This window comes from Amblyomma maculatum, chromosome 4, assembly GCF_055883805.1.
Source record: "Amblyomma maculatum isolate TAMU_Amacu chromosome 4, ASM5588380v1, whole genome shotgun sequence".
NCBI lineage: Eukaryota > Metazoa > Arthropoda > Arachnida > Ixodida > Ixodidae > Amblyomma > Amblyomma maculatum.
The window spans coordinates 36,980,274-37,116,369 of record NC_139347.1 but is presented as its reverse complement, the minus strand read 5'-3'; the positions used below and the strand labels follow the sequence as shown (position 1 = coordinate 37,116,369).

The following is a 136,096-nucleotide window of genomic DNA, read 5'->3' as shown; positions in this document are numbered from 1 at the left end:
ATTACTGTTTTGACGAAATATATATAAAAAAAAAAACAATATTGTAGAGTATGGACAAGGCTGTGACACTGGCCATCCTCCTCTCGTGAAACTGAAGCAGGAGAGACTTGAAACGCGCCACACGTTCCAAAGGACAAAGGCGCCAAAAAGTCCTTGAGCCAGACGTCCTCGCGTTGGCCGGACAATGCAAATGGGCAATCGCTGGTGTAACACAAGCAGCGCAAAATTGATGCATGTAGCAATGCGGCCAAATGAAATGCGTGCCAGCTGGCAAGTGAGCACATATATATATTTTCTTTTGCGGGGGACAAGTTATAATGGCGCAATGCGTGCCATTGTGCAATGCGTAGGTCCGCATTTGTTCTGGGCTTGATGAGTTGCCTTCACTGCACGTGCCTGCCAAATATACCACCGGCTATACAGTCGTCATCGCCAGGGGATTGCTAGCTCACAGAAGAAGCAGAGACAAAAAAAAAAGGGGGGGGGGGGGGGGGGGGGGGGCTCACAGAAACAATGAACCGGTATGAGCAACAGCAAAACGCTCATTCACCCGCAATGTCAGGTCACGACATGCAGTATTGCGCAAGCCAATGAACACCGTTGCTTTCGGAGCCCATTCAACTCCGGCACTGAACGACCGCGAAATAAAATGGCCTCCACAGAGGGCCAGTACGCCACCACCCTCGAGTCCTTCTCCTCCTTTCCATTTCCCCACTCTTTTCGGCTCTCTAGCATCCACGCTAAACTACGACGACGACGCGCATACAGAAGAGGCACACAGCGGTGCCGCAAGAAACGAGAGCGTCCCTGAGCGATTTTCGCGAGCAGCAGGCGACCGAAGAGCGGAGTAGTTTTCCAAGCGCCGCTTCGCTTCGACCCCGGAAGAGATCATGAGGCCGTGCGCGCGAGGAGGAGGACGAAGAAATGAAGGGGAGGAAAGCGGTGCGCGAGAAACAAAAAGCGAGAAAACCCCCTTCGCCGCCGCGCCCGCAAAGCCGGCCGGCCGGCTTCTCCCGGCACGGAGGGAACGGCAAGAGCAGAAGCAAACACGCACGCACAACCTGCCGCAGCGTCCCGAAAAGCCTGTGGGACGCAGGGAAGGGCGTCGCAGCAGCACGCTGAGCTCGGACCCCGAGGAAGTCAAACACGCACATACAGGCCCCGCTGCGGCAGGCAGCGTTCCGTGGATCGAAGCAGAACGGCAAGGGGCAACGGGGGAGAGGGCGGTGTTCTGCGGAGTTGCGACACACACGCACAAGGAGGGGTATGCGAGCACTCGCTGGTGCTGAGAGGCTTTCCCGGGAAGGAAGGAGCAAAACAGGCCGTGACGTCAGGTTGACGTCGGTGCGCGTGCGCCGGTTCGCGAGGGGCGAGGCGCGCCTCCATGTTTGTGTGTACGCAGCAAGCGAGGGCTCCCTCGCCGGCCGGCTTTCGTTGCGGCGGTGGCGGCCACACAGCTGATCGCACGGCGGCGTCACCGCGAGCGCGCGCGCCCGCTTCGGCCGGATTTAGTCTGTTCAAATCTTGTCGGGGCAGGTCGGAGAAGCAATACAAATAAAACAGGTAAAAGGCTCCTCTCAGGCGCTGCGACGACTAACCCGGTCCGAAACAAAAAAACAGCTGTACCCGCGATCAGCTGAGGCCTCATACCAGCCAGCGGCCATATCGTGTCCGACCGGCTGACGAAACGATTACTACCTAAAATCATTTTGATGCAGCAGCACGACAATATGAGAAAAGCAGTGAAGACTCACTTTATGGAAGGCGGCACGTCAATGCTGAGGGAGGCTGCTCGCCGTCGGAGCTCGCCCTGACCTTCGGCGAGTCGCGAATAGTCGGTGTCCAAGTCCTGCAGACGAGCCGACTTGCGACTCTCCAGGAGCCGCACCTCCTCCAAACGCTTATGCAGCTGCACTGTCTGTGTGATGTGATGGTTATGTTGCGACGGCTGAATACTGATCAGCACATCATCGCGAGCCTCGTCGTGCTCCAGAACGACTCCCGATACCTCTCGTCCGTTGAACGTTACGTACACCCGTTGACCAGTCCTGAGCGTGAGTCCCGCTATGGTCTGGAAGCCCGGTCCGATGAGCTCTTCACCACGATACTCGCCGGTCGTTTTGTCGGCGAACGTGACAGTGTAGACATTCTCATCGTCCGCGTCCGTCTTGGTCGCCTGTATCACGCCTGGCGTATGGAGGCCGTCCGGCGTCGGGGCGCACACTCGCGTGCCCAGGATCGAGCGCTTGGCCAGCCGCTTGCCTGTCGACATGTCGCCGCTCTCTCCGCGCGCGCGTAGCTGCTGCTGCTGCTGCTGCTGCTCGCTCTCTCTCTATCCTCCGTTTCACGCGCACACTCACGATTTCACCGCCTGCTCACGCCGGAGCCGGCGCACTGACATGCTAGCTCGAAGGAAAACACAGCGACAAACACCGAGAGGTCCGCACCGGTGCGTCGAGGGAACGACCGTTCGCTATCTTGAGCACAGCTGGCCGATCTTGTCCTTCCCCACACTACGGACCGGCTCGCCTGCCGCTGCCGCGCTCGACAACAAAGCCATGTGATTTTCGCGGTGATCCCATTGGACGCTCAGCCTCTGACCTATTTCCTCATTGGCTGACGCCGTTGTCAGGCGGCCATGGCGTTCTCACCAAGGTCCCGGATGTTGAGCTACGCGCGGTGCGATGCCGGCCGCTCGTTCGAGAAAAAAGCTAGATGGACATCAAGAAACGCTATAGTTTTAATTGTTATCCCTTCACCGCACCAGTACACGATCGCTATAAACGTAACAACGCCGACTCCATCGGCGACAGTCGTTTCTAACAGTGCGCGTGGCCCCGCCCAGCTGGCCAAAATGTAAACATGTTTACGACGGTGCTGTTGGCCGCCGGCAACCCCCATGGATCCTCAGGTTGCGGCTTCGCTGCCGCACACCCTAATATTCGCAGTAATACTATAAAACAGTGCAACAGGACCTTTCCAAAGGTCACTGGGGACTCGATGTGACAAGTTTGATTAAGTGTCTTTGCGTGAATATTGTGCTATGGCAAAGTTTTGCTGGTAGAAGGGAGTGGGCCGGCTGTTCCAGCCAATAGCCGCTCACCCCCACTACTCACGAAGAACGGTCAGTGTTGCCAAGCCCCGCTGAATGGCTTCGGTCGAAAATCGATACTAGCGGGTAACACTGATAGCGTACAGCTGATTCGTCAAAACAAGCGCGGAAGGAAATTTCCGCGAAACGCGGACATCGCCATCGCGCGGTCGTTCGCTCCGTTGTACTGTAGCGCGAACTTGCGCCAATATTACTGTCAGGTCCTGAGCCAGCCGGCAGAGAATTTTTCTACGCGAAGGCGATCTGGGACAGTAACAAGTCCAAGGTCGCTGTACCGGTGCAGCTGGCCGCGCGCCGCTTTGCACACAACGAGCCGCAAAAGAAAGAAATGAACTTTTTATCATTTGTTTTCTTTATTATGTCGGGCATCTCGCTTGCACAGCATATCAAGGCGAATGCATGGTGTAGCTTGAGCCCTTTGATGTATGTCACCTGAACCTGCATATGATATTGGCACGCTACACTGGAGCTCGGTGGCAGAAAATATTTTTGCATAAAAGGGCTGTGTCGAAAGTCTGCTCAACGGAATCGTTCGTACATTTTGTGGCATTTGGGTCGGATCGATTTTCTCTGCGCGCCGTATCATTGAACACAGTGAACTGAAACATTTATCGTTTTCATGACGCACTGACAGCCTGTCTGGGTCGCTCGTCACAATTACACCGAACGAAACAGGCGTGTTCTTAGTGCCATTGAGCATTAATTATCCGTTTAGTATGCGAGACTAGCGCGGCTCCGAACCGGCGCACCTTAAGTACGCGAAGAATGCAACGATGATACAGACAAAATAATTGAATAAAAATTATGCATAACACAGTCTACGTATTTTATCTAATCATGAAGGAACGTCAATACGCCGTCATTAGCTACCATGCCGTCGTGATAGCGGCCGTAGCGAAGTATTTTTCTATTATATATAGTGAAATTAGGCAGCTTTCAGTTTTGCGTGTTACATGTGCATGTGGCGGCACCTAGGTTTAAAAACGTCAATTCGGTGCAAGCTTCTTGTAATTGAGGAACGAAGGCGCTAGTTGTCTTTAATCCTTGTAATATTTGGCGAGTTCAGGTCTTGTTTATCCTTTTCTCTCTGGGAAGTAACCTATTTGATGCTGTCAGATTATTATTCCAGTGCCGGCTTACATAGTAACAACTAGACTTCTGTTCTTATATGCTTATATTGTGATTATAGTGACCAGAATATATTCTTGTGATCAACACATATGTCAGGAGACGAGATCAGAGACTTCAGAGCGATGAACAGGTCGTAGTGTTCCAGGGCGTGAAAATACCGCTACTTCACTTCTCATGTAGATTTTTGGCAGTTAATTACAAACATGTAAAATGTGCTTGCGTTTCCGCGTGTTCCTCCATGCCGGGCCGTACCGCTGACCGTCCGTGCGCGGTTTGTGCACGTGAAGGAACCTTGAGCATTATGACCCACTCAGTATATATTAAGGCGAAAGCCTTTATTGCCTCATGGCAGCTCTGACTGGTCGAGACAGGAGGACGCCATGGAGGTCTCGACCAATCACAGAGCACCCCCACAGTATGCGCGAATAAGTTGCCTTATATGGCCATATGCCAATCAATGAGGAATTACTAATCAATGTGATTATTTACTCATTATAATGTTAATGACTAATTAATTAATAATGCCTAATTAATAACAGCTGTGTAATTACTGATTATAATGCAGCACACCCGGTAAAATTAACCACACAACAGTAAACGTATAGCTGCAAATGATACAAGGAGCGCGATCTCTTCGCTGCCAAGCAGAATTCACTGCATAGATGCACTCGCAAAATGTGAAAAAGTAGTCGCTCGCTTTACACGTAGCAGCATTCATCGCTGCATGCGCAACAGTCGCGTAGCAGATAAGGCCATAAGGCTCCTCTTAGCAGAATGCTGCACTCAGGCTTTCGCCTTTCATTACTTTAATCACTGAAGTGTCCTCAGAATTTTTATTGAATTTGAAAACCTTGTGTTTGTACAGTTTCATAGTTACAATGTCTTAAAATTCATAAATTTGAAGTTCTCGTTTATCCGGAAGCCGGAGAGATGTCCGTTCGTCCGTATTGTGGCGCCCCTAGTAGCCGGTTAGCGCTGTGGCTGACGGACATCTTGTTTCCATCAAAACGGGACAGTTGTGGGTTTTTTTGCTCCGACCTCACTGCAGTGCGATTGAACTGCTCCGCAGATTCCGCCCGCAACTTTAGCATGGCCGATTTTGATCAGTTTGAAGCGAACTTCGACAATCCGCCGGTCACTGAAGAGGATCCAGCGGCTGAATTCCTCGCCCGAGAGCAGAATGTTCTGGCCGGCTTGGAGGATGACAACTTTGACGGTGTTCCCGTGCAGCAGCCTCAGCCACCACAGCAGCAGCCTGCCGTCGGTGCGCTTTTTCAGGCTTTATTGTTCTGTTTTACTGGTTTCGAGCGCATCTGCTGCTGCTGAATAGCCGTAAGCCTACGGTCGTGTTTCGTGCTTTCCCAGGGACCTTCCCGTAAAGTCGGAATCGCTCGAAAGCTGTGTCACTGCCTGCGTAGTGATTGGGGCGTTACTTGCGGCCTTGTTGAGGCCAGTCAGCACCTGGCCAGTTCATTTAGCCGATGTGCTAGTTTTTCTCATTTAGTTGGTATTACCGCGAGATTGGGCGATTCCTGGGACTAAGCCATAAGTGCTTAATAGCCTCGACAAACGATATGCCGAATAGATCCTTGTATTACGTACGAGCACTGCTTTCACGTCTCGGTCTTGGTACGCGTCTTTGGCCTTACTAGCAGGCGTGGAAGATCACGTGCCTTGAACAGCGTAGCACCCGCGATCAGGAATATTTGACCGTTGATCATACTCGTTTTCGCTTTTTTCGTGCTAATGTATTTTCTTTACTTACCCTGCTGCAGATGGCCCTTTGGACGATGTCGCTGCGGAAGTGCAGGTGTGTTTTATCTTTTGGCCTGTTCTGATCATTTGCTCTTAGGACTGCTGAAGTGAAGTGATAAAAGTGTGTTGGCCGTATAACTTACGAGCTCTTGTGCAGCAGGCGCAGCAGTTGTGAGTCAAGTTCCTGGGTTCAAGTTATGGGTGACTTTGGGATCCGACATGCAACAGAAGGAACTTGGGCTGCAGATTTAATTGCCCCACTAGTGGAAACTCAATTTGTGCCTTGATAATTTGTCATTTTTCCTACAGTTGCAAAGTAAGGTTAACTACATGGCTACACTATTAATGTGGTAGGCAAAAAAAAAAAAAAAAAAAATATATATATATATGTATCATGAGTTTTCCTCTGGCAGGTGGAAGTTGGCAGGTGATACGGTTGGTGATTGGTCGGCGAGTTGTGCACAGCCACGAGATCATGACATATTTTAGCTGGCAGGAGCTGGGGTGAGATTCGAATCGGACCCCTTGGATCCCTGAACCGGAACTTTATATCTGTTGGATGGTCTTTCATGAATTGTGGTAGCTAACGGCTATATGCTTGTGTGTGAGAGTAAGGGTTTACTGATGTGTCGCAAAGTGCATGTGTGTAAACAGATTCGCATGGGGAACCACAGCTTGCCCTTCAAGGCTCACTGTCCGCAAATTTTTTTTAAACTTCCCGGTAACACCACAAAATAAAAGAAAAAAATTTAGTGCTGTGCAGCCCACGGGGTATTGTTGAAGAAAATTTGCATTGTAAGCAAGAAATTGTTCAGAACAACTAAATTTATGTTCATTTGAGAAACTGCACCATTTTTATTGCTATTTGCATCGGGTGGTTAATAGGTTATGGGAGAAGGGGCTAGATGCTCTTGCACTGTTCCATGGAATATTTTAGGCTGCACTCGCTTTTTCTCTTTTTGTTTCAAGTAGCCAATGATGTTATTCTCAGTGCAGAGAATTATTTCAGAGCAAGACTGGCATAAACTAGCAGATATTCATTTGGTGTGCAATACAGAAAAGAAAACACACGAAGCTATGCTTCTGTGCACCTACCTGGGTGCATAGCAGAGCACTGGCACCTTTTTTTACGTAGTGCCTCTTTTAAAGCAACCAGTCACATTATTGCAGATGAATGGACCTTCCCAGCCACCAACTGTCGTCCCGGATACCTCACCACGACCTACTCCTGTTCGTGAAGAGCCCGAGAAAATCAAGAAATGGCGCGAAGAGCAGGCCAAAAGGCTCGAGCAGAAAGGTTGGCTTCGTTTTGTTTGCTCAGTTTCTGGGCAAAATTTATGTCTGATGTGGAGTTCTTTTTTTTTTTCTTTTCCTGGAGTTCGGACTTCTGAGAAATCAGAATTCGAAAAGTTGGTCCTTGAGGCTTGCAGTTGCAGGGCACACATGAGTTCTTTTTTTTTTTTCTTTTCCTGGAGTTCGGACTTCTGAGAAATCAGAATTCGAAAAGTTGGTCCTTGAGGCTTGCAGTTGCAGGGCACACATGTGTATGCACGTAATAATGTGGCTACTTTGTTCTTGCAGGAAAAATTGTCCGTAGGCAGAATTGTCTGTAATGACTTGTGAAGAAAAATAAGGATTGTTAAAAAAAAAAATTGTAATTAAAGTTTGCTGCTGTTGGTAGTGATATGCAGTGAAGGGGAAATTAGGCATGATACTAGCAGCTCCCATGTGGACCATCCTGGTCGCTCTAAAATGATGCAGTGCAATATGAACTGTCTGCTGGTCTATATAGTACATGATGACATCTTGTGGTGTTGTGCACATCTCCGATTTTTCACATTGTGAGAACCGCCAGTACATATCTGCACTTTAAGTCGATTCACACTTGCAAGTCGCGAAGGACGTGTCACCGGCTGTCGCATGTGACGAGAGCTGCGCAGCGCGACCAATGTTCACACTTACGAATGCGACCTGCGGGTTGCTTTCTACATCTTGTCTATCTGGACTGTTCACCACATAGAGTAAAGCTAACTTACATTCATCTCAGCTGAGCCGCTGATTAGTTTAACGGTTGGCGACCGGCAGTCTCGAAGCTGGAAAATCGAGCAGTGGTCTAACAGCCTGCGACTGTCGCTTTTCGACCAAAACGGTTGTGCGACCTCGGCGAGTCGCAGGTGTGAACGGCCCTTTAGTTGGCTCACAGATGGTGAATGCAACTTTAAGTGTTGCAGGAGAGGCCAATTTGAATTTTCTGCTTAGGCATTCATGCAATGCAGCATATGATAGGATGCCTTGACCAGGTACTATAAAGCATGAGGCCACAACGCCACCACTCAGGCATTTTAGCTTTCACACCTGATTTTTCTCATGTTCTGCTCTCCAAATGACAGCATAGAAGACATCTGTTATGGGTACTGGAGAATCTCTTATCATAGCTGTCTGTTCTACTGTGACAAAAGTTTATAGACCCCTATGGGCTTCATATTTCTTTAGCTGTGTGGCTCCTACTAGCCATGCTTAGCTTGTTCATTAGTCAAAATAGTGACTAATGGCCTAGTGTGCTTAGTGGCAATTCTATTGGCCACTTTGTGCTTTTGCTGGCATACTTTGTTAACATATGAGTTCTGCACCTGGGTCTTGATTTGTTATTTTGCGAAGCCACCTTCTATCTCCGCTGGTCATGCACAAAGGCTGCATTGTTATTGGGTAATCTTTTCTGTGTAGTTTTTCTTTTTTTCGATATGGGACCGGTCGTTTAGTTTCTGAAGGCTATGAAGTCAGAAGCATAGCATGGTATGGTGTGTTGGAGGTCCTAAAGCTTCACAGGGGATTTTAGACTCTGTAGCCAGCTAGGATTTTATTACACGATGGTGATGTCGGAGGCAACAGAACTGCTGCAAGTCACATGAACTCACAAAACAGTGTAAATTGACTGCTTTGGTGCCAACTGTGAAGTCACACGGGCTCAAGGAACCTTGCACAATACAACTGAGCGCTTGGCAGCAGCGGGTCTCCCGTCAAACAACCCATCCTCGTATATTGCCTATACTTCATCTCACAAGATATCTGCAGCACTGCAAAACGCAGAAGAGCCCTTGCAATTGTGCTTCTACAAAAACAACGCAAAGAAGAGCTTTTAATGTGCCTAATTATCTTCATTATTGTTTATCACTAAAGCACTACGTCAATTATAAGCAGCGCGTGGAACCCTTTTCTTCCTCGAGATATCCACGTTAACACTAGAGTGGAAAAGAAGAAACTGGAACAGAGCAGTGGGTAAGTGCCTCTCGCCCCTGCGCACTATAATAGAGAATTGTGCTCCTACTGTCACCCTCGCCAATTTGGGGGGTGAGAGGCACGTAGGAGCAAAATTGTCTATTTTGGTACGCATGATCCTGATTACACCGGGGTGCCTCTGCCTTTGGCAGTGCTGCAGATATCTTGTGAGACGAAGTATAAATGCACGGGCCTCACCACTGCTCCCTCCTTGACTTCATCTGATTGGCTAACCTTTCTTCATTTATTTAACTACTCACTTTTTTTTAAAACTCTCTGAACTCCCGTTATGCCGTGGGGCAATTAACAATGTTATTAAAAAAAAAAAAGTAATCTGTATTCTTTGAGTGCAGGTGACTGACATATGGTGGCTGCATGTAATGGCCTCTGATGTCAGACCTTGCAAATGTCTGTTTCACGATTGCAAATACAGAAATTGAGACTTCAAGCAGCACACAAGGATGGATTAAATTATTTCAAGCACATTGATGCTCATCGCTTCCAGTCGTCGCATTCCCGAGATCCTGCTTACCATTTTTAACAAAAGTGAACCTGCAGATTTCGTTATCTACCCCTTGAAGTAAGATTCCACTTGAGCTTTTTTATTTATTTATTTACAGCTGTTTGTGCTGCTACAGGCATGAGGGTACTTACGTGTTGATGATCACTGTAATTCATTTCCTTTCCTTGAGGGATCCAAAACTGACTTATAGGTGCCTGAATAGTTCAGTCCTTGCATTCATTGGGTCTGCACAGCAAGAGGGCATTGAAATCAATTGCTTTTTAATGTTACTTATAAAAGGTTGATGGCCGTTTCATTCCTTCAGATGCTGAAGAAGAAGAGAAGAAAGCTGAGCTTCGGGCAACAGCAAAGAAAGAGCTTGAGGAGTGGTATGCACGGTATCACGAGCAGATTGAAAAATCCAAACTGGCCAACAGGTAACGTCCCGAGAATGCGTTCTTATTTTCCTTAACATGTGCATATGTTTGCGTTTACCCATTTTATTTCATTACATTGGAGCAAAATACTAAACACATGGTTATACATCTCCAGCACTTCGACTAAACTCGCTATTTCCCTGAAAGACTCGCCTGAGTGTTGTTAGAGCCATTTGTGATGTTATGACATCTGTTTTTGGTGCCAGTCACATTACTCACTTTGCATTGCAACTGCTTTGGATGCCTTTACTCGTTTAATTTTCATGACTAGATACATGGTGCCATCTTCGCAGTTGCTGGTGTCATTGGTATTGCCACAAGTTAATGCTCCTTTACAGAATGTTGCCTTACGAATGGAAAATGAATGAAATATTAAGAATTTTTTTAGGATGTGCCACAGGTTATAAGGTGTCCATTTTTCTCCCCACCAGCAGTGCATGTTTGGAGCAGGCATAAAGACTAGCGATTGGGAGAAAGTGTGACAACAGAAAGAGTTCTGCGAGAAGGCTTGTTTTGCCAAAACTGGCTAGTCTGGCTTTCACTGAAATTGAAAGGGGTGTTGGTTGTGACACTGTGGTGAGACATCTTGTGCAACGCCACTATTGAGGTTGCTGGTGTGGAAGAGTACATTTAGAGAGTTTCCACTCTGTTGTAACATCATCATAGCCTACTGTACGTATAGTGTCTCTGCTCTTGGTGCATTTTCGATCTCACTTTTGAGCCTGAATTATACCACTGTAGACTCAATAATTTGACATCAGTGTTTGACTAGTTTGCTGTTGAAGCATTATTCTGCCTGTGCCTTAAAATTTTAGTTGATGGCCTAAAAAGAATTATGTGCACTTTATTGGTAAAAAAATTGCATTTGCACTTTTGGAACGTGCACAATCTATATTTTCAGTATGTATAAGTACCAGTGTATTTCCCCCACTTTAATTTATTTGGCACTCATTTTTTTCTGATTGATTTCACCACTTTTTGAAAATTTTCTTCTGGCTGGTTCAGTGGGGTTCCACTTCGTTTGCTGTCACAGCTCCTCTATTATGGACTACTCCGGCCGCGTTAGGGGGTTCATATTACTGGCTGCTGCAGCCACTTCTAACTGGTGTCTGCTGTTTGTTTGTTGGTCTGTTTTAATGGTGAACTGGTTCCTTTCACCTCTCATTGGTGCTTGTAAGAGATGGATTACTCTTTGATGGACGTGTTCATGTACTCTTTTCTGTGTTTCTCCTTTTTTCCATGCTGTTCAGAGAAGTGTCCAAGTAAGTGTGCAAATACAGTTGTGTGGCTTTCTCTCAAAGCACATTGCACTGTGTTTTGTCTGCTGCGTCTTTTTTGTCTGCACCATTTCCTTCAGGAAGCCTGAAAACTAAGTCTAATATATTTTTTATAATTAGTACCAGCATTATTGTTATGTTTAGGTCACAGTTGCCACATCCAAGTGCTTTGCCCCCCCCCCCCCCCTTTTTTTGTTTGTGTGCGTGTGTGTGTGCGTGCGTGCAAGCAGATTGTTTAATGCTCATTAAATTGGCTCATATATTAAAGGCTTGGAGAACTTGTACAAATTTCCAATTGGATGATGGCTGGTCAACTTTGATTGACAGGTTGATTTCATGGGGAGGTAACTGATAAGTTTGTACTCTATGGACTGTTTCATTTTTCCTGATGGTACAAGCTGCACGGCAAATTCTTATAGTGAGTAGCATTTTGCAAATTTAATTTGTAGTGTGTAGAAGTCACTTTGTTCAAATCTTCATATCTGTGGTGGTAATTCTAATGCACTGTTTCAGAAGCTCCCTTTCAGTGCAGTTTGTTATCAGGCTTCCTGGGCCAGGCTTCTTTAGCATGGCATTTTAGCTTCATTTCTGTGCTAAATGGTGTCCTGATCAATTTTGGAAGGAAATAGTGTTGCATGTGATATATTATGGATGTTTGCACAGCTGTAAGGGGTAACCCAGCAAAGGAGGTAGCCCTGTGGGTGTGCACTCGGTGGGAAGTTATTGGGGAAAATAGTCATCTGAAAAGCACTGTCTCGAAATCAACTGCAGGTTTCAGTGGTCGTGCATTGCTCCTGTTTAGATGCCAAAGCATAGCTATGTTGAACAGGAAATCGCTTGCAAGAGGCCTCCTTTTATTTTAACCCCTGGGAGAACCTAAATACTGAAGTCAGCGTTGTTGCAGTTACAGATGGGCTTCACAATCTTTCATCAGAGTCGTCTGTTGTTTACCTTTATTTATCAAGCATAGTGGTGCTGACTGAATGCAAACGACAATTGAAAATGATAGATGAAATAGAGGCACAGATTACTAATTAACTAGTCAATTGTATGCGTTCTTTGCTGTTGTTACCTGGTTGGCGACTGCTGTATTCTTTTTTTCACAAGACACTTTAGCACAAAATGTTGCAATCTTCTAGGCTTCCTGACCATGAGATTTGTCATAGCGTTTGCATGCAGCGTCTTGCACTGTTTGCTTATAAGTTGGGGCACCTGTGGTCCTAGCATGGTTCAACATTTTTCTCACGCATGATGTCTCGGTTGCCAGATGCATATTGTGCATAAACCTACCTCTATTAACTGGTATCGATTACCGTAGTAGCTTGATTGGAAGGCTATTGTCATAGAAACTGCGAGAAAAACTCTTATTACCCACACAAAATAGTCTATAAATTTTTGCTCTTTTTTTCTTCAGCTGCTAGCACAGCATAAATGCGTTGGGTTTCACTCACTTTTCAACGGCAACTGGTAATAAATAGCTAACCTAAGAATTTGTCTGAGAATTTGAACAATGATGGTTGCAAGGCCTTTGTTCCATCTTTTAAATTGCAGTGTAACATAATGAGATCTTGATTTCATCAGCTTACAGCCACAGAAGGGAGCTTGTAATAGCTAATTTATACTGTAACAATTCAATGGCTTTGTAATGAAGAAAAAGGTCACCATGGTTGTGAGATCAATAGACAAGTGAAAGTTAATTCTGTGCAATAAATATTTATTTCAGCATAGCGATAAAACTTCTAAATGTTTTGCATTTGCAGGAAAGTCATATTGAGCTAAGGTTTTTTGCCTGTTTGAGGCAGGCGCTCTACTTCCTGCTTACAAAGATAACATCAAATGGCAGCTTGGGACATAAATTGGCTCATATTCAAACTTTCTCGTATTCTGAATTTGATCCCCGCAAGGATTAGTCTTGAGCATGATGGATAAAACTACCAAAATTGCCTTTTGTTGGCCTCCAAGACTGCAGAAATGGGGAAGTTGGTCACAGTTTGAGGCAGCCAATGGCTTGAAAAGTCAATCATTTGAATGCACAAGAGCAGCTGTTCATATGGTGTAACATCGATGCTATGGCAGGCAGCATTGGTATCATTTGCCACTGTGACTGAAAACTGATTATGAAACTGTTTTTGCTTGCGAATGACAAAAAGTGCTAGCCTAGTTTGCTAGAACACATAATCTGGTTTTGAATGCATTGCAACTTTGTTCTGAAGAAGAAAACAAAAATGCACAGCTGCAACTTGCTACTGGCTTTTCACCACAAGGGAAACTTTGCAGACAATGAGGCTAGACTTCTCGTTACCTTTTAATTTAGCAGTGCAACAACCGCTTCTTTAGTGAACTAGTATGCGATGCTGTGAACTAATGCTCGGGGGTTGTCGAAGCTAGAACAGTTCTCTCTATTGGCTTTACGGTGCGATCAGTGCTCTGATGTTATGATCCGAGGTGGTTGTCAAGTTCGGGAATTTCCTCGTCTTCCATGCCCTCTGGGTTTCATGGCTTCCAATGCTGTGGACTTGCAGGAATGCCGAAAAGGAGTGGGTGTGTGAACGGGACTCGCCAGCGCCCAAGGGCCAGGAGTGGGAGGCCATTGCGAAGCTGTGTGACTTCAACCCTAAGGCTGCGCGCAACAGCAAGGATGTGTCACGCATGCGTTCCATTATTCTGCAACTGAAGCAGTCCCCACCACAAACCAACAAGTCACCCTGAGCTGTGGTGCCCCTCATTGGACTAGCCTCTCATCAGCTGTAAAGGTGGGTACTCGCTGTTGCTGCATCTCGTACAGGAATACGTGCAGGCACTGTCCGCTTTAAGACTTCTGTGGAAACGCTCGAACAAAACATTTGAGGCCTAAAAAGAGCTTGAGTACAGATTGAGGCTGGCTTGTATTGACAGATTACCACATTCTAATGCGTTATACTTTTACTGAAACAGTGCTTTTGCAAGCTATAAAAACGAAGTATTAAATGCAGGTACCACTTCCACTGGTAGTTTTGGAAGTAAACTCTGGCGAGGTCAGGACTGGGTGGATACTTGAAGCAAGGGGTGCAGTGTTATTCACTTCAACGCAGTGCTCTTTGAGTTTGAACTTTGATTTGCGTGATGATCCATTTTTAAATCCGTTTATCTTGAATATGCACCTTTTGCTGCCCAGCAACCATCAGCGTGCCCATAGGAAGCCAAACAGTTTTTAAACAGCTTCCCTTTAAGTTGGAAAACTGTAGTTATGGGTTTTTAATCTAAAACTATGTTTAAAGTAGTACCGGTAGTTGTTTTTATAACTAGAGTGGGGCTATTATTTATGCTCTACCTTGTTATCATTGCTAGCATCACATATTGAAAGATATAAAACAAGAAAGCCTAACACGAATATTGTGTTGAGTGGCTAGGTTGTGCAAAATGCTTTCTTTCTCTTTGACGTGTGCTCTTATGCAGTCACCAGCTTGTGACACTCTTAGCCATTGTTTTGTAGTGAGACATAAACAGTAATTTCAAGTTTGATTGGTTATTTCATGATCTGACCTGACGTTCGCACCGCTTGTGAATCATACTGGATGGGCCCACTAATGGCACAAAAAAATAAAATTAAAAAGAAAATAATAAAAAAAATGATGGAAAGAAAACGTTCAGTGGATGATTTTATTATTCATTCTTCTTGCATACAATTTTAATTGTTGGAGTGCCCTAATCATACCAGTTGCACAACTTCGTTTTGAGACATAGACCTGTTCGCTTCCTGTGGCCACTATGTCGAAGTATGCAGATGGATGCACTGTCTAGGATTGGCTAACAAAAAACTGCCACCATTAGTCTAACTTCAGAACTGCTTACCGTATTTGCACGATTCTAACATGCCCCCGATTGTAACGGGCAGTAATATTTAATGCCTGGAAACCACGAAAATAACTTGGCGGCTGATTTTATCGCGCACAAGAAGTAATGCAGTGAAGAAGCGTCTGAAAATTGCTTAAAACATTTAATGGAACAAAATCAGCACACACAAACACAACCAAGGGACGCGGGATGCCATAGGCCTTCAAAGTCGGAAGACAGCTTTTTCTCACTGTCCACCGAACACGAAAGGTCATCTTGAGTACCATCTAAAGGGTTGGAAATTGCACATTTTTAAATGCACATATGACCATTGCTAGCGGGAGGGCCTTCCACGTGCTGTGAACCCATCTCGCAATGTCCCAGAGCGTCTCTCTCTTGAGATTGCTTGATGGCTTGCTCACAGAGCTAGTCGCTCTACGCTGCGCCCTTGGTGCGCACGCAATCCTTTATGGGCTTAATTAAGCCACGGTACCATGATTCAAACTCACGTCGAGCGGCTGGAATAGCTGGACAAACACGTAACCAAAAAAAGACAAGAGGCGGCTCACCGAAAGCCCATTGGATTGGTACTGAGGCTTCCCTTTTTTACCAGGTGTACCATAAAAGGTCCTAGTCAAGTCGATTCCCTACTGTGGCGGAGTCTGTCCCACTGTGGCGCAACGCCACCAACACCATCTATCTAGTCAGCCTTATCTAGTTCTCAAGGCGTCGTTTGGTTGTCTCCACAGCCCTCTCATCCCGCTGTGTCACATCACTGTCCACCGCAGTGTTTCCTTGGGGCTGTCCCCACCACCGGCTTTGCTGATACAAATGGCAATATGGCTGGCCATGGCTTATTGAGCTGCTTCGTTTGGGTTTTGAGATTTCGGTTTCGGTATTGAGATTTTTCAGTTTTAAGTCCGATTGTAACACGCATGTATTTTTAGACGCTTATTTTCTGAAAAAAAGTGCGCGTTAGAATCGTGCTAATGCGGTAATATATATTAGTTGTTTATTCTTCTGATTTACTTGTCTGATTTGTATACGTTATGAACCTTTTTTTTCCTGCCTTTGTTTCACTGGTTTTCTTGCCAGGGGTCACTGCAATTATCAATACTCTCAGAATGTGCAACTTGTATGCATTTTATTTTATTGTTCACAATGGTCATGGCGGTAAGCTTGCCTCAGAGTTCTCACACAATCAGACCGTCAGTTTTCAGTATGTGGGCCCCATGCAGGATTGTGAAAAAATTCTCAGAAATGTTTCACACCAGCTTAAAAGGATGTTTGTGTGCACTTTTTGCTTTTCAGAGGTGACATTGTATGAAAAGCCTGCTACACTATGGTGGACAAGAAATACTGGTGACAGACGCCTCTGATACTGCCTGCAATAGCTACACACATGGAGACTCTTGTAGAGATTCTCTTTGCCCATGGTTGTCTTGTTTGTTTATTCCTCAAGAACCTGGAAACCAGATTTTAACTTTTCGCCATTGCCCTTGGCGTGCAACTTCCTTTCTTCAGCCATGAATGACGTGCATTTTGTTATAATGAGTAGAGTTTTAGTTTTTGTGCATTATCAGAAGACTGTGCTATAGCCCTGACAATGAACTATGTTAACAATGGTCATTTACCACAACTAGCAGTGTTTTACAGCAGAGTTAGTGCTGTAAGTGTTGCTATGTTGCAGAGGTTATATTGGCACTTTTTCTTTATTGAATGCTTCACTACAGTCTGGAAATATCAGTTAACTGCTGTGGGAAGGGGAACAGACTGCTTAAACCAGCCTATTGTTGCACAATATTGCTCCTTTGTTACTTGTTCGTGCTGACCATCTTGAGAGGGAACGGTGTACTTGTTTACAACCTGGCACCCTGCGCTGTGTAAGTTTTTCACTCTTAGTGCGTCATTGCTTTGCACTGTGCATTTGATGTTAGTGCGGCAGCAGTTGTGACCAGTGATTGCGAGTGATTGTACTATTTATGATTCACTTCGTAAATAAATGAGGACATTTCACATTGCAAGATGTGTTGCGAGACCTTTTTTTTTGTGTGGGGTGCTGGTGGCGGGCTTATCCTGCTGCTGCAAATTTTTGTTCTTGTTTGGAAAGGGAAATTAAGTAGAGCAACACTCTGCAATATCAAAAGCCGTTCATTAACTGTGTTTGACAAAAGCGCCCTTGTGCCACATTTCAATGCTAAGCCTTATGCTAGTACTACTAGCAAGTTGTAGCCATAATGCTTTGGCTCCAAGATGTGTGCCTCTCTGCAAAAATAGTAGTAGTAGTGCGTTTTTTTTCACCTAGCCTCATTTGGAGGGACTAGAAAATGGGTTCGAAGGTTGCCGGTAAATGTGTTCACTGTGTATAAGGAATGCTTTTGGGCATTTGCACAAAGTATATGTATGCTTAAAAACCTGTTTTTTGCAATTCGTGGCCTGCTTGGTAGTGATGGAATTTAGGTCTACTTTCCTAAATGGTCTACGTCATGACTACAGTGATGTTATGGTGAGTAACAGGGGGCCTGAGCCTGGCATTGCTATTCACTGCAAGCATGACATCATGGCAGTCGTCTCCATGGTAGTCTCTGGGACACTGAAAATAAACCAGGTGGTAGCGCGTGATGTTGCAGGGAACTAGAATGAATAGTGTAGCGGGCGGAGGTTTCCACGTCTCCAAAAATGTCACCTATTTTGACCCGATTTCAAGACTGTGAGATCACAGCGCTGCCAGGAAACCTATTGAAGTGGTGCTTCAGCGATCACATTCTTTCCTCAAAAATACTGCCAAAGTGTGGACTGCACAAACAAAAAATAATATTTCATAGTTTTATGCAGCAGGCGTGCAGCGAAATGAAAGTTGCCAATCCTGTTGGCAGAAGACTGAACAAGAATAGCCATAGTGTCAAACTAAGGTACGGAGACGGTTTGCTGGCCAAACAAGCACTCTATGCTATTTCATAATATACGCAAATTTTCGACAAACATGGGCAGTTCCTTTGAAAGAAGCACATGAAGAAATAATACCTAAGGACTGCAGTGGAAGTGCATGCTTCTCAATTTTTGGGTAGCTGCAATGATTAAGCTAAAGCACATCTATTATGTGGTCACTTTCTTTGCGCATGGTTGGCAGAAGACTATCGCTATCTGCAATGTAGCATGGTGCACCAGCAGTCCTTTGCCATGCCTGGTAAGCCAGGTAGAAATGCCCGGCCAAATATGAAAATAACGAGGCATGGCGAGTCAGCGTAGTTTCTTCTGCTTTCGTTCGTTAGCAGTGGTTTTACAGGGAAGTTATGCAATCTGGGAAAGAGCTACGGAACCAGTCCATTCGATAGAGCCAAGTAATATATAGTGCAGGACTGTATGGTGGCGGAAGGGTAGCGTCTACATGTGTGGAGTGAGATTATACTTTGCTGATGTTGGGGCATGAACGTGTCGTTGTATACACTCGCCTCTGAGAGCTTTCTAGTGAGGCATGCTCCTTTATGAGATTGCAGCCAAATGCCTACCATTTGATGAGGATAACATGTGCAGCCGGAACACGTGCCAAGATAAGGTGGATGGTCAGGTGGAAATCTTAAGTAGAATGGACAGTTGGGTGAGTTGGTACATTTGCATAGTGGGTGATACAGCGCGAAGACACAAAGCATAAAAGAAGAGAAGCAAGAGAAGAATCAATGTTCAGTGCTCGTCTATTGTACTTCTATTCTTTTGTGGTTCATGTCTTAGCGCTGTACCATCCACTGTGGAAATCTTAAGCTGGTTCATGCAACCATTTTCCAGTTGGTTCCAGCTGAAGTCAACTAGGAATTTCTGAGACGAATGCATAACTTGCTGCACTTTCTTAAATGCTGGGCCGTCCGAACGATTACAACATTACTAGCCAAATTCTACAAGTTGCAACGATATATATCAGAAATGGGAAAATAGTTGTTTTGGTATTTTCTGTTAGCATGGTTGGCATGCTTTTCAGGGATATTTTTGTCAAAATAGAGGATTTTTAGCCACCAACATTGGAAATAGGCATTTAGAGACACTATAAAACTAGTATTAAGCATACTGTCAACATATAATTCATGCTTTCAGGTAAAAATGGTGTGCCTACGATGCACTGAGAAAATTAGGCATTTGCTTAAAATCCGGTCTCTATCAATGACTTGGACAAAGCGGAGTGAAGGGTCCGAACATTAATATGCAGAAAACTAAATGCTAAAGAAATATCGGAAGTGAAAACATTTTATGGTAGGTAGCGATGCACTGGAAATGGCAGGAAAATATGGCTGTCTACATGGTAGCCGTTCACACAGCCTACGAAACTGAAGTAATGAGTGCTGAAGTGCATTCAGCAGGTTTTCTCAAGTCATGAATAGCAGTTCACTGGTATACCAATGTTCCAGTGCACGGAACACTTTCAAAAATTCCTAAAACTAGGTAGTTAAAAGGTTCAGGCACTGGCTCAGCCAATAGTGGACATTCTTTACTGTATAATTCTAATTCTGCAGCTAGTTAACAAAAGCTTTCTAAACTTTTTATTTAACAGTTTGGCATGTATGTGTCAGCGCCTGTTCAAAGCCACGAACAAGAGGGTGCCATATTTTGGAACAAAAAAAAATTGTTCTAAAGCCCTTTCCCACACAGAAGTGAAACCACATCAGACACAGGAAAGCTTGCTGGAAATGTGATGTGTGCTGATGACGTGTTGTGTTGACTATTGTGTCCAGCTCGAACTGCATGCATTGTTGTGCTTGACCAAGAACTTGTCATGTTTTGCTTTGGCGCTTATTACAAGGATATGACTCATTCACACCCAGGTGGTCGAAATTACTCCCTAGCCGTCCACTATGATTCCTCTTTCTATCTTAACTTTCACTCCCACCCTCCTCCCTTCCCTTACCGACAGATACTGCGCCTTGCCCTTCCTGTGAACCAATTATTATTATTCACATTTGCATTGATATTGTTTTTTAGAACAATGTGGCAAAAGAAAGAGCATGATGTGGCACAGTAAGATGGGTGGTTCGAACTTGGTGCTACAATAACTTTTTTACCCGTTTGCTTTCACTGCATTCACAAATAGGTGAAGGGTGCTGCCATATTGGGCACTGGGCTGTGCTCCTGGCACAAAACCGGTTTCTCCGAGGGCCGTGTAACATTGAACTAAAGATGTATTACATTGGATTAAGGTGGGTTAAGTTGGATTATAATAGATTCTTGTCAATTATACAGAATTAGAATGGATTATGGCACATTACTTAGTACTGAGTTTGCAGTATAGGTGGATTGTTTGCAGTACGGTGGCTCAAGGCTACATTACATTGAATTAAGTTTTATTAGGGTGACTGTGGTGCACTGCTGTGGCTTGTGGTTGATTAAGGTTTAAGTAAAATTGCTTGGGTGGCACCATTCTACTGGCGTAAGCTTGGCACCTAAGCTTGAAGAGGGGATTGCCTTCTCCCTGTTTTCCCAACTGCTACCTGCCTGCGAGCCCCGCCGGGGTGGCGCAGTGGTAAGACGCCCGACTACTGTGCCGGAGTTCCCGGGTTCGAACCCGACCTCGGCGGCTGCGTTTCGATGGAGGCGAAACGAAGTGGCGTCCGTGTGCTGTGCAATGTCAGCGCACGTTAAAGATCCCCAGGTGGTCGAAATTACTCCGTAGCCCTCCACTACGGCTCCCCTTTCTCTCTTTCCACTTTCACTCCCACCTTCCTTCCTTCCCTTATGGCGCGGTTCAGGTGTCCACAGAGCAAGTGTGACAGATACTGCGCCTTTCCCTTCCTGTGAACCAACCAACCAACCAACCAACCTGCCTGCGAACACCAATGACACTGGTGCGAAACTGAGGAACGAGCCAATGAGAGTATGGCTCTAAAAACTGCAATTTTCTATAACCTCCTTGACTAACACTAAGCTGTTTCTAGCCCAGCTTTGCTTCAGACTATCGATAACTGAGTCTCTCCTCAGACGGCACACTTTGCTACGGTTACTGCAGATGGATTGTGCATTTTTTCATAATAACTTGCTTCCTTTCACAGTACGAGTGGTTACCATGGTCTAAGTCTCCCTCCGTTACGCCGTGGCCTACATGACACAAAAGAAATGGGCTCTAATAGCCGTGCAGTAAAAAAGGCCAGTCTGACAAAGCATGCAATTTAACAGCAGACTGCATTCAATGTACAAGCAAGGAATGTACTCGCGAATGTCCTTCGTATCCTGAAGTGCATTCGCTTTTCTAACGGCCATTCGTGTGCAGATTTGCCTTCTCTGCCTTTTCCATATTGCCACTGCGTGGCAAGCAACAGAACATGCCAGTTGGCCTTTTTAATTAGGCGAAGCTTGAGAGAGAAGACGACGCTTGGCCACGTGCCAAGACTTGGTTCGGCCACTTGGTGGCGCCAGAAGGTGGACAGCGGTGTGGTAATATTCATGTGGGGAGGTTCTGCTAGACATATCGACAGCATCCCAGGTCTCTTGTTGCCGTTGCTTTCTTTTGATTGAAAGCTATAACAAAATAAGATCAAATTGGCTCCAATGACGAAAGGTGTACTAGCTCCATCATGATGAAAAATGTATTCATTTAGTTAATCGGTGTTTTTTTTCATGAAGCTAATTAATGTAATTTACAATGCCAACACATTAGGATAAAGTGAGAAGGCAAAACCACAGCATATTTGTGCTGCTGCGATTAGGGGTGCACAACACCCTAGAACTACGGGAGGCGCATTTGGTGATGCAGCTCGGTAGGCTTTCAAAAACAAAAGCAGGAAGGGACATATTGGAAAGGATCGGCATTGGAGTTGACGCTCCAGCTGGTGACACTAAAATTCAGATTAGGCAGGAAATGCACAAGGGCTTGTACATAAAACCTTTGCCCAAGAACATGCATCCAATACATCACGAGGACCGCAGGAAGGCAAGAGCCAAAGCTTTACATGCTAAGTATGGGAAGTACAACGGGGCAGTCTATGTAGATGTCGCCGAGTATAAGGACAAGAACACATTTGCAATTGCGGTGGTGGACGGGCGGGGATGCTTGATCGCCTCTGGATCAGTCAAAACCCGCTCCCCAGAAACTGCAGAGGAAGTGGCGATAGCACTAGCTATTACTAGTAGTAATGCTGATCTTCAGCGATTCAAAAACAGCCATCTGAAATTTGGCGAGGGGCAGAAAGGGGCGAGGGGCAGAAAGGGGCGAGGGGCTGAATCGGGCCACGGGGCGAGGGACTACGGAGGCGGAAATTGTCTGGGTACCTGCACACTCTGGGAACCCTGGGAACGAGACGGCTCACATGAATGCTCGAGGTTTCGTCAGCCGAGTAGGTGAGCCGGACGTTCCGGGAAGGTCCACGAGAGATGGGCTGGTATCCTTTCATGACATTACTAATCATTTCAAACTTGAGCGGAGGATTTACCCACCCCCGGACAAGCAATTGGTGAAGGTGCAGGAATGCGTCTGGCAACGATTGCAGACCAGATGTTTCTTCAACCCATACGTGTTGAGCAAAATCTACCCGGACATTCAGCCGGAGTGCAAATGGTGTCGGGAATTGGCAACCTATGACCACATATTATGGAGCTGCAGCATAGCACCGCCACCGGCGGATATTATGCGTGATCCTTCCCTCGAGCAGTGGGAGGCCATGTTGGCCAGCTCAGACCCGGTCGTCCAGACCAGGGCCGTGGAGTGGGCCACCCAGGTCGTCGTCAGCCACGAGTTGATGGCCATCTAACACGGAATCGTCCACACATGCTCTCCGACGAAAATAAAGTTTTTCCATCCATCCATGTGCTACAGCCACACTAAAGCTGTATTTTGCTTTTGCAAGACGAAAATTGTGTACCATGTTCATGTATGCATAAAGTTCGTGAGCCACTATGTTGCAATAAACTGCAATGGGAGGTCATGTGGCACCCGTGGAGGTAGCTCAGCTATTTTGCACAATGTTCTGCTGTGGGGCATGTCACAGGTACAATCAGAGCATTGAAGGACCCTTGTCTTTACTCTTGTAGCTGCATACAAATGACAGCAAAATAAAAGAAGTGTGATTTAACTTGTGAGTATATAACTTGATTAATTTTAGGTATAGCATCCCAAAGCAATTCAGGCGACGGGCGCTTTGCTTTTTGCCTCTGTCGAAAAGCAGCCATTGCAGCCTGTAGTGAATCCGCATTTTGGTATCTACAGTCGAGTGACCCAACCACTGAGCCGTAACAAAGAACCCCTGAACTGTGGTGCCCTGCACATTTATGCTTCTGCAATTATATCCGAGGCGTAAAACTTAAATTTTATTTTCCGGACTCGTCTACCTGCGTAGAACAGTCATAAACCAAAAGCTGCTCAGCCGCAACTCCTGCACTTTTCAGTCACATTTGAGCAAGGAAAGGAACATACGGTTACTTTAGTTTATCACATTTACGTTATGCAGTTGCCATGAAGTACAGTCAAAAATCACTGTAGACATAGCCTGTGCAACTCCATCAATCTGGCGTAGACGCCAAAGTGGATTTACAGTCGCAAAGACTGCGAAAAGTGCCTTTTCATGCCACATCCACTTGATAAGTGTCAGCGATCTACCAAGTTTTATTAACCAAGTAAAATTCTTATGAATGCAATGATACCAACGGTTAGACAGGGCTTTCAGTAAATTTTCATGAGATGACTCTATGCTTTCCGTGAATGAAATGATAATGGAGATGTAATGTGCCTCCGTCTGACCAAGACAAATTTCTTATAAGCCATCAGGAAAACAAGGCTGTTTTGGTTACATCGCCTTAATCCAGCACATGGTGTTCAGTCCTGAGAGTCCCATGCAGAGCGATTGGTGTACTGTGTAATAAATAAGTAACATACATCAACTGTTGTGCCAACTTAAAACTGTGCGTCTTTTTATTGGTGGGATAACAACACATGGACTCAAAACTGAGAAAATTGCAACAGCAGAGCTTTGCAGTCAAGTTAAAACTGTTCACGTGTGCTTTGACAGCAATGGCACTCAAACATTCAAGGCTTCATAAAGTTCCTCCCTTCCGCTACAGACTTTAAACGACAGAAATGAGGAGAGCATTATGCATTTCTTCAGCATTGTGAAAGGAGACAGCCTGCGCTTTGATGTCACATGGTGCAGTAACTTGCAGGCATTGGGACTAGACTTGTCTTCAGTATAGGCGTGCATGAACACATGGGAGATGCTCCTCTTCTCATAAATATTTGTTCTGCGACTCAGTGTCCTCTTGCCTTCACCTGCAAATCAAAAAATTTATTTGCCAGAAAAACTGAGTAAAAGGAAACCTGCTAGTTTAGGCGATTAGCATCGAGCCACATCACTAGCATGAGTCCAAAATGTCACGTCGCAAAGCCAAACTGCATTGCTTAAAGAGCCACTCAAGACCCTTAGGTTGAAAATGCGTTCTATCCAAGTTGCCTTAACCCCTTTTTGCAGAGACAGAAACTAACATAGCTCTGCAGGTGTGAAAAACATTGTCATACCATTCTGTAATCATTTGTTGCAGTGCCTACTGCAAGCAAATGAGCAATCTGCTGCTTTTCAGAGCCAGTTGTGATAATGCTACAATGTAAGGGAGAAAGAAGCCATGCAAAAAAAAAGACTGAAGTTGCAGGACTTGCGAATAGCAAAATAAAATCTTTATTCTCCATGGCAGACGAGTGGAAAGCGTGAGTTGCATGGCTTAATAAAGTTTAATAAAAGAAAACTTGAAACACAAACCATCCTAGAATGCCCACAAAAAGATGAGCTGATGTGATTGCGAGCAAAAAAAGCTACAGAGAAAGGTAATTAATTTCACCCACATTAATTAGGCAATCAAAATAATTAGAACTGCCGACTCTGTCGTCCTGGCCAATATATGGCATCGGACACCATGGGTATCACATTGGTTAATTAAAATGGGGGCCAAGTATGACCAGCACGGCGTGTTGAAACAGGTCTAGCCAAAACTGATCTCAATGGTGTACTGCTGAAAAGAGCACAACAGCATGCACGACAGAGTCATTGCGAACAATCTGCCACTGTTGAGCTACTTTTTTTTGATGCTTTAGTTTCCTTTAATCCCATATGCATTTTCCCAGTGTGCCAAAACTGCGCGCTTGTCGCATGCCATTTTCTGGCTGTTTAGTACCATACCTCAATGAGACTTTTTCACGACAATGCTTAACATTGACAAGAAAAAAAGAAAAAAGAAAATCTTAGTAACTACCATGCACAGTTCAATGAAATTCTGCAAGCTTATTGAAATTATACATAAAGTAAAAAATGCGCGAAATATGTGGGTGTTTTGTCAACTAGATGTGAAGCTATGGGCCCTTTACTATGCCTTGGATTTGTTATATTTGGTCTTTGCCAGAGTGCTCATTCTAAATAACTATATAAACACTAGGCAATTACTGCCAATTAAAGGGACAGAACACTGGCCAAAACATGTTATGAGAGTATGCTAGAAATGACAAGACCTTGCCTCATGTAGCACAGATCGAGCACTACAATATCAAAGAAATGAAGTTTTATCATTTTAATTTGTGGTTGAAAATCGCATAAAAACAACTGAGGCGACATTTTGTGGAGAAACCACACTACTATTACCGTAGTAATCCATATGACCACATCTCGGGAATATACCACTTATTTTCATAAATGCACACTTTTTTTTGTCTCCTAGGAGTATTTGTGATATATTATTATATTTCGTGCTCTCTCCAGTGTGCCCTTTAAAAAAAAAAAAGTGTCTCGTTTTGCATCGCCAATAATATGCTTTAAGCTTTTGTCGCTAGATGGCGCCACAGTGTTTTGAATTCCCTGGATGAAGCGGTGATAGAGCCCACTAGAACTTTCGTCAACGACGCAGAGCCTTGTATGTGGAAATTAGAATGTATGCTACTCTATACTAAAGATGCCTAATTACTCTCTGGTGGGTGAAATTTACATTTGTTTTCAATATGTCTTTTTTGTTTGTCACCAGACGTCATCATGGTCGCTGTTCATGGTTTCTAGCATTGGACTACATAAAAATGAGCATACACTGATAGAAAAATTCTCGGTAAAATTTTTCTACTGCTTTTCTACCAAGACCACTTTGGTGCCAAGTTCTTTAGACACCAATCTTTCTATTGCTTTGTTTGGTTTCATGCAAGCAAGTCGAAAAAAATTATGGTTTCATACACTACGGTTTTTGCTCACTGTATTAGTGCCCTCAAAATAAAATGGAGTATGGGCCTTTGGAAAAAGTGCTCTTTGAACGGGCTGCTGATGAGGAGAACACCCAGAGTGTCAAGCTGACCATCCGGGTATCCCACACGCACCAAGGCTATACACAAGCACATCTGCTTGCAGGGCACAACGCGAAACCAAATTTTGTTCATTCGTATGCTACATCTTATTTTGGGGCACTAGTACCTGTACCAATAATTATTGCCATGAACAATGCATGCTGTTGAAACGTAAACACAGATAGCTTTCTGATGAGCTAGCACTTGTTTTTGTGTCACAAATGAGAGGACTGACCACGCAAACACTGTGAAAGTGTCGGGACCCCAATCCTGGCCCATACATATGTAAGCGCGTAGTTATAATTCTCAGATGCATTGCCCCCCTTGCCTGCAGGTAATGCAAAGAAACTGCTGCATTTCTCCTTTTCATGTTGTGCCTCTGCAGAAAAAGCCCTCTTCAATAATAAAGGAGTAATTAATCATTAGCATTCACCCAAGTAGAGCCATATGTCTACAAAGGAAAGATATGCACCTTTCTCAGAACCTTTGTGAAAAAGAAAAATTTGTCCTGGTTCGGAACAGCAGTTATACCAGCTGAGCTAACTAGTATGGCCAGTAGATCAGATGGTAGGGCGAGAGCGAATTGATCAATAACTCAAAGAGGGAATGGTGTTGGCCTAACATTTAGCGGGATCCCTTTGGAAGAGTAGATTAGTAATAAGGGAACAATTGCACATCAGCATCCACCCAAGCGCAGCCATATGGCTACAAAGGTGACTTTCCCCGGATTAGGAAAAAAACATTTTTTAGCTAGTACGCAGCTTCTGAGAAAGCTCTGTAGCTTCCCCTATAGCTGTTTGGCTATGCGCTTGTGTAGTTGTTGATGTTTAATTACTCCCTTACTACAAATCTACCCTACCTTGGAGGATTCTCCTAAACACTGAACCGACACCATCGCTCTCGCCCTACCACTTGATCTGCTGACCTTCCTGGTTAACTCAGGTCACATTTTTCTTTAACTACGAAGTTTCTGAGAGTTGTGTAGCTTTTCTTTGCAGCCATATGGCTGCACTTGCATGGATGCTAATGAGTAATTACTCCCTTATTACAAATCTGCTCCACCTTAGGGGCTTCCCCTATGTTGGACCAGCCCCTCTTTTAATGGTGGGATATTTTTTTTTTTTCATACACTTTTCCCCTTTGCCTCAAGGCACCGCAAGAAAGCCACCATTGCGAGTGAATGCACCCGCACTTCAGCTCTTCATGTCGCGTGCCCCATGTTAGGCCCACCAGCATGTTTGCACACGTTCAGTTGATCACTGATTACTATACTATTAGAATGTGTTAAAATAATTGAATAACAGCAGGCAAAAAATTGTGCTAGAAAAAATGTGTAACTCTCTGGGACGTTTTGACTATGTACATTTTTGGCCACATGAACTAGGAATGCATTACTCAGGTTCAACTTTTTCATATGAAAGATGTTACATGAACCTCGCACTGGGAACTATGGAATGCAAAGACAAGAACAAAGAAAGGAGAAGCACAGTCTTTATGTTTCCTAAGTTCATTTGTTGCCTCTTCTCCGTGCAATTAGTGAAAAACTGATTTTGAAAAATATATAATCCTGCCACATAAGTCAATGCATGTGAACAGCAACGTGTTCATTAAATACATTGTACATTACCTCACATCTTTGTATTTTGCACTTTCCAAACAATGTTTCTTTGTGACATGCAACAAAAGGTATTTGCTGTTTTCTTAATTCCAAACAATGTTTCTTTGTGACATGCAACAAAAGGTATTTGCTGTTTTCTTAAAATAAAAGAGCTCAATGTACAGCAGTGTAACTGTCCAGTCAGCAGCCCTTTAAGTCTCTTACTAGTGCTTTGGTCAACCATAAAATGTAACTGTAGATAGACCCATTACAGAGCTATAAAACTATACCTATCATGCTAGATGGCAAGGATAATGCTACAAGTACAGGAAAAGAGCAGGCACTGTCGGCTATAAAATAAATGAGAATAAATGACACGCTAGCTGAAACCATGAAGAAATCAACATGGACGGGGCATGCAATGCCCTAAGGTAATAGCATGAAATCTGAGAGACTAAATGTAGCAGGGAACGATGGAGGGCCACTTAGGCAGGTGAGATAAGGAAGTCTATGTACCTAGATAGAGCAGCTGATGCTGTCACACGAGAAGGTTACCTAATTGAAAGCCAATACTAGGCCTTTGTCCTGTAGTGGACACACTGCCTGGCTGATGACTATGAACATGCTACAACCACTGCAACCTCCCATCTACTGACCATTCAAACTCCAGGAGTGATCCCCACTCTCCTCAGACATTCTGGCACTCTTCCTCAGGTTGAGGGGTAGCAGCAGGGGTGGGTGGGGCAGAGGAAGGGCGAGCACCTCCTCCGCGAGCACCTGCAGTCTTCTGGCTCAGCTGGCTGACACGCGACTCAACGGCCTGCACAAACTGCACGTTGAGGCTCAGGTCCAGCAGGCTGTTCAGCTGGTATGGGTCCCGGCGCATGTTGCAGCTCAGCACCATGTGCCCATTCTGTTCAAACTGGAAGCAGTCGTGCCCTGTGTGGGGCAGAAGTGCACACTGAGAGCGAACCTAGAAGTGGTGCCCATCACAAGAACGTTCCGATGGGTTTAATAAACGTTAGAAAGGGTTTTAGAAGGACTAACAAAGCCTCGTTGTTTCTGGTATTGTTGTTGTAAAGTTACAGTAGTGCTAAGCAAGGAAACGTAGCTCAATCCACCACCAGTCATGGAGCAGATTCGTGGATGAAACGCAGTTTCTCGAGCAGTGTACTCCAAGTTCAAGGAAATGGTGGCAGGCCATACTGTCTCGATAAGGCGTTCCACGAGTGTGTAAATACTGTTCCAATTCCTGGAGACAAAACTCCCATTTCCTCGTGTTGCCAGAAATAAGCAGCTCAAAAAATGACAAACATAAGCTCCTGCCATCATTCCCACTGAAGCAGCGGTGATTTCAAAACTTTGCTTTGCAACAAAATCCTCAAGGTGACTAACGTGAGTTGCTCATGTCACATAGAAGATAGTGCGGCACTATTTACGCATATCCCTTGAATAGGCCTTCGTGCCAACTCCATTGATTTAATTTTTAGGCTACTCACTCACTCACACATATACTTTCCTTAGTGGGTTGTAACACACATACAGTGTGGTACTCCTTTAGCAGAAATTGCATATCGTGGGAAAGAGTTTGGGACAAAGCATTGCTCTGATGCTTGCTACTGAACCTCTTGCTACGTCTGAGAGAAAGTGTCTAATGATGTGAGGATAACATATCTGAAGCTGGATGGAGGCACCTTCAAGTTGACTTTTAGGAGACCTTGAAAGAACTGCAGCGCACATCAAAGAACTCATGCTCACGCACTGTGCGTAATGAAACAAACTCCACAAGGATGAGCTCGTGAGTCCTATAAGTGCTAGCTACATTTAAAAATGGTGCATCAGCAAGTCGTGAAATTTCCCTTTCACCTGACACTTTAGGGATTCCAGCATTTCCATCCTGTACAATTTAGAAACCCCATCAAGTGCTAGCCTTTAGGTAGGAATGGAGGTGGAGCTGAGGAGCGAGAGACAGTACCCTTGCCGTCAAGACTCTGCCGGATCTTGTGCTCCTCGTATTCGAGGTGCTGCTCGAGGCGCATCTCAGGTGGCGCCTGCTCACTCAGCAGCTTGGCGTTCTGGTAAAGCCAGCGCTCCCGCTGCTCTTGGTACTCCCTCAGCTGGCCCAGAGTGCGCTGCAGAGAGCTGGCAGCAAGAGAGGGATAAAGATAAACATAGACGGCAGTGTTGAAAGCCCTTTGAAAGCGCACTCTGTGCCCACCTTAAAAGGACCCTGGAAGGACATTCCAAGGCAAAATATCTGTAAAGAGCTGGCCTCTCCAGATGCTTATGTCAACTTTATAAGCTCTGTGTGTCCCTTATGACCTATAATTTTTTGAAATGCCATTAAATTAGGGTGAAATCTCACCATGCTTTCTGAGCCACCCCACACATGATGTAGAGCAGGAAATGTGCACGAGCTTTCTCATTGGGCGTGCCCAAATGACGTGAAAAGAATGAGGCACAGCAGGGTGCAGTTCCAACCTGCCTTTTTTTTATTGACCAGTGCTGAACTGAGGGCAGAAAGGAGGAGCACGATATTCGGACGCCAATATTTTCGGTGTCAGAAAAGTTTGTTCAAAACTTTTTGCGGCGCGGTGAAATGTGACAGAACATGGATCAAGAGTGCATTTCTTCTAGCCTTAGTAGACATTGGTTCATGGCTACTATAATGTTACAGCGATTTTCAGTCTTGTTTCACATGTCAAATGCTATTTCTAAATATTTTAAGCTCGATATAAATTATTACACATGTAATGAGTACCGGATGAAAAGCAGAGAAACAGAATATGTTTTAGGTGCACTTGGCATCTGGACCATCACCTGAAAAATTGCCCAACAATGAAAGCGCTTTCTTCCATACTTTCAGTCAGTGACTGATTTGGTCTGCACAGTGAATACGCAAATAACAAAAATACCACAATGATGAGATCATGAGAAAAATATATTTTGCAACAGGGCCAAATACTTACTACTAACAATGCTCACTGCCTAAAAAGAAAAAGAAAGGAAAGAAGTATAAAGATTAGGTCATCTCATGTTGCCTCAGGCAAAATGCATATGAATTAAATGGTATATTGAATCGGTACAATTTGTCAATGCTACAGAGCACCAAACAAAAGTAATTAGCTAACCGTTTTGATTTTGTAAGTACAAGTCATTTGAGACACAAACTCTTTTCAGTTTTAAAAAGCAAGGTTTTGTAAGCGAAAAACAAATTATCTGGCAAATAAGTGCCCAAGGCCTGTCTGAAAAGTTCGGATGACGAAAGCCCGTCTCTAAATGACTTGCATTAGCTGATTGGTGTGCAAATTGCTTACCTGTGCTGGGCTTCCAAGGCAGCCTCTAGCTTGCTGTGGCAGTGGACAGCATGGAGACGCTGACGAGCATTCTGGAAGTCGGGCTGCACCTTGAGAGTGTTCTCAAAGCAGACTATGCTCTTGTTGTAGTCAGCCAGGACCTGTGTATATATTTTTCTTTCTAAAACTTTTCAATACTGAGCCTTATATAAGATGAAAAATGATGTGTCACTAAGCGCCATCTTTTGCTGGTCTATGTTTTAAAAGCAAACTGGCGTGTAAAATAAAGAAGAATTAAGCCATTACAGAGGTGTAGTGCATTGCGATCAGTTGCAATCTGTTACCACGACCTACTTCCATAGAAATCAAGCTGTGCCAGTTAAGAAGCAGGTGCAAAATCATCTGTTACCACGACCTACTTCCGTAGAAATCAAGCTGTGCCAGTTAAGAAGCAGGTGCAAAATCCTTGGGATTATCTACACATGCATAGACAGCTGCCCATGGAAGCAGTTCTCGCTGGTCAGTGGACAGCACTGTCCTAAAGCTGTGATTAAAATGTTACTCTAGGGTTATATAAAGCTACATAATCTCACCTCAACCAGACTGAATGCAGTAGCAGCACAAAACACATACAACCCCCACATTCAGTACACTCATAGCATCGAAAGTTTTGTTGCCGCTATTGCAGCTGCATGGACTCGCGCGTGTTGTGTGTTGTTCTTGCTCTTTCAAAATGATGCCGCTGTTGAAGCAAAGACAAGGGGTGGAAGTGTTACTCCATTTGCTGCATTCTGCACGAAACTGCTTTCCTTGTTCCATCCTGCTCCAAAACACAATATTGCTCCAAACCAGCTGCCTCGATGCTCTGCCATCAAATTTAGTGGAACACGACTTTTTGCAGCACAGTGGGCCATTGTGTGGCCTACAAGAAATGCGATTCAGTGCAATTCCATTAAGTGACCATTAGAAGCAAGGTAGAGTGGTGGCATGTTGCGAGGTACATGTACACGCTATAGAGGTCACCATAGTAAAAAAAATGGCAGCACACCGGTGGCAAAGATTAAGTAGAAAAGCATAGAGCATAATAAATGTTTGCAAGTAAGTTTAAAAGCCACAAGTAATCAGAGGAAATTAAATGTGAAAAAAATGTTCTGTGCACTTGACACAGCACCTTCTCCAAACCTTTTGAATCACCGGTGATGAAAGAAGTGAGACAAGTGAGCGAACCAACCACGTGGACTACTTCAAATAGCTAGAAAACTTGACCATCAACAAGAGTTGTTCTACAGGTTGTGCTGTGCAAACAAGCAGGTTTTTCACCATCGAGCCTCTTTGTTAATACAAGCGTGTCAAGCCTACGTCAGACAAAAGCATACTTTAAGCGTTATGAGGATGATGCCACGAAAGTGCCAATCCCTAGAAACGTTCTCAAGAGTACTGGAAAGAAATACAGGGCCTATCGCAAATGTGTTGAAATTAAGGAAGCCACAGCGTCGCTCGAGCAAAAACATGAGGAGCCACTGGAAGAAGACCATGAAGCAATGAAGCAATGAATCTGAAGAAGGAAGAGGCTACCCTTCAGTGCTGCCTGTCCTCTCTGAAAGCACTACTGACAAGAGCCCAGAAATTTATCAGCACAGGCACAGGATATAAAAAAAGTATATGCACAACACAGAGAACAGAAATGCACTCATTGATGTTAAAATAGTGGTGGTGCTTGAGTGCATCAAAGTGGCAAACACCACATTTGAATCTCAAGTCAAAATAGTCAAAATATTTTAGTCAAACTTAATGTTCTGGTATGAAGTGTAGAAGCAAGCAATCTGTTTGCTGCTGGTCTGTTCCATGTTGAATAAAAAGGAATTAAATTGGATATTTCTGCATGACAGGAATAGAAAATTGCAACTATTAAAGGCATTTGACATTAGAAGCATGCTCCAAAACATAATTTGAATGCTCCAAAATTCTCGCTTTATTGCTCCAAAGCTGCCCCAAAATGCTCAGGCCTGCTTCCACCCTTCAGAGAACCTATAACGCAAATAAAGCTGTGGGCCGTTGAAGAAGTAATATTTGTTGGAACACTGGAATAACTGGACAATGTTGTCCTCAGTGTCCCTTTAAGGTGGCTTTTCCCATGTTAGAAGCATTCACGCCACAAAAGGTTTCACAGTCTTTCTAATAGAGCACTACCCACTGACAACATTCTACATGTCGTTTCTCCAGTTAGGTCGAACAAAGATGTGAAAGAGAACAGTATTGCTGTTTCTGAAGGTGTCATGGCAATTCTGGCATACAGAAGGCCTGTTTCTTAATTCTGTACTCATTACCTGGGCTAACAACACGCCCGGCCAGCAGATGCCTACCCATAAAGTATACTAGAGACTGACTAAAGAATTCTCAGAAGAAATATGCTTTCCGCTGGCACCGCCTAACAACTTCATCTAAATAATGGACATTGCATGCACGAGTGGCACAGATTTCGCGTATTTTGTCATAATGAAACAGCATGTAGCAGGCTTCGCCTTTTGGCACAGTTTGGCGCAATCGCCACAGCAATCACGCCACTGCAAATGTCAACAGCGTGAATAGAACAAAGCAGAAAACATCACTATGCTACCAGCCAAAAGTAAAATGAACACCACGACGTACACAGAAAAAAAAGTTTGCACAGACGAGGCTACTGCAGAAAAAGTAATTTGGTCAAGAGAAACACAGCCAACTTAACAACTTCCCACAAATGAACACCCTGGCAAGGATAGCACCAACAGCTGCAATTTAAATTTGAGGACACAAAATAGACAAGGCTGTTCCTCTGATTTCTTTTTGAGAATGCAATGAAATGCTAATCTTCACTACAAAAAAAAAAATCAATCTTCACTATGACATTAGGGAAACTCTTCGTGCACTTCCTCTTCTGGATAAATCCCTCACTACCATGCAAATACATATGCGTTCTTCAACGCACACATCCTTACACCTGTCCTATCGTTTCTATACTGCATCAGACATTCTCCCGCATTTCCAAATTGTCCTGAACCCTGTGCACACTTAGAACACAGCATGTTTTCCTGCCCTGTTGCAATTCAGTCACCTCACTTTCCACACCTTGCTCCCCCGACCTGACAGGCTTGATTAGCCTCTGACCAGCTGAAAGACCAGTTGGCTTTGGTAACCCTGGTCCAGGACATTCTCGACTCTCAATAGTGCGTTTCATTAAAGTTGTTTCCTCCTCCTCCGAAGAAACCAAAGCTAAATACTGGCTTTTAGACTCAAGTGCACTCCAGATATGAAATGATTCTTACATGTCTTACTATGATTCCCGAATGAAATATGAAAGACCACGCAAGCAAAGCTTGACATCATCCTTCTGAACATTTTTGAAATACTCCCAAAGGTTTCTGGTATTGGGAGTTTGGCTGATTTGTGCAAAGCAGTAAATGCAGGGAAGCCACAAATCCATCCGTACTGTACCACCATTTTGTAGCACAATCTCGATGATACTATCATGGCCTACACAAATTCATAAAATTTCCTGGCTTAGGTACATCATGTGCAATGGGCAAAATTTAGGACGTTCCGGACGCTCCGCTAATCACTATGAATGATAAAAATGTGCCATGAGCAGCGAGTAGTGGTGCGCAGGCTTAGTATCGCTGATATTGTGAGTGAACAGCAACACCCCGCCCGTACATCGCCGACATTGTGACTGAACGGCGGCACACCACCTGTATATCGCCAATGTTGTAATCGCTAGTTGTACTGTACGCACCGCAAGCAGTGGCGTATTACTGTAAAAAACACCGCCAGCAACAAAAACGTTTGCATGAATCTCCCATGCTTTTGCAAAGGAATAGTTCATTTTTAGGAAGTACTAAATATTTTGAATGATACAAATACTTTTCGCGATGCCATGAGGTTTGTATCACTAGGATTCTACTCTATCAAGTTAATGGCAACTGCATGCTTTCTAAGTATATGGCGCTTTACAGCATAAAAAATGTGAAATTTCCTTCTATTCTGCGTAAATGTGAAAAGCTGCAGCCTCGCTATGCATGGAAGAGAGGCAAGTGTTTTCTTCATTTTAGTGATGCAACTCACTTCCTTTCAACCACTGCCTCAAAGTAGAGGATGTAGAGGTTCATAGCCTCATCTGTAATGTTCAAGAATAACAGCCACAGTACGCAGTGTAACACCAACTACTTTATGCTAACTGCTGTTGGAACCATTTAATATTCTGAATGAATATTGGCTACAGAACAAACATTTGAGCAGAAGCGAGAAATTGAGAGAGCATGGCAGGACACAAGCACAGTGCACCAGCATTAGGGTGCCACCCACCGCATATATATTTCCGAGGGTGAAGTGGCAGATGGCATTGTCAGGAGCTGTGTCCACTGCAGCATGCACCACAATGGCCGCTTCTTCGGACAGGTGGGCCCGATGAAGCACATTGCCCAAGCTGATCAAAGCCACGTCTTTGTGTTCCCTGTGAGGACAATTATTTCTGCATGTGACTGAAGCAGCACACAAAAGTGCCTTGTGGCTGTGCACACTGTGAAGTTAGGGAACTTTGCAAAGGCTCTTAAAAATGCTTCTGTTAACAGTAAAGGGTTAAAAAACTCTGACAAAAGCAGCTACACGATTTCTCAATCTTGTGGCGTACTCACTTGCTCTAATCCCATGAACTGCTCTCTAGAAAACAACATTCGGGGCCTTGAAGCTGCCACAGTGGCTCAGTTGTTGGGGCACTTGACTGATAATCCTGAGGCCGCGGGTTCCATACCAACCACACATGCTTCGGTGCAGGAGAAACAGAAGGTGCCCATGTAGTGTGCAATTTCGATGCCCGTTATAAGAAATCCTGGTAGTTGACATTTTCGGAGCCTGAGGGTATGGTGTTCTTTATTGACTGAGTCACTCTGGGACGTGACAGTCTTAATAAGGCTTTGCTGCAAACTTTGCAGTGAATCAATCAAACCTGCTGCTCAATATCTGCATTGCACCGTCTCTAAACATTTCATTTTCAAAATCTGGACGAAGTGGCATGCAAAACAAAGAAGCTAGCGTGGGTTGAGTTACCTCCCAATGTTTATATGCTGGCGAGTGAAACGTACTGATGTCGTTAATATACCTCGGGGAAAAGTGAAGAGCCCGGCGGACACAGTCGATGGCGCTGGCAGCGTCTCCTTGCTCTCTCCAATAGTAGGCAGCCAAGTTGAAGATCACCCATGAAGTGTTGTTCTGGAAAAGAGGCATTTTTGAATTGACCACTCCGTCAGTCCCGCATCAGTTTTCATAGCAAAACGATATCTACTTACCATACAAGACAATACATGATGCCAAGCTGTAACATGCACTGATAGCCTGACGCTTATAATAAGACAGTGTTGTCAGTGTTGTGAGCAAAAAATCACAGGCATGCCTCTGGCAGGTGGTAGTTGCAGGTGACACAACCGTGCAGCGTCTGGTTGTCATGTTGCGCAATGTCGCAAGACCATGAGACATGGCTGAGTTACAGTACAGTAAATCTTTGGATATTTTTTCTGGCCTTTAAGCCCGAGTTAACATTTTATTGTGTGCCTATTTCAACCTGCCAACAACAATCTTAAGAAACTGGCAAAAGATTCTAATGTATGTGAGTCACTTTCCCATTCACCATGCTCATAGCTCTACTTTGTAGGTAAGATGGTCAGCAGAAGCTATTTTATCACACAGACATAAGTTTCAAAGTAAAATGCATACACATGACAAATGCTTGCCGCGCTACATTTGAAAAATTGCAAAATGCGGACCTTATCTTGCAGAACGTCTTGTAAAATGCTGTCCCTATATAATGTTTAAATTAACAGGCATCATTTGAACTAATAAGTACACAAAAGACTTGCTTGTGCTGTCTTTTGGTGTAGCGGTAAAGATACAAATAATTCGTGATATGATTTGTTTCACCTAACTACGAAGCTTGTAAACTGCACGTACCCATAATGTATCATAGAGGCCACTGGGCACTATACTAAAGGACTCTGGCAATAAGGAAAATGTGACTGTCAACAAACCCATCAGAGATATTCACTAGGGCGCCCTCATGAGAAATAACATGCGGCGCCTTTGCACTTTTCATGCTTAAATGTTACTGTGCTTTACTGGAGGGCATACAGGAAGCACAGCCTTCAGCTATGGGCTAGAGTGCGCACTCACCTTGGCCATAGCCTTGTATACCTCATAGCCGAACTGTTCCGTGCCCTCAATCGCTGACACTGCACGATGCAGCCCCGCCTCTGGTGTCATGGTTAGGTTTGTCCGTTCACGGACGCCCTGGAAAGGAAAAAGATAATTGAAATAAGCACATAAATAGTGCAAAATATGCAGCTCAATCCCTCATTTTGTTTATAGTTAATATTCTCGCACATATAAAATAAGAGCACCTGTAAAGAGGGAAAGAATGTGAACAAGGACGAAGAGGCTGGCTAAAGAAACAAATCTTTGGCCTACTACTGCTCCCTGTTGGGAGGAAAGAAGGAAGGGAAATAACAAAAACAGTCAAGATGCAGAGTGATATATGCACTCTTTTGTTCTGCATTCACCTTCATATGCGACTGGCAAGATTCCTATTCTGATGAAAAGGATGCCTAAATAATGGTAGGCAACTCACTACGCATTGATGCCACATCATAGTCTTAGGTACCGGGTACAAAATGGAAAGAAATTTGTTTTTCTTTCTTGATATTTATTCGACCCCGACAAAATATGCATTACCATGCAAAAAGTGGTTTTATATTGAACAAATCTGGCACTAGACAACCAATGTCTTTACTTCACAGAAAAACAAGAATAAGAGTCTCACTTTAACAAACAAGCATGTTGTTGAAGGAGTAATATTTACAAAGGACAGAAAGGTGACACACTGTAATGTACTCACATCAAAATCAAATTCCTATGAACACATTTTTTTTCTTTAGAGAATTTAGCGTCCTAAAGTGAATCAGGTAATGACAGATGCTGCAGTGAAGGGCCCCGGAAGTGTCGACCATCTGGGGTTCTTTAACGTGCACTGACAATGCACAGTACACATGTGCCTAGTTTTCGCCTCCATCAAAAAGTGGCTGCTATGGCTGGAATTTGATCCTTGGGCTCAGCAGTCAAGCACCCTAACCACTAAGCCACCGCATCGGGGCGAGCACATTTCTGCACAGTAACCTAGTAAATGTATTACAATGATGCCTGAAGTATTAATAATGCCTTTATGATAAATCATGGCAAGCTACTTACTGTGAGGTGCTCAAAGGCATGCATGCTGAAGTCCAAGTCTAGTGCACGGGAGCAGTTGGGCTTTGGAAGGTCACCACGGGCAGCTCGCTGGTCTATCTTTTCCCAGTGACTGAGTCAGCCACAGTAAAAAAGAAAAAAAAAAGAAATAAAGAACACAGAAAGTGAGCATGAAGGTATCCGGTCATTGCAAGGATGTACCTTCATAAAGATACACTGAACCATTTGCTCATGGCGTGTATTCGGAGAGAGGGGGAGCGAGGTACACTTATAACAAGCAATGTTAAGCCTGCTAATGCACTTGGTAAGCTATTCCAGACGAGCATCATTCATGCTCAAATATTAAGCATAAAAATGCAAGAAAAATGAGGTGCTCCTTATGTTACCCAAATGAAAGATGGCAACAGTAAGGGAGGACAAGGAAAGCATACAATATATATTTTTTAATTTTTACTTTTGAAAGAAATTACTATTGTAATATTTTCTAAGTAAAAGATAATTAAATACTATAATAAAAAATGGCACGCTACTTGATAATGCTCAAGTTTAGGTTACAAGCAACACTGATAAAAAAATTGAAGACTGAACTCTCTGTAGCTCAGTTGGTAAGAGTACCAGATGTGAAATTCAGAGGTTGTGGGTTCAGATTCCATCAGCAGCGTATTACTTTTCTTGTACTTTATATTTAATTACCTTTCACTTAGCAAATATTACGCTACTAATTAATGTCAAAAGCAAAAATTTTAATAAATAAATGTCGGTGACAGTTTTCTGGGCCTCACCCGATTGTTGGCTCCTTTCATCCACGCTCAACTATGCACTAATAATGTACCCCAGCGAATGTGTGGATAGAGTGCATGACCCAATTACTAATCATGTAAGGAAGAAGTAGCTCATGGCTAATGACTTATAGGGTTTAACATCACAAACTGACATCAGCTATGAGGGACACCATAGTGAAGGGCTCCAGAAATTTCAACCGTGTGGTGTTCTTTAACATGCACTGACAATGCACAGCACATGGGCACCTTGCATTTCCCCTACACTGAAACATGTCTGCTGTGGACAGATGAACCCACATCCTTAGTTCAGCAGTTGGGCGCCCTAACTCCAGAGTTACCATGGCAGTGCGCAGTGACGCTGGGAAGTGTCATTGATATAATGCTCCACGTCAGGCCTGACTTGGCATCAATATTCTAAAGTTAGTTTTGCAGCTCCGACTTTATTACTACTATCTGGTCACATTATCTGTCCATGCAATAGACAGGCAATATGACCAGCATCACAGGAAACATTCGAACGAAGAGCTCGCATTGTCAGCCTTACATTTATTTTATAAAGCGAAATATTGTAGTGAACGCTTGCAGAATGCATTGTTGAAACATAATGTAGACAAGAAAATATATTTGACGATAAATCCGAGTGCATGCACATTTCTGAGCAATTTGTTATGTATAAAAATGCATAAAATGATTTTAGGCCATGTTTTAAAGGCAAAATAATTTGCAGTAAACTTAACATTGATTGCACAGAAGCTGTGGTCATAAATTGAAAGTGTCTCGAGGAAAAGATATGAAAAAGAAATGAAAGTTCAAATGCAGCGAGGCCGTTCTTGACTCAGGGACGCACCTCTGTATTTTATGGTCAAAGGGCACCACTGTACTGACATAGAGGTCAAAGTCAGTGAGGGGTTGCCCAGCCAACAGGCAGTCTTTGTCAGTAGAGTACAGTCGCTGCTCAACATCAGATGCCTGGTCCTCACACCAGTCAATTTCCTGCTTCCGTTGTAAAAGCTGCTGTTTGAACTCTTCTACCTGCAAGGCACGCTCTTCTTGTGCCAGCAGGCCCAGCAAATCGTAGGGGCGTCGCAGTGAGAACACGCTGTCAATCTGCGCCGAACAAGAGACAACCAATGAAAGGTAAGGAGCCAGGTAATAACTGGCGAGTCCATGAGAGTCCGAAATTGCGCACGTGAATCGCAGTAAATCAAATGCTGGCACTGCAGTACAGACTGGTGAAATGCCCGCCAGAATAGTTATTAATGGTATTAAAGGTTAAAAGACAGAGCAGGACAGTCAGAAATGACGTCCATCAAATATCACTGCGTTGTTTTGGTCTTGTATGGTAAGGCGGCATTAAACGCTTGATGCCATGTGTTATGAATTAGTGTGAATATATTTTGCGTTTTTTTCACGTCTCTCGTGAAAACTCGCGTCCTTTTCAAAATTCAGCCTTTGTTCTTAAAACAGCACAGGCCCTCTCATGCGTTCGGACATGGTGGTTTCCGGGGCACGCCGACGATCCGTTCCGGTGCCTTTAATGAAAGACGTTTACATTATTTTTGGACGCATCGCAAACGACTGTTCACATGAACCCTGTAGTGCTGTCATGTCCAGATAGGTAATAACAGTATGGTAAAGAATGTCAAACGAATAACGTCGCAGGATTACTTGGGAGCAGCACGAGCTGGGGCAAGTTTTTCTTTATGCGATCTCATCTCTATCTAGCTGCTTATGGATGAGCAGTCAAAGTCGATTAGCGGCACTCAACTCCCTCCATGTTGCTCATGGACAATCTTAAATTACACTACTAGCAAGCACAACCTTCACCCAGATATCTGGCAAACGCTGACACCAGCGTGGGCAACAGCCCACGCTCGCTGCAGACTATAACGAAACTGCAAACACATAGAACAAGCTGTTCCCCGCAGCATTAAAACACACATTGATGATTACACCTGCCATACATGAAAGACTATATTAGTGACTTGAAAGACCACTGCACAAAGCTACAACGTCACGCGAAACACTTCCATAGCACCATTCATTATTAATCAACAGAGTGACCTCCATAGTGCACTCAGTCAGCACATACAATGCAATCATGAAACGCATGAAACGGATGAAACGCAGTTTTACGCACCTGTGGTTGTATCTTACCATCTTCAGTTACTACCCAATGTGTGGAGCACTCAGAATAATAGGCAAGAAATGACAGAACAACGTGTGTGCAGATTCCGAAAGTAAAACTGCATCTCCCCATTGCGTCCATGCTTGTCGCTTGCAGCGATGACGATGGGTTATCCCAAAGCAACAGGAACTACACAATAACCCGGTTTTTAAAATAAACTATTTTTTGGACAACACTAACTACTTAAACAAAAAAACAATGGGGGAACCTTAAGCTTCGCCTGTAAAGGCATGATGCAGTAGCGTTATTGGCTCCCGTCTGCTGCTACCTTACTCGATTAGAGTTCGTGTTATTGAGCCTTTCCTTTCCTGTGAACCGATTATTATTTCGACCTTTGTTATCTGGACACACTAATTAGCATACAATCATCAGCTACCACATTATGTGAAGTCGGCTTTAATCGAGGGATAAGTAAGCGCCTCCATGGATGTAGCTTCGTAGGGTCGTCTGGGGCAGTGCCTCAAGGGTAGTAGGTAGTAGTGGTAGTGTGTTGAGGTGTGCACCGAAACCGAAACCATATTGAAACGTCGGCGTGCCGCCGTCACTGTACTGTCGCCGAGTGGCGACTGGATCCAAGGGTCGCGCTGGATTAAAAGAGCTACCCGAGTTGGCAGCTTGATTCTAGTTGTTCTAGTTCACTATAATCCTTGCTACTCGGCTACATCGTGTGGTCTTGTGGCAGCATACAAGCCGCCGAACAATCGACGCCCAATGATGTTGCATGCACCACCACCTGCCAAACGCTTTTTCGCTACAACGCCGACACCGGGTTTTTGGAGAACAGCAGGGCCTTCCAACTCTATCGCGTTATTAAAGTTACAAAAATTGTACATCATGCGGAAGCAAACAGTGCTAGCTTGCACGACGGCAAACGTCGTTTTCACTTCGGAACCGTTTAGGCATCTGACAGGCCTACGGAAAAGTGTTCGTTTCTTGTTCCATCAGCAGTTGAAAGAGAATATAAGCTGGTGTAAGAACAGACATTTCAGGACAAGTATATTTTTACGGCATCTTGAATGTGGCATGTGCAGAATAGCGTATGGCCACACACTTAACTATCTAGGTGCCACAGCCACCACAAATGGCACCAACGTTTGCATGATGGATGGATGGATGGAAAAACTTTATTTTCGTCAGAGAGCATGTATGGATGGTTCCGTGTTAGATGGCCATCAACCCATGGCTGACGGCGACCTGGGTGGCCCACTCCACGGCCCTGGTCTGGACGACCGGGTCTGAACTGGCCAACACGGCCTCCCACTGCTCGAGGGAAGGATCACGCATAATATCCGCCGGTGGCGGTGCTATGCTACAGCTATGAGAAATTATGACTGACATCTTCCCTTTCCCTTAAACCACCGGATCCCCTTATGTCACCTCAATAAACACATGCATGAGCATGCAGTGAGCTTACCTGTATCAAACAATTAAGGGGTCCTGCAATGCATACACACATTAGAAAATGAAAGGACTGGTCCATATCCATGAAGTCTAGCTTTCAGCTGCTGGGATGAGGATGTTGCAAGCACCAGAAAACACCATACATGAAGGCTTTAAATGCGTTTTTAATTTATAATAAAAATACAAACTGCATCGGCAGGGGTCAAAAATACTATACACAATTGTAGGCTCTTTCAATCAAAAATAAAAATAAAATAAAATAAAACTATGCGCTTGTATAAGCGTATAAACTTGTACACTAATCAATGAATGCCCACATTATTAAAGTAGCACTATTTCTCAAAAGTATCGTACCATGTTTAATAAACCAGCTTTTCAACAGAGAAGAGTGAAACTCTTTAAAAAATGTGAGAAAAATGCTTAATTTACAAATAACCGAGAGAATGCATAGGCAAAAGAGGACAATAAAGGTTGCCCTTCAAACACACAAACAAAAATAAATACTCTACATTATGAACTAGCAAAATCCGGGGGACTGCTCATGAGGAGGCTGCCCACATACACTGGTATTTTACATCACTACTGCATGAAGTATAACATAGGATTGTATTCCTGAGCCTAAGCTCAAAGAGTGGTGTAGCATGCACCAAAAGCTGTGAGCACAGTTCAGTACAGCAAATGTGCGATTTGTAGCAATCACAACTGTTCACAAGCCATGCTATTTGCAGATCACAATAGCACGTTCTCTCTCTTTGTAAGAGTGGAGGATGCAAGTAAAAGGAACACAGTGGCAAGCAGCAATGATGAAGTATCCCATCACGTGCCAGACCTCAAAGTAAAGTAGTGCACCGGATGCCATTTGCTGATGCAGCACGAGAAGCCAGGTAATGTGAAACGGCCACACGGAGGCGATCCATGACACACTGGATCACTTACGTATTGGTTTCGTCAAAGATACAAAGCTAAAAGAAGTTGATGCTGTGGCAGCAGAAGGCCTAGCGTGTGCTTGCATGAGTTAGTGCACGACAGCACGAGTGGTGAGAATGGCTACGTCGGGTGCCCCGTTGCCCAAGGATGATGGCATGGGCGCATGAGCAATCTCCAAATGATCTTGCGTGTGGTACACATCACTCGAGCTGGACAGCTGGGCGCCTTCCGACAGAAACTGCACCTGCGATAGCAAGCAAAATGTCTGTAAACACCTGCAGCCGGATTGACTCAGCAAAAAATTCAGGCACTATCAAATGCACTTCCAACTTTTCTGCCTTGCAGCAAACTGCCAGCAGCTGCATACTTCAAGCATTAAAAAATTTCAACAATGCCAAGCCCACTTATAGCGACAGCAGTTATAACACTTGCTTATAATAAACGAGGATGGAGCAACCATCAAAGTGTGCCTCGGATACAACGAACGACCGTGACCAACTGCACAACTTGGTCGGAGCAAACAAGGCCCCATAAACTTGGCCCTGCAACTAAATACTACGCGCTTCACTTCCCCTAGCTGGCGACTGAAAAGCGCCTGTCAGCTTCGTGACGCCTCTGGTCCTACTTCTGAACTATGTGGCATCCCCCCAAAAAGAGCAACAAAAAAAGCACAGCGAGACTGTAGCGCAGAATAGCACAACACAAAATGAAACAAACAACACGAGCACTGACTCTTATTTTATTTTACAACAAATTTTATTTGGCGCACGCAGCACATTTATATGCCGAAAACATGCTATCACTTGTGCCAACAGTATTGTTGCCTCTGTAATGCAAGTTCCTTATCACAATGTGATAACAAACTTAGTTGCAACGCCATAGTTGTGCGAGATTTTCCATAATTTGAAAAGAATTGGACAACCATATCAGCCCCTAAGAAACTCATCTCATGGCGCAGGAGTGAAAAAATTTCAGCAACAGAACACGCGGATGCACGACTCGTCACCAGAAGCCACAAGTCTCTTTCAGTGCAAGCGTTGTTTATAAGATATCTTTATCATGCAGGTGGCATTACATCAGCCAGATGGGGGAGGTGTCTAAATGAGCAATTAATAAAGCACGGACCTGACATCAAGATCAGGAGATCATTTGTTGAGCAAGCTCTTTCATACGAATCGAAAAAGTGAAAGCCATTTCTCGAGAAAACGGTTGTGATAGAAAAAACTAGCGATGTGACCACGCAATTGATAACTGAAGCCAAAAGGATAAATTCTTCAGGAGAGATGCGTGTTAGCCCATCTTGTCTATATTTTTTTTTTATTTTGTGATAACGAGCTTTCGTTTCTGAGGCAACAATACTGCTATCATAAGTGATAGCATCTCTTTGGCACATAAATCTGCTGCATGTGAGAAATAAAGTTTGTTGAAAGTTATCACTTGTTTTGATTGCTTCTTTTGGTGTCTTGTGCTATTCTGCATTACAGTCACTATGATCATGCACCAACAAGCCCATAAAGTCACGCTGTTAAAAAAGGCAGCAAAGAAACTATTGGCAAGTGCAATGACGATCCCGAGTCCTAACAGAATGGTGGGCATGAGCCATGGCCAGCTTTGCAAGCTAAATCGGTGCAAGTGGTGTGAGATCAACACTGGCAGTGATTTTATAAATTTGAGTTTAGTCACATCGTACACCTTACTGGACCAGCCTGTTACATGGTGTGAGCAGCCTGTCCAGCTGGTTGTCCTGTGCTGCTGCCACATGGAGGCGATGTGCATATGACAGGCACTAATGCAACTAATAGTTTCTGCTTGTATGTGTATTATACAAGCTTTGTCGTTGAATCTTTACAACTTGGTCGAGGACCAGAAATGCAAAGGCTGACGTGCCAAGAGCTATTGTGAGCGCATATACAATAACGGGTGATCTCGCGTCCCTAAAATAGGGCGTTGGCAGAAAGCATCTTGGCAAGTGTCATCCGACTACTCTGAACAGCTTGTAAAGCATTGTGATAAAGCCTGCATGAAGAAGCAGATACGCGCAAGATGCCTTCAAAGACAAAATGAATGCCATTTCAACCTATTACATTTGGCTACAACAAGAAAAGTCCAGTACTATGAACCTCATTACAATAAACGTAATTCCAGTGACAGTCACATTTGTTATAAGTGGGGCTGAATGCACCTAACAGTGCCAAGAAGGGTGGTCCCATTTTACAAAGGAGAAAGATAACATCTGGCAACAGCTCAAACTTAGGCTTGTACTTTATGCATCTAGTAACTTAGTATTTAGGTTCCAATGCACAGTACTTCAAAAACGACAGCTCACCCCACAAACACAAAAAGCTTCAATTGTATTTCACCTATGCTTATATCTAGGGACCTAATCATTTCGGAGTCATTCATGTGTGCATGGCTGAAGACCGTTTCTTTAAAATGAGGTGCACATTTATCTTGATGGAAAAGGTATGTGACAATGCTATGAAGATGGCAAATGTTCACGCAAAAAGACTTGAAGGCACGCACTGCTTTCCCAAGCCATGCGTCTTGGTAAGCTGAGCATCAGGCCAGGTGATGGGTTGTACCCATTTGGATAAACTAGTGGTTAACCAGCCACCTCGCTAAGTTGTCAGGTCCTCTAGCTCAAAGCCATGATAGCTGAATATGCTTATCTTGTTTATCAATTGCCTGATCACGATGTAAAGGTGAAAATTTACCCTCCTCTGGAAACCTTCCACTGGAGGAAATTTTAATTTTGCTACTGTCATGCTGTCAAAATTCTAACCTTTCATAGTCCGCTGTAGCTTTGTTATATACAGCAATAGTCTCTCTTATGGAGGACGGAAAACTGGGAGAGTTGGTTTGCAGAGAAATGCGGCATAGTTTAACCGCGTGAACAACATGGACACCCCCATGTTGTCTCACTTTTACCCGGCGCGTGTTGTTCGCGCTGTCTCATTTCAGAGTCTCTTACCTGCGGAGCGAGCTTGCGACAAGTCAATACTGACATTTCCTTATAAAAACCTCACTCAAAATCATGCAAGTTCTGGCTAATCTTTCAGGCTGATAAAGCAACACAAAGGATAGACGGCCTTTGTTAAAAGTGAAGATAGAAGCAGATAAGCAGACAAGAGCCTGGCAGAGCCCATACCCAACCGATAAGGATAAGTAATGTGTGTGCACTGATCTGAAGTGTTCCTTGTCAATATGACACTAGGTATGAGGCTGTAGTCCATTTTGCTTCACCTTTCTTTCCACAAATAGTCCAGCAAGCTAAAATGGCAGAAGGTCAAAACTACTGTCTCACGCAACCATGCATATTGAAGAGCATACTTTAAGAAACATACTGTGGCCTATGAAACATACTGGGTCAGAAACCTTGATGCACACAGAATGTAACCCTTGCATGCGTTATAAGGACAGAGAACCACACTGTGATGGCAATGGCTTGCAAAATGAGATCTTGTCTTTATTTCTCAACTCCCAGCATTTCCTACCAAGGTTGAACGCTATAACAGACTTGAAATTAGCAAGCACGTGGCCAGAGTGGACAAAAGGGACTGCTAGCACAACCACGAGCCAATAATGCCAATTTGCTAGAAATTAACTGACTTATTTTTTTAATATGGCAAAGGCACCATGGGATAGTTACAAAATGTAAAATTAAGAAGCAAGCTTTCTGGTCCTGGACGCATACTGTCAAAAGGAGCCTTGATAGACATTGCGTGCACTGTCGAGTACAGACCACTGAATGGGAAACATTACGCTTCAAAAGTACATCACAGCTCAACTTGCCACAACCATTAAACCGCTTTACATGCCTTATGTGACTTACACCGCTAGCACTTTGCAAAGAATGCTGTTTTTTCTGCCAATTGTAGTGAATGAGAGACAATCATGCACTGCAAAAATTCATCAGTCATGATGCCAGGACTCTTGCATCGCAAGTGAACAAAGCTCTTCGTCCCCCTAGAGACCAAAAAGATGGACACTATAAAAGAATCATGAACAGATATTTCCTAAGACTAGAGAATGCATACAAATGGACAGCATTCCACCACTCTTCTCCATAAAGCAGAAATTTTAAAGATATTTTCACTAATGCCATGAGGTGAGCAACCAAAACTGCACTCCTCCTCTACCCCTCAGCTCAACATAACCATAAGTAGGTGAAGACCGGTAATCATGACTGTGTGCCGCTGTGCACCATCCTGACCGCTTCACTTGGGCGTGCCCGATGAGAAGACCTATTTTATGTCGACAGGACAGGGGCGGCTAAGAGTTTGTAGAGAGGTGTCACCCAAGCAGGTTATGAAGAGAAATTCTTAAAACATTTTTTTTTGTAAACTATAAGATCCGCACAGCATATAAATTTGACTAGAGTACTCAAAAAGACCGCCCCTACTGATCTGTTGAGCTAGAATATGACCATAAATATCTTCTCAGGGTCTCTTTATGCTTGGATGCCTTCTAGAGAGCATTAGAAGCCTCCAAAGCAACCATAATATGTGGCTCCTTAACTATGGCAGACAATTTACGCACGTAGAAGCTAATTCCTGCTATTAAAGCTTTAGCCTTTAGCCTAACTCACACTGGCTCTTAAAGGAACCAAGATGCTAGGCAATTTTAACATGAACACGATGCGAGTGTAAAAAAATGTAGAAATCTCACTAAAAACACCACAAGCAGATGTGCTGCGAACTGTACCAAGAAGCATGCAAGGTAAAAGTGAACGAAATTGCCAAAATTGGCATTTCAAGCTACATTAGTTATGCGAGATACATTCTGTATCACTCTGAAGAGAACAGGGACAGACTGTATTGCACAAGCAAGTATTATCACCATTACCAATCCAGTTTTGTCTACTGTATAGGCAAAGGTCTCTACTGCTAACATGCAATAAAGCTGCCTTACAAAAGCAGCAGGCATCCTACCTCTCTAAACTTTTTAATTCCGTATGCCCCCCTGACTACCTCTTGCCCCATGCTGTCTGCCTCCTTTCGCAATCTACTTCTTACATAAAGCAACCACCAGTTATTTGTTTTCTGTTCCTGTCTCTTGATGTACCCTATCATTTTCCTTACCATAGCTTTCTTAAGGGGGACAGTGTGATACAGTGAAATTGAAGATGCACTCAACAGCAAAATTAAATTCTGCTGTGTGTGGTTCAATCGATGCGCCATCTGTTTTTAATGACCTGTCAAAAATAAATGCAGGTTCTTGTGCTTGGAGAAGAAAAGGGTCAACAGTCAGGAGGAAGAGCAACGATTATTAAGTGGCCTGGTCCTCTTCCTTTCTGTGCTGCAAGATAACATCTCTTGGCAGGCACAGACAGTAATGCCGGTGTCTGTGCTAGACATAATAATGCTGCACTTGTCTATGAGGACTGCCATTTTCCTTTTTCTTCTGCTATGTACTTATGTAGCCTGCATTCTTATCCCATTCTTTGAGTGAAATATGAAAGCCACTAAGGTTCCCACAATTGGCTACCTTAGCATTAAGGACACACCTGCATAGCATCTATCCACGGAAAGATTCACTGCACATAACTATCTGCTTTAGCAAAGCCCTTCGTCCACAGCCATTTGTTCTATCGCAGATGGGGTGCCATAGTCCTAATGTGCACTGTGGTATCATGTGGCACTTGTTCATACTATGTGAGTGTTCAGAGCGAGCAGGATTGACTAGCAGAATAGCAGTTCCTTTCACTTCGACTAGGGCTTTGGAACTTTGAAGAAGACTATGTGTCACGGTTACCACACTTCCGGGCTGCTCATTTTCTAGTGCCCCATTACCGAAGACTAAAATGCAGTCTTTCCCAGATGCAGCCGTGCTCCCCCAGCCCCATCCTACTCAGCAAGCCCACTCAGTAAAGTGAGCAGTTAGTTGTAGAGCGTTGCTTGGGCTGTTTATGCTCTGTGAATAGGACCCAGTGGAGCAGCCTGCTCTCCCCACGGCGCCGGCGCCACGAGGTCAGCACCTTGGGTGAGATGAGGCAGATCTGGCGCAGCTCTTTGACAAATGTGAGCAGGTACACGTCCACAGCAAAAACCAGGATCCACTCTGACGCTGTGCTTGCCACATGGAGGTGGTAGCCCTGCATTAGGGAGAACGCCGTCTCTTTCTATTTGCCTCACCTACAGTGAGTGTTTAAAGAAAGGGGGGGGGGGGCAAGGAGTGAGAAAGGTTGCTTGTGTTAGCTTTTACGGAAGGAACTACGAGCTATCATCTGCCATATGCAAAATTGAAATGGTTTGTTTTGTGGAAAAGGGTTAAAATATATTTTTTTAAATGTCACAATCTTTTAAGCTTTGCTTTCATCCACAAAGTAATAACAAACACAAGAAATGTCGACCACTGAATTTTCTCCCAGGTACGAGAAATTCTTGCACCTAGAAACATAAGCAAGAAATTCTGAGCAAGCGCCCCCACTCTCGCGTGCAAAAAGAGGAGGGGGGCACTTTTCTAAAAGGGCGCCGAAATTCAAGATGGCGGCGATGTTTTTCCGCTAGAAAAAGAAAAGAGAAAAAAAAAGGATTGAGCGCAGTGCATGTGCGCTTAGAATTTAATTTACCCTCTAATTGGGCTTAATGGCTTGGAAGTGCATGCTGAGACATTGGCGGGCCTGCCGATGCAAACTTATTGGTGCCTGCCGCTGACATTTCCTCTCGGCACGTTATTTAAATATGTTAATGGCTGTCTTAATTCTTTTTGGTGCTAGTGAAGAGGTTTAGGAAAGGTTATTTAATGCACCTGCTATATAGTGAAACCAGAAAATTCTGCAAACATCAAATTCTTTTTTTTTTTTTAAGAAACCAGCTACGTTCAAACAGCTACATGGAAAGAGTGTTTTCTATCATGGTAACTCCAAGGATTAATAATAAGAAGAGGCAGTAAGACATGACCAAGATCAAAACAAACCCCATCTTCAGGTCTCCACTTTGTTCTGTCCTTTCCGTGGAATCTGTGTATCGACATGGGTGCAGTGATGGCGGCTGAAAGGACACAGTCAAGGAAATCCACGACACAAAGCATGCGCAAACGCCAGATATGGAGGCACAAAAGCATTGTCAGCGGCACTGCAGAAACCATGTGCAAGTGCTGTGCCCAGATCTCTATATGTTAGATATCAGCATATGCTCTACTTCCCACGCTACAGCTGGAAGTGGCACACTGGTTTATGAACACCAGAGGACTGGTGGTTCTCTCAAGTGCCGGAACAAGTGCGAGCTTTTTTCTTCATGGTGCGAAATTCTCCGATCAAGCTTGTCTGAGCGAGCGGTTTGTGCGACATAACGAGTCAATGTGATATCAGAAAGTTGGGAGGAGCTGCAAAACTCTGGTTGGTCATTTGAAGTTGTGATAAGAACCACCCTTCCGGTGCTCATGCGAGTCAAGCACACTACAACTAGGCTATGCGCAAGCACATTCATATGGCTTGATTAAAGGGGGGCTTTATATGTCAAGTGGTTGCCTCTATTGTCATTTCATATCCTCAAAGGCGAAGCTTAAGTGCCCCCTTAATTTTTTTTTTCTGCTCTTGCTTCCTTAAAATAACATAAGCGGATTTTTACAGTAGCTTTTTAATCTGTGCTTAGGAGTGAGCGAGAAGTAGAATATGCTTTGGCACAGTATGTGACACGCAGAGGTGAATAGCTGGCATAAACTGCAGACGTCTCCCATTTCAGCCACAGAAACTGAACCTTCAATATTCTTACACGCTAGTTGGTACACATTTGACCGGATTCCTAGTGCAGAAAGATGGCAACAAAGGAAACAAAGCGGAGAGGACACAGCGCTTCCTGTGTCCACACTGGTGTAGCACTGGTCTCACACTGGTGTAGCAAGCTTCATACCAGCAACAGGACACAGCAAGCGCTGTGTCCTGTTGCTGGTATGAAGTTTGCTGCACCAGTGTGATGCTTTGCACCAGCTTTAAGCAATGTGTAACAGAGAAAAACTGTTCATATCGAAAAGCCAGTGTCAGACAGAGATGCCAAGTTTCCTTTTTAACAATATTAACACTAAGGTCTGCTGCACTTCTCGTCCAAAACAAGGTAGTGGGGCTTTGCAAGAATAAACTCTGCTCTGAGGTTAACAGCATGCTTATCTGATTAGTGCTTGGTTGCGTATGAGTGGATGGGAGGCAACGGGTGGCTTTGTGTCTTGGGAGATTATGGCAGGAGCGGAGGAATGTGCAAACTGAGCGTGATTCTAAGGCAAAATGCCAGTCTCTATGGCTAAACCAAAAGAGTAGCGGCTGCTGATTAATGGGCTAAGCCAGTAAGCCTAGCTCTACTAACTTTTTTTCTGTCACGACAACAGCTATAAACTGACAAAGACTGCCAATAACCACAACAGAGCAGGAAGTTGAACTGGTCCTAGAAAATCTTAAAGAGTATGGCCATAATAGCATGCCAAAAGAAAACTAAGCTAAAATATAGTCGAAATAGTTAATTTAAGTTCAGTTTATTCGAACTTTCAGTTTACTCCAAATGAAGCTATGCCGGCATCAACATCAAGTGTTCCCCTTTGTTTTGAAGCAGTTCTTCTCCAACATTCTGCAGACTGCACACAAAATTGAATTGTTGCAGCACAGCTTTCACTGACAAGCAAATGACCATTCCGACTACTACCCATTTATTCCCCAATTAATAAATGTACTTTGATGCCAGGTGACTGCAGGCCATCTGAATAGTTCAGCTTTCAGATATTTTGGGTACTTTTTCTAGTCCCTTGAAGTCATCGTTAACATGAATCGTATATTGCAAAACTCTAGGGCTTAATGTTCTGAAGCGACATAAGGGGGGCTATAAGGAATGTCATAGTGGAAGAGGACTTATCTAGATCAATTTGGACTACCTGGAGTTCCTTATAATGTGTGCTGACATCGCACAGCACACGGATGTTTTTGTATTTCGTCTCCATCAAAAATACAGCCACCATGGTAAAGATCGAACCCACCACTGACTGTGTAGTCAGCAACCAAATGTCAAAATTGCAGAGTCACCATGGCTAGTCTCAATTAATGTGGTACGCTCCAACGAATTTCTACGGTACAACAAATCTTTCTTTTTTTCGGAGAATTTTAACTGAATCAACTATTCAGTACCTCCGAACATCTACTTTCTGTGGTATTGATGCTCACAGCTATTTTCACATAAAGAAAAGGCCCCATATACTATTTTTATCAAAAGGTATCCTTGAAGCAAACAACATTTGGTCCTAAAGACCTATTGTTAATTTATCTAGTCTGTTACATTGTTTCAAACAACTCCCTTGGAGCAAATATCCACACATAACTTGCCACAGTGCTGCCACCCAGGACTGAACAAGCAATGCTTTTAAATCTAGGCACTGCTAGTTCCAACTTTTACTTTATGAACTGTGTCCAGAAGACTAGTGATTTTTGGTGAAATAACTTTTGTCAAGGTTCGGCCATACTAATACATGAAAAAAGAGTGAGCAGGTCTGACGGACAGATTTTACACATAGTAAAGAAATCGTGGAAGCAGACGTTTAAAACACACGTCTTAACAAACCATACTAAAACAGCCAGAAGTGAGAGGTGTAAAGCTTGCATGTTAAACACCTCCGTTAAAGACCTTGAAGGGAGGGCACACACATGTCAGAGGATACTGGAGACAAATGCCACCGTGGCCACGATGGAAAGGAACAGGCGAATCCACGCCATCAACCGAGTGTTCACTAGTGGGTGCATGCGGAAGCTCATTAGCGTGTTGACCCACGTGTAGGCCGTGCTCCCGCCCACGGCCAGCATGGCTCCACAGAGGTGGACGTACAGCACCTCTGTCTCCTGCATAAGTGCACACAGAACAGGTGGTACTTGGGTGTGGCGTAGTAGGGCAACACAATGAATAGTAACAAATATAACAAAAGCAACACTTGTAAAGCAGCACAACAATACTAGTTTGAAAACAAATTGCAAATCAAAGGAGCAACTGCTGGCTATTCTCTAACTCCTGAAGTGTATCAACTCTTGAGAAACGGCCCTGCAATTACCTGAAAGTTGGCGACAATAGACACGCCGAAGGAGGAGACCCAGCCTAGCCAGAGTCCCACAGTGTTCAATCGGAGGACCCGCGGCGACTCCTGGGACAGGTGGTCCCTGTAGTACTGCTCCACTTCTTTGTAGCGCACATACACTGTGGCGGCCACTGAGAATGCAAGGCAAACAGAATCAAATGCCGCGACATAGTCAAGGCCCTCTCCAGCTTGCAACAAATGCAAAAAGCAATTTTAAGCACATGCCTGCAGAAAAAAAAAAAATTGAAACAGAATACCCAATAGGTGCCAGTACCTACTGGAAAGAATAAAATGTGAGTGAACTTCATGCAATCATTAAAGTTCATGAAGCGACACCAATGCACAATTCCTTTAGGTATAAAAAATTTGTACATGCCAGTTTCTCCCAGTGGAAACACAAATACAAATATACTAGTGTATTCCGATTCATAAAGCCTATTCCATGTTAACTAGACATAATATTCTGACTATAGAACAGAAAAGTGGAACTTCCCTACACTAACATGCACCTATCTGCCATATGCAGGTATAAGTAATAGACTGAAATCTGCCAATTATTCCCTCTGCATTGTGAAAGCAGAAGTTCACTAAACACCCTCGAGCCACATCATACTAATTTCTCATTAAACCTGAGCTACAAATGGGAACACGTGGCTTTAGGCCGCTCTAGAAACAAAGCAACATAGTCTTGTTGCATGCAGCCTGAGCCATTGATCTGTAAAATTTGCGAAAGACACCAACATAAATTTCAAATAATGATCCCAGCTAACTGTTACACCATAGCTAAATAGAATAGATTTTAATGCAGGAATACATTTAACGGCTAAAATTTCACCTCCTATTGTCTGTCACGGTTCCCTCCACCAAGGCAAAACGACCTCAAGAAGTGCTATCCCAGCAGTTTTCTTAATTGCTTGTGTGTTATTGCAGTAAGTGACTTCAAAATAATGTCGGATGAAGGTATACTCACTCTGAACAATATTTTTATTTACTACATCCAACAGCGACATTGCAAAGACACAAGATTATTAGTTTGGGACAGGTCCTAGCTTGTATGCCCTGACGACATGGTCGGCAACTTATTGGACAAGCTGCGCCACCTGGCACACACAATGTGCACCGTATTTTTGTTTGAATTGCTATGATGGCACCAGATGGCACGACATGTCCAAAAAGTGGCCATACCTAGCTTGTGCGTGAACGACCATTTTCTCCTTTTGGATATCCCACTCATCAACTGCCATCCCGCTATGACCTCACAATAATGGCGCAGTCTTCGACGGAACCTTCAAAGAGTGCTGCTACCGACCGCCAAGAACACAATCGCCTTCGTAAGCGATAGGCACTAGCGTTGAGGACAGAAGAGAAGCAAAGGCAACGATGCCTTCAAAGATGACAAGCATGAGCTTTGAAGCTCAAAGAGCAATACAAACAAGAATGCCTCCATTAGCAATGAGCTAGAGCAAGAACGCCTTCGCAAAGTGCGGGCAAGAGCCCTCGACAGGCAGTCAAGCAAGTGTGCACGCAAGCACTGCGCCGCCAGCTGACGCTCCCCTCATTATTTACGACGTCCTTAATTAACGTCGACGGTAAACAAATTCACAGTTGTTGCCAATGTTCATGAGCGATCTACTTGAGGTCACAGCTGTTAATAACCCACTTCAATCCACTACCAGAAGTGCATCTTGCATGAATTGCATCGTTGCATGACATGCCGATGTAACCAGCATAAATTATGTGCGTTACTTCAGTTACCACATGCCGTTACTCGATGTCCTGGCTGTGACAGCACAGAGCACACACATCATTAACGTTTCCTCAAAATCTGTACTTTGTTTGCGGTAACAGAACATGGGTCAACAGGCATGCATTTCTGCAGTGGAACCAATTTTTACATTTTTTTTTGCATGTCAAATATATAACAAATAAATTGATTACAAAAAGCCATTACAAAATATAAGATGGAAAGCAAGAAAAGCTTTGATGCTTTTATTATAGCTGGGGTCACTAATTTGCTGCAGCAGAAAATTTTTAATTCAGGGAATGGAGAGCAAAGAAACATCAATTACCCTATTTACATGAGTATAATAAGATTTTTTTCCTCAGATCATATTTCAGAATGCACCCCATGTCATATTCGGAACCAAAGCACGAACATAATGCAATTATTTTCCCTCCCGATGTTGCCGATAGCAACAGAATGTTTCAATGAACAGCTCACAAACTGCTGAAAGAAGTCAACTTTCTGACAACCTTTGGGCCTTGCGCTATGCGCTGGTAAATAGGAGGGAGGCAATGGGACTGAAAAGAAGGTGGTACAGTCCGCTGAGAAAAAGAAGAGGAGAGTGAAAGAGTTCAATAGAGTAGGGAAAGGAAAAAAAATCATGGGATGCTTAATGATCATTACAAGTATATGCAATAACACTGCAGCGTGGACAAGTGTTGTTGCTAAGTGATGATCCTGATTATGAAGCAGTGCTAAGTAGCGTGTGAGTGCTTTCTATTCTAGGGTACGAGGATTTCATTGAATGAATGCTCTTTAGCAGTGTACAGGCTGCATGCAAGGCTTGCAATTAAAAAGGCCACAGAATCCAGTGTTCTGCTTTATTAGAAAGCACTTAACAGTTCTTGTATTATATCATAGGCTGTGATGTCATCACTGTACTGCACAATCAGAAAATTTCATTGTCACAACACCGGGGTTTTTGGTGAATGTACACTTTAATGCTGACATAAGAAGGCACAGGACTGAGTAGTCCAATGCATGTAGGAGCGGTTGCCGCTGCTTCATGGGTAACTGCATGTGCCAACCCATCGGAGGCTTTCCTGTGCTTCATGACATTGTGCCCACTTCTAAAGTGTCGCCTTTTTGTTTTCCTACAGACCGTTGGCATTAGTTGGCTTGAATAGGCTGAGACCTCATTATAACTGTAATCATCAACTTTGCACTTTCATGAGGCCTCAAACTCAGCCCTCACACGCGGATTATATACCTGTCTATACCTGATGCCCCAGCTATGCGTAACCAAGCTTTTAAAAACATGCAATGACCTAAAACAGTGAAAACAACAAGAGCTGTTGAAAGACAGCTGCTGTAGTCAGCAGTATATTTTTGTTTCCCAAAGATAATTAATTAGTAAATATTAATAAGTTAACTTTTAATCATTGACTTTAAAAACAAAGTGTAAATACAAAAGTTGCAGATTGTTTTGAAAAAGAATTAATCACTGCGATGTTTCCACCATGGCAAAATTTACTTAGCTCTATTTATTAGCCTTCAAGGAAAGCTATTATGTGACCAGCTGCTGGCTCAAATCTCCATTCCAGAGCACATGCAAAGCCTCACAGGGGGGCACTTCAGCAAAAGGCAGATTTTGTTCTCTGAAACGTCTCAGGACAGCGGAGTGGCACCACTGTCACAGTGAATCTTTTTCTATTACGCTAGTCATGATCTAAGGCCAGTAGAGAAACTACATAAACTTTACGTAAATGCGGCTTGTTGCAAACATTTCAGTCAGGTGTCTCTCAAAACAATCTAAAACAACTTTTGCATTGACACTTTGTTCCTGAGGCTCTTAAATAAGAAGTTTGTTAGCCTTCACTAATTAATCAAGTTTGGAAAAGCGAAAGCAACACTGCCCAATATGCTACGAGATTCAACAGTCCACAGTTCTTTTTACTGCGTTAGGCCACATTGGCACTGGTATGTAAATGGCAATGCCTCAGAACACCCCTCAAATTACTTCTGGAAGCAAAGATATCTGTATATTTTTTAATGTGAGTGTTAAAGGCCTCGTTTTCCAATAAATCCGATATCAGTGTCGTCTTCGTGAGCTAAAAACCATGGGTATGACTCTCACAGGTGGTAGTTGGCAGGTGAATGGCTGAGCACTGATTCATCAACAGGTTGCACAACAATACCATATGCAGCCACGAAGTTCGGAGGAGCTACAAACTCTGGTTCCATCTGCATCATGTATTTCCTGGACTTCTGTCACCAAGTGAGAGGGGTTCACTGTGGCTTTTCAACAGAAAATCTTTTACATTGCTCCCCCTGTTACTTCCCTGTCCGTCACTGATGTGGCCATCGTTAACCACTCCTTTCTCCTTGCATTCTCAAAGAATTTGTCGTACATAATTAGCAAATGTCGAAGTTTTTTTACATAACCTGCACAAACTACGGCATAAAAACTGTGCTGTAGACAGGAGCCCCATTTCTGTTGTGTTTCCTGCTTAGCTGTAAAAGTGGAGGGCCCCTGTCACATGAAGCTTCTGCGAAGACTGCGTAGTCCATGAAAGAGACGAGATCATTTGGTCACCACAACTCTCTCGGAGATGGCTTTCTTTAGAATGCAAAAACAGAAATATATGAACTAAGAGACGCTGTAAAACTCATGGCTTCTCACAACTTCTACTTAGAACTTGAAACTAAGTGAATGTTCCTACCTAACCTACTCTAACCCAATCTAATACAAGCTTGGCTAATTGGAGAATCCAAGAGAAGAAAATATGCTCTAGCAATAACTGAATATTTTTTCTGCTTCAGAACGGTCGCTGGTCTGCGATTCAAAATAAAAAAAAAGAGAGAGAAAATAAAACATTGAATTTGACTCACTCAGGACAGAGCAGATGTTGAGAAGCTGGCTAAATATGCAGCTCTCGGGAGCATATGTGCCTGTGTCACTGATGTATGGAAACTCCACTTCAACATGGCCAAGGAGAATTGAGATCAGGTACCTGTGGGCATGGTTTCCAAATAGCCCCAGTAAGTGCTATTGATCAGTAAAATATGCTGACTCACATGAAGATATAAGCAAAAATCTATGCCTTGACGTGCAACACAGCAGAAACCACATGGCATGGAGCGTGCACTCGGCCATAGTCCCAATGAAGTCATGTTCTAAAGCATTGTGCCATCACTAATTTTCAGTCATACACCAATGCCAGTAACAAGTGCCACAACGCTGCATGAACTTCTTGTTTAAAGCTTCCTCTCTTAAGGAGAAATGGCTTTCGTTATACATAGGCAGACCATATTAGACAATTTAAGCTTAGAAATGTAACAAATGCATAGTTGCTGCCCTGCACCATTAAAACTGCATGAGTATTGCCCAGCAAGCATCTCCAGCTGCAAAGATAAATGGTTGGTACTAAAAATCACCTTCAATGTTACGAGATTATGCGGCATGTAAAAGACGCTGAATTTCCACCCCCTCCCTGATGTGCATTGTAATGTGCGAGATCGTAGGATTCTTTGCATTTCTCTGCTGCGATGCTGAGTGTCATCCTCACTAGGTGCAGATAGTACATAGCAGTGGCACTGTATTGTAGCTTATTATTGGCATACCGAAGAGGCCTTGTGTTTTCCAAAATTTAAGCTATGTGTTAAATGAAAATGCTGAGAGATATGCCAGCAGTAAACTCTGGACTAACAAAGTAATGTCTTTTTTTATTTTTTATCTGACGTGATAAAGCGAGGAACATATGTTAATGCCCATATGCCGACTGCAGCACGACAAACTGAGCACTCAGGTATGAGAATTTTGCAGGAATGAAAACGGGAAATAACCCATGGAAGATGACAGTAAAGATGAAATTATTTGGCGTTACATTTGACTACGCACTCAAGAAAACTACTTTGCAAGGCAGCATCTTTTCAGCAGGCTAAAATGCAACGAGAATTCCGAATAATACCAAACAAACAATAAATAGCTATATCAATACCTTTAAAACCACAGTAAGGCATTACTTCACACACACATACTTCAGTACACCTTCAATGACATTTTCATTATAAAAATTAAAATTTACTGCGGCATGCTGAGGGATGCTGGAGTATTGATGGGAGTCTAATCGGCAAAAGTTGAGGAGAGTCAGGCAAAAAATATTTGTTTTTGTTTTTTTCTTTGGAACTGTGCACATGGCATTATAAATATAGATCCCCACTTGGAATTCATTAGCACCCAACAAATAATTTGTAACTGAATTTTTAACTCTGCAGTTTCAGTTTCGGTTTCAGGTTGCAGAACGAAAGTTGTGACACATAAAGCTACAATATAGGCACTGCTTTGAAGTTTCATTTGTGCAGACTCTTGTGGCTAAGCTGCTCCAGGAGGAGAAATGAAAGTGGCTAGAAAAAGAACTATTAATTATTACAGTTTCTGAGCAGCTCACATGCCCTCATACTCACTTGCGACGTTGCAGCCATTGTTCAGCAACCTTAACCATAACTGCATGGCAGAAGAAATTAAATTAATGATATACTGTGGACAGACAAATTTTACACAATAACCCATGTTTACTAATTTCTTAGTCATAATTCCAAAGCACAAATACAATACAAACAAATTTTATGTCTGTATCCTTTTAACAATAAGTCTCCTTTTATCAGGTGCAGTCAATATGCCCCCAATTACATTGAAAGCCAAGGCAATTTGAGATAAGACCGAACACTGTCACTTTGTCACCTGTCTAAGCATGATGCTCTACAGGATTGCATGCAGGCAAGCTTTGACCCCCTGTGACATCTGACAACGTGCCAGCTGTTGTGGAGTGCAGAATTGCACTGTGTTATCGAAAGTGAAAGAGCTGCATGATCAATATGTTTGTACATCTATACACAGCTATGTGAGACAGGAGTGTGCTGCAACAAGTAATACATTTAGTGGATATAAGAAATACATAATGTAATCAGGTGCACCTGTGAGTTTTTTTTTCTTCAGTGTATCCATTTTAATGAACACCTGTAATTATTAAATAGGTACATAATGCACCATGACAATCAGCCATGGTGCATTACAACTAGTGTATTATGATGCGTTATAATTGATGCTGTGTCATGGAAAAAGCAATCTGTGATGATAGCTCAAAACTGAAATTGACAAAGGCTCATGTTGGATAGCAGTGCTGGTAATGCAAAGACACTTTTGACACCCAAACTTGCAGTTCTCACTCCTGCTACACTATATCATAATTAGCATCCAATGCTGCTGAAGCAGGTTTGTACCCAAACTTAGTTTCATCAATGCAAAGGTACGACCCTCTGCAACATCATCACATGTCTGATGTCATCGGTTAGATGCTGTGCAGTCACTCAGGAGTGGCGGTTAGTCAGTAGATGCACGCAGTAAGCCTATCTTGTACCTTCGCATGACCCTTGGAGCCATTCACCGAGGTCAGGCAGTACTCTAGGCCCAATTTCTTCCCTCAACACTTGGTTTTTAACTGGTGAATGATTACAGATTATCGCAGCATCTCTATAAAACATCAGTGCAAAGCAGAAAACCCAAAAGTTAGTTTAATCTGTACAGAATATGTGGCACCTCACTGCTTCGATGAAGAATCTGGCAACGCTAGTTGTATCTCACTGCTGTGACTTGCAACATCCAGCACTTTTATTGGAATTCACCATGTTTTCATTGATGCATAACATTACTAGAAGCCTAGACAGCAAGCAAAACAATTCCAAGCATATTTGGCTTTGATGGCTTTGCCGTGTCTCACAACCACATATAAGAGAAAAAATAAATGCATAATACTGCTGGTCGAACAACAGGTTACTGGTCAACACTACTGATGCCATTTAGAATTTGTAAAGGCCCTGGAAAAAACGACAGCCAACCCTACTGCAGTGAGGAGAATGAAGATTAACATTTTAGGGCATATGTCACAGTGGGAAGAAAATTCATTTTTAGCAGCTGCTTTAGGCTTTGTAGCGAGTGCTCAGTGCCCAAAAATAGGTAAAGAACAAAGAAATGTGCACATTTTCATATAGTTATATCCCTGGGCTAAGCGAATAAATTGAATGCTGCATTATATGGGGAAAAAAAAAAAAAAAGGAACATCTATCGTAGCTTGCAAGAAAATAGGCATGTGATTAGAAACAAGCATTCTTCCTACATGCCAGAGCAGCAATAGATTCATTCTTTCATTTTTATGCAGCCCCAAACTAAGAGATATTGCCGCCGTTTGTTTTTTAGACAAGCTACCAGATAAGCTAGCAGTTCTGAATTGTTAAACACATGGGTAGATATGACTGTCAAATTTTTAACATGATCGTGCACATTCTACTTATGTTACTCCACTGCTTCCAGGTTTTGAAAAACATCTTTCAGAATAAATTAGAAAATGCAGCACAATGCAGTCGCACTTTCTCACCGTAGCAGGTGATGATCAAACAGCTTTCACATTACTGCTAACTGTATAGGGCACAATCACGAACGACATGTAAGAGAAAACGCTTTAAGTGCAAAGACAAAATGCAGCAGCACTCCAGTGAGGAGCCCCATGGGCAGTGCAAACTTGCAAAAAGAGATTAGCCAAAAAAAAAAAAAAAAAACAAGTCGCTGCATTTATTTACCGTTGCAGTACAAAACCAGCAGACAAACAACACAACATAATGCAAGCTGATGCATTCAGTGCAGATGAATCAAGCATACTCACGTAACTATGAAGGTGCCAGGCAGTAGAACGAAGACCGACAGAGGAAGCAGCTCCACTCGGGTCAAAGGCATTTTAATGCTGTGAGCATCGGGGGCAAACAAACAAATAAATAAAAGGCGGCAAGTGCTACTGAAGCTTTGCTCACTTCCTCGAAAGCCCTATTCTCAACACTAATCAAATCACGGGAACTTCAACCAGCTTTTCGTGAGAGCAGCGCGACAGCAGGGCTTATCCTGTTTCCTACTCGCCCACAACGACGCTAGGCAGAGAGGTCTGATTGTATGTATATTCCTCATGGACAATTGTATCTAGCGATTGACGAAAGCCCTGCTGCGTTTGCGATGCTTTACCCACAGCGGCTTTTGTCTGCCGCATGGTGGACAAAAGACTGATGTTTCACAGCTGTTTGTAACACATCGACGCCAGGAGTTGATTCATGAAAACGCGAATACTGTAAATGACACGGGGAGAGGCTCGCGCGCTGCAGGTGAAGAGCTAGGTTGGAACGAAACCGTTGACGCTGTTTACCATTTATGCAAAACAGACTGGAGCATGTGCACTCAAGCAAACTTCTCCATTTTTATCGCACAGTAACGATTCGCCAGTACGACTTGATGAAGCAACATAAATGCTCGAACGCTAGGAGGCTGCTAGCAAGCATAAACACGAACACCCTCGATGACTCACGGAACGGACGGTTTACACCTGCTCGTCTTCACGCGCGCAGTCTGAACGACTTCTTTTTAAGCACTTAAAATGAAATCAGTAAAACGACTCTCACACCACATGCGTCGTAAACAAGACGTGACGTAAGGCCACGAGAGAACAACAAAGTTCCTCGTTACGTCCACTGAACGACCGTTTACACTGAATAACACCACCAAATAACAATAGCACTCGCTTGAACTTACCGACGCAGCTGATGCGTGAATTGAAGTGAATGTCATCGATAATGGACAAAAAGATTATGGTAATAGTGGTAGCGAGTAACAGGCAGCGGCTTGTGCCAGCGAATCTAATACAGTGAAATACAGTTGCAAAGGAGCACCCAAGTCACTGAAGGATGCAGGCATCCGTCGGCACTTCGTTGTCGCCTGGCACCTACTGAAGGCGGCTGCAATGATCACCACTCCGCTAGAACAATGCGTCTTCTTATCAGGGCAATTACTGTCAGTCGAGCATTACGCAAGCAACCATGAATATAATAAACGCGAGGCGGAGTCAATCACAATCAGATCACAGTTGCAGCATTGAGCGGAATGGGGGTAGAAACGAGGGAAGCGCGAGTGCGAGCGAAAAGCGTTGGGCACCCGAATATAGGGGGCGCCTCTAATCAATCAACATTTTGAGAATAACTTTATTAAATAAAATCTGCAGGATTAAATCGCATAACTTTACAAAACAAAAAGTTTTAAACTTTTTTATTTATTTTATTTAATAGCAATAAAGATATAGCTACAGTGCTGCTTCTAGAAGTTTCTTGTTTCGCTTTCGCATTGGGGCTATGAGTTCGATCGGGTTCGACTAGATCATTCTAGCTCGCTATAATCCCGACCGTCAGCGCCTGCGTTTCGATGGAGGCAAAACGAAGAGGCTTCCGTGTGCTGTACGATGTTGTTGTTGTTGTTGTTATTTTATTATATATACAATAGGAAGGAAAATATATTTGCCAGCCCCGGTATCTGTTATCTGATATCTGAAGCACCTGAACTGGTGCGGCGGAAATAAAGTACACGTTAAAGAACCTCAGGTGTCGAAATTACTCCGGAGCCCTCCACTACGAAACCCCTTTCTCTCTTTCTCCTTTCGCTCCCACTCCCTTCCTTTACTGCACGGTTTTGGTGTCCACAGAACACGTGTGACAGATACCGCGCTTCGAACCCGACCTCGGCGGCAGCGTTTCGATGGAGGCGGAACGAAGAGGCGTCCGTGTGCTGTGCGATGTCAGCGCACGTTAAAGATCCCCAGGTGGTTGAAATTACTCCCTAGCCCTCCACTACGCCTCCTCTATCTCTCTCTTTCCGCTTTCACTCCCACCTTCCTCCCTTCCCTTACGGCGCGGTTGAGGTGTCCACAGAAAACAAGTGAGACAGTTACCGCGCCTTTCCCTTCCTATAAATCAATCATTAAATCAACCAATACCGCGCGTTTCCTTTCCTGTGAACCAATTGTTAATAATAATGTAAAATCCGACCGAGAAGCTTAAAAAGCACGGAAGCTAGCCAAGATCGAAGCTGCAGAAGCGGCTGCAGCTGCGGTTGATAGGCTCTTGAAACTTGGTACAAGTGTAGCTAACTTCAACTTTTTTAATCCTATTTTAAGATAGTTTCTAATTTCAGCGAACGTTTTTTCTTTCTTTCTTCAGGAGTACTTTGTAGTGCTGTCTGGCAGAGAATGGCGTAAGAATTCCGCAGAGTCCTGCCATGTCAGCTCTCAGCGGCCACCTGCCAGGGCACTTGCCAACTCGGGAACGAAATTTCCTGGTTGATCGAAGTGCTGACGGCATCACAGATCACGGTGACCAAATTGAGCTAATATTGGTCGGCGGAGTGTACCAGGTAACCAAACCACCATACATCTCTCAACCAGTCATGAAATTTCGTAACACCCCAGACGGCCACAGACGTCCGTAGGTCAGACGTCCGACGCAAATCCGGTTATGTTCGACATACGTACAGCGGACATCCGTCGGACTATCGTTTGTGGATCCTGATCGCGGCCGACGGACATCCGACGGGCAGCCGGAGGCGGACATTCGGACGTTTCCCGGAACTTGCTTGCAGGGCCTGCTATTGGTGTAAAACCTTGCCAATAACATCTCAGCAAGCATGCGCCATGGAAATTTCAGTCACATGCGGCCGCTTTTCGATGGAGGCGAAAAGCAAGGCGCCCGTGTGCTGTGCGATGTCAGTGCACGTTAATTCCGGAGTCCTCCACTACAGCGTCTCTCATAGCCTGAGTCGCTTTGGGACGTTAAACCCCGCAAACCGAACAAAACCAAACTTTTACAAACCACTGAGTGGCGCTGATTAAACTCGGTCTACAAATGAGCTTTCTCTCATTCGACGTCAACAAATTACTAGTAGTGGTTTACTCGTAAACCATCTGAAACAATTTTAGCATAGAGATTCCTTCATTTTCGCAACAAAGCCGTACACAGCTAACGCAAGCCCGGCCTGGGCCCGCTAGCTCAAGCCCGGACCCGGCCTAGACCCGCTACCCGAGGCCGGCCCGGACCCGGCAAAACAGCAATTTTCAGGCGCGGCCCTGCACGTGGGCCGGGCCGGTACCGGGCTTTCGGGCCGGCCCATGCACTGTTCTAAGCTGAGCCACCTCTGCTGCCTCGAGCAGACAGAAGAGAAAATATAGAAGAAAGAAAAAAGATGGGGGAGAGAAAGACGCGCATCGCAACAGCCCTCGTCCGCCACCTAAGCGGTGGCGGGTGGAATGACGGCCTACAACAGGTACAATTACCGGTAGCAGGCGAGCCCCCGCCACAAACAGCGGGGGCCTACCATTTCCAGCCCCATAGGGCCGGGAGCAGCCACCCTCTCCCTTTAACGCGTTGGCATTAAGGAACCCGTGTCGCCGTAAAACCTGTGTCGACCCCGTTGTTGTAACGCGAAAAATCAGAAGTGAGGGAACAATAAGTTTCGGAAACCCGCGGAGTTGAACACGGTTCTTTCGCAGTGCGAGGCGAGCACGCAACCACTCCGCCACATAACCGCACTTCTTTCCTCCGAATGCCTTATGACTGTCAGCTAATGTTTAGGTTTGTCATTAGAAAGAAACTAATTACGGAAGTAATAGTTAAGCGAGTAGCAAAGAATATTTCCGCTTTGCTTACCTGCGATGCGGCGCTCACTGAAAAATTCCTTCGATCGTACGGCGCTGCCGCAACAGATGGCAGTAGCCGCCACCCGATTCAAAGCCATCCATCGTCTTCAAAGCAATTGGATTTCTCTAAAAGGCGAAACTTGCGCGTTCTTTAATTTTTTTTCTCTGGTACCATGAACCGCATGGCAACAGTTTATCCTCCCGCTCTATGAAGGTCAAAATATCGACACGCAAAGCGTGGCTCTACCTAGCGCAGTTCGCTTCAATACTTGCTCACATAGTGTATTGACGAGATTCTTAGCGGGAAACTTGCGCGTTCTTTAATTTTTTTTCTCTGGTACCATGAACCGCATGGCAACAGTTTATCCTCCCGCTCTATGAAGGTCAAAATATCGACACGCAAAGCGTGGCTCTACCTAGCGCAGTTCGCTTCAATACTTGCTCACATAGTGTATTGACGAGATTCTTAGCGGACTGGAGCCATTGATGTTGTCAAGGCGTGCCCTCCCTGTCCCCCTCCCCCCCCCCCCCCCCACCCCCCGGCGCATAAATTTTGTGCGAGTTTCCTATACTTGTACATCAGATTCAAAACGCGTTCAAAACGTGCAATTATTCGAAATATCAGAATTCTATCCTGGATCGACTGACAAACGTTACTGGGACAGGTTATAGGCGGGCGAAGGTAATCACTCGAGATCGAATTAGTGTTGAACAAGCGTCACATAATGTTGGTTGTACTGCTGCTGTCATCGCTGTGCGCTTGCATTCAGTGACAGGTACCGAACAGAACGCGTGCACGCCCAGAAGTGCGCGGCGAGCCCAGCCGGAAATGTTAATTTGCACTTCAACGAATACGTCATGTAAGATTTGTAAAACCTCTCCTGAACCTACAAAGCAAAAAGAAAGTTATGATGCTACGACGTTCATAAGAGGCTAAATGGGGTGTTTGGTTCAACTCTGGACCGATCGCCATCTGGCCATAATACTATCAAGGTGCTTTCTTTTTCGGCTTCTCCTTCTTCCTTCTTCTATAAATACACGCGGGCCACTTAAGCCGGAGGAGGTCTTTTTTTTTTTTTAAGTCGATATTTATTGCCTCAGGGCATCAGTAGGTTATGAGATGAAGGATGAATAAATGATTAAATGGATGGTTAAATGATTAAATGAGGTCATCATCGTTATTATTGTCATTGTCGTCGTCATTCCATTATCGATTCAGCTACATCGACTGCGGGGCAAATGTATCAACCACTGGTCGCCATTTAGCCCTGTACTACGTCAGCCGCGGCCACATTGTCCCAAAAAAGATAGCGGAGGGCGGCAGAAAGCTCGGTGGGCTAGGGTGCCTCGATGCGCGCCCGCTCTCCGGCGCGCATCGAGGCACCCTACGGTGGGCCACTGAAATAACGAAGGGCGTGTACACGTGTGCAAAGAAGAACCATGCTGAATAAATCCTCGAAGAAATACATGCGATAGCTTGTTTTGTCAGTTCCTACACCAATGGTAGCAGGACATTACTTGCGAACAGGTAGCCGTAAATGCTCCACGTTTCTGCAATTCCTCGGCACAGCACCTTTCAGCTACACTCGGGACACTTACCGCTGAATGACCGCGGGGCCTTTCCCCCGCACATATTCTTTAATCTGGATGCATAGTTCGCCAGCCTCTGTATTCAAACCAGTCTGTGTATTAAATATTAAAACCAGCTCTCCTGTCTCGTATGCCTGCCACATAAACAGCAGGAATTGCAGATAACTAAAAAAACACAGCCCTCAATCAGCGCTATTGAGTGATGCAAATTAAAATGCCATAGACAGCTGCAGATTGAAATACGTGGTGAGTACAGATGATCTCTGCAACTCCACTCCTTTACAGTGGCGCAATTCTGTTGTGCCATGCTCACGGGAGAGTGCGAACAGTAAGGCGAGGCGCCCTGGCAACCACCAGCAAGGTTCAGGCCGGCAGATTCAGCTGCTGCGAATGTAAAAACCGCTTAAAGGGGCCCTGCAACATAATTTGAGTTCATTTTTGGATGTTGTTTTTTTGCAATTGTTGAGATATGAAATGCTTATTACCATTGGTCGTAATACGCATATTTCGGTATTTAATATTTTAATTTGCTTGAGAACCAAAATAGAGGTACTAACGGTGTCGGCACACAGTGGTGGTTTTTCGCAGCGGTTATGATGTCAACTGGAGAGCGTTTGACGATTGAATAAATAGCTAATGCACTGCAAATTGTGTCCATCAGAAAAAAAATTTGTTATGTCGCGCTGTATTTTATATTCTGCTCCAGGTATCGTGGTTCCTCATTCTATTTCTGCGAGGCGCCCACGCGGTCTTAGCCATGGGAGATAGGTCATCAACTTTAGCAAAAACGTGTTACAGCGTTACTGCGACCAGGAAACCACGAGGAGCCCTTTTTCCGCGACGTTGTAGTGACGCGCTCATGTAGTTTGTTTCGAGTGGTCCCGAAGCGTATCCGGCATTGGGCGAGTGAAATGGGAAAGCGAAAGACCGGGAAATATAGTTGAAGACAATTTTTGGTTGTCTTGTATTTTGAAAATTCATTCCTTACTTCCAGTTTTAATGCACCAATTCCTATCATTCTTTTTGATTTGGTGTCTGCGTGACAACGAATTCATCTAAAGCAATGGGCGCGTGTCTGACAGCAAGGCTGCCATCTGCAGAAAGTGTTGTCACATATATCACATCTGCATCTGTTTAGAGTCATCTGTTTCGAATGTGTCCGCAAAGCTGCAATTATGTTAGCATTATAAATAGCACGAATTGAATTCGATAATGACCGTGGTAACGACGTGCCATTTTAAGTGGTTGTTGAGACTTTTTTTCTGTTCTTAGGACTGCTAAACAGATTTTATACTGAAGACTGATCAAGCTTCCAATACAACACGTTACTGCACACACTCTAAAAAATGTACACGTTGAAAGGTGTAACAATGTCTCAGGGCTAGCACCCTGCTTGTTGAGCAGCACTGCTTCACGGTGGAACATTTTTCGCTATGCGAATGTCCTGCTTTGGCGTCGAAAAGAGGATGATGTGTTACGTTGAGGCCGCAGCGCTTCGGCAGCCCTCACGATGCTCAAGACACTGCTGCAGCGGTTTGTGGCTTTCCAGACCACACTTCTCTCTTTCGCTTTTTCTTATAGGCCCTTCTTCCATTTTACACAACGCATCGGAGCCAACTGGAAAACCTTTTGGGTTAAGCGCCTAGCCTCGCTTCTTCATCGCTCCCTTTATGTATAGGGACTTTGCCCTGGGACATTCGAGCACCTTTTTTAGACCTAAAAAGTATTACTTTTGTACAGTGCATTGGCACAAAAGAAAAAAAAAAGTGAGTATAAAACTAGTTCACGTGATCATCACTTTAAAGTTTCAAAATGATGCATTTCGTTAATTCGTTCTTTTTATGTTGAGCAGAACAAGAAAAACGTCGCACACGCTACTAACTTGCTCATGCATAAATTTCTAGCAGATGCGTCACACTTACAACGATCACAGCGCTGCAAGACAGCAATCAGGGAGAGAAAAAGTCGTATAGGCGCTGTCTCACAGTTGAAAGAGCTCCATAAAATGCGCGCACAAATGTGGTAGAGGTGCAGCCCCTATACTTGAATTACACCCTTCAAGATCTAAACTACCTTCAAGGGAGTAATGTATGAAGGCAAGGAAAGAGGAAATGAAGAAGACAAAGGCAAAAATGAAACAACGGAACAGGCAAGTATAGGGAACCAGCCAGTTCGATGTGAGGCGTTGCATTTACCTCTTGAAAAAAAAAAAAAAAAAGAAGAACAAACGATCTTGGTGCTGAGCTCTTCCCCACAGTGATTGCGGCAAGCTAAGTAGAATTTCACATGCTACAGCGGAATGCAATCTTAAAAGAAACATGGCACAGTACAGTGAGCAATATGTCGAGGTGAGTTGCTTGAACGCTGAACAGGGCTCTGAAGAGTATATGCTTTACGTCAGGTGAAGATCACAGCGTCGGCTGAAGGCGTGTATACATCATCCGGGAGTGCTGCATAAAGTTTATGGCGTATACCTGGTTGCTCCTGTTCGAGATGAAAATTTTTAGCATGTCCATCTTACCGACCAGTGATTCAACGGTAGTTTTCACTTTCGCTGAGTACGTTCATACACAGGTAGTCAGCGAACAATTTGCGGTGGGTGTCTTCATGACTAGAAGATTTGCAGACCATTCGGAGAAAAGCCACCAGAGTTGCAAAATCATTATACAGCTGTCGGAGACGTTTTCTATGGTGTCTGGATTAACAATGCAAAGGTTTGGCACCACTGCAAGGAGATCTACGCTGCTGAGAGCTCCTGCACTGTTAGCGATGGATCTCGGTATCCCTTTCGACAGCGTTTCGAATGCTTGCTTTATGCAACAAAAGCACTTGGCAGAACAATTCCTCTTCTATACCATCTTGGGCAACTCGTCAAAGACAAACAAAAAACAACTCTAGTTTGGCTCAAATTAGGACGTGTAACGCGTAGGTTTCCACAGAACAAACGCCAGCTTTTCATTGCGTGTGTACGGCCAGATAATCTTCCGTTAACTACGAAAAACCACCGCCAAACAAATGCTGTTACGCCTATATACATAAACACCCGCTGTGACTAATCTTTTGGAGTATCAAAAAGCAGTTCGTTCACTGGTCGACTTCTTGTAGTAGGAACAAAGGAGGATCGAGACCATCTGGCTCTCTCGCATCTTATCCAGTCGCTTTTGTACTGTTATGGTGATTCCCGCTTTCAAAGGCAAATGAAACTGATCGGTTTTTGCCGACTTCTTAACCCGCTCCTGTATCCGTAAGGTGAAGTGCCTGGCACTGACGGCTGAAAGCCCTGAATGGGCACATTCAGGGCTTAGGCCTCTCCGATCCTTGCATTCAATCTGCAAGGAATGACCCGTCAGGCCGGCTCGCAGTTTATGTCGTTCCCTTTCCGATGACAGGGGGAATATCCTCCGCGAGCAGGGCCGCAAAGGTGCCTCGGAAATAAGTTGAGCCGCTCTTTCGTGTTTAGAGGTCCGTCTCCTTGAGCCCGCCTAGTTCACACAGCACTTGGCTGTCCAGGCTGATGACCGAGGACGCTCTGCTGGGACTCGTCGCCGAGCTGGGAGGCACGGCCAGCAGAAAATCGCTCGTCGTCGCAGTGGCTGTGGCGGAAGCGCTTCGTCGACGCAGCTCGGCCTCGGTTTCGGCGTGGCGGCCGCAACAGGTGAGCGATCCGCAGTGCTTGGCTTGGGAACACTGCAGGATGCAATGCGAACCCGTGTGCGTCGCCTGCAAGTGTGGAACAACAAACACAGGTGGCAGGTGAGAAGCTGAGCATGGAGCGTGGCGGCACAAAGAAATGGCGAAAAGAACAAAAGGCGGGGCAACATAATGCATTTTGTGCTGTTGCAGCTATGATAACTTCGAATCAACACGCCATAATCTCTGTCCTTCAGAAGTACACGACACGACAGAAGGTCTTGCTTTTGCTAAGAATTCTCTGCACTTCTGAACGGCGGATGTTGTCATGACAGGCTCCATCACCACGACGAAAACTCTGCGATTGCGGCGGAGCTGGAATTTATCGCTATAATATGCTTAGTAAACAGCATGTCATTACACTAAATATTCGTGATTTTAGCGTGTATTTGAGTTTCAAAATCATACCCTAGTTCCTGTCGTAGAGAAGATTTCACTGCGAAAAACAATGCAGCCATTTGTGTCAATGCCCTGACAACGAGACTGCATGAGCAGATATACTTAAGAGGCAAGAGTTTGGATTATCATGGCCAAAACTAAAAATACGATGAAATTCAGGGCGCGTATTCTCTGGTAAAGCCATATTTTTCTGCAGTATTGCGAAGTCCTCTAGTTATTACGGCAGACCGGCTTGTTCATATACTATACTAGGGACTAATACGGAAGTTTGTAACGTTAATACAATACATCTCTTGGTAATAAAAGGTCATTTCCTAAAACAACGCGCGCGCGCGCGCGCGCGCACACACACACACACACACACACACACACACACACACACACACACACACACACACACACACACACACACACACACACACACACACACACACACACACACACACACACACACACACACACACACACACACACACACACACACACACACACACACACACACACACACACACACACACACACACACACACACACACACACACACACGCGCGCGCGCATTATGACGCCAGAAATTCATCTTTATTTTTTGTTTAGTAATACAGGATTTTGAGATATACCAGACGCACCTGTAACGAAATTGACAATATAAATCTTACACTTAGCCGCTTTTTCGTGAGCGCGGACAGCGCCGGAAAAATGAGGGCAGCGAAAACAATGTTGGGATGGTGTCTGCAAACTAACCGATGAGACGACCAGTGGCAGACCCTGGCTGTATTCAAACTCTAGCAGCTGATATCTCTGCGTACGAACAATGCCCATTCAACATTTTTCTATTTCACTGCAAGAACAAAGGCAAAATTCGTTATTTTTCTCAAGCTGATAGCTATACTTCCACATCGGAACTAACCTGTACATGCATCATCAGCTGCCACAGCAAGGTGACTTCAGCAGATTCTAGAATCGAAAGATGGCAGAGAGTGCGTTCAGATGAACACATTTTATCCATAGTTGCGCACATGTGTATAACACCTGCGCCTGTATGCAAGTGTGCATGCGTGACCAGTGAGAGTGCTGTGCACAGTTAGAGCATTGTAGTACAGTCCTTGAATGTGCGTGCGCGTGTGCGTTGCCAGGTTAGCACACCTCGCAGCATCCGCGATTAGCAACGCTCTGGGATCAGAAAAATAGACGGTACACATAGTATTTTCACCGGCCGGAGGGGACCCTAGGGCAAACAACGCTTGCGTTTAACTGCTCCTTCGTTTTATCGGCCGCTCTCAGGCCTCACATTAGTGAATTGTTCCTTTCAGAGCAGCTGCTTCTTTTCATCCCCCTCGCTCTCTTTGGCACACTCTCTTTTTCTTTTCGCTTTCTTTTATTTTCTCTTTCTTTCTTCCTTTCCTTCTTTCTTTCTTTCTTTCTTTCTTTCTTTCTTTCTTTCTTTCTTTCTTTCTTTCTTTCTTTCTTTCTTTCTTTCTTCCTTCTTTCTTTCTTTCTTTCTTTCTTTCTTTCTTTCTTTCTTTCTTTCTTTCTTTCTTTCTTTCTTTCTTTCTTTCTTTCTTTCTCTTACGCGCAGGCTATCGTCGCTCGGAGGAAGGATCGCGCTACGATGCGAACGGGCGTTTTTTATAGCCACCATTTCATTTTTTCGCTCAGCGCTCGCACGCTGCGTGCGGACAACGTTTTATATACACGCTGCAAAGTTGATGTACGAGCGCGGCTCTTATCTCCGCCGGGGGCGATGGCAGCTGCTGCTGCTGATGCGTTCACAAACAGCATCCAGAATTCTGTGGCCTCCGGGCGATGCAAAACACATCCTTTTCACGCTTTCTTTCCCGGTCATTTTCGGGCGTGGAATTGAATCTTTGGCGTCTGTTTTTAGCGGGTTTACCAGTTGCTCTCTTCATTGATCTCTTAGAAAAACACGTCATAGAAATAATGCGCTGTGTGTGTGTGGAGAAGACAAGTACAGTATCACCATTTCACCAAGTGAATGCTTCCGATTTTATCGGCTGTGACGCAACTTACCCATTTCAGCTTAGTGCACAAAGCATGTGTCGCTGTTCATTTAACGTGCCAAAGGCTCAACGCTGTGAATGACAATGCAGAGACTTGAGGGACGCAGGAGGGTTATGGAGGTCAGCCGAGTGTGCCGCACAGCCAGACTGCACGCTCCAGTCGGTCGCTTTTTAACGCCGAACAGTCGTTGCATGCATGGCCGGGACTTACACAATTAGATATTTGGTATTGGTTTGAACACTACGTGAAAAATGGTGTCAATGCTATAGCACACAAGAACAGAAGACGAGTTGAACATCATAAAGATGGCTCAAGCTAGAGGGGAAAGGGAAACAATCTTGACACCAGAACAAAAAGAATAAGGCAGCGCAACATGCAGACACAGAATTAAACAAAAACAAAAAATAATCTTAGGGGACACTCAGGTACTGCTTAAGAGTTGACGCGATAGCTTACATTTTTTCCGACAAAGCGCAATATGTCTCGATTCTCGGTGGACACCAACATTTGCAATCAAGAGCATATAATTGGGGGTATACATATGTGGTCGGGTCAAAGCCCTATCGAGAGTTACCACCAAAAACGCTCCACCCATTCTTCCACCCACCTACTCTTTTTTCCTGCCACCAATAAAAAAATATACGATTGCGAAGAAAACTACAAGCAGTAAATGAAAATGTGTTCGGTTTAGTTAATGGGGTTTAACGTTCTAAAGCGACCCACTCGATAAGGGACGCCATAGCGGAAGATTCATACTGGAGAACAGCGCAACGAAGGCGGGACAAGGATGAGACAAGCGCTGTGTATACGTGCTCTGAAATCGCACAGTACACGTGCGCCTAGCTTTTTGCCTCCATATAAAAACGCTGAGCCGCCGCGGCGGGGAAGTAAATGAAAGTATTCTCCCAGATATTTTCTTCAAGCTAAAAAAAAAAAAAAGAAGAAGAATATTCGCAGGCGACGAACGCGATTGACACGAAGGAAAATGCACTCGCATGGGAGCTCCGATTTCGTGAGTGCTTTTGCTGATGAACTGAGCACGTTCATATTAATGAATGTTTAAGTTCTTTGTTAAATTCCCGTTGACCCGTCTGGCTTGCCGCATGCTCATCGTGTGGCGCTTCCTAGCGACCTTTCTTTTAACACTTCAAGAATTTTCGCGCTACGATATACACAGATACACAAGTATCGTAGCGCGAAAATTCCTGAAATGATAAATCAACTAGCCCCCATTGCTGTTTTGCTTCTTTTAGCATTTTTTTTTAGGGGGGGCGGGCCAGGTGTCCGCGTCGCACCCGCGCTATTGCTATATAGAAGCCGTTTCATAAAACCGACCACGCGTTCGAACCAGGACTCGGTTGTGTAAGTGGCCGCGAGCTCATACATTTGGACTGACTTGAATGAAACTGAAATTTGCTGAAGACAACAATATCCAAAGCACAACGTGAAAGGCTAGCAGTTATAGACGCGGCGATGCGCTAACGAAGGTTGATCTGTTAGCGCCACCACGTGTTAATGTCCTGCTATAATGGCTATTATATACAGCAAGTTTGTATGTTCTGCACCGCGCTTCATGACGCCAACGCCGGCACAGGAACTTCAATAATCACTAATGCTGACGCGTCAACAGGCGGCAGTGGTGCGCTTACGTGGCAGAACTCGGGCTGCACCGTGGTGGAGGTGATGCCTTGCTCGTGCAGGTACCGGTTGAGCCGGTCGGCCACGGCCGCGTACACCGACGGCGACTTGAAGACGATGTGCACGGTGGCGATCAGGTGCGTGTTGGTCAGCTGCCACAGGTGGAACTCGTGCACGTTCAGAATGGACGGGAACTGCAAAGCGACGCATGCGCACAGGGCTGTAGCGCCAGTGCAGCAGTTCGTCCTTACTAGAATGTCGGTCAGTGTCGCCGCATGGGCGCCGGAACGGTGTTGGGAAGTTGACTTCAGCACCATCAGCCAAATTTCGCCCAATGGAGGAGATTAACGTGGTCATGTACCAGCTGGTCATGTAATTTCATTTTATTACCTTAAAGGCCTCTAAAACGGGCGTATATTATAAGAAGTGGCAAAATTGAAAAGTACATATTCACAATAACATTATTCATTAACCTTTATCGAACTCACCTTAGTCCAATTCTCTGAGCACCCATTGTAAACACTGTAAATAGTAGCGCAGAGATCGTGTCCTCCTGCCTATCGCCCACTCGAATTAGATTTTTTTTTTTTGAATTTTCCCTGCAGAGACCTATATATGCTGGCTGCGTAATCACTGTGATCCTGTACTGTCACATATGCATCTTCTTAGCAGCAGGAGTTAAATTAGCAGCTAAGACTAGAAGCCTATGGCATGGCCGCGACGTGCAGTCCGTTCAATACATAACATTAGGAGCTCTCTGCCAGCGTTGATCCAAACATACACAATGAAACGTCAACATAACCGAAATAAACAGCACTGGGCCCGTATTTCGAGTTTACGTCGTTATCGAAAGTGTCGCTATCTCCTCGACCTCGAGTCATCTGATTGGTGGAAATGCCGGAACATGATGTTGCTGCCTCTTCCGCTTCCGTCGTGGCAGTACCCGGCTCCGGCGTTTCGACCAATCAGATGACTCGAGGTCACGTGAGATAGCGACACTTCGATAGCGACGCAAACTCGGAATACGGGCTCTGGTCATGTTTTAGTTATCACATGCTGTAGTGAAAATGTGATAACATTTAACCACGTGAGGGACCTAAAGAGCTCCTCTCGAATCACCAAATGGGATACGTTGACACATTTTGTGCTATCAAGAGCGATAACTGTTTTCTCACCTCTTCCACAATCTTCTTCTGCATCGTGGCGATGTCCACGTTATGAGGAACGTTTTGAAGCAAAATGAGGCCCGACTCCTTTACTGCGTGGAGGCACACAAAAAAAAAAAATGGACAGAACGTTTAGGCTTTTTATACAGTTATAGTGTAGCGCGCACACACACACGAAGATGGATAGCGTGCTCCCTAGTGCGCATGCGCCGAAAGGTATTTCAAATCCAGCCTTACGCTTGCGCGTGCTGTATATAACGAGATTGGCGTGCGTGGCTCTTCTGCACGCCACCATACTGTTTCCGACATGACAGCACGCTTCGGAGCAGCCCCCCTCGTTTTGGAGCGAATTAGTGTTGTTACTGCACATTAGAGCGATAACCCTATGACTACCGGTAAAAACACAGAAAACGCCTCGCTCCGTCATTCTGACCTTAAAGCTCAGCCTAGGTCAAACAGAGTTATCCCGCTTAGCGACAAGTCTCGCTTTGCATAGTGTGCTAGATGACTGGAGCATGACCATCTGACGTGACTTACTGACTGTTCATGACCCCATAACTAACTGACTGCTTTACTAATTACGCGTTTTAATTATTTACAATTAACCATAGACAATGTGATTGAATATTGAACTTTAAGGCGCATTATCAAGTAATAAATCGCTGGATAGTTTATGTCGAGTGCAATAACTTCGTTAACTACTTTTAGTTAGTTATTTGTCTTAATTACAGTAAATTACATAATTGAACTTAAATCTATAGAATCAAGTCATATACCATTGGATAGCTTGTATCGAGTACTGCTTCACTATACTAATTGCAGGTCTTGACCAATTACTGTCTTATTGTTAATTTTGACATGAATTTTAATTTTGCACTAAAAGTTCAAGTCATATATTGCTGAAAAGGTTTCGACAAGCTGATCGTAAAACCAAATGCTAAACTCGCAAAACCCATGTAAAACCACGGCCGCTCAATGGAGGCGCACTTGGTGCGGCCCGTCGCGTCGCGCCTCAATGGCTGGGGAAGCGCGTATTGGGAGAAGTTACAGTTTCCGCCGTCATTCTCCGCGGGGGCGCCACCACTCTAGGACAAAGCGCCGCCGGCACGCCGGCCACGGACAAGCAGACGACGCGGAAGGAGCGCGCTGGCTGGGTTGGCGCGTGTTATCGTTTTGACTACTCAGCATAACCGCGTGGTTCTGATAGTTCTGCATGCGTGTCATCGGTGCCTGTCTCAACAGCGTCCTAAGCGTATGCAGCACCATGCCAGGCAACTGCTGTGTGCCGCTGTGCACCACGAAAGCAAGAAAAGATCGGTTACCATGAGTTCCCGTACGATTCAAAACGTCGAGCAGCATGGCTGAAAAACACATCTCGGGAAGGCTAGGACGGAAAAGGAAGCCGGTGGAAGCTGAGTGATAAGTCACTGGAATACTCACTGCACTTCACAGATGACGATTACAGGAAGAACCTAAAACTGAAGATCCTGCTTCCTTCAGCTGTCCCCTCCGTGTTCCCGAACTGCCCACATTACAAGTTAAGTTACTCACGCGGGCTCATGCTGAGCCAAACAACCTTGAAAAAATGAATGTGCGCAGGTCAATAGCTTTATTTTCTCCACTTGTTATAGCTACACTTCATTTCCTCCTGGACAACCCTCCGTGTCATCCTGAAGCATGTGTTTCAAGATAGCTGCGCCACGGTCATTTTTATGATGATGACATCAAAATGGTATGCCTTGCCCAACATCGCATAAGTGAAGCCATGGAGACACCAAGAGGAGCCGCTCTATTTGTCAGATGACGAGCGACTCTCTTGGTTAGAGTTGGACTTTGCCATATTGAAGACATTCAGGTCCAAGGAGGCACGTCGAAGCAAAGGCTAACCAAACAAACGTACGAAGTGACAATCATGACAACCAGATCCACAGTGGCGCAAATTAAGTACCTTCTTGATCACATCAAGTATCTTACAACAATGTCTTCTGTGTGCCTTACTAGTGCATTGCATTTACCCGAATCTTATTTTCAGCTTCCGATACACCCTAAAGCAGGCTCTGAAAACGGGTCTATAGTATCGCTTTTTAGCAGCCTAAGGCAATTCAAAGGCGAGAACGACAAAGTTGACGCAAGGGCTGCAGTTTTCACCTCGGAGAAAATACTGAAGGTACCACTAGCAAAATATATATATATATATATATATATATATCGACTGAGATTATACACATTTTGCCCTGCTTTGTGCAGGTTGGCATCTTGCAAGCATCAGTCTGCAAATGCACCTATCAACAATAGGCAGCTATAAAACTTGGCATTCGTGATTATGAAAGTCGTACCTTGCCAACTGCCATATCACGTCTGCTGCGAGAGAGGTTTCGAGTCAGCTTGGATTCATTCATGTGTGGTGTGAACCAGCAGCTGACATAGAGTTAGCACCGATTGCATTCTTGGCTGGTTACCTTGCACGTCCATTTGAAGAGAAAGTATACGAATAGTTTTACAGAATCTCATGAAACATTTTTATTTATTCTGTTTTCAGTGCCTGCCCGTGTTTTCATTATTTATATATTTCCAAAGTTTAAATAACTTCTAGTGCTTACTTTAGAGTGTCAATAATTTTATTTTATTAGCCCCCATCCATTTATTAACTTCGTGCCTTGTGATTCCTGCAAAACCCTGGACTTATCAAAATTATTGATGATGGACGCCTAAGGTATCTGAAAATCACCATGCACCTTTGTTAGCAAGGTGATGAAGTGCCTGCAGGTCATAAGAAGCAGCAAGCTATGCAACATGTTAGTTTCATCCCTTCTTCCCTATTTTGTGCAATTTCCGGAGTTGATTTGCGAGAGAGAAGACCGCAGTCACACTAAGGACCTAACCAAACTAATGAGACCACTGCTGACCAACTGGACAGGCAACATTAATTAGACAGTGGAAAAAATCACGCTTGCACGTAAATCTTTTTCGAGAAACGTTCTTCGCTTGTAAAATAAGCTTGCGTGTCTTCTGTGGCCATCACGCGGCTTTATAATCAAACGAGAAAAAAATTGCCTGAGCCTGCGGGCGTGTCGTTGAACTGGCTGTCGTGTGTTGTTTCTTTTGCAACAATTTGTGTTAGCTAGTATGTTTTGGTGATGGTACCCACTTGAATATTATTTCCAGTGAAAACGGAGGAACAGGCTGAACAATAATGTTGAACTCTACGTCCTGAATTGTAAGTTTCCAGAAAAGTGCACGCTGAATAAATGGCCCCAGACCATGTCCCGATTTCAAGATTGCAATATCTAATACGTTATTTCAGTGGTTGAAACGCAACAAAATGGGTGCGCACTCAGCGAAGCACACGACTGCCTCGTTCTCGTTGTAAACGGAAGACCACGAATGACTTGGAAAAGCCTAGTGATGATGACTTACCGCTATCACCTTATCAATAGCAAACTTGCACATAGCATCACATAATGTGTGAAACGCCGCTCATAATACTAAATTGAGCAAGCGCTGACCACGCGGACGCCGAAATGAAAGCACGGCCGCTGCGCGCAGCTCTCCGCCCGGACTCGTCCCGGAGCGGTGGCGCCGCAGCGGTGGCGATGAGAACTAGGCGCAATACGGCTCTTCTGGGCGACGCGACGGGCCGCACCCAAGTGCGCCTCCATTGAGCGGCCGTGGTAAAACTGAGCTAACGCGGTTCGGCCATGGTTAAATCGCTACCATTATTTTAGTACAGCAACGGACAGAAAATAAGGCACTGGGCTTTAGCCTTGTCTCATTTCGCCCATAGGAAACCGTATGAGTAATAACATATACCTTATTTACAATTTCGAATGACAATTCTGCTGCTCCTACACCTAAAGAGGAGCATCGGTTCCCGTTCTAACAATCAGATGGCGCCAGCAGACTGAAGTAATTAAAGTCCCTAGAAGTTATCTTTGTGTCTCCATTTGCATGCATTGCGCGGTTCGCCGAACTGTATGTGCGGATGCGTCAAACAGCGTAGCGTCCCGCAAAATTCTTGCGATTAGAGTGACGCAAGCGCGCTTTCGCTATCCTAAAACTATTTATTATTTCCGCATACTGGTTTACACCCGCGCATCCCACCATTCCATGCGGGCGTCCCTCACCGTACTGTACAATGGTAATACTCACTGCGCGGGTACGAGGTACAGATGAGTATGAAGACAGCCACCAAGGCCAGCACGGGGTCTACGTAACGTGGTAGCGGCCCTTCGCCGAAGCGCACAGCGCATGCGCAACCAACCACCAGTAGGCAGCCGCCGCACGTGCGCATTGCCTCCATCAGGCACGAGCGCCAGCCTGCAGCGCGTTTTCAAAGAAATCGAGGGATAGGTGCAATTATTGCTTGTTATCCGGATGGCACAGCCTATCAGTGGCTGGCGGTTGTGGCAGAGGTATTTTGTGTGTGTTGTGAGTTAGCTTGGTGCTCTTTCTTAGTGTGCTATACTTAGCACTGATTTTTTTGTGTTAGGCGAATTTATCGTCCTTCATGTTGCAAATAGGGCACGTTTTTACGCGATTCAACAATACGCAGAAAAAAGACATGTCTGAAAACATCGTGGCATAACGTCCTCCACCAATGTTTTCCCAGAGATTTTAGTAGCAATACTATAGCGTTATTTTTATTTTTCGTCTGAATCTGTATAGTGTTATGTATTAGAAAAAAAAAAAAACAACAACTAATTCCACACTGCTTAAAGCGTTAATTTCACAAACTGGTATTTCACAAACTGGTTTCACAAACTGGTTTCACAAACTGGTTTCACAAACTTGGTAAAAAAAAAAGAAAACAGTGGTGGGTTTGGATATGTGCCATACGCGTAAGATATTAGTTTTCAGTGGAGATATTCTAGAGCACCTGAAAGGGCTGCTGGCTTCTGTGAAAAATAAAATGTTATATAAAAAGTTCTACGAGGCAATAACCTCTCACAATCTTATACAAATCGCATAGAATCTCGTAGCGTGCCATCATTATCATAAAATATCTTTCATTATTTTTGATAACTTGGGAGATTCTATGAGATTTATATGCGATTTGTGTGAGATTGTGTGAGAAAATGTCAGATTATTGCCTCCTAGAACATTTTTTTTTTTTACTAGGGGGAGGACGCGCGCATATACATAAAGTTTTACAGTCACGAGTTGTGCCTTTTAAACTTGTCATTACCCATTTCTGGTTTACAGAAGCACCATATTGGCTTGGACACTGCCTCGTGCAGTTAATAAGGTGCTCTTCTACATGTGCAGTCTTGCAGCGAAACACAAGAAAAATGAATTATGCGTTGAAGTAGTTATGTCGCATGATTAAAGTTGCTTTTCACAAAATACAAAAGTTCTTGCTGCCAACTGCCGGACCCTATAGTTTGCTCATTTCAAGTCCAATTCCAAACTCTGAATTCATAAATGCAGTTATAGTGTCTAGAATGCAGTAAAGAGGTACGCCTCACTTCGTCCTTCGTGGAGCGCGTGGTGCGAGGTGTGGTGATGGTTAGTGAGGTGGGTGGGAAGGAGGGCCTCCAGCTGCTTGGCGTTTGGTTCATCGGGCAGCTGGCAAGGAAGCGGGCCTTCTTCTTCCTCCTCGGTGCCGGACTCGGTGCCCACCACGAAGTTGACCTGCACATCGGTGCCGCGCACAATGCCCAGGTTGCAGCCGCGCCGCACTCGGGTCCCTGCGACCAGCCATCGGAAGAATTCAATGCTGGGAACGCGATAGAAATCTAAACGCTGGCCCCGAGCATCAGTCGGCGCTCAAAGAGAGCTTTTGAGAGGCAGGACATGAAATATGAGTAAGCTTCCACTTGTAGAGTACTGGCACATCATGCTGCGAGCTACAGGTGCTGTGCTGCAGTGAGGGGAACTATACAGTCGACATATTCTTCCGACCTGCTGAGTGGCGCATGCCACTGAAATGCTCCGCCTTATCAGTGCGCATGTTTGCCAATCAAGCTCGGCCGACAGTGATCTTTGTTTCTGCTCGTAGCCTGGTCATGACTGTTAATCTCAGTATGTTGTTTTGAGGACAAACGTTCATCTTTCGCCTTATCTCCGAACTATGGCTCACCGTCTTCTGGTTATTTAGATTATTTAGATGGTTATTTAGGACGTCATAGCTCTTCCTTTTTCACGTACCAGCTCACGTAAAGGGTTATACTAATAGCTGTATTCTCGAACGAAATGATGACACACGCTGTAGACGCGTACGTAACAAGTGCTGGACAGCCTAGTATGCTGATTACCTCCGATGACGAGGTAGCAAACGATGTCCACGGACAAGCCCAGGATGCCGAAGCACATGAGCAGCATGGGGTAGTGCGGCTCGGTGTTCTCGTGCGAGGCGTGCACGATGGTCTGCACGGCGGCCACCGAGATGGCGAAGCACAGCGCCATCAGGAACAGCATGTTGACCAGCGTGCCCAGCACCTCGACACGCGCCCAGCCGAACGTGTTCTTCAGCGTCCGTTCCTGGCAGATCTGCACAGTTTTACAAGGACTATTTTGTTTCCATATAGTGATCTATCAGTATATCTCTAATAACAGGTGCTATAGGTATAGATGGACGAATCATCTTCTTTTGGTAAACTAATAGGGTGGAGTTAAGATTGCTCGCTTGGAAGCAGGCGAACGCATGATGAACCTCCTATAGCCCGGCATACCCATATGACCATTGATTTGGCCATAGTCACCGTCCCCGTAACGGGGGACCACGCAGGGCTTTTGTCACTGCGCATGCATTGTATAGCAACACAGAGATTTTGCTGTTGGCATAGCGACAGCTCTCGCAATGGTGTTTTGAGACAGAATATTGGACAGAATGTAAAAAAGAGCCAGTAGATTTGAGAAAGGAAGAAACAGAAATGAACCGACAGTATAAGGCGGGTTCTATCAATGTGTTGACCTCACACCAAAGAAACCTGGGCGGAGCAAAATAATTATTATATTGCTCTTTTGACCTTTTTGCGTCTGTCCGAAAGAAAAAAATATTTTATTGGCGTTGAAATTTTCAATAATGGCTGTGTTTGGGCGAGTTGGTTAGCCATATTGATCATCTATTCAGTCTCGCGGTGTAAAGATAATGACTTCGTGATAATCGATTAGAAGCGAATGGCGGTACCTATAGATTCAGGGCTACGCAGACGAAAAACTGCTGAAAATAGCCGCGTTTTTATTGAATATAACCAACAGAATGCTGTAAGCCATCAATATATGCCAACTTCATTCCGTCCGTGTGTCCCGCTAAGGGTTCTCTGCAGCTGTTTCCAACCAGGGGCGGTGCTTAATCATCTACAAGAGCTCCTAATCAAAATATGGACACATTTCCTGCGGTCAATTGTGATCGAATGCTCAGTTTAAGATCTGTGGGCTCTGGAATCGATGGTGTCTTGCAGCTGATTTGGATTTGACTTGATACTAGCCATGTGGCATGGTCTTGCGGTAAATTCTTCCGAGAATTGCTCCACCGAAGCAGCGTCTAAAATTAATTGCCTTTGGAACCGATCTGTGCCCTAACACGTGTAAAGTACATTGTCGCACACACAAACACCTATGCTGTTGTCGCCATTTCGAATCTGGGTCAGTGTCCTGAAATAATTTTGGAAGAAAGCGTGAAGCTTCTTTCCTGTCTGATCGGCTTCCGCACGCGTAAATTACGTGTGCAACTCTCCTGTCCTCTTAATGAGGCAAATAGGGAACGTGTCACCCCGTTATAATATGGGCATACTCTAAGGCAGTGATACAGATCCCCACGCATATACCACGTGATGCACTAGCGGTGACGTAGCTGCCTGACCCCGCCTTATGCATTCACGCTGGGATGCGGGCAGAACCCGTGTGAATTCGGCGCAAAAGAGTGGCTCTGGGTATTTCGAACCTGCCAGGGTGACAACGTGCCGCAGTGGAGGACACAATCCAAGCAAGGCGGCCAGACCGGTCAATATTCAGTCACTGCTTCATGCTGTGCTATAGCTCTACTGGAACTGTCGATCCACGGAACCATCGGCGAAAACTGGTGGCCACATTTTTTTTCTCAAAATGATCGAGTGCAGACGAACGCGTTTCCGAAAAAAAAAAAAAAAGTACACCGCTCTTAACGCGTACTTGAGCAATGATCAAAGAGCAGTCTACGCTCTCAAGTGTCAAAGGATCTAATCGCCGTCTCTATCTCCGAAGGCTTAGACCTAGGACACCAGGAGTGTCAAGTTCCAAGCAAGTCTTCTTTTCTTTTTTACTCGCTCTAGAAGAGCTTGCCCGGGCATCGTCTCTCTGAGACGACCAGGTTGCATTAAGAACCAGTAGGTTTCCATATTGTGACACTGAAGAGAAGTATAAAGGTAAATGGGTTCACCACCAGGGCTACGCGGACTCTGGACAAAGAAGAAGGATGATTTCCTGATCACTGCGGGCAGGCATAGTAAAGAAGAGACAGTCGACTCCATTGCTTATCGCTACTGGAGCCGAGAATCAAGTACAACTGTTAGCAAATGTTATTAAACTGGCCACATATTGAAACGTGGACCTATACGGGAGAGAAGTTTCACAACAAGGACAGTTGGAGTGCTTTACCAGCACTAATTGCCAGCTAGCCAGCCAGGAAAGCCGAAATGACATCGGACCGTAGAGGTTCAGTTCAGTTTAGTCGTTCAGTCGTGTCCGACTCTTCGTGACCCTATGGACCATGTCACGCCACGCTTTCCGGTCTCTCACTGTCTTCCTAACATCACATAACTTCATCTGCAGTGCCTCGAGGATGCCATCTAACCAACGCGTTCGCTGCCTACCCCTTCTTTTGCTGATAGTCCGCGTGGCAATGTGATCAAGATGCTGACGTCAGACACATCACATGATGTGCGCTGTAATGATAGGATGAGGGGCAAGCGTACGTGGTGGCTGATGACGAGCAGCACCAGGGAGAGCACATTGTACAGCATCTGGTAGGAGTAGATGAGCAGCACCAGCGAGTGGGTCACGTGCGATGCCAAGATCTCGGCCAGGAAGAAGAGGCCCGACAGCGCCAGAGCCGCGTACAAGCGCCCGCAGCCGCCGTCGCTTCCGCCACTCGCCCGCGCCTTCGTCGTGGTCGCCATGGCGGTGGCAGTGGCCGCTGTGCCGTTGTTGGCAGAGCTTCCCGGCGATCTAGGCAGCGTGCCCTGCGTATTGCATACCGTGCGCACTGTGAAAAAATCGTCGGGCATTTCGACAGGCAGCAGACACAAGCGACAGAAAGATCAATAACAAAAGAGAGATTAGTGTAACACATTCCGACAGACAGGATGTCGCCGCAAAAAACGGTGGAGGTTTAAGCATGGCTTGAAACTAGTTATACGAGCGAAATCTGTATTGAGTATGGTTTTGCATGGCTTAGCAAGGTTACTGTACACGACTTGACGGTTTGAATCAAGGGGACGCTCAATCTTTAAGAGTGAACGAGATAGTGCCTTTAACACCGCCATTTAGTTCCTCAAATTTTCGTATACTTTTTTAATTAAGTTTGCTATCAGCAAAGGAAGGCGCAGTATCTGTCTCACTTTTTCTGTGGTCACCTACATTTAATTAGATCAAGGTAATCCGGACCCAGTGAGGCGCAATCCGTAGTTGTATCCCGAGTATTACAGTTTTCGGTCTAAAAAAAAATATATAAATAAAACGCGGGCAACCAGTGCACTGAGTGTTGCGCCACCACAGAAAAGTAAAAAAAAAAAATTTCGGTTTAGCAGCTCGGTAATTTCGGCTCAAATTTCGTACAGAGGTGGCATTTGAGAGGTTGTGCCTTTGTTTTACGCTATGTACCTGATACGCAAGTCTATAAGAATTAACCGAAGGTATATGCTTCGCATGCGGCGATGCCAGACCAGAAAAGACGGTTCGGTGACAGCGATGCCAGCGGCGTCATCTCTTGCTTCGAAAGATTGAAGAGCACTATTCATTTCGCGTTCTTCTGTATTTGGGATACTGTAGCTCACGCTGCAGAGGCACTGCAGTTTTAACGAAGACGCTCTCTCTCATTCTCAGATTTCGCCAAGGTGGCTGAAGCCTCTTTCGAGGAACAAAACCTCGCCGGCAGTCGGTCTCGAACTCAGGTCGACGGTAGGTTGAAGGTTGAATGTTTATTTCCGCAACTGGTGTTGCGAGGACAGCCAGGGGAAAAGCTTTATACAGCTTGAGAGGTCCTGGCTTCCTCTTAAAGAGCGGCATTGACGGCGGCGGAGTACAACATCAAACAAGCTGTGAGGAAAAAAAAAAGCATGTTCGGTACAAAGAAAGAGGCATATACGTTCAGTACGCAGTACATTGTACTTGTACAGTACAAACTACACGAACATTTGGGGCAATTCTTTCAGAGAAATATTGGATAAATGTATATTTATTCAATATTAGCCGGTATATATTCGCGTACTAAGCTGCCAGTCTTTTAAGCTGAACAATGAAAAGGCATTCGCAGCAAATACATCAGCTCAGGACGTTGCTGCGAACGCAGGTACTCGCGGTAGTCAAAGGGGAAAAAATATGGGTGCGCTTAAGTCATCATAAGAGTAGAATGCGACAAATTTATAGGAAGCTTTGCTGCAAAAGGTTTCTGTCATTGCCGCCCATCGTGCTTGTTGCCACGTTCTATTGTTCCCACAGAAATATTTTAGCACTTAAAATAGATTAGAATAGGTGGATCCAACCCAGCGACATCGGGTTATTTTTAGACTACGGCGGAAACAGGCGATGATGATCTACTTTATTCCTACCTGATACGCGGAGCTCTCTATAATAGACCCGTCTGTGCCCAACCAAGCGCAGCAGGCAACTGCCGCTGAGCCCGCCACCGCTGTCGGCCGTGCACGTGACCAGCGCATCTGCCAACTGCCAGTGCACTTAGAAACTCGGCCAAATGTCCCGCTATTCCTCATGAGGTGACCCCTGCTAGCGGCCAATCAGCGCTTGGCCACTGTCACCTCTCTTCTGCCAATTGCAAAAGCTCCTGCAGACTCGACCATGGCGCACGGTTCCTTGACACTCACTGCCGCGACCAAGAAGTGCTCGACCGTGTCACATGACCTTACAGCGCCATTAGTCTTTCAACCAATCAGGAACTTTTCTGACATCTCTTGACCAATCAGAGAACTTCATGAGACCACCAGTATTTTCTGCTCATGTGAATTCATGCTATCTCAGTGAACATTTTTAATAAGACAGTGTGGCTCCCTTTACGGATCCCCGTTCGCACGTGTGCAGTGAAGGGACAGATAGCTGCCTTTTTTTAAAAGAGGGCGAGTTGGCAAATTTTGAAGGGAAGAGGGCACGATAACGGACAGAAAAGAGATGAAGAAAACTTCGAGATAGATCTACGAAGTTGTGAGTAGATTCAACTTAATACATGATGAAGTGAAGGGCACACGGGAAAGGAGATTGCACATATATAGAAATGGCGAATAAGCTGAGGAAAGAAGACAGCTGTCTATTTCTTCTTTCCGGGTGAAATGGATTGTCGCTTGTATCGCTGGCATGAATGTGTTTTCTTTTTATTATTTGCTTGCCGGACATGAGTATGAGAGTTTATATTTTCTTCCAAAAAAGTGGACCCTCGTTTCTTTGTACACAGGAACCTCAGCAATGTCTCCCCACCCGAATCGAACCATGAGGTCATATCCTTTAGAATGAATGCAACAAAACTGTATGCAGTCAGACAGCAACAAGTCTTTGACGGTTGTTTATTTAAGCGTTAAACATGTTTCACTATGCGGTGAAAACCTCTCAGAGGTTGTTGACTGAGTCACTGATCAAGTCCATACAACAACACCCATCCCCCTGACGATTTTTTTTCTAAAAAAAAAAAAAAACTCACGGGATGATGAAGAGAGCGTAGCACGAATGTCTGTGCGTTAGGTGTTGTCTGACAGCAAATAATTTTTCACAGAAGCATTCCGTTTCTGTATCACATCAGGCAGCCGAAGGGGAATCTGGTCTTTTCCAGGGCTTCAGAGATAATCTGAAGTGAACATTCGAAAGATATCTTACGGCAGTGACAGCTAACCTGTGAGTCTATTTAGACTTAATTGTGATCACGTGTTGTCTTCGATGCGTCGCAGTTTCCTGCAGTAAGGTACAAATTAAGTAAAAAAAAAGTTGATAACCATGGGCACCGTTCATGGAGTCTTGTATTACTCCGCTGACTGTTGACCTCATTTACATAAAAAAATTATTTTGTTGATGTGTCACTACATCAAACAAACCAGATAATCAAAACTCTGAGGATTATAAGTCTTCCGACTATTAACTTTTTGCTTAGGTAAGAATAAAAGCTCTAACGGCTGCTTATAATTTTTGTCACGGATGAATCCTGCGTGGCGGCTCCGGCAATCACCAAGCATCACATAAGTACGATGGACACTTAAGACTACCTGCGTACTATGAAAGTGATAGCCCTGACTAGTTTTATTCCTTCGCAGTCCAGTAGAATTCTTCCGTAACCCACCTTGATCCATCATAACCCAGCTAAATTCACCACAATCCACCATAAGATGAGGTCTACTTCTAACTCACCGCAATCCACCCTTTATCCACTGCTATCCAAATAGCTCCGGCCCCTTAACTCGACAAAATATATCTTAATCCTACGCAGCCCACCCTTAATCCGAAGTAACCTGCCATAATCCACACTTAATTCAACGTTATCGTCCCTTAAACTAACGTAACCACGTGAAACGTCACGTGGGCAAAGAGACGCTTCCGGCTTTGGTGCCGGATGCCGATTGGGCGTCGGGGTGAGTACGTCACACTCCTGCTTGCCCAATCTGATATTTTGGTGCACTCTTTTGCACTCAACAACATAGTCGCAAGGTTTCGTTGTTGATGAGCCGTATAAGGCTTTCGCCTTGAAACTAACCAGCTCGCTTAACAATTGGTCATTCAGGTAGCGTTTTCTCCGAATTCCTCCACCTTCGCCATAACCTCCCCCTTTCACTGTAGCCCAGCGCCGAATTCTTCTCATTGCAACCAGTGCCTTCTGGTTGTACCTTCCTCCTCTCACTATAACCTCATCCCACGCTAGTGACCTTCACGGTCCTTCTCGTGGCAGCAACCTTGCGGCTGAGCCTTAATTCCCGCTCTCGTCCTAACCAATACCATGCCACTGTAGGCCCCTTGTCGCTTTAAAGCCTCACACTTCGTCCCCCAATTTCCTACTTTCCCTCTCATATTCCACCGCCACCCTGAAACGAACCGTGGCAGGAGCTCTAAGGATCCGCACACGCAGACGCAGATTCGAAACTGAGGACAGCTAATAAGCATTAATTAAAAAAAAAAAAGAACCTTACCGCAGGCTCAGCCGCGAGTTCTTCAATTTCTCCCTGTGCGTGTCTACCGTATACTTAACCCCCCATAAAAAAAGAAAAAAGACAGCTGGTGAGCAGCGGGCTGCAAGCGATCAGGCGTGGCTGATGCTCCTGCTCTTACATGAACACGCATACGTAACTGCCCGCACACGTATTTTCTTTATTATCCGCGATAGTGATGGAGGCAGACATATACGTTAAAAGTAACAGACTTTGGTGGCACGGCAACTGGAGTATACTCCTATCATCACCTGGTAGCCAGCATTCGCTGCGACTGTGCTTCACCCGTCTAAATTTTTAGCAGCTAAATGGCAACAGGTGTCCTCAAAGCTTTGATTTAATTTATGCAGAACAGTAGAGCTAGGGATATATTTGAAGAAAAAAACAGTGGCGTTGGCCAGTAAAAAAATATTTGATACTTCGGTTGCCAGTGCGGGGCCTGCGAGAATAAGGCCCCTGTTCTGGCAACCCAAACATCAAATATCGTTTTACTGCATTGTCAGCACCACTTTTTTTTTTTTTATTATTCATATGTACTCCCACAGCCAAACGGGATTCGGTCATATTCTCGACTTGAGCTAGAGACAGGAATATAATTTTGTAGTGGAACCTGCCTCTCGCCTGCTTCCCCACGCTAGGGGAAATAGAGCTAGACAGGGTGGAAGAGAGGCGATTACGTCATGTCAAAAGGAGCTGCGTGGCACGCAGTGGTTAAGAATACGCACATGCCTGTAGCACAATGCTGCAAGCCTGGTTCGCAACACGATGCACCACAGCAAAGTATTGCTTATCTAACTGCCCACGTGGTCGCTCCTAACAATGACGGAATGACTCGATTTGGCACTTGCAAGGAAGATTTACTCACCGAGGTTCAAACGGTAGGCGTTAAGTGGACGCCATGTAAATTTTCACATTAACTGCGTCTCACTGTTTCTTCAGCACACAAGTGACGGAAACTCTAATTCTTTTCGCTTCGTTAATTGTTTTTTTTTTGTTTGTAGTTTGTGGCACTATGACGTACGTCTTAACTTCCCATGCGATCTGAACACACAGAGAAATATCCCGTGTTAACCGACTGACTACAACCCGGCTGCGAACGGCTTAACGCTGGACCTCCTGTGTTATCTGAACAGCAGACAAGCACAAGGCTCAAGGGAGCGTGTGCTGAACAAACAGCGGGCAGAGATATGATGGGCTCTCATTGTCTGTTTATCGCAGAACGAGCGAATCGCTCGCGGATCCTGGCCTGCTAGCATGGCGTACATTACTAAACACTGCAAATGCTATAGTATACCACTAAGTGCAGTCCTTAAGAAACTCAAAACGGTCATGCGCAACATTAAAAAAAAAAAGAATATAACGGAAGTCCCGCGGAAAAGCAGAAAAGCAGACATTAGAGAGTTTTAGCTTACCGTGATCCGCGATCCGCTACCGTGATCCGCCGCCGCGCGTTTCACTGCGCATACCCAGATCCCTTGACGCCGATAGATGGCGCCACATACTGAATGTCGGCACATAGACCTGCCGCGTCGGAACCAATCAGCTTGTGCGCACCGCCTACGCACTGTAGCGGGTCACGGTGGCGGATCGCGGATCACGGTAAGCTAAATCTCTCTATTACTCCTTCTCCGCCATGTCTTATAGTTTCTTTTGTAAGTTTCCCTTTGCAGAAAATCCGGCATCGTCGGTGTTATGAGCAGGGGTATGACTGGCAGGTGATGTGGCTGAGCACTGATTCATTGACTCGTTATGTGACATAACGAGACCGCTTGTTATCACAACGTTCGGAGGATCTGCCGGTTGCTCATTTGAAATGAGAGGGTGGTTAAAGCGGGGCTGCATATTTTTGTCGGGCAGTCACACACGACTGGCTGCTGGATAGCTTGACAGCTTACGACATTAGAGGCACAAGTCAAACGATCGGTGGCAGGAATCGCAAGGGAAACTGCAAACGGGAGCCATCAACGCTTTCATGTCCTACCCTTGATGACGGAGCTTAAGATCCCGCCTTTACTTTTTCTTAATGTCTACAGTGTTTTATGGCACACGGTACATAGCACGGAGATGGATATACAGTACTATAAGCAACACACACTAAAGTGATTATCTTATCGCATTGCCCTGTAAAGTGCGTCTATGAGCTTCATTTTAATGAATTCTCTCTGAAGAGGCTCTTAAGCGCTTTCAGTCGCATCGCAATTGCACGACCAGTGTTTCGGGAAGCAAATAAGTGCAATGTATGAGAAACGCGTATCGTCGCAAAATCCCGAGAAACATACCTGTGTTCGATAAAGTATGGAGAAACGTCTCGCATTTTACTTACGTTTTGGGCAGCGGTGCAGGTAACGGTGTATCGTCAAAGAACACCCTCAAGGCTCGTTCAGTTGCGTGTAGCTTGTTAGATGGACTTTATTTAGCTTGAGAAATTGAGCAATTCGATGAAACACAGCGTCCCATAACCTTAGCATGAAGCAAGAGAAGAGCGCACAGAAAGCGAACTATAGTTACCGTATTTCCTGGTGCCTCGCTTCGTTTCGCGCTGAGGTTTATACGACGCAACTTTTGTTCAAGTGAAACTGGCCTAAGCCAGCTGTCTGAGATTATTTTCCCTTCTACAGCATTAGAAGCATTACCAGCGCCATTGAAGGCATACTCTGTCGACGAAAGATGACAGCGAGAATACCAAGAATAAGTGAAATACAATAGGGACAGTCTACACTATAAGATGAAAGCACTGAAACAACTGAAAAAGAAGAAATAGAATAGTGACGGAGTTCTTTACGATGTTACCAGCGGGTGATGAAACGCAACTTAGAAGCAGTAAATAATTACACGTGTATTTCTAACATGTGTCAGCCATGATTTCATTTTGCAGTTCGCTCTTGAATTTCCCCCGATAGAATACGAATGCACTTCACGGACGGCCGAAACACGAACACACGGTGTGTCAGTATAGCTATCGGTTTTGCAAGGTGAATGGCCGCGACGTTATTGCAGTAAGGAATTCTGACCATTATTGAGGCACTTGTCTAAGAAGTAACTGCCTTCTTGAAATGCGTCAGAATATGTATATTTCCACCCGGTACAGGAAGATGTGAAGGCTGTTCCGGCACGTGCAGAGAGCTTGCACTTCCAATCACAATATTTTTGTGCCAGGAGCAGCCACCCGTCTAGTGAACACCACGGTGACGCTCAAGAAGCGTCATAGGGGCATTATGGTAACAACTTTGCCCTAGTGACCCATTCGGACGGGTGTGGCAAGACACCGTTTACTGGCGTTACAATGACAGGCTGTACTGGCTAGGATTTGTAATAACGGATACCATTTTCATGAGACAGCGTTGAGCACATGTTCGGTGAATATTCTGTCACAAAAAAAAAAAAAATCCTGATTGGTCATCACGATAATGGCGTCAAAGGTCGTGATATCATTCACCCACTTCTGCCAAAGTACCTAGAAAGAAAAACCGCTCTTAAGAAAAAAAAAAAGATGTATTTTGTTTTGTCTATAGAGCTTAGCGCCCCAAAGCGACTCGGGCTAACAGAGCTTGTTTTTCGTCTCTGAAAAACCAGCCGCCGCGGCGGTTGTCGAACTGGGTCCTTGCGATCAGCAGTCGAGCACTCGACCGCTACGAGGGAGAAGAACGAGGGCGAGGGAAAATCGAAGCGGCTCTACACCATTGGATGGGGTTCGTCCCGTGCGGTAGTTTACAGGCCTTTTCGACCCCCTGTAGAGTGGACACCAACCACGCGTTGCATTACGTAATGCATTAGCCGAAAGTGAGAGCATCAATTAGCACTGATAATAAGCACTAATAAGTAGCGCTACTACTTACTTCTACTACTTCGCACTAATGCATAACATTGCTATAGTTAAGACCCCCACATAACGCATAATGTCCATGCGGAAATGATATCGCAACAATACGCAATAATCATCGAGTTTAACTCTAGTTATACAAAAGCTCAAGCGATAGCTGTGCGATGGCACATATTTTCTGGTTCTACGCGCAGAAGCCTTTTAAACTGCATTAGACTTGAAATTGTGGCATAAAGTTCGGTTTTTAATCGCAGTTACCTAAATAACGGTAATCAATTATGACCGGCAATCAGTGTAGTGGAACTGTACTCGATATAAGCTATCTAACGATATATGATTCGGTACTGTAGCATGAATGTAATTTTTAATTAGAATTAACTAATTCCCTGTATAGCGTGTAACTGGTAATGCGGTAAGTTTGTCATGTGGTAATAGAGGGTCTCTTATCAAGTGGTCATGAACCAGATCACCAATAGCACGCTACACTAAACGAGGCTTGCCGCTACGGATGCTGGATTGCTGACTCAAGTATCTCCCACTTCTTGTTGGGCACATGAAGAGCGCAGGCACGGTAAGTCCCACTTCGGCCTTGGTGGAGCATGAAGTTCATATTCACACACCAAAGCGATCACAATGCTTCTACCTGTAGTAAGGATCACTGAAGTATCGCTCAAGAAGGGTACTTCAGTGATCCTTAATTTATAAATGCAAGACTTTATTGCTTCATGGTTCTTGTGACAAGAAAGGGTGACCAGAGTGCGTTAATAGAACATTTTCTTTGCACTTGTCAAGCATCCAGAGATCGATAATAATAAACTCAAGCATTGATAATTAATCACGACAACTGTGATTTCATCAGTCATATAGTCATGGTTCGTCATAGTCAGTGTTAATGATAGGCCTGGTTGTCGTAGTGATAATTAATCATAATCACATGCTTAGTAATTATCAGTCATAGTCAGAGTAAGTCATTAGTCATAGTCTTAGTCGTAGTAATGATTAGTCATAGTTATGGTTGCAGAGTCCGACGTCATAAAAGCCAGGCGTTGCGATAGCAACAGTGGTGGCATCACATGCATGCCCAGACATGTCCAAACGCGCAAGGCGTAGACGTAGTAACATCGACACACACACACACACACACACACACACACACACACACACACACACACACACACACACACACACACACACACACACACACACACACACACACACACACACACACACACACACACACACACACACACACACACACACACACACACACACACACACACACACACACACACACACACACACACACACACACACACACACACACACACACACACACACACACACACACACACACACACACACACACACACACACACACACACACACACACACACACACACACACACAAAATACACGTCCAGTGTCGCAACAGCAGCACAACATTCAGGTTTTCGCAATACTCCAGTGCGGGTTCTTAAGTGCTCTTTAGTTTATTCTGTATTTCGTGCGCTACCTGAAATATAGCGCAGCTGTTTCAACGGCAATGAATGCAACCCAGCTTGCAGCATATGTTTTGTTTCAGTCCAATTGTCTCAATCTGCGCTGAGTGTCATTTGAGTGAACAGCAAAATGCAGCGATTCCGCTATACAAAACGATGTTTCTTTGATGGGACTCCTTCAACGGCTGGCCTATGCTATCACGTCTCAACGCCTGATGCTTCTTCAAAAAGTGCACTTCAAACACGACTGGCGGACGTCTGACAACTGATCAAAAACGGCTGCAGGTTTACTTAATATTCGCTTTTAAAACCCGAACAGCGTTCCACACAGCAAATTCCTGCCTGCGCTTCTGTTCTGGGCGCGACATTTTCAGGAGGAGCGACACGTGCGCTCCTCATACGCAAATGAGTTGAGGCTCGCGCAGCGACTATCTGCCAGCACGACGAGAAGGCGCGTCCTTTCCGGGCGCCTTATACTCCAAAGTTTAAGGACGCACAGACAGAAACCGCAAGTGGATGAAGGGCATCGAGCGCTTTCTTCGAACATTTGGAACAGGTCAGACAACACGAACTTAGGTAGTCTTAGGAAAATGGTGACAAGTTAGCAAATCAGTGCATTTGAGCGTGCGTGCGTGTGTGTGTGTGTGTGTGTGTGTGTGTGTGTGTGTGTGTGTGTGTGTGTGTGCGTGTGTGTGTGTGTGTGTGTGTGTGTGCGTGCGCGTGTGTGTGTGTGTGTGTGTGTGTGTGTGTGTGTGTGTGTGTGTGTGTGTGTGTGTGTGTGTGTGTGTGTGTGTGTGTGTGTGTGTGTGTGTGTGTGTGTGTGTGTGTGTGTGTGTGTGTGTGTGTGTGTGTGTGTGTGTGTTAGCAAAAGAGAGATAGCAACCATGCTACCTAGGAGTTACACGCCATAGAGAAGGAGTGTGCAGGTTTATTTCGACCACCCGAGGTGAATTGACGTTCCAGTACACCGCACACATGTGAATGCATGCAGGAAGGTGAACTGTCTTAAAACAAACACCTTGGTCCGTGAAGCAGCAAAAGCCAGGGGAAACCAAAGAAAGCTAATCAACCTTTTCGTCACTTCTCCATTTCCTTTTCCCCCCCTTTTCTCCCCCCCCCCTTTTTTTCTCAAAGTTTCATCTCACCTCATCTAAGACAGCGCTTTAATATTTCTATATATCTAAAGTATTTCCCATTCATTTCATTTCTATGAATGATAAATACTTTAGATATTCCGCCTCTCCCCCACAAACTCCCGTTATGCAGCATCCGCCCCACTACACGTGCCGCTGTCAAAAGGAAATTAATAAACGTATCCAGTTAATCGTTGTTAGCTAATGAAGAAATAGCAATTGACTCGTATCTGAAGCAGTTATTCTTTGATGAACACCAGTCACAGTTGCTGTTCGGCTGCTGATACTAAAGATCGTACTGGGTTCGAGCCCACGTGGGCTCGAACCCAGCAATGGTGGTCGCGTTTCAATGTAGGCTCAAAGCAAAATACGCCCATGCGATTTTAACGAGAGTTAAAGAACGTTAGGTGCCCTAAATTAATACGGAGGCCTTCGCCGCGCTGTCCCCCAAACCGGTGAGTCACTTCGGGACTGCAAACCCACACCAATATCAAGCGCGTTGTACAAGCATAAAATACCGCAGATGCAAGCAAGATCATAAAAACCTAAAACACACGTTTTTTTTTTTGTTTTTTTTTTTTTTTTTTGGGGGGGGGGGGTGCCTTCAAGTGAGAAAACTTGGCTTCCAGTACACATTATCTAAAGTATTTCCCATTCATTTCTATACGGTGTGCAGAGCACTGACTTAGGTGGGGTGAGGTAAAGCTTTGTGAACAAAAAAAAGGGGGAAAGGGAAATGGAGAAGTGACGCAAATGTTGGTTAGCTTTCTTAGGGTTCTGCTGGCTTTTGCTGCTTCACGGACCAAGGTGTTTGTTTTACATGCATGCATTCACATGTGTGCGATTTCAGCTCCCAGGCTGAAACGTGGAGGCTAACCAAGAGAGTTTTACTTAAGTTGAGGACAACCCAGAGGGCTATGGAACGAAAAATGGTAGGGGTAACATCAAGAGATAGGAAGCGTGCAGAATGGGTCAGAGAAATAACTCAAGTTACCGACATTCTAGTGGAAATTAAGAAGAAGAAATGGGCGTGGGCAGGACATGTAGTGCGAAGAGAGGATAACCGATGGTCGCTGAGGGTAACAAACTGGATTCCAAGGGAAGGAAAGCGTAGCAGGGGGCGGCAGAAAGTTAGGTGGGCGGATGAGGTTAAGAAGTTCGCAGAGGTCAAGTGGATGCAGCTAGCACAGAACCGGGTTAAGTGGAGAAATATGGGAGAGGCCTTCGCTCTGCAGTGGGTATAGTCAGGCTGATGGATGATGATGAAACATTCGAGAACCCAATGGCGTCGAGGGGACGCAATTAATATATGCACGACGTGAATAACATGTTTTATTTTTTCATATAATATATAATGCCATAATAACACGAGCAAATGATTTTGGACAACGAATAGAAACCTTGCACCAAACGAAAAACAAGCTACGGAATGAACACTGTCTCAGCGTTTCTAGCATAGCGCCGCCTCCAACTGTGTCGCTATATATGCCGCTGGCTGAACTATCAAAGAAACGCTCAGTTCCTCGAATTCACACTTGCAAAAAGCATAATACCCTTACGCCATGCGCAGTACTCCAAGCAATGTAGCACTTAGAATTCTGGCGTTGCTGCAAGCGGCAGTGGAATTGTTAGTCGCGCGAGCGATCATACACGCGCGTCTCACTTAAATGATTCGCGTGACGTTCAAACTCACACTATACATGACACTTGTATAGCTGTTAGTTCTTATTAGAACGCTATCCGATAGCTTTCTTTTTCTTTTTGAGTGCGCTTCGTGTTGTGTCCGCTTTTCAACGTCATGCTTGGCATTACACATCATAAGCATGATTTCGAAGCTACTACAAGAGCGATGTCTTTAAATACAATACAAGCGCAATTTTTTTTTCGATATTCCAGGAATGAACAGGGCTGGAAGCGCACAGCTTGCAGCTGAATGCATATTAACCTTAATATGTTCGGGGGTAACAATGGGCAAAGAAGAGCGCCAAAGACGACGCGCATTTTTGCACCACCAGCAACAGCTTTCAACGATATATATACCAGCCTGAACAGATTACACTCAGATATTTCTCATAATGTTTTAAACAATAATCTATAAACGATAAAAAATGGCCCGATACCTAAAATACGAGGGTAAGCTTATGGAATTTTCCGCTTATGGAATTCCGTAAGCGGAAAATTCCGTAAGCTAACCTTATTATTGAGGTGGGACGTTATGTACGTTATATAGCTTTATCACTGAATAATTAGTTAACTGAAATTACCTAATCAAATTTTCATTTTTGATTATAAAAGTGAATATCATATTATGAAATTGAAAGCGATACACATAAAAATCGCGTTACGCCTCTACGTTTTCTTAATCGGCAATGTATAGCTCAAAATAGTGACCGTCAAAAATAGGTTACTGAAAGCTGGTTAAGTTCGTTTCACTCATTGCACGTTTATAAAATGGCGTCACTGCGCTTGGTATTGTAACCAAAATAACTAGTACGGGAACATTGGTTGTTGGTTCAGGCTTTTAAAAAATGGCTGTGAAGCATCAAACAACGAATCCTCTCGTTCTGTGTGTGTGTGTGTGTGTGTGTGTGTGTGTGTGTGTGTGTGTGTGTGTGTGTGTCTGTGTGTGTGTGTGTGTGTGTGTGTGTGTGTGTGTGTGTGTGTGTGTGTGTGTGTGTGTGTGTGTGTGTGTGTGTGTGTGTGTGTGTGTGTGTGTGTGTGTGTGTGTGTGTGTGTGTGTGTGTGTGTGTGTGTGTGTGTGTGTGTGTGTGTGTGTGTGTGTGTGTGTGTGTGTGTGTGTGTGTGTGTGTGTGTGTGTGTGTGTGTGTGTGTGTGTGTGTGTGTGTGTGTGTGTGTGCGCGCGCGTGTGTGTGTGCGCGTGCGTGTGCGTGTGCGTGTGTGTGTGTGTGTGCGTGTGCGTGTGTGTGTGTGTTGGTTGATTGGTTTGGTGTTGGTTTGTGGGGTTTAACGTCCCAAAGCGACTCAGGCTATGAGAGACGCCGTAGTGGAGGACTCCGGAAATTTCGACCATCTGGGGTTCTTTAACGTGCACTCACATCGCACAGCACACGGGCACCATCGGAAAGCGGCCGCGGATGCCGGGATTCGATCCCGCGTCCTGGGGAACAGTAGTCGACGAGCGCCGTAACCTCTGCGCCACCCCGGCGGTGTGTGTGCGTGTGTGCGTGCGTGCGCGCGCGCGCGTGTGTGTGTGTGTGTGTGTGTGTGTGTGTGTGTGTGTGTGTGTGTGTGTGTGTGTGTGTGTGTGTGTGTGTGTGTGTGTGTGTGTGTGTGTGTGTGTGTGTGTGTGTGTGTGTGTGTGTTGATTGGTTTGGTGTTGGTTTGTGGGGTTTAAAGTCCCAAAGCGACTCAGGCTATGAGAGACGCCGTAGTGGAGGACTCCGGAAATTTCGACCACCTGGGGTTCTTTAACGTGCGCTGACATCGCACAGCACACGGGCACCATCGAAAAGCGGCCGCCGATGCCGGGATTCGATCCCGCGCCCTGGGCAACAGTAGTCGACGAGCGCCGTAACCACTGCGCCACCCCGGCGGGGGGTGTGTGTGTGTGTGTGTGTGTGTGTGTGTGTGTGTGTGTGTGTGTGTGTGTGTGTGTGTGTGTGTGTGTGTGTGTGTGTGTGTGTGTGTGTGTGTGTGTGTGTGTGTGTGTGTGTGTGTGTGTGTGTGTGTGTGTGTGTGTGTGTGTGTGTGTGTGTGTGGTTGCGCTACAACAACAATAGTAACTATTAAAAATCTCTAAAGTGATGAACACTTCTTCTACATCACGGAAACGGCGTCTGTGTTTGATGCGTAAAAAATGGAAGCGACACCATCTTATAAACTTACGGTGCGTGAAAGCCAATGTAACTAGATTTCAGATATGTATCTTTGATGTTCGATATGTCGAATCGCATTGCTGATTAAGAAAATTAGAAAAAGAGACGCACCGCCTAAGTGGACAGCCCTTATTTTCGTAACACAATATTGCACATTGGAATCAAAAATAAAAAGTTGATTAGGCAACCTACTTAATTAATCGTGTAATGAATAAGCGAATAATCAGGGTACATAATGGTCCGCCTTGCTCTGCAGCCCGACTATAAAGGTCGCACGGTGGCACCTCTCATAGTTTTAAACTATAAATATACATGTAAACTGTTAAAAAAGACACTATATATATATGCACACCAAATGCATCGCATAGCTATTTCTTTGCTACGTCCGACTGCTATTTCGTCGCTGAAACCTTTTCGTATGTGTCCAACTAGAAGATGGGCATTATATTAAAGATTTGTTAGATTACCAGGAACCATAAAACCACTCAGACTGCTTACACCTCATGTTGCATATATCATAGCGACACTAAGAGCAGTATGCCGTCCGCCCTCTTTCCACCTTATAAACGAATGGGACCAGTTCACATCCACACAGTGTACATTCTCCTTGGATGTCAATGCAGATGATACATTATGGTGCCCAGCAATCCCATTTACCGCATCGCAGAACCAGGTTTCTAATTAAAATGTACTACGGTGATGGTGTCATGTCACACACACCGTGGGAAACCTCTCCAATAGTGACATCGCCCTATATATGCACCCTCGCCCAGCGCACATGTGACTCGTGTACAAGGCTGCTTGAGTTTAATTACCACAATATGCACCAGCTTTGCTTGCTTTTATATTAAAAGAGCCCTCGCCAAGCGTCACGCTGGGACCCTTCGTAAAGAAAGAGATAGAGGGAGAGAGATAGAGAGAAAAAAAACGACGCTGGGAAATAGCGAAAACAGAGAGGAAGAATTAGGGCCAGAAATATATACGCACGGGAGGGGGTCCGCCTGTTGCTGTTGCTGCTGCTGTAGGTGGTGATGTGGACCTCGAGATGCCATCTCTCTCACCAGCCGTCATTGATTCATATGTATAGAAGAGTAGCGATTTGCGTCCGCTTCACTCTGTGCTCCCGGCCGGTTTAGCGGTCGCTCTTACGGGATCGCTCCAATCCACCACGCGGTGTCTTCTTTGCAAGAAGAAAGGAGAGCATGCGATGTTCCGGGTAGCTAGCTAGAGAGGCAGCAAGCGCGAGAAGAGTTTCTGGCTCTGCTAAATAGAGGGGGAAGTCTTTTGCTGCTCCGCCCAAAAATAGCGGCTGCCCAAAGTTCGCCTCGACTCCGTGGCAAAAACAAGGAGTCGCAGAACCCGTTGCGGGCGCTGACATCGCCGGCTTGGCTCGTGACGATGTGCGTGCCAGTTTGCGAAGGGCTGCGTCGAGGTGTACAGCGCGTGAAGTCGTCGTTGGACGAGAGACAGCGGCGACAGCGTCCAGTTTGCGACATTCTGACCATTACTTTGAAGGGTGGAGACAACTAGTGCGACGGTTCCAAGGCGACCATTGAACTAGATGCGATAGGAGTGGATGCATCTCCTCCCCGTATGTTATACGGGATGGTCAGGTCCCAGTGGGGTCACCGACGACGTATTCATTCGTGTGCGTCGGCTGTGTTGGCATCGTTACGACAGGATAGAGGCACTACAGTAAGGTGGGAAATACTGCGACTTCTCTCCTGACTTCATCTTTTCTTAGACGTCGGTGTTGCCTCATTGCTGTTACCTCCATGACAGCCAGGCGCCAATCCTAAGTGTGCATGTCATCACACGTAGCCGCCAAGAATTTGGCTCGCGGTTGGTAATTGTGTAGCAGCGGGGGTATGCATTGCGCCCAGAATGTTTCTTAACACATCCCGATATATCTCTGAAGTGCACGCACAAGAAACATTTGTTAGTATGCTTCAAATGTGTAGTTACGGGATGCTTTAGATCACCCATCATTTGAAACTTTATGGACGAGTCATCGAAACGTTTCGGCGCCCTTTCATACAGTTCACTGACAAGTCGATATGCCTAGCGTGTTTTTCACAATAAGCAAGCATCATGACAGAAAAGGTGTAAAAAATCTGGCCTGCTTTGACTGAAATTTAAAGCCCCAAGGCTGAGCTCCGGCAGGCGAGCATTGATATCAAAGGTCACTTCGTATATCTAAACTGGAAAATGTAATTTCTATAGCAGGGTGCGATGGGCCGTGTGTGTCGTATGCTATATAGTATATACGGACTTTTCACACAATTTCTAAACGCAGTGTAATGTGCAATTGAATTTTGTTGTGCGTATGCATACTGCATGCACCATGCGAAGTTCCAACTGAACGACTGTATAGTACTCATTATGGCATTTCACGACCATGCACCATAACGCAGGCTGATAGTTTTCCTTGAGATGTATAGACAAAAATAGAGAAAAGAAGACGAGTCTTGCTGTCGCGCCAGTCTTGGAACTTGGAAGTCCACATTTGACCCGCATCTGTATAAACTGTGCATGTTTTATTTGTTTCTTCCTTTTCTTTTTTATGCTTCGGGAGAGTGCAGGACCCCGGTTGATTCCACAACATTTCAGGCAGAGAAGTTAGGCTCTTGTCTCTCTGGTGCTACAATATATCGCGGACTATACGCTGCACTAACAAATACACAGAGCAATGCACTCTCGATTTCAAGAAGCATGCGAGTTAGCTGCGCTTCTTGTTGTTATCCTGCTTCTGGCACTTGCGTGCCGTTGCAGATGTATCTTCTGCTTCTTTACTTCACCATAGCATATACACGCACTGAGACTGCGATGTCTGTCTGCCCATAGTACCACGAAGAGGCTACCGAGCTTCGATGTACCGGCTTTATGTGCGTCTGCGCTGGGGTTATCAAGTAGGATGTATATTTGTTCAAGAAGTTCCACAAGTTAAAGTACAAGAAGGCAACGAAACTAACCTAATCGACTTTTCCTTTTCATGCTACCGAAAAAAAAAAAAAGAAAGAAAGCTAGCCGACGAACAGTGAGATTCACCCTGCATGTACATGAAAGCATTACTTTTCTACAGCATGCTACATATGATTATGCTGTCGGCTATGCGGAAAAAATGAGACATTATTGCTCGTTTCAGAACCATTTATGCACTATGGCAATTTCCCTTTAGGTAACTTAAATCACATGGGATGTTCTGTAGACATCAACTTCTCTTCGAGGAAGTGAAGGTTCTGAGCTCAACTGCATCATCACAGCCATGTGGTCAAAGATGTGGATACTCCCTACTACACCTGACAATCATGCTCGTTATTTTCGAGTCGGAGAGGCTGACGCCAGCGCCGCTGGAGATTTTTTGCACGGGGTACTAACGCCCTCTCTTTTAAACAATTAACTTCATCCGTTCCTCAACCATCACAATATTACAACAGAAGTTGCGTATCAAAAGATCATTATGCAAGGGCAGCCGAAGGAGCCACATGACTAACTTATTCCTTCGCCACGAATGCGCTCTCTCCAGGACCACCTGGGCAACAGTGTCCTTGGATACCGGCGATCGCGGAGGTATGGAGTTATTTACCTTGCACAACGTCTATAGCATTGCCGTTCTGAAATAAGCAAATGGGCGTATACGAAACTTACTTTGTATCCGGCAGGGTCCTCCTCCAAGTGGAAGCACCGCGTGCGACGGGATTAACTGCACAACACACCGAAAAAGTTGACCTCTCACGTCGACGCAGACTCTAGAAATGTTCAGCTTCGCTGGACAAAGCGACGACAGGAAGGGACCAAGAGCCAACGGACTGTTCTCTCCGTGTATGCGTGTATACCAGCGTGCCGCGTGCATGGCAATCGAGCCGATATGCGACCGCGGCCAACGCTGAAGAGAGCAGGACATCGACGATGCTGCTTGTTGAAGAGTCGCGGTTATCGCCCGGGTGCCGAACCGACAAGACGACCGTGCCGATAAAGATTTGCCGGCCGGAGTGCCCTCTTGTAGGCTGGAGCGCAACTCATATCGTGATTAACTTTGCACACCCCTCAACGACGACTGCATATCGCATCGGGCATGATAAGATATAGTGTCTTCTAACAAGGCGCTGCGGAGCGCTGCTGGTTCTATTTGGTCACCAGTTGTATGTACGTTGCTAATGCCCGCATAGAATACACAGCGCAGCGATCGATGATTCGTGGTCAATCAACACTCATCGTCCTTTTATCCGCTTCATCTTTTCTTCTCGTCGCTATATCAAACGTGCAGCGCACCTAACCTTTCCCCTGATACAATCTCTTTTACTCTCTACCTCGCTTTTTGTTTAAGACAGGTTTGGTCTGTAGGGTTTAACGTCCCAAAGCGACTCGGGCTATTTCGACCAATTTCGACCACCTGCACTGAAATCGCATAGCACGCGGACGCCTTGCTTTTCGCCTCCATCGAGAAGCGGCCACCGAGGCCGGGACTCAATCCCGCATCCTTGGGAACAGTAGCCGGGCGCCCTAACCACTGCGCCACCCCGGCGGGGCGTCTTTAAGACAGCTACAAGCTTAACAAATTCGGCTGAAAGCCTAGGTTTGCTGATGTAACAGGCGATGCGCAACGTTGCTGCAAACTAAGTCGGAAAGGTACGAGTTCATATTAATCCTAAGTTCAAGTTCAGTCCTTTTACTGCTATTTCATCGTGTATTTCTGTTAGGCTATCTCGGCCCACTTTCTCTCTCTCCCCCAGCTGCGAGCTTGGAGGCCCGGAAGAAATCGTTATTTTTTGAAGAAAACTCATGCAGCAGATTCATAATAGACTTTTTATCACCTTTCTCGCCGACGCATAAAAAGTTCCGACGACAGAGTTATGCATGCGCGTGCAGCTCCTGAAGTGAAGTGTCATCTTAAAAGTTTGAAACTCTGGAATGCCGGGGAAAACTGAACGTTGGCCAGCTCCTTGAGGAACCAAGCAGACAAACACAATGCCTATTTTGTAATGGAAGCCGCCCGCTGAAGGCAGGAACGAAGGAATGTAGTGAATGCCGTCTGGTGTCCGGAGTGCGAATGCTTCGTTCTGCGGCCAGTTTCCTCTCCTTGCAACGTTTCCGCAATCAAGTGTCGCTGAGCGCTGCAGCGGGGCGACAGCTGAGCGTTCAGTGACAATTTTTACTCTTTACCTCTCGTTCACATACCACCGCCACTCCTGCAAAGTGCGTCATTTTCTTTATATATATTCGTCCTCGAAGTCGATCCTTACTCAATACCTGTGAGAAGCCAGGGAGAGTAGCAATGACAAAATTTTAAGGCGAGAGCCTTTATTGCCTCATCGTTATCGTCAGCAAAAGTGTCACGCTTTTGCGGCGGCTCTAATTGGTCGAGACGGGAAGACGCCATGGAGGTCTCGACCAATTACAGAGCACCACCACAGTATGCTTGCCTTATATGCGTGCCTTATATGGCCATATACCAATCAACGGGCAACTGCTAATTAACGACTAATTAATCACTATATTATTGCTAATTACTGAGCAGTTGCTAATGAATCGCTAATTACTAATTCGTTGTTCATTACAAATTGATACAACTTAATTACTTAGCACTAATTAGTGACATTTGCGTAATTGGGCGTTTACTTATTACTGATTGCTAATTGCTAATTAATTGCTACGTACTAAATAGCGCCTAATTAATGTTGACTAATTAGTGACAGTTGCACAATTAATTTTTTAACGCTAATTATTTTTCTTGGGAGGGGGGGGGGGCAGCCGGTGGTTCCCGAGATGTGTTTGGCAAGAACCAATCATCGCATGTTTCAAAAAACTGCAGCTTCGTCTTACCATAATCACAGCGTCTTCTGCACTATGTGTCTTGCTGAGGTTAGGTTCCGTTGTTGTGATGATGTGATGTGATAACAACTATTTTTCCACCAGATTGTTTCATGCGCCGGAGTGTCCAACCAAATACGGCGAGAACGCGCGCTAGGCTTTTTTGCATGTCGGTTGACACCACCCGAGTGAATAGTGGCAGCGCTGTTGCTTAGATGATAAGTGACAATTATTTAAATGCCACAAGACATAAAAGCAAACAAATCGCCCTTAACGTCGTGAATTGTGACATCGAATATCCTCTTAGCCAAAGGTCAGAGCAGCAGTGCGCGTCTCCCGAGATTGTAGTGGTTGTAGGCAGGTGCTTATTTCCATGCCCGTCTCTTTTCAGCTTAGCTGAAATGGCAGGCCAAATGAATGATTATTCAATGTCTCTGGGCAGGCGACAGTTGTGGGGGTTACGTTACAGTGTGCGTAGGCGTACAACTCGATGAGCGAGACGAAAGAATTCGCAGGACATGTTTTCTTTCCATAGCTAGCTGCACTCTTCTTAATATAACTTAATGTCCTATAGCACCCAGTTAAGATTATGACCTCACAATTTAGTATATCGGAATGATACAACTGTGTTATGTCTTTCTTTTCAGGAACACTCGGTACGCTCCCGTTCGTGATCTGGTTGCCTGTCATGTGCGCTTCAACAACCCATTGTCATTTGCAGCGCCATATACATAACCTCGCGGACAAAGTTCCTACGCTCCGCTTTGCTCAACATCCTTTTGTTTATTGCAGATAATTTCAAGCGCTACCTCCTCCCCGTTCTCCCATCAGCTTAGCATGCGAGGCGTGCCGTAAACATAATGCCATTTGGAGCACTAAGGTCAGCTTAACCGCGTGTACCGTCACTGAATTATTTCTCATTGTTTTCTTCGCGTCAAGCGAGTCTAGGGAGCAGGCCAGACGTCTGTCCTCCGTGATGGCGATTGTCGCGCGCACTGAAAAAACGTTCAGTCCGTTCTTTCACCGCTAGAGTAGAAATGAAATAAATAAATTACAGGCATTTTTTTTCCGCAGTAAATAACGGATGAAAAGAGGCAGAGGTCTCTCCCTGAAAAAACCAACAGCACTGCTCTTGGCTCTAGCAGATTAGGTACACCAGAAGGTAGAAGCCCAGACAGCAGGGTAGTTCTGTTTTTTTTTTTTTTTTTTCACCTTTTACAAACAAGCCGGACATTATATATGTGACATAGATTTTGAAGTTTAAACAAATAACTAAAATAAATAATCAATACTTTAACTGCTGATTTTAAAAGGCACTATTATACCACAAAACTGGAGGCAATCAACATCAAAGATGAGCCCAATTTTAAGCTTTTTTTTAAAGCGGTGCTCAAAATATTAAATGCTAAAGACCCACATCTGAAAGCTTATTGAGTTGGCTCTCTAGCAGTGCGCATTCAAAAAATGTCGTCTATCGCATTTCTTATGCAACATATATGTTTAGGTATTTGACTATGGATGTTAACATGGCTTTGGCGAAATTGTCATGCATACCAATGCCACTATATAATTAAGCAATGCGTAAAAGCCTACTCAACAAGGTTTTAAGTGCGAGTTGTTGAATTCACACTGACGATTAATAAAATTGAAAGGTGGTGATTACCTTTGATGTTGAAGGCGTTCAATTTTGAATTATAACGTTCGTTGCCTCTTAAAGTCATAAATTAAAACGTTGATCACTTAATTAGATTCAATTAATTATCCAGCCACCAAAATCTACCACGTCCATGATGCCCATCTTGCTGAAAAACCCACACGCTTAAACCGCACAGACACACATCTCTCATATATTTTTTTAAATACAAGCTTGTAAACAGCTAAAAAAATATCACCTGTTATAAAACTGTGGTATAAACTAACGTACCCGCAACGTAATTCGCTATAACGATAGCCAGTGTCTACTACTGCACGCGGCTCGAGATATCGTGGCAGGAGACATGACTCACATCAATATCTACGCCATAGTACTCATAACTGGGTCCTCACTTGTTGCATTATAAATTGCACCAACCAGCGCGATTTATCAGCTTGCAACGGTGGAAATACTCAGTTTTCGCATACGCATTCCGGAACCATGATGCCGATTTGGAAATTTCAAAATATCTAATCGTCTTGGATTTTGATGGCTATCAGTCTCGTTGTGCTTAACCTGCGTACTAAGGTCACAAGCAAAAAAAAAGTTTAACTAATTTCAGTTGATTACTCGTTTATTACTCCAACAAGTATATATTGACCGTCCTGCGGCACGGACCCCATGCACAGACCTTTCACAACTTGAAAAAGAAATATATATATATATATATATATATATATATATATATATATATATAGGATGCGAGAACATTTAACGTACTTGGCCGCTTAAAAAATAATAGAGCGAAGGGTACGCTTCATTTAAAGAAACATTTTATTAGACTCGACGTTTCGATCGGAGACCGATCTCTTGAGAAAGATCGGTCTCCGATCGAAACGTCGAGTCTAATAAAATGTTTCTTTAAATGAAGCGTACCCTTCGCTCTATTATACATATATATATATATATATATATACGGTGTAGCTTACGATGCATGACGGCCAAGAACAAGTGGTTTGGGAGGTGAAGACGACGACGAAGACGAATGTAGGCCGGGGTGAAAGCAACGGCTTCAATGGAGAATAAAAAGTAAACCAATTTAATTTAACAGTTACAACCTGCGTTTCAGCGATGCATCCGCTTACTTTTAATTGTCCTTGCATTACATGAGCTGCAAGCACACGCGTCCAGCATGCGCGTTTCCAAGACGCAAAACGGATCACATTCATGCGCATATGCTCAGTGGCAAAACTCACCGGAATCGCCGGCAGTCCGCACCCACGCTCGAAAGTGTGCAAAAATTCCACACATCACAACGTACAGAACGTAATGATGAACACAGTGGTATGTGCGTACAAAACACAACCTTCACTGTCGATCGTTCGGCGTTCGGGCATAAACAGCGGAAGAAGGTCCCTGACCCGCTGCTGTACGTCGGCGAGGCGAACATCTGCGCACGCAGGTCTGTTTCCGCTTTTAACGCGTTATCCATGCAGAGACGACACGCGGCACGCGAACTATTTCGAGTGTGGAACCTCAGACATCAATGTGTTGAACATTGAATGAACAGGCGAGAACAAGAATGGGACGCTATAGGACGAGCGCTGTCCGTTCGTAATTCTTTCTTATATCATGTTCCTGCTGGCGCAGATCGGCACAGTGTCTCAACAACTCACTCAAACTTCTGTTCCAGCGAGATCGCATTGACGCAAAAGGTCAAATAGACGGGACTGCGAGTCGGTGAAACTTCTAAACCAGGGAAGAACGTTCAGCTGAGAGGATGGGTAAGAGGAAACACGTATGTTGACACCAGAGTTCTTAACGCGTTACAAATAATTAATTACTTGAAATTAATTACACTTTAATAAAATTTTGAAATTGGTTGACTGATTATTTTGCAAAAACGATTCTAATTCGATTATTTATTCCTGTGGATTACTGGGAATTGAAAATCAGATTGTACTAATAACGGTGCAGCTTAGAGAACCTAAACTCGGGGACGAACGCGATAGTGCTAGCGGGGAATTTTGTTCGTGAATTGTGACAGAGCGATAACATACCGACTGCGGAGAAGCATTGGGCGCGATCATGTTCGGTCCAAGACCGGGTCACAGTTGCCTCCAACGGCCTGTCCTTTTCAGAGGGATCCCGTGGCCACTCTGTACGGACCCCCGTCCTGTCAGATGACGCCTAAATGTAGCTCTCACTATAGGGCTTCGATTCCAGAACACCCTATAGCTACCCCTACACGCAACCCGGCGGCCTCCACATGGAGCAGGAAGACCGACAGCAAAGATTCGGTAAAGTAAATTATAGCTTGCTTTGTGGTATCAGAAGGAGATGTATGTGGCCTTCTATTGCGGAATATATATAAGAACGCGGGAAAGGCTAGAATGATAAGAGACAGGCACAAAGCTGTGAATGTGCCTCTTCGTTCTTGCCTTTCTTGCACTGTTATAGTTGTATTTTATTTTTTCATAATGCACAATTAACTGAATTGAAATGCAGCAGTTGATGCCTATATAATGTTCTGTTGTGGAAGCAGTCACCAATTTTTACCATTTTAAAAACCCCTTGTTCAAGGTGAGAACTAGCTGCAGCATGCAATACCTTCAAAATTTCTTGCGTATTATTATGCAATTCCATAACTTCTGGCCTTAACAAATTTCTTTTTACATTTTAAGATTGCTGTAATTTTAGAAGTCCATGTAATTTTAAACGTCTCGCGCCATGCGTGTGCAAATTTGGGCAGTATTCTGTTGGGCTCGTTACTCATTTCAATTAATTGAATATTCTATCTTTTTATCGTTTTTTAGTAAGCGTGTTTGTGCACTATCCAGTTTTCTTACAATCTTGCGTCTTTGCGCTGCTCTAACTAGTTGGATACCCTTTTTATATCGATACTATTGTGCGAGTTTTTGCTTCTTGTCGTGCGATTTTGTTTACTTTGATTTTACTAGACCATAGAGATAGACTATTTCACGAACCCCGAAGAAAGCGGTTTGACTAGGCTGTTAAAGATAGGCAGTCGTCGACTCTTTCCTGTGTTACGAGAGGAGCCGAGTGCCCAATATGACAGCGCCCTTGAACCCTTTGTGGAATTGTGTTATCAGCTTGAACCCTGCTGAATGCATGTACTTGAGGCCTGTCGTATCCCTTTACACTGTCGCTTGATGCATATATTTGAGCGAGTTGTACTTCAAGACGATTTATAATTTCTGAACTCACACTTCATTCCCAATTAATTAGCATTCATTGCTAATTAATTAATCTTGAAGAAGAAAAAATATTAAGCAGGAATTACATGTTTACGGTTATGTGGTTGGTTTTAATGATCCTGGACACTCCGTTCTTTTATATTTCTTTAAAAAAGCTTGCGTACTTTAAGCTAATACACAATGAGATTTATGACCTAAGTACTTGTTAAAGTCTTATGATATACTGTTCTAAAAATATATATATATATATATATATATATATATATATATATATATATATATATATATATATATATATATATCGACAATTTTTTTTATATTCCCCGCTCTCCAGCGCTCTTCATAATGCTAAGGCATTTTATTTTTTTTTTTTTTGAGCTTGAAAACAACGACACATTTTCGTAGATAACGAATGGCGAACAGCGGGTGGACCCTCATAAATAATGCGGCGGCACGTGTCAGTGCGTTTGCGCGCCTTCGTGTATGAAAATGCGCACAAGCGAGTATACGCTACCGTGTTGATAAACTTAGACCCCAAGAGGTGCGTTCCAAGATAACTAGCATTTTTCGACGAAACATTTCATTGCGTTTCCGATCTGGCACTTGCTCAGCGTGTGTCATCGCGTTCACGCGCTTGTTTGTGCGTAGGTGTTTCCTGTTCACAGACTGAATATGTAATTCATATCCTTATCGCTATCCTATCTCCTATCGCGCCCTGTCTTGTCTTTTTCTTGCACATCTTGCTACCCTGTCTCCTTCTGCGGCAGGCACTGCCCCCCCCCCCCCCTCAGCTTTTTATTTTGTTCTTATTTCATTTTATGAGGCAAAGCTGCGCACCTCTACCAATACCATGATCATCGTCACAGCCGGTGAACAATAGCAATGAGTGCTCGAAATGATCGCTAACTTCTAAAAATTATCACCCTTTTCCAACGTAACAACTGCGAGATCAGCCACTTTTTACACCTTGTTAAGCTTTTCATTGAACTAAGAAATATTTCTATTAGCCCCTAAATACCATGCGACATGCACAATATTTGGGCGCCAGTGCTTGCGTTCTGCGGGATCAACAGTGCACCTTTTCTCACGGTTTCCACTCGGCCTCCCCTAGTTCTCGCTTTGTCGACGCGAGAGGCGTAAAAATAGAACTACGGTAACGGTGCTCCTAGGAGATGGCCCCGGTCGATAACCTCTAGGGCGCGGCACGTAAACAACCGAGAAATACTTTGATCTTGTTTACAGTCCGTCCGCTGGTGTTGTAATGCTTGATGAATTTGCTTTTAATTTTCGTTTTTTTTTTCTCCCCTCTTTCCCGAAACGTGATACTTGAGCGTTTATGGCCGCAGTGCCTTCCTATCTCATCGCCTCGTAATTCCAGTTATATATATATATATATATATATATATATATATATATATATATATATATATATATATATATATATATATATATATATATATATATATATATATATATATATATATTGTGAAGAAGATGGACCCCTTCGCTGGACGCTGATGAGAAAGAAGCAGTTGTGGAATTGCCATCGCGCAGGTCGTGTTATTCTTGATCGCCCCGCCTCCTCGCCGACCTCGACGGCGTCCTGGACGTCCCTTTTCTACAATATATACGTTATACTCTGCACATTGTGGAATTGCACATACAGTGCAATTGAAAGCCGTACACGCAGCAGGGCTATATTGGGCGAGGTGCGCAGCATCGCGGATGATGATGATGATGACCTGAGACAAAATGGCACATACCCACGGCGGGGGATATCGTGGATGCTGCCCAAGCTTCATTTTTGCTTCATTTTTTTTTGTTGCTTTTCCTGCTTTCAACAAATTCCGCGCAAAACTTAATCTACTGCACTTATTTTCTCTGTTTACTTTGTGCGAAACGCTTTAAATCAGACTGTAACCACTGCTCTAAAATCCGAGCACACAGCTATTTCTGAACTCCAGTCCCCTAGCACGCGCGAAACTTCTGTTCGGAAGCCATAAAACCGTTACGTAGGGTACGCGGGCAGCCCTTCGAGGTTGTAACGTACTAGACAAAAGCATCTTGTGAGAAGATTTATTATGCGGGTGGCTGCTCAGAGCTGAACATGTGGGCTGTGGCTCCTCGCGAGGGTATTTGGACGTCTGCCGAGATGTCCTCCAATCGCGTCAGAATCTAACGACGAATGACCGCGCCTTCTCCTTTCACGCTCGCGGCTCGTGCGATCTATTGCCGATGTACTGTCGCGGGGCTTACAGAATGATGGAATTGATGGAATTGTGACGTAGTAGCGAGTACGCTGCGTCATCATGCTATGGTTAAGCTCCACGGGAATGTCAAAAACAGGAATATAGAATACACGACGTCGTGCAACGATGCAGAAGACGAAGACGATCAAGTGCAGATGAGTTGAAGGATGGAGGACATTTACTGGAAAACCTTGCCACCCTGTAACATATGCTCAATGTTTCTTTGGTTAAAATGTATCGGAAGCGTGAAAGAATTCTGACGTTGTAAATACAAAAGGCAATAGTCAACAAAATAACATATCCTCCATCAATGATGTTACATAAAAGTGCACGCGCGTTATAGACAGGCCATACATTCCCGCCCCGCCGAGGTAGCTCAGTGGTTACTTGCGCTCGACTGCTACGCGATATCGAATCCATGGAGGGGAAAAGCAAGGCGCCCGTGTGCTGTGCGATGTCACTGCAAGTTAAAAAGCCCAGGGGGTTGAAATTTCCTGAGCCCTCCACTACGGCGTCTCTCGTATCCTGAGTTGTTTTAGAACGTTGAACCCTATAGCGAAACCAAAACAAAGCATGCATGTCCATCATAGATAGCGAAAAAACAAGCAGACAGGCATGTAATGTATGAGCAAGGTGTGTAGAAGAACTGCATGTAAATGGGCGAGAAAATATCTACAAGGACTGCGTGGCGACTAAAGCCATCCGCAGCAATGGCGAAAAAAAACAACACACCACTCAGAATGAGAGAGAGAGATAACGTTTATCGTGCAACCAGATAGTTTATCCAGTCAAGTTTCAGAGAGTATTCAGATAACTGGGTTGATAAAAGATGGGGATAAAAGTTAATAGATAATATCTTAGTCCTGCATCTTCAATTCACCCATGTTTAAGACATTGTGATAACCAACAGGTCATGATAACCGTAAAACAATACAAGTACTGAGGGAAAAAATATCCATCCAGATCGATAAATAACGAGCGCCGACTCCAAAGGTGAGAGTAAGGTAGCTAAGAGAATCTAACTACTTGAAATGCATGTGGCAGTTATGTCGTGATCATGAATAGAGGCTTACCTTAATACTACGACTGCGCTTCTCTCGTAGTCACATATTCGGGAGAATAAGAAGAAAAGTTAAATTGAAGACAGCGCAGCGAGCTACAGAAATGAAAATGGTGACGCTAAAAGAATAGACAGGAAAAATGCTAAATTGGTTGCTGAACAAACGGAACTGAATAACTTCTACTGAATAAATACTAGCTGAATAAATTCACGCTGAGATCAAGAGTGGGAAATCAACGTGGCTAGGACATATGCGAAGGCAGGATAATCGTTGGTCGGTATTACGCACTGGATTCCTAAGGAGGAACGAGCGTAGCAACATGGCAATCACGGTAGCTAATAATGCGACCGTGAAGATGCCAGCCGGCCGCGAAGCATTCTACGCAATAAATGCAAGTGCTCAAAACGGGGCAAATTATATCGGCCTGAAATTATACAGGACTCGATTTAAACCTTCCCTGACGCAAAGCGATTTTGTTCGCATAATTGTGATAAAAATTAAGGGGACATTAAATTTCGGACTTAAGGCTCTGAAGCGATAGCGGCCTGTGGCCCTCTGGGGTGCGCTCGCTCTCTGAGCAATTGAATAGCTAAGGGCAGTTTGCGAAAGCCGCTTTTAAACTCAGAACGCTGAAGTCACATAGGAGCGTCCTACCTGGGCGCCGTTTGAGCGTGTCAGATCGCGGGAGAGTTCCGATGGCAGCCGTATACCGACGTTACTATGTCACATCAAGCAAAGAAACGCATACAGGTTCTTTGCTTCTCGCCTAGTTATACTTTTATAATAAACACTTCTCTAGCTAGGAACGTAGTAATCAGAACACATTAGTGAGGTACCACTTACTTGAAAGACCACATGATGCATAAACCCTCCTGTATAGAAGGCGTGTAAGCTTGCCTTAATGAGTTCGTCCGTAGCGTGCTTGGCTAGCGTGGGTCGTGGGTTCACATCATATCCCAAACGTTTTGAAATTGTTGTTTGTCTAAACAAATTATTTTATAAACGTGTTAGCTGAAACATGCCTTCATTCAGACCAGTTCTCAGTCATTTTAATTCCAGATCTCCACGCTTGACTTCGGTTTCTCGATATAACGCCGACGTGATACCCAGACAGCATTGGCCGACTGCCGACTCATGGCTGATCAGGCCAGCATTCGATGCTCGGCTGAATGACGGCCCATGGTTGGCCATGTACCAGGTTGGGCGTAAGTCGGCCATCAACCAAGGCCCATGCTCGGGTACCCGAATGAACACCGACCAATTCGGCCATGGTAGCTCGGCCATTGGGCGACTCATGGTCGGCCACGTACTAGATTGGGCAGATGTCGGCCAGCATCCATGACCCGATCTTGTAACCCCGACTGAACGCCGACCTGTTTGGTAACGTCGGTTTTCGATGCAACGATGCGCCGCATTTTTCGACGCGCCGAAGGCTCGCCGCTTTCGCTTCAGAAATGAGCAGATGAGTGTTAAAGTGTGTAGGAGAGTGAATCATTTGCGTTTTCAGCTTAGCCAATTGACTTTACTTTCTTATCATGAAACGTGCTATGTCGCGTGTCGTGTCCAAATCAACAGCATTATCTAAAGTTCTGCCGAGTGGCCGCGGTCACATCATATTGCGCCCTCGCTTGGAGCAGGAAGCACGGTCACGTGTGTGAACCAGGCGGGTCAAGACCGGCCTGCGAAGCGTGTGACGCACTCGAAAACGCTTTCAAAGGTACGAGGGGGAGCCTCAGTTGCTTCAACGGCACGCACGTGGGTTGCGTAGGCGCGTCAGGGAGCGGCCCGTCTGACAGATCTCCTGCGAGCAGGGGAGGCGCTGGCGCAACTCCATGACTTCCGCACGAACGCTGCCACGACGATTGCAAAAGAGATGAGAGAAAAAATGAAGAAAATGTTAAAGCAAGGAGGGAATAAATAATAATAAATAAAAGAATCCTTCGAGTGTATCATGTTCTCGCCTTCGTTACTTCTTTCTTTTTTCCTCCTGGTTCACTTTCTATCGCCTATGTAGAACACTGCGTTACGTTCTTCGCTTGAATTTTGCAACTTTTATCTGACTTCGCTCTCTGTGCATGGGGTCACTTCCGCCCTCGCTTTGCATGGCTGACTCGTGTTAATCCACGCGCGACATTCTGCGCCGCCAACTTTGTCCACGGTTCCCTGTGCGCGAAGATGCGGAAGAAGCAGCCAAGGAAGACAGAGAACAGCTTTAGAGCCATGCTCCTGCAGCGCGGTTACCGAGCTTCGCAGATGCTGAAAAGACTATCGATCGAAAAGCAAATTTGTTTGTGCCGCACGTTGTCCGTAAGAGTCCTGCAATAATAAACCATGGAAAGTTCGGCTGCTTTAACGGAGTATAACGTCCCAGAACAATCCAGGCTGTCAGGGACGCAGTACTGGAGTTCCGAATAATTTCGAATATTTGGGACTTTTTAACGTGCATTTCAACATGCAAATTACACGACCGCCTTTCGTTTCACCTTCATCGAAGAGAGGCCGGCCGCTAGCGGAATTTGATGCTGGATCTCACGGCTTAGTAGTCGAGCGACCTAACCACTGAGCCACTGCAGCGGGGCAGCATAAGAAGAAAATATCAATGCCAGCGCCTGTGGGTATCTGGTTATGCTCATTCAAACTGTCAAGAATTCTTAAGGATAGAGAGTTTGAGATAGAAAAATAATATTATCTGGAACAAACTCTCAGCCGTCGCGGACGTAAATTATAGAAACATTTCTAGCGTTAGATCTAATTAATCAAACCTCATTAATTAGCTTTATAATTAACACAGGTCGTCAGTGCTAAAGGAGAGTTCGAAGTTGTGGCCGACGAAGAAAAAATTTAATTGAAACCTGCAGCGCGAGGAATCGGGTATTTTTAACCGGATTTCTAACCTAATCTGAGCGCAAGCACTCAAAAATAACAACTACGTAGTTTCCAAGCGTTGTCGTCCGTCTTGCACCAAGCGTCGAAAAAAAATGTCCATAACGTGGCACATCTGCGTAAGCAAGCCAAATTTTGGAGGTGACCAACCTAAATTTGAAATTCGTCACTGAGTTGGCCGCAGACAAATAAGGTTGGACACAAAATTCGGTCAAATTCGGACGAAGCCAAATTTCGGCGGTGTGTTTGCAATGGAGACCCAATTTGTGGTGGCCCAACTAAATTTGGAAAACACTACTGAGTTGGCCATAGTAAAATTAGACTAGGAGCCCCTATTGGTCAAAATTCTGACGAATTCAAATTTTGGGGGTCGGTGGGCCAAATGTTTGGGTGGCCCAGATAAAGTAGGAAAGCTCCACTCAGTTCACTAAAATCAAATGACTTTGGATGCCAGTTTTGGTCAAATTCGGGCAGGATCAAATTTTGGGCGTCTGGTGAGCCAAATTTTAGGGTGGCGCTCATAAATTTGGAAAGCGCCACTGAGTTAGCCATAGTCAAATTACTATGGACACCAATTTTGGTCACATTAGGACGAAGTCAAATTTCGGATGCTCAGGGACCAAATTTCGGGGTGGCCCAGATAAAGTTGGAAGGCACCAGTCAGTTGGTCATAGTCAAATTACTTTGTACACTGAAATTGGTCAAATTCGGATGAAGTCAAATTTTGGTGTTACCCAGATAAATTCAGTCGCCACCATTGAATTGACCACAATCAAATTCCTTTGGATATCAATTTTGGTCATATCCGGACAAAGTAAAATTTCGAGGGTCTAAGGAGCGAATTTTGGGTGTAGCCTACATAAATTTAGAACTCGCCACCGAGTTGGCCATACTCAAATTAAGTGAGACCCCAATTTCTTTTTTTCCAATTCCGACGAATTCAAATTTTGGGGGTCGGTGGGCCAAACGTTCGGGTGACCGAGATAGGAGGAGGAGGAAAGGCAGGGAGGTTAACCGGTATTTGCTACCCTGCACTGCGGAGAGGGGTAGGTGGGTATAAAAGTTGTGGGTGAGAGAGGGATGGGTGAAGACAGTACAGTCACATCACGTCACAGTCATATCACGTAACATAAAAAATCATAGCCTTTCGATCAGTCCTGTGCTTTTCATAAAGCGGAGCAGTGCCTGGGAATCCTTCACCGCAGACGATCGCCGTGGCCAGGGACCTAGGATCTTAATTTCAGTCAGTGGGCGTCCCTCTATACGCTCCAGCGCACGGCATAGACACTGTCTTTCCTCGCTGTGTATAGGGCACTCACAAAAAATGTGGCCTATAGTCTCGTCGCACCCGCAGTTTGTACATGCAGGGCTATTTGCCATACCTATCACAAAAGAATAAGAGTTTGTAAATGCTACACCAACCCACAGGCGGCACAGCAAAGTTTCTTCACATCGGGGTAGGCCAGGTGGAAGCCGGAGCTTCAGGTCAGGGTTCAGGGAGTTTAAGCGGCAGTTCGCAAACTGGTCAGAATTCCACAAGGAGAGCGTGTGTTCCCGCGCAAGTGCGCGAAGCCTGCCCGCTGCGTCTGCCCTGGAAAAGGGAATCAACACACAATCGCTGTCTTTGTGGGCTGTTTGTGTGTGGAAAGCGCCACTCAGTTCACCATAGTCAAATTATGTTGAAGCCAATTTTGGTAAATTATGACGAGGCCGAATTTTGGTGTCCAAGGTGTCAAATTTTGGTGGCGGCTTCATCCAAATTTGGAGGTCGCCATATAGTTGGCCATGCTCGAGTTAGGTTGCACACCAAATTAGGTCAGATCAAATTTGGGAGCTGAGATGTGTCGATTTTGTGAGGTGCAGGGAGATGGACACTTTATGTGCACACTTTCTGCGGACACATTCTGCAGACTCTTCCTTTCTTTTTTTTTTTCTTTAACCATTAGCCTATTCGTGCTCTGTTAATACTTCCGCATTAAGAAAGCATGCAATTTGAATTGAGCGCCATAGTTACTGAAATACGTCATCAATGAAATTCGCGTTTCCACCGAGCTTCGAGTGTATACACACAATTTGTTTTGTACGAAAAAAAAAAAAGCGAGGGATTTCCTCGTACTACAGAACTTTAGATAACTATTTTTTTTTTAAAGCGACATAACATCGTCTTTCCGGGGCTTCGAACTACCCATGGGGCTAACCGCCGAACTTTGTTAGGTAAACTAATAACTAGTCGGTATTAGTTAATTAGATATTTAATTTAAATTTTACAGTAAGCAACTTGCGCAATTTTTTTCGTTGCATTTCTTGAATTGCCAATCTTAAGGAACTTTTCAAAGGACTCGCTGAAGCGCCTATCCTATAGGCTTCATTTATATTCCGTGCATTTATCTGCCACCTCATTAATAGTATGAAAATTTAGGGGACACTTAAGCTTCGCCTTCAGGGGTTGTGGCCCAGGTAGCAACTGCGGGCTGCAGCCATCACCGTGAGCGGGTGTTCTCAGGATACCTTAAAGTCCCAGTCGGAATGCCATGAATAGGGTCATATCGCAACTGTGCGTTCTTAATGGCTCTACACAGGCGAATGCAAATGCTATGTGCTCACGCGAACCGCGCAGGGCTAACTTCAGTGATAAACCTCAGTGATGGCTCTTGGCGCGTAGCCGCCTGAAATAGCCTCCGAGAAAAACAGTTAGAAGGGTTCTACGCTGCTGAGCCGAATATGGAGCGAAAACATTGGCTGCGGGTGACCGAGCGTTCTTCTTCTTCTTCTTCTCCTTCTTCTACTTCTTCCCTAGCCCACATATAAAGCCCCGATTTAACCAAGCCGTATGAACGTGCCTTAGTCGCCTATAGGGGTAAAGGGAATGCCAGGGTCCTGGCAGGCTGATTCTGACATAACCGTCCCATGTGAAACGAGAGACCAAGTTGGCAGCTCCTGCCAGGGGACCACGGACACGAACACGGCACAAAGCGACGAGCGGTTAGACCTGGCGTAGTATTGCTTGCGCAATAAAAAAAAAAATTAAAAGGGTTCAACGCTGCTGAACCGAATATGGAGCGAAAGCATTAGCTGCGGATGACCAAGCGTTGTTGTTGTTGTTCTTCTTCATTTTCCTTTCTCTTCCTCTTTCTCTTTTTCGTTTTCTTTCTCTTCCTTTTCCTTTTCTTCTTCTTCATCTTCTTTTTCTCTTCATCTTCTTTTTCTCTTCTTCTTCTTCTTTTCCTTCTTCTTCTTCTATTCTAATTCTATGCCGGAAAAAGCTTGGACGACAACTAATTACCATTAGACCTGACAGTGCGATGGCATAAGAATGCTGCCATGCACGACCACACAAACCATATACGTGCCACTCGAACCACGCACTATCACACACAGAGTGTATAACAGCACGTGCAATGTACGTAAATTGGAGATGCCTGTGTGTTAAGCGCATGCCTCGAAGATAATGGACCGAACCATTATTGCGCGGGGTGGGTTGACTCGCCCGTGTATATATTATAGGGTCGATCGATCTCACACGTCCCCTGAGTGACGCTCGATTATTTCCGAATTCTCAAAAAAGAAAAAAAAAAAAGAAAAAAAGAAAAGAAAATTAAGGTGCATAGTTTGGGGTATAGAGAATAGTATTCTCCGAGAATATTTCTCGGGATTTATTTTTTTAGTCGCTTAAGCGCCTCGTAAAATACAAGGATTAATGCGAATATGGGAACCAGTCGAATTAAAAAAAAGTTACATACGTTTAGTATATCATTGAATTTAGAATTTTTCTTACTCCTTCATATGTTCTTTCACACTCCAGTTTAATCCAGAGATGGAAACTTTGTTTTCTGCAAAATTTATATTTATTTCAATATCTAAAAAAGTACGCCATTTTGCGAATTTATTTCGAAGTAAGAATTTCTTCTTGTGTTCATAAGATATTTCTCTAAAAATTGACAACTTAGTAAGAATTTGGACTCGAAAGAAGAAATAAATTTGGATCATGAGCTATAGTTCTGTTAGCAGAACAAAAAAGCAAACACGAGAAAACAACAGACTTCAAGTTTCGCTGCAGACTGCATGCACTGGCGGTTCACCGAAAAATGTAAAACATGCCTCTATTACTGACAGTCAGATTTCTTATCTTGTATCCCTTGCAGTTTCCTCGAATCAATTTTTGTATTAAGGAAGAAAATATGTTTCAAGTTGTAGTCGCTTCGAAGTGCACGACTGTGCACCTGCGCTCCACGCATAACTGCAGCTTGCCGGTTGCTGCGTGGGGTTTTGCGAGAAAATAAGTCCGTGGCTCCGCATCAAAATTATGACGCAATTGTTTTTGGTGCAAATTTGAGGCATACCATTACGATTCTCATTTAGCACATATTTGTTAGTTGTTGAAGGTTTGCGATAGGGGCTCAAAACAACGACATATGTACCTCCATTTGTGTGCCGTCAACTGTGTGGGTGCCCACAGAGAAGTGAGACAGATACTGTGCCTTTCCTGTCCCCCAAAACTGAACTAAATAAAGACATTTAGCCCCGCCGGGGTGGTGCAGTGGTAAGACGCCCGACTACTGTGCCGGAGTTCCCGGGTTCGAACCCGACCGCGGCGGCTGCGTTTCGATGGAGGCGAAACGAAGTGGCGTCCGTGTGCTGTGCGATGTCAGCGCACGTTAAAGATCCCCAGGTGGTCGAAATTACTCCGCAGCCCTCCACTACGGCTCCTATTTCTCTCTTTCCACTTTCATTCCCACCTTCCTCCCTTTCCTTACGGCGCGGTTCGGGTGTCCACAGAGCAAGTGTGACAGTTACTGCGCCTTTCCCTTCCTGTGAACCAATTTATTTATTATTAATAAAGACATTTAACGGTTTGCCAAACCGTTTGCCGGTCTCTCTGTGCTAAAACACCGAGCAAAAGCACGTCAAGCGGTGCTTTCGCACATCTTAATAAAACTGGAGCATTTTTTTTTTATTTTTGTTTACTTATAGGACAAACAAGCTTGTTTGTCACTTGTTTACCCTGTGTTTCTTCCTGCTCTGTTCTCGCCCTGCTACGCGCTGCTGAAGTTGAAGGCCCATTACGCACTGCGTAAGTGAGGCGGAAAGCTCTATGTAGTGTTATGTAAGCAAAATATGTAAGGAAGCGGGCAAAAATACAGTGCATGGTAAACAGTATAGGAGCATACGAAAACAGCACAGAAGAGCAGATGCAACGGCAGTGAAATAATTAATAGCAAGAATTACGCGACAAGCATGACAATAAAAAAAAGTGAAACAACGTGCACATATATTATCAGTGCACGATATAGCTCCGTTATGACAAACGGGTAACAGAAAACAAAGGCAAACAAAAAGCGTAAAATACAAACTACAAAAGTAAATATGAGACAATCAGTAGCGCAGAGCAACAAGACATTTTGCCGGTAACGTAGGAGGTAGTAAAGAATGCCAGAGAAGCGACAAAAGGGGGAAAGCAGCTGGTGAAGATCAGCTGGTGACATTATAGATCTGCAGATCTGTTGAACGACGGGGCGAGACTGCGCTGTAAAATGTGGCCACCCCGTCTGCGCAATGGAGAACTTCGAGCGTGCCGGAATCTTGAAATAATGCTAGCATGATCTTAATTCGTAAAAAAAAAAAATAATAAATAAATAAAATTAAAGAAAGAAAGTTAGTGTCGAGGTGTTGAGATATTACAGATTGATCATCTTACTGTCCGTTGATGCAAGACATTCACAAAGATAATCGCAAATAGAATCGAGGCAATCTTAGGTTTCGGTCAACCAAAGGACAAAACAGGATTTCGCAGAAGCCTACGCGACAATGCACCATATTTATCTCCACTCTGTCAGTCAGGTACTGGAGAAATGCGCGGAATTCAAGAAATCACTGCGGTACGTAGCATTCGAGAACGCATTTGACTTAGTCGAAACCTCAATAGTCGCACAGACATTAAAAAGCTGGGATGTAGAAGAATGATGTGTAGAAATTCAGAACGAAATCTTTAGCCTCTGCACAACAGCTACACTCTTTCGTAAAGAAAGTAATAAAATCCAAATATAAAAGGGCGTCGGTCAGTGAGACACAATTTCAGCAGTGGTATTCACCGCGTGTTTACAGAAAGCATTCAGGAACCGTGATTGGGAACACATCCTAATAATAGCTAATGGAGAATACCTTATAACCTGAAATTCGTTGATGGCACCAGGTTTCTAAGTAGCCTAGACGTTAAACTTCAAACATGGCCAGTAACCTGGAGGCGCCGGAAATTATGAGAGAATACGTCTACTCAGGACAGGTAGTGACAGGTAGTGAGAGCCGATTCATATCACAAGAGTGAAATTGCTAGGATAACAAGAGTGCGAGAAGTACATACATATGCGGGGAAGTACATGCATTTGCCATGTGTTCTGAAATCATGATTGAATTGGCAGTTTACGAGTATCCCCTAAGAGAAAGAAAGTAAATAACAGCAGCGTCTAGCCGGTGCTCGCCTATGGAGCAGAAACGAAGAGGCTAACGAAAAGAGTTCAATTTCAGTCGAAGAGAACACAGAGAGCTACGGAAAGGAAAAGGATAGGTGTAACACCAAGAGTCGGAAAGTGGGAAGTGTGTTGGAAGGGTGAGTCAGGAAACAAACACGAATTAACAACATTCTTTTCCAAATGAAAAAAAAAAAAAAAGAGTTTCTCGCCAGGGTATCTATTACGAAGGCAAGCTAATCGATGATTGCTAAGGGTGAAAGAGCGGATTTCAAGAGAAGGCAAATGTAGCAGGGGGCGGCAGATAGTTAGGTGGGCAGATGAGATTGGGACATTTGTGAGGATCAAGTGGAAGCAGTTGGCACATTACCGGGATATGGGAGAGACATTCGGCTTGCAGTGAGCATAGTCAGGCTGATGATGATGTTGAAGTGTGCTCGTTAATAAGCGGAATGCAGAAAAGGATATAGATAAATCTTGTACAATCACATTTTACAGCTATAGCTGCAACAATATAACTACGCGAAGTAATATTAAGAAGCTGGCCGGGCGTCATCCGTGCCACTGGCATCAGCTGTGTGAACTGAGAGTAGTCAGTCAAGAATCCAGTCGGTTACCGGTAAGGGTAACTGTGATTGGATTTCAAGAAAAGACAAGAGTAGAGTAGTGTAGGGTGCGACAGAAAGTTAGGCGGGCGGATGAGATCTGAAATCTTGCAGGACGAATGTGGCCGAAACTGTTACAAGACCTGGTTAATAGGAGAGATATCAGAGACGTATTTGTCATGCTGTAGACCTAATTAGGGTTATTATGAAGATGATGCCTGTTGGCTACGGCGTGTGAATACACCGAGCAGACACGGAAGACGATACAGGCTTTTCTGACAGCGATTCCTGGTCATTCGTGAGTCGACACTCATAGTACGTGTAATGAGACAATGTTATAAATGCACATAGCATTTTCTTTCTCCTCATTGCACTATAGTTATACCATCAGATCAAAGGATCAGTGGTACGGGCGATCATTTCAGTTCAAAATAAGGGAGTAATTGACCACTAGCACGTAGCCACACGGCTACAAGGGAAATATGTGAAGCTTTCACAAAAACTTTTCCGCTGAAGAATAAGTCTCCTCATTCGGGGTTTGAATCTGGTACCAACGCTATATTTAGGACAGTTGCTTTATCAACAAAGCTAGCCAAGGAGGACGGAAGATCTGATGGTGCCGCGACAGCGAATTGATAAACAACTCGAACTAGCCTGAAATGGCGCAAACAGCGTCCGATAGTTGTGCACCAACCTGTAACACGTAACTGTTAATCGCACAGTGCTTACAAGCTTTGAATACTTGCGCGCAATATGCATGCATTATGCGCGAAAAGTCACGCCTGCGTATCACAGCACGCACTGTGAATGCATATGAAAACGGGGCTCTCAGCGCATTGATAACACTCAGCGGTCCTTGTCTCAGCGTATGCGTTCTCGCACGACACCATGCAGCCAGCTGGCACCGTGCAGCAGGTAGCACAGAGCGCTGACGTTGCACACGCGACCAGCTGCTGTCATATCTACGTCACCACTCCTCGCGAGTCCATGGCCAAGGTCTCATAGCCGAAGCGAAAGCGCACGACGTCCAACCGGCACGTATTTTTTTCAGGTTCGAGAAAAGAAACTCACGTGTGCGTCAGCAACCAGGTACACCCTCCATTTCGGTGAGTCGAGTCATGTTTTCAGCGGGCAGCGCCAAAACCGCGGCCCCGTGGCATCGTCTGAAGCTTGGCTGCAGCAGCAGACGCCACGATGATGCAGACGACACGAACGACGGCGCCGCTAGCACGTGGGATACGGCGCTGCGGCTTCACCACGGCTGCTGTCGTCACGTCGGTCGCATTCTCGTCGTGGCTGCGTCTGCGGCGTTCCTCGAGGGCGATAAGCGTTTCGCCAAAGGCGTCTCCCCCGTTATATCGTGCTTACTGTCAGCGGTAGCAGTCCGCCACGGCGAGGTCACACGCTCGCGAATCAGGCGCGCGAGTTTTCCAACACGCTGCCGATGCGGCCGCGCCGATGTTGCCGCCGGCAAGGCCACTTCTCTTAGCTTCGCTGCTGTGGCTCACCGCAACGTTGTTGCCTCACCGCGGAGTAGCAGCGAACAGCTACTACATATGCCGAAGCGCACTTGGCCGACGGCTTCCCTCCCTCCTTCTCCTTCCGCATTTTTATATCAGCTGCTTGTTTTGTAGTGGCATTGACGATCATCAATCGATAATCAGTTCATTCACGCGTCGTGGCGGGTGGTAAGACGTCAGAACTTTCATTTTTGGAGCGGACTGATAGTGAGCTCGTCAGTTCGACACGTAATTAATTGTGCAATCATTCAAATAGTGAATATTTGTTAATGTAAGAGACAGATGCCACAAGTGACAACCGTACCATCTACCACCGCTTGTCGTGTGTGGTGGCCTATGAGCTGAGAAAAAATAGTAGTGAACGAGTCTGTAATCCAAGCATATATAATTTACCCGCTCGTGATGCCAAACTTATGCAATGTGGCCTATTGCAGAGAGTTTGGAATTTATTCACAGATGCCCTCCAAGTGTTTTCGTAAGTAGTTCTCCTAGCCAGCCAGACGGTACTCACAGTACAGTAACTTTAAAAAAAGAGCTCCTCTCCGACGTCTAATAATAGCACTGTGCCTTTGCACAAAAACATTCCAGCACAGCTGCTGATGACGAATTGTGTTTTGAGAGCTTATGCTTAGCAGCATCCACTTTGTCAGCTGTATCTGTACGTAAAATTGTGCTGGCTCTTTAATTAGGGTTAAGAGAGGACGGCCTGTTTCGAAGAGTTAGCGAGACGACTTCTTGATTACAAACCATTGTTACTGTGGATGATAGGGCACGATAACTCTGCCATTCGTGTAAAGCGAAGCATATTGACATAGTACAGCCAAACGGCTTGTAAATTTATGCACATGCGTAGCAGGCACAATATTTTGAAACCCCAATTACGTTATTAAATCCGCTCGTATGACAAGTAATTAAGGAATAACGTTTCATTGAAGCCTGTGCTTCTGCCTCCTTGTAGCATCAGCAGCGCGAGGGGCTGAAAACGGACACTGCAGTAAGCTGATGCTGGTATTACTACTGGAAAATTGCGGGAACACTTAAGCTCCGCCATGAAGAGTATGTGACGTATCAGTGTTAATGGCTACCGCGTGTCGGCACCTTTTGCGAATCCTCGTGCGCGTGTACATGCACTTCGCGCTGCTCACTTAACCACGAATCTCTCACTTCGCTTCTCTATTATTTCACACATACACATAATCACACTCTCGCAAGTTACCCCATTATCTGGAAGAGCACCAGACATGGATATAAAGCTCAGCTTTAACTAAGCTCTACGAATGTGGCTGCCTGCATGATTCGGAATCCAAAGGTACCGGTGAGTTGTAAAATCGACCTCCCATCTCCAATGAGCTGTCTGAGATTGCAACTCCTGATTACTCCCGTGGACCCCATCATCATCATCAAAACGTTTTATTTCCACCGAAATGAGACTCCTTTTTGGACCCCCCGGCACGCAGGCCTAAGAGAGCCCTACTCAAGAGCCTCGCAAACTAAGGTCTGGTGGAGATGCATTGTTGCTTCACGGCCTCAGCGCCAGGCGGATGGCGTGGACCTGCCATGTGGTTTCGTTACGTCACCATAACCCGAAAACCAGTCAGCGCCGGCTATGCCACCTGTCAACTATACATACCCACCAGAGGCATATGCCTGCGATTTTTTGGTCGCAACGCTGACAACGGCTACGTCGGACGTTCTGGGTCTTTACCGCTGTATCGTTACGCTGGCACCACAGCACAACAGAGCGATACCCTGGTTCAACCACGGTCGCGGCGGCCATATTTCGATGGAGGCGATACGAAAAGATGTCAATGGGTTGTGCGATGCAAGCACGCGTTAGAATGAACTCAAAGTTGTAGAAATTCACCCGAAGCTATCCGCTCTCATCGATCACGTGCAAGTTTGGTACGAGACCTCACATGCTATAGATCACAGTCGATCTCCCCGTCGGCAGTTGATGTAAGCATGAAATGAATAAAGGTAAAGGCGTCCCATTTCTGTTTCGGAACATATCCTCTCTGACGGCGTATATGAGGTGTCCACCCGAGAAGTGAGGTTGTATTGCATTTTCTCAGTTTTGCGAAAGTTGGTCTGCGTTCGCTTTCGTATACATATGGTATGTTTGAAACGTCCGCGGAGAGTGAGATAGTTGTGCAAGTTCTCAGTTTTGCGCAACGAAACCAGCACGAAGTGAAATAAGGAAGGCACGAGTTGACGCATGCGCAGCTACAGCGACAGCGCAACACTTAGGCACCGTGGGGTGACACAGGAAGTTTAATTAGGATTGTTTCCGTGTTCTGCTCTAGTTTGGCGCCATGTTCTCCCCGGCGGCGTGCCAATTAAAAGCATTTCATGCTTAACGCCATACGACAGCCCCACCGGTTAGAACAGTACCGGTGTATATACTATACGGCTGTTATTCGGCTCAGAGTCTACTTTGGCACTGCGGTGTATGCTTTTTGTTTTTTGAGAGGAATTAACTCAGCGGAGAGGAACGTTCAAAGAAAAATAGATTTCCTTGCTCTCTTTTCATTTCTCTGCAGGCTGCCGAAAACTGAAAATAGGCAAGCGCACACCGGATTTGGGAAGACTGAGCGGACGGCTCGGACGGATCGAAGAAGTGCGGCTGAAGGCGCGGTTCGAGAGATTTGGCCTCTCTGCCTTCCTTTGTAAATAAATAAACTTTATTTATATATCTTTCTTATCCAGCTGATGGAGTGGTTCTGGTGATGCGCTTGCGTTCGACTGCGTAGTGCCCAGCTCTCAAATGTACTTCGTAGCCTCGCTTTAGAACACGCCGCAGTGCCGGAGAGGCAGTGCAATAAAAAAAAAAAAAGAAGAGCAAAATCGTGGAAACCTGGTTTGTAGGCGTTAATGCATTCCTCATATTCTTAGCATCATTCTTTGGCTCGTGTTGGCTATCCCAAGCTCGAAGCCACCAATTTAATTGCACAATCAAGACAGCGGGGCAGACTTAATTGTATTGCTCACGTGGATTTTGTCGTGAATAGATGGACGAGAACAAGGCGCAGAATACAAGCGAGAGAGAGAGAGAAAGAGACCCTTTAACGAAAAGCTGAGGATTAAGCCGGCTTTTAGAATTCGCTGGCATGCCACTCTGCGTAGGAAAGGAAATTGGGGCTGAGAGAAAGAAGGGAAGAGAGAGAGAGGATAAACGCTCTCCTGTGTTGCTCTAGGTCACTATATTTTCACAGCGAAACGTGCATTTATAACATGTTTTGCAATGTGGTTCACAACAAAAATTGAGCCATGCGCCGAGATGACGACGTTGACGATTAAATCCCGACCACCTCGATCACATTCAGACTGGGCGAACAGGCATCAGTGCTGAGCCTACGGCATATGGGTTGCTGTGTCGAGTAATGAAGATATATAGCTAAACAGGCTAGTGTTCGGCTCTCTCTTTCTTCTTTTTATGTCCTTGTTTTGTTTTTGACAATGACAGCATGTTGAACAGCTCTGCAGCAGATGTTAGACACCCGCCGCTATGGATCAGTGGTTAAGGCGCTCGGCTATTAACCCGGTTATTGAACCATAGTTCTCGGGTTCGAATCCGACCGCGGTGGCCACGTTTCGTTGGAGGCGAAACGCAAATGCGCCCGTGTGCTGTGCAGTATCAGTGCACGCCAAATGTCCCCAGCAGGTCGAAATTGCCCCGGAGCACTCCACCTCGGCACCTGTTTATCTCTTTCGTCTTTCACTTCCACCTTCCTCTCTTCCCTTACGGCGCGGTTCAGGTGGTGTGGCAGATATTGGGTCTTTCCTTTCTTATAAACCAATTTACATTTACATCTTTATGTCCGACCTTTATGTATATACGTCGGACCACATTGCGCGGGTGGAGGAGGAGCCTGCGAATTCAGCCGTCCAGATTTCTGTTTCAATGCGTGAGCATTAAAGTGGCCAGTGCGTAGGAACGGGGCGACTGCCGTCTGTACATCGGACGTAGCCAAGTGAAGGGAGTAAACGGAGGAAGCAGGAGAGGAGAAAAGGGAGAAGAATTTAAACGCAAAATGAAATTATTCTGAGGGGGAGTTTTGGAACTGATTTGATTAAAACTTGACTTGCATTTAATAACATCTATACCCTCCAAACGGACCCATCATCCTGCCCTATGAGCAGGTGCACGACCAATATGTCGAGCAAGAGCACAAGCGGTTGTGTTAGAACCTGCGTGAGGCTTAGCACAAAATAACTTTCGTCAGCAATCGGTGGAAAGTGGTATCATCGCTAAACACTTGCATGGATTTCTATGGAAGCGTGTGGCGACATATGCAGTGCAAGCCACGCTCACGCATTACCGTCAGAGCGACCGATCGTTCGGCCTTTATTTTTATTTACTACAGCGCTTGTGAGTAAAACATAGAATACGAGTGCAAATGTGGAGCTTTCTTTCAGTTGAACTACTCAGCGCCAGACCCCTTAATAAAGTTACGCAAGAGGAGAAAACGAATAAAATAGGAACGATTCATTTTATATTACTATGTGTTTCGAAATTTCGTGCGCTTTGGCATGGTGTGCAGCGCAAGTGCTTCCTCTTAAAGGCCTGGCAGCCAACCAAAGCGGGACTAATTTAATAAGCCCAACGGCTTTCAGGGAACCTCTCTCCGTACCCGTCGAGGCGGTTGACGTAGTAGTGTTCCTTCTTACCCGTGATGTAGGCGAACTGAACGATGAAAGACGTTGCCGCTCTTAAGTGACGTTTGATTTTCGCGACTAATGTTTAAGACACTAGAATTCGCGCTTGGCCCATGTACCGTAGCACAGTCCTCAAACAGGAAGGTTACTCCGCTGCATGACTAGTTTACGGCAAAGCACGCTTTCAAGGGGCACTGAATGGTTCGTTAACGAAACGCTGTTACAGTCGCTGGTGGTTATAAGTGGTGTTTAAAAACGCGCGCGTGTGTGTGTGTGTGTGTGTGTGTGTGTGTGTGTGTGTGTGTGTGTGTGTGTGTGTGTGTGTGTGTGTGTGTGTGTGTGTGTGTGTGTGTGTGTGTGTGTGTGTGTGTGTGTGTGTGTGTGTGTGTGTGTGTGTGTGTGTGTGTGTGCGTGTGAGTGTGCGTGTGCGTGTGCGTGTGCGTGTGCGTGTGCGTGCGTGTGTGTTTGTGTGTTTAAGCTCGGATGGCTCCACCTTCAACGTACGGGCGCTGCAGATGCGATGACTTACTCTGGAACTGCGTACACAGCACTACACCGTTATGACTTTCATCACATAATGGAAACCTGGGCCCGCTTGCACAAAACAATCTTAAGACTGTCTTAGCTAAGTCCAGACTTAACTGGAGTCTAAAGAATAGGCCACTAGCATGGACGCTTAAGACTGGAGTCAAGACTGGGCTTTAGTCCTGACTTGTATAAGTCGCTTGTATGATTACGACTCTAGTGCTGTCTTGGTTGAGACACAAGGACGCCAGGTGTCTAAGTAGAGAAATTAGGGAAATACAGGGATGCGCTGGAACTGTCCCTGCTGTAAGATGTACACATTCCGTCAATTTTGCGTTGTGTAAAATCCGTGCCATTGCTTTTTGCGGCTTAAGATTGTGTTACGAGGAAAAATGCCCCAAGTGGTTGCTGAGGCCGTTCTGGGAAGCCACTCTGGTGAACATGAACCCGAAGCGTTCGACGTTCGGAACACGAGCCGTCTTAAATAAGCTTGGTCTTTCTAAAGACACCATTTAAGTCTGGACTTAGCTCGGACTTTATCGTGCAAGCCGGCCCTGGACTCCATGAAAGACGACCGCTGCCTATAACTGAAAACGGCCGACTTGAGCGGCGTCATATGTGAACCCCTCACATGCTTTTTCGAGATTTTACAGCGAAAATTGTTGCAAAGAGCTCTTCATGATGATGTTGACAGACAGTGCGTGGACCATCAATATCCGGTCACGTGACCATCACGTGATTGGCCAGCAGTAGTAGCTCTCAGGAATGAACAAAAGGCAACCAGCAGCATGGAAACTGCTTTCGCCGAATTTAGCGCGTTGCGCAATGTGAACACTCGGCGTTTCTTTTTTTACTGGGCGGGACCGATGGCCACGACGGACCAAACCTTCCCGCTGTTTATCTTCCCTGTTACTCTATTCGCGCTACTGTTTAGGGTTTCGAATATGGCACGAAGCCTGTCTATCCTGACTCTTTTCATTTATTTTATCTTAATCTTTTCATTTCACAGTGAACACACACACACACACACACACACACACACACACACACACACACACACACACACACACACACACACACACACACACACACACACACACACACACACACACACACACACACACACACACACACACACACACACACACACACACACACACACACACACACACACACACACACACACACACACACACACACACACACACATCTTAGGGCTCTCAACAAACAAACAAAAATTAGGCAACAAACGTTAGTCAATATTTCAACAGCGACTAAAAAGCTGAGGCAGATGTTGCCAAGACACAATGCTGAAAACTCACAACCAGTTTTTCACTGTACTGGCCGAGCTTATGTCAAGGGAAGAAGGAAAGCACACTCAAAAGTTGCTTCGAATAAGATACGTAGACAACCGCAGGAAGTATATTCTCAGATAGAGTGGCTCTGGCTAGCACAGGAGAGGAATCATAAGAACTCATTGGGAGAGGTTTTTGTCCTTAACTGGACTGATGATGACGAACAAAGATGACTACGACAGTGATGATGCATGGCTATGATATTATTGTAATGCTCTTTCGACGACGTGCAGCAACAATGATTTCCAACCAAGTGTAAGTAGAGAAACCATGGCCACCAGCCCTAGCATGAACAGAGCGGCTACTTGTCCTGGTCTTTACAGTGTGTTTCAATTCAGCGTTGCAAGTCGCGAAACGAAAACTAAACCGAATTCACCCGATGAGACGATATCAGCGATAATACCTGAGCATAAATCCCGGTTTCAGGGCTAGAAAGGACAAAAAATTAAAAAAAAAAGAACACGGAATATGGTTTCGTGTCCAGGAAGCAGATTCCAGACTCTGCGTGCAGCCGCACTCTGTGAACAGCACCCGTATCAAGAGAGCAGCGACCGTAGCAGCAGGGCTGCCCGACTCGCCGTATGACGGCCGTCGTTAACGGTGCTACTGCCAAGCAGGAAGTCGTCCATCAGCGCCAGGATGCAGACCCTCCTCCCGCCTTCTCCTTCCTCGTGCAGCACCTCTCTCATTCCTGGCAACGTCCAGCTCGTCTATCTGGCATTGCCCGAGGTCGCATGCAGGTATCTCAGCTGCGAGCCATTTTACTAAAAAGTGGAAAGTAAAAAGAAATTATAATGACTGCTCAATTAGCCTTACCTGCGGGGAAGCCGCTTTGTCCGTTTTGTTTTTGTTTTGTTTCGAGTTTAAACTGGAAGATGTTACCCCCGAATACCCTGCTATCGTTCTAAGGAATATGTCCTGGGGCGGAAGAGGAGCATGCCTTTCTGTCCGCTGCTCCTGCATCGTTTACATAGGTGAGGGAATATTTGAAAAGTACAAGCGCTGCGTGTCCGACAAGCATTCCACTAGTGAAGTGCTCCGTTCATGTTGTCGATAGCCACTCTAAGACTTGAACGGCAGACACTATATACGCCACCGGTAGACAGAAGCTGCCTTTAAATGTCATACGGAGCCTCGCAGTATATGGTTTGAATTGGTTTGGTTTGGTTTGTGGGGTTTAACGTCCCAAAGCAACTCAGGCTATGAGAGACGCCGTAGTGGAGAACTCCGGAAATTTCGACCAGCTGGGGTTTAACGTGCACTGACATCGCACAGTACACGGGCGCCTTGCTTTTCACCTCTGCCGAAAAGCGGCCGCCGCGGTCGATATTTTGAACGCGCATCCTTGGGTACAGAAGTCAAACTCCCTAACCACTGTGCCACTGCGGCCTGTACGACTCAATTCTGCAGTAACCGCCAAACACAGCTCCTCCATGAAAGAAAGCAGTCCCTTGGTAAAGATTTATTTTAACCTCAACAAAAGCTAAGTATATATTACATCTAACTGAAAGCAGAATAATTTCGATGCTTTTGACTTCTTCGCTGCGGTCAAGTTTTAAAAACAGATTTCGTTTGCTTTTCTGTGAAGCAGAGGTGGGCATTTGACCTCAAAAAGTGCAACCTCACCTCAACCTCAATAAAAATTTCCTGACCTCACTCAACCTCAACCTCACGCTTTGAGGTTGAGGTTTGACCAGGTGAGCTCACCTCAATTTTTCTGAAGCCACCACCGACCTCACTCAACCCCACCTCAAACTCAAACTGTGAGTTTGAGGTCAGTCGCTCGACCTCAAAAAAAGAACAAAAAAAGGTTTTTCACTTGAGAACACTAACTATAAAACGTCATGGCACAAGTCCTGTCGACATAAATAAAAGAATGACGACATAAATTTTAAACAACATTGAATATGATGAGGCTTACTTGTAAAGTAAAAAAAAAAAATGAAATGAACATTTGCCAGCGGGGCTACTGATTCATAGCAAGCTGACCTAATAACGGCAGTTCAAATTGGTCAGTTTCAACTCTTCAAATTTTATTTTTATTTGTGTTGATATGGTGACTTTTGACCTAATTCCCGCTGTAATGCTTGTGTGTCCTTGGCACTGCTGGATGCGAACCCCCGAAGGTCTGCAGTGAAACGTCGCACATATCTGTGACCGTCAAATAGTGTTTCCTCAAGTCGTAATTTCTTGGTGAAGACATTTTCCTGCGATTTGAAATCGAATCGGATGAGAAAATCACAAGCAATCTAATATTTCTTCAGCGTTACGTCTCTGTTACAAAAAAAAAAATATATAGATCGACCACTTACGTATATATGAAAGTTGAAGTACCATAACATTTTTTTATTCAATTGACTTCTGACGTGGGACTTATCACAAGAGGCGGACATAACAAAATGTTGCGATATGCAGAGACGCTTAGTTACAAAAAGGTAAAGCGTGCTTGACTTTTAACATTGCGCTACTTTCGATAATCCTGACGAGTGGGTTGTGCTGTATAGAACAAACGCCGTGACAAATTATTGGAAAGATTACCCTCCCTTCTACTTATAATAACTAACGGTGAATTTGCAGCCCCAAAACATTCCTTTTATCATTGATGTAAGTTAAAGAAATAATACGTTGGATTAGGGATAATTCGCACATTACCTTGAGATGCCGAGAGAAGCTCAAAAGCTGGTTTCCTTGTGACACAGTTTCTTGTCACAGTGAATGCATTCCAAGTTTACAATGCTTTTCGTTTCTTTTGCGTGGCTATTGTAACGGAAATGGCCTTCGATGTCTTTGTCAATTCGACAACTGCGCGCGCGCACATCATTGTCGGTATATTTAGATTTTTTCGCTATATCTGCCATAACCACACCTGTCATAACCGCAACCATTTCATGCACCCTTGACGCCGAACGCAACAATGCGATAGACCTCGAAGAAGGGCGGACCTCAGCTGGAAAGGGCGGAAACTTTCGTCATAAATTACAGCAAGTCGCCGACCACGGCATGGCTGCGTGTCTTCGCTTGAAAAAGACGGCCACGGTAAATGGCGAAGAACACAGCATGTTGTTTAGATGCTGCCTTTTTTTTTTTTTTTTTTTTTTTGCCGATTTCGGGCGGCTCACCGACGCCGTTTAAGGGCGACTTCCAAGCAGACGTTCCAGGAACGATTGGTGTCGATGAGAACGTGGGGCTGAGACACCAGCTTCTAGTCGCGACGAGAGAACCACGCCTACTGGGAGAATGAAACGCGAACACTTAACCCATGCTACGGGAGTTGTTCCGTTTTTCTTCGACTGCACAATATCCGGCAAGAGAGGAAGACTAGCGGGTGGTGAGCAGGGTGGCAACGCTTCTACACGGAGGAAGAGCAGAGTTTGAACACTGACTAGCGTGTCCCTCCTGCGAAACGATGAGATGCCTGCATGGTCGACAAGCGACAGAAGTCTGCGCAGCCGCCGCGGTGTTCCGAGAAGCGAGAAGGGCCTGTCTTTATATTCTTTAGACCAACAGAAATACGCCAGTCGGAGGTATAGCGCACAACCAAAAGCTAAAGAAGCAAAAAAAAGAAAAGAATGTTGCGAGAGGAAGAATTTGAGAATTGCATCTTCTGATTTTTTGTCTTTTTTTTCTTAGGCGA

At 44.8% G+C, this 136,096-nt stretch overlaps 5 protein-coding genes across 9 annotated transcripts in view; 1 reads left to right on the top strand and 4 right to left on the bottom strand.

Moving 5' to 3' along the window:
* Glut4EF (Glucose transporter 4 enhancer factor) overlaps positions 1–2,556 on the bottom strand; it is a 108,020-nt gene extending 105,464 nt beyond the window's left edge. Inside the window, exon 1 of the mRNA XM_084601112.1 lies at positions 1,755–2,556. Coding sequence (XP_084457238.1) covers positions 1,755–2,272 — 518 coding nt within the window. The 5' untranslated portion in view covers positions 2,273–2,556. The remainder of the gene's footprint in view (positions 1–1,754) is intronic.
* A 2,665-nt stretch (positions 2,557–5,221) lies between these two features.
* On the top strand, positions 5,222–17,327 carry LOC146190730 (clathrin light chain-like). The gene is made up of 6 exons (XM_084601102.1): positions 5,222–5,507; positions 6,019–6,053; positions 7,169–7,295; positions 10,102–10,213; positions 14,013–14,243; positions 16,615–17,327. The coding sequence occupies exons 1-5, from the start codon at positions 5,333–5,335 to the stop codon at positions 14,197–14,199; spliced, it is 636 nt and encodes a 211-aa protein (XP_084457228.1). The 5' UTR covers positions 5,222–5,332; the 3' UTR covers positions 14,200–14,243; positions 16,615–17,327.
* A 6,809-nt stretch (positions 17,328–24,136) lies between these two features.
* On the bottom strand, positions 24,137–42,112 carry LOC146190729 (tetratricopeptide repeat protein 17). Its single transcript, XM_084601101.1, has 10 exons — positions 41,660–42,112; positions 40,367–40,626; positions 38,741–38,849; positions 37,670–37,786; positions 36,606–36,715; positions 35,813–35,960; positions 31,496–31,635; positions 30,154–30,320; positions 28,835–29,117; positions 24,137–24,541 (listed from the first exon to the last, which is right to left on the bottom strand). The coding sequence occupies exons 1-9, from the start codon at positions 41,786–41,788 to the stop codon at positions 28,867–28,869; spliced, it is 1,431 nt and encodes a 476-aa protein (XP_084457227.1). The 5' UTR covers positions 41,789–42,112; the 3' UTR covers positions 24,137–24,541; positions 28,835–28,866.
* A 1,142-nt stretch (positions 42,113–43,254) lies between these two features.
* On the bottom strand, positions 43,255–63,815 carry LOC146190728 (DNA damage-regulated autophagy modulator protein 2-like). Its single transcript, XM_084601099.1, has 8 exons — positions 63,433–63,815; positions 62,522–62,599; positions 58,695–58,816; positions 54,056–54,210; positions 53,672–53,849; positions 50,954–51,027; positions 50,013–50,129; positions 43,255–44,279 (listed from the first exon to the last, which is right to left on the bottom strand). The coding sequence occupies exons 2-8, from the start codon at positions 62,590–62,592 to the stop codon at positions 44,124–44,126; spliced, it is 873 nt and encodes a 290-aa protein (XP_084457225.1). The 5' UTR covers positions 62,593–62,599; positions 63,433–63,815; the 3' UTR covers positions 43,255–44,123.
* Positions 63,816–69,764: 5,949 nt separating this feature from the next.
* On the bottom strand, positions 69,765–125,948 carry LOC146190727 (proton-coupled zinc antiporter SLC30A1-like). 5 transcript variants are annotated; one of them, XM_084601096.1, is made up of 10 exons: positions 106,306–106,485; positions 92,518–92,654; positions 88,706–88,849; positions 85,755–86,021; positions 83,115–83,349; positions 82,326–82,547; positions 81,010–81,177; positions 76,870–76,952; positions 75,706–75,888; positions 69,765–71,668 (listed from the first exon to the last, which is right to left on the bottom strand). In XM_084601096.1, the coding sequence occupies exons 4-10, from the start codon at positions 85,956–85,958 to the stop codon at positions 71,405–71,407; spliced, it is 1,359 nt and encodes a 452-aa protein (XP_084457222.1). In that variant the 5' UTR covers positions 85,959–86,021; positions 88,706–88,849; positions 92,518–92,654; positions 106,306–106,485; the 3' UTR covers positions 69,765–71,404. The 5 variants fall into 5 exon arrangements, with proteins under 5 accessions (XP_084457222.1, XP_084457223.1, XP_084457221.1 ...); XM_084601097.1 differs by lacking the exon at positions 88,706–88,849; XM_084601095.1 differs by lacking the exons at positions 88,706–88,849; positions 92,518–92,654; positions 106,306–106,485 and adding an exon at positions 125,478–125,948.
* Between the last annotated feature and the right edge of the window lie 10,148 nt (positions 125,949–136,096).

Excerpts from the sequence above, each read along its gene's own strand:
- LOC146190730 (XM_084601102.1), top strand. The coding sequence starts at position 5,333 with ATGGCCGATTTTGATCAGTTTGAAGCGAACTTCGACAATCCGCCGGTC. Across the intron at positions 7,296-10,101 it reads CAAAAGGCTCGAGCAGAAAG|ATGCTGAAGAAGAAGAGAAG; the intron begins GTTGGCTTCGTT and ends TCATTCCTTCAG. Across the intron at positions 10,214-14,012 it reads AAATCCAAACTGGCCAACAG|GAATGCCGAAAAGGAGTGGG; the intron begins GTAACGTCCCGA and ends GTGGACTTGCAG.
- LOC146190729 (XM_084601101.1), bottom strand. The coding sequence starts at position 41,788 with ATGGACGCAATGGGGAGATGCAGTTTTACTTTCGGAATCTGCACACAC. Across the intron at positions 40,627-41,659 it reads ATGGTAAGATACAACCACAG|ATTGACAGCGTGTTCTCACT; the intron begins GTGCGTAAAACT and ends TGTTCGGCGCAG. Across the intron at positions 29,118-30,153 it reads GCAGAGTCTTGACGGCAAGG|GGCACGACTGCTTCCAGTTT; the intron begins GTACTGTCTCTC and ends TGCCCCACACAG.
- LOC146190728 (XM_084601099.1), bottom strand. The coding sequence starts at position 62,592 with ATGCCTTTGACCCGAGTGGAGCTGCTTCCTCTGTCGGTCTTCGTTCTA. Across the intron at positions 54,211-58,694 it reads CAACATCTGCTCTGTCCTGA|TGGCCGCCACAGTGTATGTG; the intron begins GTGAGTCAAATT and ends TTGCATTCTCAG. Across the intron at positions 51,028-53,671 it reads CACGGTGGCATTTGTCTCCA|CCGCCATCACTGCACCCATG; the intron begins GTATCCTCTGAC and ends GTGTCCTTTCAG.
- LOC146190727 (XM_084601094.1), bottom strand. Across the intron at positions 83,350-85,754 it reads TGCTCGTCATCAGCCACCAC|ATCTGCCAGGAACGGACGCT; the intron begins GTACGCTTGCCC and ends AAAACTGTGCAG. Across the intron at positions 81,178-82,325 it reads CGCGCTCCACGAAGGACGAA|GCTGGCGCTCGTGCCTGATG; the intron begins GTGAGGCGTACC and ends AACGCGCTGCAG.